The following is a 109,410-nucleotide window of genomic DNA, read 5'->3' on the forward strand; positions in this document are numbered from 1 at the left end:
GCATTTGTGGAACTGGAAGAAAGGTAGGGATTGACACATTTCTGTCCCATGTGCTCTTGCTAGGTGATGTGTTAGTTCTGTGAGCCCTGCTGCGGTGATATTCCTGGGTGTTCCACTGCTCACAATGCGACCAATTTGTCTGAGAGATGCCAATCTGAGAAACTATCCAGGCTTTTATCTTGAATAACTTAATAAATGCTGTTCATAGGAGTTTTATAGTTAAAGCCTGTTTCTTCTCTCTGTAAAGGACACACCTGATGGGAACAGGATGGTATTAATCTGTGCCAAGATCCCTTCAAGACAACAGCCAGGAAATACCTCTGGGGTGTGCTCTCTCTCGGGTATTTTTTTATTTTAACAGCAGTCTTTGTTATTTTGGTTTTGAAAGCCAAAATTAATGTCACCCACTCTTTCAAACCAGTGGAAAGACTAAAGCTTTCTTATTTGCAAGTACTGTGCTATTTGTACAGATTATTTTTACAGCTTCAGAGCACTGAGTAATAGAGTGCAAGTGTACAGCAATTTTGATAATTAACACCTATTTGCAAACATTCTTTTATAGGAGTAATACAAAAAGATTATGAAATCTTTTGTTCCTCAGACTTTTACCAACTGTGATCTCATTCAAGCACTCTGAGAAATAAATACCCCTTCTCCTTATGAAATTATATGCAATTGGATGATGACTCCACCTCACAAAAGGATTTCAGTGTCATCTGTTACCTGACCCAAGTGACCTGTATTACAAATTTTAACATCAAAGCAACCAAGTGAATCTCTTTACAGATACAGCAGCTTAGGTTCTCAGAGGTGATTATATGCTACGGGGATTAAAAACCTCCACCCTAATTCAGCACTGTGTGGACCCTAAGGATTTTATAGGTTCCAATTATGTAAGTGTTCACTACATCCAGAAGAAGGTTCATAAAGTTCCTCTGAGACTGCTTGTTCACAGCACTGAAAACGAAGTGGCATGGAAAAGGTTGTGTAAGAAAAGATCACTGAAAAAAAGGTAATTTCTTTCTGAGTCATCTTCTGTGATGGTACCTGAATGGTCATCTTCCATTCTTGTCCCTATCCTAGAACCCTTTTTGGTAAGGAGATGAGAACATAGCAACTAAAATACAATATGACAGAGTTGACTTAAACTCCACCAGTTGGTATAGAGAATTGCACTTAAAACATCAACGGTACCGTTTTAAGAGTTAGTGAGTTATTCAAAAATATTCCTATGGAAGCCCAGAGCTTCCTTTGCTGTATCTTTGACCCGCAGAACGCTCCCAATCCGCGCAGCGCGGCGGAGCTGCTCCGTGCCCCGGCGCTCCCGAGGGCGCGGAGCGGGCGGCGGGGCCGTGCCCAGCGGGCCCGGCAGGGGGCGCCAGGCCGCCTCCAGCGGGATCCTTCGCGCCGCTCCCGGAGCGCTGCGGCCGTCCTGGATGCGCGGATAGCCAACGAAACGTGCTGAAGTAAAAGGCTTCCTCCTCAGCAATACATCCTCCTCCCCCGTCCCCGTTTCTCATTTTCTCATCTACGTCATCCGGAATACGGTTTGCTTCTTCAGTCGTTCCCCGGGGAAGGGAAAAAGTGCCTCATGCTGTGCTCGGAAGGTCGTAAGTTCTCATTCCATTCTGGAGTAATTATCCCCCTGCACAGCCACTGGCCCGGGTCAAATCTGTAGGCAGATGCTGCCAATACAAAGTGCTGCTTTCCCCTGGGGAGCAGTTCCCCATTGCTCTGGATTTCCCGTGTCACACAGCATAGTCAGACCCACAGCAGGTGCTGGGTTTTGGAAGAGAATTCCCCATCGGAGTCACAGCCTGTATTCCAAGCTCTCTGAACAGAATACACCCTACCAGTGGACAGTTAATTAAAATGGAGTCTGCAGTTGGGAACATCTGTCCAAAATTCTCCACTCTTGAAATAATGCAGCCAGGGCTCTTGGTGTCGGGAACAGCATCATTAAAGGCACATCTCTTCTCTAGCCAGGAAGGTGCCTGCCAGCTGGGCAGACACTGCTTACGCTGGGCAGGCCTGATGTTCTTTCTTCTGTCAGCTCCTGAAGCGAGCCTGAGTGCTTCAAGAGTGCCAGCTAGTGCACTCATTGTGTGTGATGGGCTGCAGCTCAACTGAGACTTGGGTGAAAGCCTAACAAATGGGACAGTCTCAAAAGTAAAGGCATCCCTGATTAGGGTTGAGAGGCAACAGGAGCTGTCCCCAGCTGCTCTCTACACAGAGCCTGGCCTGAGCTTCTCCTTCCCTTCTCTGCACCATCTCATGGGACTCTCAAAACAGCCATCAGTACTTGACACCACAAGGTCTAAGGCTCTCCAGCTTGCCATGATTTATGCTATTCTCTGGCAATACCAATAATACAGATATCACTACTGAAACAGAAATGTTTCAGGAAATGTCCATGGCCCACAGTGATGGAATTGATAATGGGTTAACAACATTAGAGACCTCAGGCAGAGGTCTCAGCCTTTCACAGGTCTGTGTCATAAAATAGGCTAGCGATTTCATGATTAAGAGAGAGGATGGGACTATATGCAGTATAATTCTCACTCATTATTAAATAAATAAAACAAAAATTGATTTATCTCACCACAGAAAGTGGTTGTACAGACTCACTAGAAGAGGGAAATACCAGTTGGGCCATGAAACTTCTGGGTGAAGGCAGTCAGATCTATAACAGGATATTCTGGGTTTGCTTCAATAGGGAGGTGAAAGCACCAAGTTGCCATTTTGATGCATAAATATCTAATGGTTAGATACTCCTCACCTCTTTCCTTTCACCAAACCCTAGGCTGCCTATGGTCTGTCAAATACACATAGAACCATTTAATTCTTGCTCAGCATTCCTCTCAGCTCAAATCTAGGGAATTTCCTGTGAGGTTTTGAATTGCCATAGCTTGCTACTGCTCCTGGAGGCAGTTCTGCCTGCCCTTGCCTGCTTCTTCTCTTGTCTTCTACCCCTGCGCAGCTGTCCAGTCATGTAGCAATGGATGAGGCCATGTCTCTTGGCAGCAGTGACAAGTTTTGCCTATTTAAACTGCAGCACTGGATGTGAGATAGAATTTAAATGTCTGGCAAAGTCAGTCCTCATAAACTGATGCTTTTTAAGAACCAAAGCAGACAATTCAGCACATATTTTGCCTGCCAGCTCCAAGCTGGGGCATGTCCTTTAGATGTAGCTTCTTCTCTTGCCAATGAAATACTACTGCCTGGAGAACACAGTATTGTCCATACACCTCCAGACATAAGGAAATCTCCAGGGTTCAAACACAGCAAAGTATTGGAGGGATTTTAACCATAGCTATCATAGTGAAGGGGATGGATCACAGTCAGAGGGAGGATTCAAATGAAACACCAGTTTAATATTTTGTAAGATGGAATTGGCCTGTCTTTGGTACTTCTGCAGGAGGTCAGGGCAGTGAATCTGACTGAAAGTAAAACACAACCCAGACATTTGAGTTTCAAAAAGCAATACCTTTGAAAAGCTCTGCTCTTCAGCAAACTGAAATACTATTTAACAGCTGAGGTGAGCCTCAGTTACAGCGGGGATTACTGTAACACGCATATATCAAACCAGGAGTCCTGTGGAAAAGAAATGTATATGTGGACAGATTCTCGGTAGCTGTTTCAGAGATGTTTATTTCTCCAGCCGCATGGCCGGAGCTCTGCCCAGGAACTGTTCCAGTCACGGGACCAAGGGTCCTTCTGCCCGCGCAGGGAACACAAACCAACCAACGGGAACGAGGCTGAGCAGGGGCAGGAAAGCCCCGGGTCTGTGCCCTCAGGGCCCCTCTCCCAGGGCTACACGGCGGGGGGAGGAGACCCCGACCCTCAATAAATGCTGATTTCCATGTGCCTTCATACAAGAGTGTCCGTACGGTACAGACTGTGAGTTACCTCACACTTGCTTATGATGTATTTGATGTTGTCAGTGCTAAAGATGTGCAGTTCCTCTCCGACAACTTAGTCCTCTGCACTGTGTGTAAACAAGAGGCAAAACCAGTAGCCAGCAGAGCACATGAATATAAAATAGTTTGTAGAAATAGAAAAAGAAATAAAGAACCCAAAGTCGAGAAGCTTATGAACCACTCAGTTATTGCTCCTCAGTTTCTCGTAATTGGTTTGTGAGAGTTCAGTTTTGGTTGGGTCAGGCAGTTACTTCTACAGAAGACCCACTCTCAATCTGCAATCAACAAGGGTGATAAGAACCACAGCTGAAAACTGAGAGACATAAATTCTAAATTCAAGACTTTTTACAGGTAACAAGGTAGCAAGTCATATAAATGCAGTATTTGTCAAACTTGCCTCCTCTACATATCCAAATACATAGAACTTTCCTGTTACATGTCTGCAACAATTTGCTAAATGTAGCAATTAATTTGATCCTGCTTTTAAATTTACAGTTATGATTAAAATTTTTATTTGCTTTCTCTTAGACAAACACCCCCTCTCCCCAAACTGGTTAATAAGGAATCAATTGCTGAGGCTTAAAAAAAAAGAAATTCACCACAAGAACATTAAAGATCTAAGTGGAATATGTAAATAGTTCCCATCAAAATAAGCTGGCTACAATCAGGACTGAATGTATTTTTATTTGGCTCCTTTCATGTCCTTCACCAGCGTCCATACAAGCTGTCCCCACAATATAACTCTTTGTGGCTTATCTGCTTTTTTCTCTTTCAAGGACAAGTACAATCAGCTTCCTCAGAGGCCAACTGTACTAGGGGTGAAGTGTGGCCCTGCTTATTGTTTATGGACTTTAAACTAGCACAAGTCTTGTCTTGTCAGGGTGGCTTCAGCTGTTTTTCATAACAGTGTGTTTAGCTGGGCTCTACTCACTACTATTTTCAACAACTTGCTTGCATTTATGGAGATATTTCTCACCTCAAAAGAGCCTATCAAAGTGGTCAGCCAGGCCAGTGAACTAAAATGAACATGCTGAAAATAAAAAGCAGAGAGAGAAAGAGAGAGAGAAATAGGCTTTACTCCAGCCTGTCTCTTAGGTGATTCCGTTTAACTCTCATGCCCAGATTTTCACACACTAAAGTTAAAGCTGTGTAAGACTCTGCTGTGAGCAAAGCTTAGCAGGTATGTTAGTACCAAAGTAGTGCATCTTTTTTACAATGCTGAGGTATTTTTGTTCTCAGATTTTAAAATCAGCTACTTCAAATAGGCCAGATTTACTTCTTGTGTTTGTAGACAGAACCCGCCTTTCATCTGCTTTATTCTTTCTGCCACCTATTGTGTCAGTAATTAATGGAAACTGGCATAAGCCTCACATTATTGGACAAAACAGAAGCATTTTACCTCAGTGCCTGTACAGTCAGGCCATAGATCCTAAGAAAGCACACTGAGAGTGCATAGCATTGTCTTGGAACTCAGTACAGCCTTACGTGGCTAAGTCCAATTCTGATGTTTGCATCTTCTCCAGTCTCATGCACAAAATTCCTTCTGACTTCCTGTATAGGCTGTACCTTGGCACAATGGCAGCCCAGAATGATGGCTTTGGAGAAAACAGCTCATTGTTTCAGTAACAGTTAAGAGATTTTTCACTCTGAAGGCCTCTTGACTCATACATAAGCTTATATGTAAGATCGGGGAGATTAATTCCAAGTACAGACTGTGATCTAAAGCACATGTCAGCTTTTAATGTGCATAAATAAATTTTATTGCTGTTGATAACTATGTCAGACAGATCTAGTAACTTGAAATGTGCATGTAAAGATGAGTACTTTTGGAGAGGAAGTGGAGGAAGGATAGGTATGTAATATAAGAGTACCAAGTAATAAATTTTAGACCATGTGCCCTTTAAAGCATTGCATTTATATCCCTACATTTTCCCCTCCCCTTTAGCTTTCCTCTAGTATGAAGAGTAGTGTTTGTTTTCCTGAAACACCAATTTTGCACAAAGTTAGAACAAAAATGACAGTGGAAGTGACAGAGATGCTCTTTACTGTTATTTCTTATTTACACAGAGGAACAAGTTACAGAAAACTTGTTGGGAGACTGACGTTAGTGGTAGTCTCATTTCTGTGTTAATTCACCTCTGTCAGTGAAGTCTGCAGAGAGAACAAATTCACAGCAGTTGTTCAGCTGGCCATCACACCAGTTTATTCCAGCAGGACTATGTGTGGGGAGTCTTTTTCATATTGCATCAGTGGTGTGGGGTTATGAAATGACTAAATTTGCCTGCGTGATTTTCTAGCTAATACAGCAATGTGCCAATGTTTTATCAAGTTACATTTAGTGTTGCAATCCAGTTAAAGAGAGGCAGCTTTTAGTGCAGAGTCTGTAAGGAGGAAAAAAGTCACTCATAATCTCTTCAAAGTCTAACACGATTAAGAGACTGACCCTCCTCACACCAGGCTTAAGTATCAAAATCTAATTAGAATGTCATTACTAACCATATGCCCACAATCAAACCCTGGGTACTGCAACTTGCCTGTCAGTATTTTTACAGAAACTCAATTTATTGTCTTTAAATTTGGCATACAGTGGCAAATCTTCTAAGAAGCACAGAAGGCAACTTAAAAAAAAAAAATTTAGAAGTCAATAGTCCTATTGATAGGAGGCACAGCGGAAAAAGTTCACATATTTTAGCAAGGCTGACCTTTTGCTGATGCTTTTTTTTTTGCTTTAAGGTACTAAAATTAGCCAGGAAATTGATCTCACCTTTGTAACTAAAGAATTAGACACGCTTCAATACCAGATGATCAAGTCATTTTGTATACTGGCATCATCAAAGGAACCCATGTGAAACACTTACAAAGAGACTCCAACTGCAAACCTGCTGCATTTGGGTACCTGCTCTGTGACATCTATACATTTCTTGGAGATAGTTTACAGAAGTCGCTGAACTCCTCAGGAAACAAGACTCAGGTGTCATCATCCTAGTCTGGGCCAACTTTTCAGTTAAATGTTGGATTTTAAAACGAACACTTGATGTTCAGTTTAAAATCAGAAATTACTCCAAATGCAATACTGTGAGTCTGAGTTACTGGACTAAAATGGAATTTGGATGAAAACTGAGGTACTCTTCATAGGCTATTTGTACCACAAATAAAACAAACAAACAAAAAGAAACCTTAACTATGCACAGGTACCACTGTTAAGTCAAAGGAAGAGGCTAGAATTTTTCTTGTTTGAACTCCTCACCACGATTAGAAACTTCACTTGACAGCACAAATACATGATCCTTCATACTGTTTGTTTTACAACTGAAAACAAAGCAGACAGTAAGAGTCTATAATCCAATCTTATATTTCAGTCAGCACATCCCATAGTCCGGTGTTCAAATAACATTCTTTTCAAAGGACAGTTAAAATATGTGAAGTTTGTTGCTGTACAAGGAATGTGAAATAAAACTTGTCCTCATTATTGCCTGATGGGCCGTGTACACACTCAGGGAAAAGTTTTCTCATCTCTGCTCTCAGCAAAAAAGTCTCTGATGCCAGTACAGATGGTGTACTGGCCATTCATGAGTGGAATTAAGTAACTCTACTCCGTATTTTCCCTTGTTAGACCTTCAGCACCTTTTCCATACGTATGTTTGGACTCTGGGATACCAAGGCTCACAGTGCCTCCAGCTTTCCCTGTTGATGGAAGTTAGGATTTTTCCTTTTCTTTTTTCTCTCAGGGAACGACGTCCCATTTGCTGCCTAAGACAAGATAACGACCGGTAATTAAGAGAGTAAAAGGGGTTGCTAGGGGGAGGAGGAAGGGGAGGGTGCAGCCAGGTGCAGCCTCTTAGCAGAGGGCTTTTATCTTGGGAAGGACAGAAACACAGCGAGGTTTTGGCTGGGGGTGATGGGCAGGGCTTGGCTCCTCTCTCGGAGTGGAGACAGGTGAAGTTTGGTGCTGGACCGTTACTGCCCAGAGGAGTGACTGCTACTGTGGAGCTTTTGTCTTCCCACTGCTTCTCCTACCGTGGGTGAGCCTTTGCTCGTAAGAGCACCTGTTGCATTGGGATTTTATTAACACCCGACCTCACTGGAGAAGGGCCCTCACTATCTGCTGGGGTGCCCTAGGGGAAAACCTGGGACCTCGACCCCAAACCTGGGACCTCAACCCCTCTGAGGGAGCCTCTCGTGGCTGCCTGCAGGAGCCCAGCTGCTGCTGTCCAGCCCCGCTGTCGTCTGCTGCTGCTCTGGTTTTTTCACTAAACTTTACCCCAATACCCTGTGTCTGCCTGACCCACCACCGCTCCTGCTATGGCTGCAGAGTTTCTGCTGCATTTTGTTTGCTACCCCAGGGTGTGCCTGCCTCTGCCCTTCCAGCTGTCACTCCGAGGTTCCTGGTACAGCCCATTTTGCCATTCAGAGGGGCACTGAGACCAGCTCCTTCCCATAGGTTTCCAAAGGGAGCCCCTTTTCTATCTCTCCTGCCGGCCTGCCCGCCATTACCCACGGGAGGGCTGAGCTCGCCCCATCGCACCTGCCCTGCCTGGCCGGGAGCCACCAGCGCCCCTGCCGGCTGTGAGCGGAACTGCGCCCAAGGGTCCGAGAGAAGGCTGCCACTGGGTTCCTGGTTCTGTTTGTTGTTGCTGTTTGTTTGCCTTGTTTTATATATATATATATATTTATATATGTACACACTAGTAAAGAACTGTTATTCCTTTTCCATATCTTTGCCTGAAAGCCCCATAATTTCGAAGTTATAATAATTTGGAGGGAAAGGGGTTATATTTTCTTTTGCAAGGGAGGCTCCTGCCTTCCTTGGCAGACACGTGTCTTTCAAACCAAAACACCTGTGGATGCTTCTAACAGTGCCTTCAGCTGACAGCTGCTGCTTATAGATGTGCTATCCCAGTTATCTAGCTGACTTTTTTGTGACTTCTTGAGCAGCCAGGATCACAAGAAATACCTGCTGAGTTAAAGATGATTTAATTCACACAGCAAGTCTGGAAAGAAACAAATATAGAACAGGAAATTGCTGCTTTTAATTCCTACGATAGGCCTTATCATTTGATAATGTAGTAACCAGCAATCCTTTGCTTGACTAACTTCCAAACAGTTATTGCATAATCCTTTCCCTTGTTAGGCCATGTGTAACACTATGGAAATAAAAGGCAGCAGCTTCTGGTTAAATACTCAAGTTCTAGTTTGTCTTAAACCTGCAACAACAAACAAGCTTCAATTGCTTTTTCAACAGTGAGTAAACTGTATAAACAGTCTTGTTTGTCCCTTGTGCATGTGATTAAAAGAAAATGTAGCTGAATTCCCTCAGCTGAATCAGAGCAGATGAAAAACACAGGGAGGGATCTGTTTCAGAGGTAGAAGACTCAAGCTTTTCAATGTGCTGTACAGCCTGCAAGAAAAGAAGAAACTGCAGAATATATCATTTATAATTTGGTATTTCTTCCTCTTACAATGTCATGTTCTCTATTCATGCTGAGCTGAAGTGACTTTAATCTCTTTCTAAACACTTCTATGGAGTAGATCTCATCAACTCAATGTAAGTTCTACGATAACCTAACACAACTACACTTCCTCTATGAAATTTTCCAGCAATCAGAAAGCTAATCTCAAGATTAATAAAAGTGGTAAGATATGCACTCTTGAATGTGGTGCATGACTACAGGCCATGCCCAGAGTACTCGCCTTGTATCTGCTGCTTATTGGATAGGCAAAGTATTTCCTAGCGTGGTATGTGAAAGCAAAACTGTTCCATAGTTTCAGAAGAGAGCAACGAGATGTCAGAAAGCAATGTTTGAGGTTGGGTGTAGCTTGCTTGAGCAAGTCAGTACAAATATCCTTGTGACACTGTAAAAAGGATTATCCATGTGTAGGTGTTATATGGTTCTCTTGGAGCACTGAGCTTTAATCATTTTGACAGCTTGTATATAGCTGTGGCTCTGCTGGCTGCAGACTTTCTTAAAAAGCTTGTCTAAAGAGCTACCAAATTCAAAGCTACCTGTGCAGGAATAAATACAACCTCAGTTTTTCTTGCAGTGTTCATTCTCTGAGAACATTTGTCATATTTTATCACAAAATATATTTTGAGACTAAACACAAAAGCCTCCAGCAAATGCAAAGGTTGTATTAGTTCTAATTGTTCACATAGACATAATAGGTAAGTTTAGACAATTGTGTTACTGTTACTGATGAGTATGCAGTATCTTCTCTCTACCTTAAATGCTGCAGCTGATACTTAAGCAGGCCTGTAGGCATTAAAAGAGAAGGTGGAGACAATTGTTCCTGCCTTTCAGGTTTCTTTTGCACTGACAAATGGCATTTGCTATAGGCATGTTACCTGTGAATCTAATTCCAGATATTTAAATAGATGGTAGATATTGACCTGTAGTTACTTCAGGCAGCTGGTTAGACAGGAACATTTAGGAAAACAACACTGACTGCTGGGACCTGGATCTCTTAATGCTTTTGTACTCTTTTCTCCTTTGTACACTGCCTATTGATTTTTATAGTTGGTTGGAGGGGAAGAACCAGATGCAGTCTATATAGAGATTCATAAGAATAACCAGAATTTAAGGACTTGATTTTTAATCAGAACACCTTTGGGGCCCTTCAAAGATTCTTCTATGGCAATTACAGAAGGTTGGTGGGAAAGCAATGGCATGTCACAGGATCTGAATTACAACTAATGATAGGTGTTACTGAACTGTCTAAAAGCATGCATGCAGCAGCTGATTTTTCACTATAAATGAGGCACAAAGGTGTAGCCTTGAGTACTGTACCTTTTAAAGCTGTGGCAGATCCGTTTGCAAGGTGACTACTTGTATATCAACAAATTTGAGATTTAAATAAGCATTTAGCTTCTGCAAACACATTTTCCTTGCTCAGGCTGTCACCACCACAGGACAGTTCTCGGGTGACCAAGGGTTTTGGTGGCTCAGGCTGCTGTTTGTGCCAGGGAGGATGGTGCCACATGGCTGGAAGTGCCTCAGGAGGGCACTTGCATCCCTGGGCATTGGGGAAGAGAAGCTGTACTGAACAGGAGAGTTCACCTGAACAGAGACTGAAATGTATACTCTGAAATGCAAAATATGGTAAATAAATCACCTGCTTTGCAACAGGCACTGTGAGGGCTTAGTTTCAAATGATGACAAGCACAAAGTTTGGGTGCTCTAATAGGAGATTCTTCTTTTTTATTTTTATTCTATTATTAACAAAGAGCAGATATCTGCATATGGTGGCACTTCTGAGAGCTGGACAGCAGAAGACAAACACAAGAAGCAAATAATATCTCCAGATCTAGGGGCTAGGTTATTCTGGGGAGATGTGTGAAAGTAGAGAGGGCTTCTCACTGAAAGCCAGGCTCTAGGCAAGGATCTGCTAATATACTTGGTCATAAACTAGCCCATAGACTGGTTGGAAAATTCTGTGACTGTATAAAACTTTGGGGTTTTATGAGTTCTTCAGTTACCTTTTTGTTGCAATGAGACAAGAAGAACCTTTTTGTTTTTGAGAGAAACTGAATTTCTTTCTTTCTTATCCCACTTCTACTTCTAAAAAGCCCTTTAGATCTTTCTAGTTAGCAAATAATGTATAGTTTAGATTACCTTTAATAGATGAGAAATTTGGATTAGGATCTGGGCAAGCAAATTCTAAAAACTTTGAACAGTAGGATATTTGTTGTATAGTACTTGTAGTGGGTTGGAAAAATTTTCCCCTTTTTATATGAAATCATGTGTGAGAATACAAATCAACCTGCTACATAATTACAGTCAAAAGTTATGGGTTATGTATAATTTTTTTACTCTTATGATTCATAAGAGATATTGTACTTGATACTGATGTCTTTTTACTTCGGCTATTTGTCCCTAAAAATAAGATTTCTAAACTGCTTTTTTTTTTTGTTTGTTTTGTTTTGGTTTGGTTTTTTTTTCAGTTTTACTGCTGAGACCTGGGTGAAATGGCCCAAAGAAGAATTTTCAGGCTCTTCAAGGAGCAGCCTATGAGCTCACAGAATTGTAACTTCCTACAGCAATTGTGTTATCAAGGTAAGCCTCAAACTCAAATAAAACACCTACAGCTGATACTACAGAAGCAAGTCTTAAGGGTGAAATGGATTTAATGCCTCTTTTTTTTCTTTTTAATATTTGCTGCTTGCAATTGCAGGCCCTGTTCTGATAGTCTGATTGATTTTACCAATATAATAACATGAAATTATCAGGTATATTACTTACTGCAGCATGGGAGCTTTTCTAAAACCATTCTTTCTCAGCATGTCTGGCATATGAGCAGTTCTGCTGATCCTAGCTAGTTGTATATGAAGTTACTCTCTAATTAGCCTTTTTGACACTGTTTTGAACTGTTTATTTTATTGGTCTAAGAAAATTTTATAGGGGGTGCTCTTGACAGTCTCAGCTCTTACTTTCTTGACTATTTAAGTTGCTTTTAAATCTGGATCTAAAAACTTTTAAATACAACAGTGTGACAATATTATGGTTTATAGAAAAAATCCTTGTAGTGGCTTTGCTTAACTATAAAACCTTCGAAGAGGGGATAAAATTATAACATAGAACAAAGAAATATTGGTTTTTCTCAGGAAGGGACATGGAGAGGCTCAAGACCTGCTACCAAAGAAGCGCCTTTGAGGAGAAGCTTTTTTTGTCAGGTTGAACATGGGTGCCCCCATGTGTTCTGTGTGTTGACAATGCACAGGCTTGTGGCTTGTGTCCGTCGGCCTTTATTTAGTGTTTGGAAGTGTCACCACATTTGAATAGTTGAGCTCAAAGCCAACCTTCATCTATCATTTCTTATGGCACAACAATTCCAGATAATCTCATTTCAAATATTCAGTTACGTGGCTTCAAACACTAGCTGTGTGCTGTGAAAAGCTTGTATTACATACTTAGTCTATATTACAGTGTGCTATCCTTGGTGCTTTAAAGTGATTTCTGGAGTGACCAGATTAATGAGAAGTATTGCAGAAGCTTCTTTTAGTGGCTTGGATTAATTTTTCCTAAATTCCTGTTGTGTTGATGTGGTAACTTCAAGAGTTCAGAGAAGTAGATAGTGAAACACTGCCATGGCCCCGCCCTTCTCACAGGCTGCAATTTCCCATCCCTGCATGTCCCTACGGCTGTAGTTTTCCATTGAGGCTATTTTTCTGGAAACACCCTTGTAGCCAGATCACTAAAGTCATCAGAGTTAAAAAAAATCCCTGAAATTGTTGGAGTGCTGCAGTCTGTGGAGGATGCGTGAGACAATGACCCGCAAGCTGCCTTTACAGAATAACAAATGCTGGAATGTGGCCTGGATTCCCTGCTGGGCACTGACGGAGATGCTCGCAGGGCAGTTTTTTCATTTGTTCTAAGGCACTGAATAAGGTTATCCTTGTTATGACTGCAGCTATAGCAAGAAGGCACAGCAAAGCCTCCAAAGGGTGTCACTTATGTTCTCAATCCAAACAAGCAAATACTTTAACTCACTGTGGAACTGGAGTTAAAGTCTCTCCTGCCTGTGGAACTCAATGCAGTAAGGTGCAGAAGTCTGGGGTAGAGGAAAGCCCTCCTCTGAACGGTAGTGTGGCCAGGAACCTGAGAATTAGATGGTTACAAGAAAACAGAAATCCTCTTTCAGTGAGCAAAAAAATAATAATAGATGACAGAGGTCGGTGGGAAGAAACAAATCCCCTAACTGCCTGTGTGATCTCGCTGGCAGATTTTGCCATGGGTCATGGGATGGGATATCTTGAATTAGGAGGAGTGCTGGCATCTTCTGCTGCAGAAGTAGTTTTTCAAGTAGTGTCAGCTCTCTTTTTGTGTATTCCCATTGCAGGCTACTATGCATTGGTCTATAACACTACTTACTGTGTTGACTACTCTGTCAACATTTCAGTTGGAAAGCAGTTTGTCTATTGGAATAAATTAATCTCTTGCATTCTCTGCTCTCTCTCATGTGGTATCAATAGTCTTTGTTGGCAGTAATAGATTTTCTAATACTGATCATGATCCAGATAAGGAATTGGTTGTTCTTTACACATCTCTCAAGCTTTTATGAATTTTCTGAAGTTTTGTTTTAAATGCTTGTTTCAAGTTCATATTTGGACATGTAGAAATAATGTTTACTTAGAAATAACATTGCTAAAGACAATCAATTGGGCAATTAGTTAGTCTTACCAGGAATATATTTCACTTCTAAAAAAATTTAAATTTTTTCAAATTGCTGGTATGCTTTGGCTGCAGACTGAATTGTAGCTGCTGTGGAAAATTCCAGGAAAAGGTGTAAAATGATGAGTGAAAAATGTCAAGGGTAATATTTATTTAATGTGATTTCATTCATACATTTATATCCAAAAATGTCTCTTTAGACCATCTGGGAGCTCTACTGTTGAGTCATGTTAGCCCTTTCCTTTTTCACATTTAGTCCATTTTATTTGTACTTCCCAAATCTATTTTATTTTTCTAATTTTCTTTTACCCTGCTGGTTTGTTCTTTCTTGGCTTTATTTTTAATTAGTTAAACATAAGTGGCCTTTGACATAGCAAAGATTATGAAAACAGTGGGACACTGGTTACTGCTTTGAAAGAATAAGGCAAATATTTTTGTGTTTGTTCTTCTTTGTCTGTTACCTCTCTCCTGGGGTTGTATTGTCAGTGAGTGAAGTAAAAGAGCCACTTGAGGGGGGGAAAGGGAGTTTATTTGGAATCTTTCTTGTGTATTATGGCTAGAAGCCCTAATAAATCTAAGTTCCACTGTGCTATGCAAAGCTACAAATGCGTAATGAGAACATCTGAAGTTTACAGCATAAAGCATTCTGACAAACCAGACCTGGCAGGGAGATGATATTTTAACAGGGAGATGCTATTTAATTTTATGCATGCAGATCAACAACCAGAGATTTTGAGCCAGCATCTAATCGTGTTTATCATCTCTTGAAAATCCGTCCTCTTACAGAGGGGGCTCCTATATGGAAAGTGGCCCACTGGAAAGCTCTCCTTTTATAGTCATTTGAAGGTCAGAAGGGGGTGGTGATGGTGAGATCTGAAAGTGTTTCCTGACTCTGGTGCCAGTCTAGCACTGTAGGCTTGAGAATTTGCCCTTTCACTCACTTCAGACCTTGTCAGATCCAGTATCAAATGTGGTCAGGCTGTGCATGTTTGGTCTCCATTTGAGAGTTGTGTTGTGTTTAATTTGAAACTCCAGAATCTCATGGTAACCAGAGGTGGTGGCAACTGGGATGGCTGATTCTATTGCCAATAAGCATTTTGGCTCCCTGAATAATGAAGGTGTGCATACTGTTCCCTTGCTTTACTTAAATCAGAAGTTATTAATGAGGTTCTGCTAGTTAAGCAAAATGCAATTTTATTGAAAGGAACATGCAAAATAGTCACAGAATCCTGCAGCTGTCTGTACATTTCTCTGTAACAGGAACCAGTTAGCCCCAGAGAGGTTCAATGATAATTCTGTAGAGATTTTTCAGAAGATACAAAATCTATACTTCTGTTGCCTTCCTAGAGAAAGATCTTTGGGAATTAAGCATTGTTACCTGTCACAGGAGAGAAATATTAATGCCTTCTGGCTTGCATAAAGGGGTCTTTACAGATTGTTCAGAGAAGCTGTAGCTGGGAAAATTCAAAGTCAGGTTGCATGGGGCTCTGAGCAACCTGATCTAGTTGAATATATTCCTGTTCCTTGCAGGGGACTTGGAACTAGATGAGCTTCAAAGGTCCCTTCCAACCCAAACCATTCTATGATTCTGTGGTCTTTTGCATTCTGTCTGTTGAAACACAGCAGGTCTATTTCTGGTGACCACAAAAAGATGAGTTTTCCTTCTTCCAGCTGTAGACCCCTCAGCTCTGAGAGGTGAAACATTTGAAACATAAGTCATGGCCTTCCACACCTTGAATACAATCCAGCACTACTTACAAAAGACTGGAAATGAGCATATACTTCAGAAAATAACAGGATCCACAGGTTGTATATGTACGTGAGGTGTATGGCAGATTGCTAAAATTGGAGGTTTTCATTCATCCTCATCAATACATACTAATCTGTTTGAGGCTCAATCACAGTATGTTAATGTGGACTCTGCTCTCTGGGCCTTAAAATCGAGGGTGGGATTGGAGTTCTACTTTTGAGAAGCCCTTGAAATATCAATGAACTGATAAATCCTCAGTTTCCTGCTGCTAGTCAGTGTCTTGAATTTTATAAGTTTCAAAGTCAGCTGTCCTGCTACTGCCGGTAAAAACAAGGTGGTGGTGTACAGAAGTTGAGTGTTTCATGTTCAGCTCCATGGACATGTTTATCTTCTGATAAAGCATCCTCCATGAAAGAAGGCTGATAACAGAAACATTGATTCAACTGTAACAAAGCCACTACAAAGCTTTCCCTGTTGCAGAAGCAAAATTCATAAAAAATCCAGCCTTTAAGCTGTTTAAATAATTTTGGTATGTAAGCTCCACACTTGGAATATTACAGAAGTGACAGCTAAAATCAAAGTAAATACAGCTGATAGGAAAATATCTGGTTTTTTTGTAGTGACCAGCTACAGTCACTGACACACTTTTTAGTGCATTTTAAGGTATTTGACAATATGGGCTATGAAGACTAAGCAAGGATGCAGAGATAACAAGCTTCTTTTCTAGCCCTGTTCATTCCATTCAAGCATAGTCAGCATTGTCCTGTGCCTCCCATTAAAATAATCTGAAGGAAAACAGAGGCTGAGTTTGGAATTAATCCTTTTGGAAATATCACTGCAGCAGGAATTGGTGAGATTATCAGCAGCTTGGCATTAGTCATGCACAGTTGGAATTCTGCACAATAGCAATGATGTGTTGTACACAGAAAGAAGACAAGTGATGACACTGTAAGAAAAGGTACCAAAAAGGCTTTGCCTTGATTTGTTCTGGCTGCCATAAAAGGTGAAATGAAATAGTCTATGTTTGGGACATAGATGCTTGAATTAAGTTGGACATAATATTGTCTTGAACAAATGGATGAAAATTAAAAAGAAATTGCAGAAATAAGTTTGAAAAAATGGACAGTACCTTTTAAAGGATAAAGGGCTTCGCTTATAGGGTTGGAAACACAAAATAGTTGACATTTAAAATGTCAATAGCTTTGGTGTTTACCAAAGGAGTTCTGACATTTTAATAGTGACCATTTGAGTTTATTTGTTGTAAATGCCTCACTTAAATTCTTTTAGCAAATTATCGATAATCTGGTCATCTCTGAAAAGTGGCATCCTCTTTTAGGACTAAAACTATCGGGGAAACAGAGCTCTTAATTTCAGTGGTTATGCTCAGTGACATAAGGTCAGCCAAAGATGGGCACTTATTTCCTACTGCTTGCATTTGCATTTTGCTCTGGGTAGGAAGGAGAACTGAGCAAGAGGTAATTTTTTTCCTTTTTTTTTTTTCCCCCCCTTTGAAAATGTGATGTGGGTGAAAACCTTTCTTTAATGGTCAAAAGTAGTGAGCTGAGCCTTGGGAGATCCCATTCCTTCCTGAATTTGGCTGGCTGCCTGCCTTTTGCAAATTCTTTCCCTCTCTGTGCCTTAGTTTTCAAGGTTTAAGAAGTTAAGTCATAATGATCCTTAATGATCTTTAAAATGCATCTTGATGTCAATGTTAGGGAGAAATTAATTTAGTGACATTTATAGAGACTCTAGAGGTTTCTCAAGATTTTTTCTCAAGGTTTTAAAAGATGACAGTTGTGGTTTCCCTATTGAGAACTTAATCTACACTCAGTTATTCAGTGTTTTATGACCACTAATGACGGGCTTATATTGAAAGTTTTCTGTATTATAATTTTAATGTATATGACACTGAGCTAACACTTCTGTTAGGAAGACACTAAAGTAATTATTTTGGTGCTGTTCTCACTTCCAATGCATATGCTTGTTTTGCACATTCTTCTAAGACAGTTTCTGCAGTATCTCCTGGGCACCTGTGGGCTTGTTTTAGCTCAACAAAGTAAAATGTCTGGTGTGAGGATCCATTCCACAAAGTTTCATGTCTACACCATGTGCACAGTAAAAGGAATCCCCATCCCCAGTTTCATAGGGGGAAGTGAAACAAAGTCCATGTGAATGCCTTTTGGCTGAAGAAAACTGTGTATCATGGCTTGCCAAAGTATACTTATTCTCCATGAAATTCTGCTGGCTTGCAGCTTTGTCTGTAGAATGAGGAATTTCTGTGAATGCATAGTATATTTTGGTTGTTGCTATTCTTGGCTTTCTTCATAAAAGAAACAACATAAGCTATTACTGCTATTTATAAAAGTACTTTGTGACCCTAAACCATAGTGTTGAAGAGTTTTTAATCCAAAAATTTATCATTGCAGCAGGACAAAAGCTGATAATGGCAAATCTGTCTTTAATTTAAAAATGCCTATTAAAGTTCATTGATGTAGAACTAGTATAAGAAAACAGTTAGATTCCTCTCATAACTTCCAAAATGCTAAATTTAAGTGTTTGTTTTTTCTTAAATGTGATTTTTCTTTTAAAAATGTGTTCTGGAGTTTTTATCTCTTTGGTTATAATTTAGAGTTTTGTTCAGAGCTTGCTAAGGCATTGGGAGTCCTCACTGGGACACTGCCAAATGAACTCATTTGCTTCACGTAAGTGGAATATGTGGTGGGGATTTTCTGGCTTCTGTACCTGCAGAGATAAGTAAGGTTCTTTAGCTGTGCTCAACAAATAGGTTTATATTGGATCTTGCAATATGTCAGTCTTCAGAAGGAAATCCCCCATGAAATTTAAAATGATGCTCTTTTACCTATGAGGTAAAAACTATTCCGTAAGGGGCCTGTGTCCAACCTGTCTCTGTTTCCATGGACAGAAGGATTTATACTGGTTTCTGTTGTCTGGCATATTAGTTCATTGTGTATCTTAAATATTGCACCAATAACTTGAATTAAAAGGTGTGCGAATGATGAAATAAACATGATGGCTCAATTTTACTGCTTGAATGCTGTTAGCAAGTGGGAGGAGACATTGAAGGGCAGCAGCTGTGTCTGTTTTCCTACTCGGACTCAACAGAAGCTCTTGTAACCCAAAATGTCAAATCAGTTCCTTGATTCCATTCGGTGCCATGAAAGACTTGTTCAGTCTCCTTTCTTCTGCCACTTCCACACAGAGGAGCTGTAAGGAAAATGGAGGAAATGTACTTCTGAAGGCTGGGCTAGTCTGACCCCATTTGTTTCGAGATCTTTATTTCTTTTCTATCATCAGGGCCAAACATTCTACTGCATCCAAATGCATAGGCTATGGCAGAATGTTTAGTAAAATTAATAATTTCTAAGGATTTTTACCCTGCAAAATACCAACTGCAGTCATGTGTGAGGATTGTATATGAAAAGGGTGAGAAAGAGCTTGGCTTGCTTTACTGTGGTCTTATCCTATCATAGACAGCTGTTATCTATAATGAGGGATGTTACCAAAACCCAGTTTGGTATTTTATTTCTATCCTGTTCTGCCAAATTAAATATATTAAGATTTTGTTTGTAATGATCTTATAAATTGTATGATTTGTTATTTTGATTCAAGATTAAAGATTCAAATATCTGTTCTGTATTCCACAAGTATAATTTCAATTGGCGTTAATAAGATATATGTGCACACTTATGGGCATAGCTCTTCAAATAATTTTTTATGAGTTGAGACACCACATGAAAGGCTGTTATCTCTGACTCAGCTGTGATGATGTTTTTAAAGCAGCATTTACCAAACTTTGATTCATAGATGGATATGTGTTTTGAAGACTTCTTGTTTTTTTCTGGTAAGTTACAAGATAAGATTTAAAAATCCTGTGTCTTGGCATAATTTCTTTGCTGTTGTTGGGATAGGAAGCTGTACTATTACAAATGGGCATGTAGCTGCTTCTCAGTACTATAATTATATGAAAGGATTTTCGACTCTCTGATAGAAATAGTTCAGGATGAAATGTCTTGCTTTGGTGACCAAAATCCCAAAATGCTCAGTGATGTGAAGCTTGCCATTGACGTAACTGGGATCAAAACTAGGTATGTCCTATAGGAGCTGCTAAATGGTCTCACTGGAGAAGTACTCTGCTGCCTGAATTGTTGTCTAGAGACAGAGGTAATAGAGGGACGATGAATCTGTGGAAGCTGAATATTTCAGGACTTCGCATCACAAGTGTGCTAAAAGTGATTGGCAAAACAGAAGGGTCTGTGTGTGGTAGAATATGGTAGATGAGAAGAAAAATGTTATGGAGCAATCTTAATGGGAAAACAAAATTAGTATAGCAGTAGTCAAATAGCTGGTATTTATACATGAGTCTTGAAAGGGCTGAGGAAAGTGAGGCAAGAACTGAAGTGGGGCACCAGTGTCCCATCTTCCTCAGAAGAGACTGTTGGGAAGATCTGTGTGAGCATTAGATGAGAGTGGCAGATGACTGATTTGGCCAGCTGGATTTGCAGGGTTAAATACTGAAGGTGAGTCATCTCTTCAAGTGAAATCAGTGTAAGGCATCAGAAACAAATCTTGGCATCCATCCTTTAATTTCTTCAGAAGAGAAGGGAAGCAGGGTTTGTACCTTCCCTACCCTTCCATTCAACTATAAACACTATGGCCTCTGGCTCTAAAATAATCTTAAAAGTCTGTAGATACAATCTCGTGCCATGTCATAATTCTAGTTCTGCTTGAAATGGTACGTAACTGGCCATAAGATCCCTGAAGTGAAGGCTGTGTAACCTTTGTGTGTCTTTCTGGCAAACTCAATTAGTCTGCCTCTTTCTTAAAGGAAAATAAGAGCTTGTTGCAGGATCCCCACTGCAACAAAAGCTTGTGGCATGGCCCTGCACACACCTCAGGGGGGAAGAGGAGCTGGCAGAGACACTCAAGTGTGAGCAAGGGGCTGTCTCTGTGTGTACAATGTCAGGAGAGGAAGGTCGTTCATTTCCAAGGAAAAATCTGTAACTGAACCTACTGATTCTGTTTCTCCCTTGATGATACTATCCCTCACCTTTCCAAACTCCTGGGAAGCCAGTGCAGTTGTGCTGCACTGTAGGTGTGAGTATTTGGTTATGAGGTGCACAAATACAGATGGAGTTGAATAACTTCTGTGGAATGTGGTTTTGCACACACTGATTAATTGTGCTGTGTCAGTGGCCTTGAAATGCTGCTGGAGACGCTGTGGTGCCTGCAGGTTTCCCCACAGCTTCAGTCTATGTCATGGAAAGATTAATGCTGTGAGACTCATGGCATAAGGGTATAAGCTGGCCTCATGTCTCCCATGATGACTTTTGGAATTGGTAGATAAGCTTGCTCTCCAGCTTTCTTGTTTTTAATGAGCTATTATCTTCCTGCAGGATCCTGCAAATAGTGCGATGACTTCTCAGCAATGCAGAGGGGCTAAAATGGTGTCCTTTTATGGCAATGTCTTCAGTGTGAGGGAGTTTTCAGTAGGGACTTAGTGCTGGAAGATTATTGCTACTGCTACAGTGGATCACACAGGCAAGGCTCCTTTTTGTCTTTGGTTATAAAATCTAGCAGGAGAGCAAAAAGACCTTGAAGCAAAGTTCCTGGTGACATTAACACCTACATGACCTACTGATGATAGGGAAAAGGGGGAGTCAGACTATTGCCCCAGTCAGAAAGTGAATACAGCAGCTGTGATATAGATTCTTCTTGCATTTTCAAAAAGCCTAATTCAGACCAAACCCTCTGGAGCCAAAGTTCTGCTTATAAAGACTTGTAAAACTGAGGAGATTTCGGTATGAGGGAGCTGAATGTTTAAAAGGAATTTTCATTTTTGAGCACATTTCTGTCTTCTTTAAAGCCACATCTTTTTGCATTATTCATTTTTTTGACTTCAGTTTGAATATAATCAGTCTGAAGTAGGAAGGTTTTTGCTTAGTTTTATGTGCATTTTTATAGCCATCTTATTTATTTGGTGCAAAAGTGCTTATTTCCACATTAGAATTAGCCTTACTTGTTTTTAAATCCTTTCTTCATTCAAAAAAAATATTACAAAACATTTGATGGATACAGATTGTTTCCATTTAAAAACATCATGTGTCTGCAAATCCTATAATATCACTTGATTAGATTTTGTCTGCCTTTATGGATATAGTTCTTTCATAAAGTTCTTTTCAAAAGTAAATATTGTATTTTTGTGACTGATGCTGTGACTTCTTTTCTTGAGAATAGCAACATATGAGAATTTGTCTGATATAAAAGACAAATTCTCATATGAATGAAGACTTCAAAATCTTCTGGAATGGCAGGAAATTCCTGTAGCAAGATCTTAGAAATCGAAAAAGATTTCCTTGCTTGCTGATGTCCTCTCACAACTATCTTCTGCTAACTATGCTGCTGGGTGTCTGGTATTTGTCTAAACACTATTTGCCCTGGTAGTGGGCATGTAGTTGAGTGAACTGGCAGCACAGTTGTGATCTGTTTGGTAATAAGCAGAACTTTGTTTTGAAGTCACATTTGTTTGAGGAGTCCTTTCACCTGGAGCCCTGCAGGAATACCTGTGGTTTTTGTTTGTACAAAATGTACCTTTTGCTCTAATAGTTTTAAAATAGACTGAACTGGAAACTTTCCTACCTGACTGAGGTCTTGTCTTGGATGTCAGTGCATCCCTTACTTAAATGAGGAACTTAACTGGTCTAAACCCAATCATATTAAACTTTTGAGATGATGGTAAAATGGCTTCCTGGTGCTTTTGACTTTTATGTCTTCCATTATTAGAGGGGTCAGGTTTAACCTTGAAGAGAATGATCCTGGTCTAGTCTTATTTTCCTGCACTGTTTCCAGCCTATTAAGGATGTCAGCAGTGCTGGGTGGAGGAGTGTTTTTGAATAATCCACCAAGAGAAAGGCACTGAAAAGATATGAGAATAATCTGGCATAAACTGATATATGGGTGACCATCAGATTTGGCAGAAAAGGCAGAGTGAAGAACTGGAAGGTAGGAGATAAAGCTTGTAAAAAACTTTGTATGTTTGAACACAAAATTATCTGCTGAATTGCAAGGGTCATTTAAAATGTCAGAACTCATGTGAGCTCTGACACCCCCTTTTATTTAGCACCTCTGACAATGAGGTTTGTGGGGATGTATTCTGAGGCCCTATTAAGGCCAGGAGAGTTGTTACCCTAGTTTAAGTTGGGAGATAGCTTGTTATTGACTCAGTCCTCCTGTTCAGCTTCACACTGGCAGATAAGCTTTATCAGAACCTCAGTACAACTGAGAGGCAAATTCATCCATGAGGTGACTTCATTGAAGTCAGTGAGTTACAACAGCCCACAGGAACATTCAGCACAAAATTAATTTCTGTGTAACCAATGAGTTTTATTAAAGAGATAGATTAACGTGACTTTAGTTTTTAAATCTTGTCGTCTATTATCTTCTTGTCTTCTCAGCTCTCTCTCTACTTCAGCAGGAGCTGTCATTCTGGTCAACAGTAAGTAGTGTGTCTCTATGGCAACTTTCAGCAAAAGTATTATTTATTTGTACACACACACATATTTTGTACCTCATTTATACCTTAAGTGAGAAGTCTGAATAACTGGAAAAAACAATTTATTGTTCCATCTTTTAAATAAATCAAACTCTCCCCTGTTTCAAGCCCACCAAGGGACAATACTAAGCAACTGAGACTTGTGCACAGAAGAGGGAGCTGAGCTGTAGGAATGTTAGATCTGGGAGGGGTGATATACAGTGATTTTTTTTTACTGAACACCTCTAAGTTCAGAGATGTCAATTGTCCATCCTTTTCTCTTTTAATCTTTGGAATTTGAATGAGCTTAACAAACTTATTATAGGTTAATATATTTACAAATGTATGGAAAATATCAAGTATATCACCTTCAGTTGTATGTGAGAGAAGAGCAGTGTTACCTAAGTAGAAGGCTGCAAGTGAAATGAATCAAGAATAGCAGCTTTGTACAGCATATTAATCAGAAAAGCTAAGAAGTTGTATTAAATTCACTGTTATTTTTTTTCCTTTGGAGGTTTCATAGAACTTCTGTGAATAAGCTGGTTTCTGTGAGGGAATTAACTACCACACCATTTGGCTTTATAGGTGAAGAATATGACATGGCGGAATTACCTAAAGTTGTACCATTAGTTTGAATGTACCTTCTAGTAACATTTTAGACTGTGGTGATGTGGACTAAAAATTGCATAATACTTACAACATGTTTAAAAAAAAAAAAAAATAAATTGTACTGTTAGGTATTTCAGAATCTTATCTACCACCAAATTTTGGTATGGGTGGAATATGCTAGAAAGGAGTGCTTCCTGAGGGGAAATGTACTTATTTTTTTATTGCTCAAGAACTCTTTGCCTCTAGATATTGTTTTCTAAATAGTTTTTGTAATAAAGAGCTCCAGTAGGTCATGTCAAGCTTGTGTATTATCATTACTCCTAAAATTTCTGTGGTGTTATTTTTATGAAAGCCAGCCAGTGTCACAAAAAGCTGTGGAGCCCTATGGTGCTTAGGAACCTTGAAAATGAGTCAGGCTTAAATAGTTTGTAACAGACAACCAATGCTCTATTTTCCAAATACGTGAAAACTACTAGCAGTTGCTGCACAAGTTAATTTGACACTTAATTGCATGGTATTTGTCTGTGAGCCAGAAAATATATAGAGCAGCCTTTGTTTATTGTCATGTTATGCACCAAAAGCATGTGCCTAACAGCTTACTCCTGGCATAAACACCAACTTTCCAGCAATGATTTTTCTTTTGGGAATACTACTCTGTGGTGCAGCAACTTTTAAAATATTTTGCTGCAAAAGAAATAATGCGTGGCCTGGCTTACATAGAGTTGGCAAAACGTGGAAAAAAAGATGTATGAGTTCAAGTAAAGTTGTCTCTGATGTTGTTTTTGCCATGTGGATATATTTCTTACACACCTGTGATGCTGTGTCTTAGGAGGCAGAAGTCACAATGTTCCTGTACCTTTCACATCAACATGAAGTGAAAAAGAGGTGTTGTGAGACAGGTTTCAGTTGCAGTCCTAAGTTACTGCTTTTCTTCCTTCTAGCCATGCCAGCTGTGCCCCACAAGAGCTTGAGACAGTGTCTGATTTCAGACAGGATTACTGCCAGTGCTCCTTTTTGGGGCAGTAAAAGTATTCTGCAGCTCATGGCAGCCCTTAGTAGTTCAGTTGTTTTCATGTTTGCATACAAGTTTTATCTATCCAGAAGAGATTGGTCGCTTTTACAGGTTATAGTTGTTCTTGTGCTTCAGATTTGCTTACCTGGTCAGGGGCTTGAAATTCTTTGCCCATGTATAGCAGAAGTACATTTTCTTTCTGTGTTTCTAAACCCTTTAAACATTTTAATCTGTTGACTTGGGAACAATTAATAATGTTTTGGTAATAAATTTTGATAGATATTTGACAAGAAAAGTGCTATTTATAGAAAATATATTGCATTGTCCATCATAAACCTTATTTATAAATGGTTGAGGCTTTTTTCTTAGAGAATGCAGTCTAATAATACTAAGATGGGGAAAGGAAAGCTTCCTTTTGGAATTCTAATAATGCTGTTCCTGATTTTTAAAAAAGGAAAAAAAAAAAACCCAAAAAATCACTCTAGCAACAACTAATGAAAAACTTTCATCTGCTCGTTACCACAATCATATGTCAACAACCTGGTGCTTGTGTAGACCAGGAGACATTTTCTGGGAGTTTATATGTGCTTTTTCTTTGGAGGTCCTAAATTATTCTGTAGGATTGCAACATATGCTATTGGAAGAATGGAAATTCTCCCCTCAGGAGCTTCTTCCAGTCTTTGAGCCAAAACCCCCCAACTTTCATATTTGCAGAGGTTGGTAAGGCCAAAATTTCATGTTGAATTCCAGTGGATATTCATGCAAGATGTTTCCCTGCATTTCCTCTGCCCTCATTTTATGTCTATGTGACCACTTCAGGGGAGACTGGCTGTTTGATGAATGGCCAAACTGAGAATTTTCTGCATATCCACTGAATGACTTTACTAGACAAATCCAGGTATGCTCACACAGTTGAATCTGGACATATTCCTGGGTTGATAGTAAATTATTGCTGCTGTGGAACTGGTTGGAAATGATGGAAGTGCCCTCTCTAGGGATTATCCTAACTAGGATCAATGGATTTGAGCTTATAGTTTATTATAGCCAGGTTTGATATAAGAGTTTTCTGTTGGCATAAACACACATCAATCTGGCTGGCACTGGTTGGGCACAGCAAGTAAACAAACAAGAACTAAAGAGGCATGTATTACTCTACATACTTGAGTCACAGTAGAGATAGAATTGGAATAAAGTGTCTTCCGAGAGCTGGAGATAACTGGAGCAGCAGCTGAGAGTTATTTATAAAGTTATTTTTTTATGGGAATCCTCTCATGAAGAAGTTTTCTATAAATTACCACGTTGCATTGCTTGACATCAGGCTACTCTTGTTTTTTGGTATGTTGTATACATATCTATGAGCTCTACTAGTAATTATATATAGGAAAAACACAGCAGGAACTTTAGCACCAGGAATTACTTTTCTTGCTTGAATGTTTCTTAACTGCCTTAAATTTGGTATGTTATTTAATGTTTAATATTTATAAACTATGGAAAGGACTTGTAGAAGGATCAAAATAATGTGATTGTACATACTTTTTCCTGCTGGAAGACGTTTGACATGTTTTTATACATCTCGAAAACATTAAAATAAGAGCAGATGGAAGTTTTTGAGAATGGTAGCTTTTAGATCAGGAGCCAGGCAGATAAATGTTTTGTGAATTAGATTAGAGTCCAAATTGTCTGAATGAGTTTACCAGATATCTAACCAAAGTGGTTTTTTTTTCCTCTTGAATTGGATTAAACTGTCATTGTCACAGCAATTATGCTGTAGTTTATGGAAGTTTATTTACTTTTATTATTGAAACAAATTTTAAGGAATTTTGTAAGTTTGACCTTTTGTCACATCAGATAGCAGCAGGTGTTTGGAAGGAAATCAGCTGGCTAAAGAGCTGTTGAAAAGCCAGAGTTGCCCAAGCATATGAACACTATTGAGAATGGATTACATTAAAACTGCAGAAGATCTTTGAAACCTCTTGAATAATTCTAAGGGATATTCTTCTAATTTTTAGTGTTTAGTTCACATCAGGTTTTTTTTAATTGCTGTGTTGGAAATTAAGAAATACTGGGTGGTATTTGTTACCACCCTGATGCATTTGTTTAGCCAGGTAATAATGGCTTATTCTGCTTGCATACAAAAAAAAAATATTAAATACCAGAAAAAAGGGAAGGAATATACCATAAATAAAGGAAGAAAATCCCTGGGAATGTCTGACAATCTCTGTGGAATTCTTATCTAGGATTTTGTCTTAAAATGGAAGTATAGCAGGTAGAGATTTAAATTAGGATTACACAGACCTACATTGTGAGTACAGAGTTGTTTCAAGCCCAATACAAGTAACAGAAAAATCAGTGAAGGTAATAGCAATAACTTACTACTGATTTTGTGCATGGAAGAGTGTTTTGTATGTGCAGTCTAATAAACATCCTTATAGGGCATAATTTTGTATTTGGCCCAGAAAGGGGAATATAGCATGAGTTGAAGGAGTTCAGGATCCAGTCAAAATTGTCTAACTTTCTCTATCATATGCATTTATTCTATAAGACATTTTGTGGTCTTAGCAAATAGCTGAGCAAAAGTTAGCTATCCAGTAAACATAAAGGGATTATTTTTTCTGAAATTGTAGCAAAGTGATATGAAGAACAAAGCAGTAAATAATATCTCCCCTGCTTTGTAAAAATAAATGTTCTGAAACAAAATATTGGAAGAACTAGCTTAGTTTTTTGACAGAAGTTCTAACTTCTTGCCTAAAAATATAGTCTGTTTTAAAAAATATTTATCTCATAATCTTTTTGTTAGATTGAGATCCTCATTTGGTCAGTTCTAATCTTAATCTTATGGAGATTGAGTTTTCTAACAAAATAGTCAAAAAAGTCTATTCTGGTATAGTCATAGCATATGTAGGGGGGTTGAAGATATTCCTAGAAATCAGGCTTGTATTGCTGGTAAGTGCTAATGATGGCAAATGAAAACTCACAGTAATCACTCATTTGTCACAGACTAGAACATAAATCAGGGAAAAATGAACTATGTCTCTTGAGTATAGGAAACTGAAATATCTCAGAATTCTTTAGGTCAGGCCCTGCATAGTGCCTAAAAAGGTCTTTCAAGGGCTATTACTCAGACCAAAACATCTACAGGAGGTGGTGAGGTCTCCTGTCTTTGAAGTTTTGTCATACATGGGACTCCTGTGTCTGAACCAACCCCCCTAAAAAACCCCAAATAAAAGAATGGCCCACAGCATGAAGCCTGAACTGAACTCCTGACCTGAACTTGCCTGCTACCTTCATTTGTACTGTGAGGAATGTTAGAGCTGATGTGGGCTCCAAGTGGGCTCTGCATGGAAAGCGTGAATGGGAGCAGAAATGGTTGATCTTTATTCTTTTTCTTCTTTTCAGTTGCTTAATTGTATCTTAGCTTTGTATACAGTGACTTTTCTGTGCTGCCTCTTTGTTGATGACAACAGCCTCATGTACTTAAAGGGTAATGTCAATTTGGCTTCAGAAAGCATTGAAAAGTCAATGGAAAATGTGAACTACTGAACTGGCATATTACAAGGACAAAAACATCAAATCAGATGAGTAGAAAACGGGTCATTTATTTCTTGAATAACAAAGAGTATTATATATGCCTAGGAGGTAGATGAATATTTCAGGTTTAATTTTTAAGTAAAACAGATTTAAAAACAACAAAATAGTTCAGGGGTTTCAGGGTCAGTTCAGTAGGTAAATGCAACATGATTAAGAAATAGCAAAAGAGCAAAATAGTCATTTTAAAATAGATTTTGGAATTCCTAGGCTGCCTAAGTATTTCAAACCAGAGCAAGGCTGATACGTCCTTTCTAGGTGATTGCACTGGCACTTAATCAGCACCTGAGATTTTCTTGCCATTGTTTTGGATGAAACAACTAGAAATTGAAAGCCAGTTTTTTCCTTTTCAAAAATGGGAAATCAAAGTTCTTACACAGTTAATTCTCAGCCTTATTTACTATCTCGATAGGAATGGGGCCATTGAAGCCCAGTGAAACAGGAAGCAAAATGTAGTATTTGCAAAATAAAAAAAAATCACCTCTTTCTAACATTAAAATTTCACAGTCTTCAGCTGTAGACACTTATCTATGTACTCTTAGATTATAGAATGTTTTATGGGAAACTTAATGCTTTATGCTGTTTTAAAAGGACTGTGAGTTTCCTATTTCTTGTACAACTCCTGTATTTCTATGATTTGGCCTAGATCAAATGAGCAGCAGATGGTTTCGATACCATAGCTGACTTGAATTGTTTTGCATAAAGAGGACCAGGAAACCCATGCCATGCACAGGTTGCAGAGCTTCAAGCCTGAGGCAAGGCAGAAACCTGGAATGTGGTGCAGTGCAGCTTGGGGACAGCATTAGAGTCACCTGGCAGAGCTGATGTCAGTCCATGTGTGCCATGGCCTTACTTCATTAATGCTGTGTGTTCCTTTAGAGGGTTCTTCTTTCACTTTGTGAAACTCCTGGTGATCTCTGTTTCTCACCACACAGCCCTACAATGCCTTTGTCCCCTTCAGATTTGTCATTACTGATGGTGAAGGCTAAGTGATGGAAGAATTCAAAACTGGCTGTTCAATCAATATACTCTTTATGATCAAGCTTAATTAACTTCAAGATTTGAAAGCAGAAGCTTAAGGGAAGCTATCAATGACCTCACTAGAACATGGAAGACTGAATGTTGTTCAACTCAGGACGAGTGTTCTAATGAAGACAGTAGGTGGCAGAAAGATAAATCAATTCTAGGAAGTAAAACCAGGACAAGATCCATTATCTGACAGTCAGCATCTGTTTCACCTCAGGCTCAAAATTTTGGTCTGTGGTTCCTTTAATGTGTGTTCTGGAAAGAAGTCAGGAAATAGTTTAGATAAATGTGTATTTGGTTGCAAGCAAATCACCCATATTTACCTTAAACTTTTAGGATAAGCTTCCCCTCTCAGGGAGGGAGGAATTAGCCTCAGTTTTCTTAGGAGATGACTGATGGGGACCTCCTCAATGTCTGTCAGTGTCTGCAGGAGGTGTCAGAGGGTGGAGCAGGCTCTGCTCGGTGGGGTGGAGCAAGAGGACAAGAAGAAATGGGCAGAAAGTGGGGGACAGGAAATTCCACCTGAACACAACTGGATGACCCCCTGTGGTCCCTTTCCACCTGAGTCACTCTGAGTCAGCGTTATGAGAGGATTCTGCTATTGCAGGGACAGAGACTAGAAACACCTTTTGTGTTTTGTGAAGTTTTTTTGTTTCCCGTCTATGAATTTTTTTTCTCTTTTACAAATTAAAGAAATATGTAAAAATATGGAATATTGATTATGATACTTCCAGTTTTGCAATTGAATGGCTTTAACTGTGATAATTTCGGGTCATATTCAATGTCAAAATATTGAATTTCTTGAAAGATTTGCTTTCATGAACACCACGGAATGAAGCATCAAGCATCTCTTCTTTGAAAGATGGTAGAACTTTTTCTCTGCCAGAAATTACAACTTTTTTTTGCTACCTACATGTGCTTTATTTTTGCTGTAGCTGTTTGGGAAGGTTTTGTTAAAAGGTAATGGGTGAATACCACTTAGAGAACAAAATTGTCATTTTGGTCTGTTTGTGAACTGTCATGGTCACATTGGTTAATATTGTTGCAAAGTGCTGCTTTTGGAAATTTGTATAGAAATAATAGTGTTCATGTTGATATTTGTGGGAAGCAAGTGCTTTTTTTGATAAAACTGAACACACAATTCTGAACATTAATCTTATGAATTTATCAGAAATGATACGGTGTGTCAATTAATTAAGACAACTTGAACTTCAAATGTTTCCCAAGCCTTTCTTTGGAAAATTGGTGATCAGGGATTTAGAAAAACAGTATTGACCAACAATATTGCCTGCTTGATTGTTTTCTGGCTTTGGCAGAGAGAAAGGAAATTAAAAAATGGATTTTCATTTTAAGATGTTTCAGTGGTATGCAAGTATCTTAAATTATGTTGTTTTTCTTTGAGTCTCAGTCACTAAAAGTAATAAACCCCCGACACTGGTGCCTTCTGAAAATCTATGTAGTGTCATATATTTTGGTTAAAGTCGATTTCTGTTGGTGTAACTTGAGAACTAAATCTTTGCTGAAATGGAAATCAATGGTTTGACCATACATTTTTGCCTGAAATGACAGTAAATTTCACAATTTGATTTTAACATGATACTGAAGAAAAATAATTAATGGCTGGCTGAACTTTGAGTCTGCTTGTGTGCATAAGGAGAAATTAAGACCAGTAGATGTTGAACTTTCCAGTTTGGTTCAATGTTGATTTATGTAATGTGGAACAACTTTAAATAAAATGTGCAAATGTTTCCGCACACACTTCGTAGGCATCTAGGAAGAAAATTATTGACTTATTTTAGTTCTTTATTGCAAACCACAAGAAGAGGAGAAGCTGTTTCAGTATGTGCTTTAAAGAGTTTTAATAATTGTAGGAGTGAAGGGTTCTAATATCTGGCTTATGTAATGCCATTACTCTGGTCTGTCCCAGATATTTCAAAACTTCATGGATATTAGTGGTATTATCACTATAGGTTTTTACAGCTGAGAAAGGAGAGGGCCTTTCTGTTCTCTAGGAATTGCTCTTGATTTGTTGGTGGTATTACACATTGTGGATTATGCAAGTAGGCATTTCTGGATCTCTTTCAATTCTAGCAGTTCACTCTTAGTTTTAAAAAAGGCTAAACTGGTTTCTTGTTGAACTTAAAAAAAAATCTTTTAAACACATCATATGAGTTTTCTCTTTGTTCTCTTTGCTTGTACAAGAATGTAATATTTCAGCTTTTTGGCAGCAGTGTTGATTTGTCTTATAATGAAAAAAGAACTAGATGTGTTCTGACTTTTCCAAACCTTCTATTTTCTTCTCAAAGGTAATTTGTGTTGTGCTTCTGCATTTTAAATTATCTTAGGTTATGAATATTAGCTTAGGTAAGAGAGGAAATTGAAATTTTGTGTTTACTTGTACGAATCTGAGATGCTGAAGAGTCAGAGATGCTGACACAGTTGTTGGTACTCCTGGTAGCATCTAGTACCTCATCTGCCTCTTTGGTTTTGGGTGTTGAAATAGGATGCTACTTAAATTCCTGTTTTTGGAGTAAATTAGGGGGATATCAGTAGAGGTGACCTAGATATCCAACAACAGATAGAAAACTTGGTTTCAATAACAATTCCAGGAGGACAAAAGTATTCCATTGATTTAAGTAATCCCTACCTAGTTTTACTTCCATAATAATCTGTTAATGCTGAGTCTCAAAGACTTGCTAATTGACTGAAGCTTGTTGATGGAGAATGAAGAGTAGTGGTAAAATGAATATTTTGTAAACAGGCTGTTGTTGAACAGTAAAATAGATTCAGTGTTTCACAGAAATTTGTTTTGAAGTATCTTGAAATTAACCAACTTTTAATTGTTTTAATACTAATTTGTGGATTTGAGTGTTTGACACTCAATGATTAAAAACTGACATGCAAAAATTTTGTTATTCAGTTTTTCAGATGTATTAAAATAATTTAATCCATGCTTTTCTTACTTGAAGGCAGGAAAGAAATATAAACAATTGAAGGCTGTACCTTAATAATACTGAGATCTGCTTAAAGAAAAAAGCACTGAGGAAGGTCATTAGCTTCTGTATGTTCCAAGTATAAAATTTGTATGGACACAAGTGAGATAGTTTAACAAAATGTACCTTTGGAAATAGTGCTTTTCATTTTTGATGTGGAAATATAAGAAGATGGTTTAAGTTAGAGTAAAAAAAATAAAAACAGTGTTACCTATTCTTCATTTATGTTGGGTTAAGAGTCACCCTTTCCTAGCTGGTCTGTAAGTTAAGAATAATGTGCTTATGGCTATTACTATGTATGGCAAAATTAACAAGGCAAAAAGAATTCCTTGTAAAAAGGAGAACAATGTAGCCTTGGGGAATTAGGGCCTCTGTGCTATGCATTTTGGTTCATGTTCCTAGAAGGTCTTGATTATTTCCTTTCAATGTGTGGTTGTGAAAGCTTCATTGCATTACTGTAATTACTTTTCTGAAATGTAGAAGTTAATCTGCCCACTGCATCCACTGGACACCTAAAGGATGTGAGCAGTCTCCTGAAGGTTGAGAGCTATGTAGGTTTTGTGCTTTTGGGATTTCGTTTTTAGCTGTCTGCTGAGCCAAGGACCAGCTGCCCCTGTGAAGCTTTAGCTCGAATAGTATTGACAAAAAGCAAAAGTTTCATTTCAGCTTTTAATTGACTGTCAGAAGTAAATTCTTGGTACATAACCCTTTTCTTTATACTCTTTTTATGTGCATATTTTTCAGATTTTATTTAAATAATTTTATACACAATATTGGGATAATCTCTTACATTAATGCACAGCTTAAAACAGTTTTTATTTACACTGATCACAGAAAGACAGAGGTATGAGGACAAATACTTTACATTCACCATCCTTATCAGCACTTTAAGTATAGTTAACCAGCACACATCACACACATCCATATCCATATTTATAAGAAATGTAGCTGTTTCTAATTACACACATGGACATGTAGATGTCTCCCTTTGAATAAAACAAAAATTAATGAAAAAAAAAATTGAAATGCCATTTCCCCCAGATAACCAAAGACTTCAAAAAAAAAAAAAAAAAAAAAAAGGCAAAATTGACCTGCAGATTGCACAATTAATGGAATCAGGCATGGAAACATGGTGGCTCTGTTTGGACACTTTTGGTCACTGGGGCACTTTGGATAGTATTTTTACTAGTGGCAAGTTTTGAGCTCCTATGAAGACTTATTCCTGAAAACTGCAATGTGTTCTCTTGCTTTGGAAGTAGATCTACTGGACACTTACACACTTGGTTTAATGTTAAGTCATCTAACAACACAAAATTGCAGCCCAGCCAAAGGATACTCTGGATTTTTTTGGTTTTTTTCTTAGAATATAAATTAAAAACACATGACTTCATTCTATGAGATTAAGGCAGCAATGGAGAATATTGTGCTACAATGTGCATTAGCTGTAGGTAATGTTCTATTCTCCTTTATCACGTTTTTACATTTATAATCAAAGGCCAACATATTATTGAACTAGACTGGCTGACTACAAAATCTTATGATGGAGAGATAGGTCTTGTGTGATAACCTTGTTACATCAAAGTTGAATTTCTCGCCTTACAATATACATATATTCTATGAAAATTAAAAAAACTGGTAAAAATATTAAAATATTTCCTATACAGAGGTACCCTTATCTAAGTTAAATTCTAGTCACTGCTATAAAAAGGCATTAAAAATTAAGTAAAACACTGGTGTAAACCAAGTAAATGCTCACTGTAAAGCTCTTATTTGTAAGGCAAATCTTCTTCAGACCTATTAGGATTTATTTTCAAAATGTACTGTTTGGAGGTTCTCCCTTTGTAACTGATATTGCCCATAGCAAAAGAGAGCTAAGTCTTGCAGAAAGGTTCACAGAGAGTGTAAGGTAAATTACAAATGCAGGTCACCTGTATGCTTGACACCTCTTGGCGGTGACCAAGAAACAATATGACACCTTCAAAACAAAGCCAGCTAAAGGCTTAGTAACTCTCTTAATTCACTGAATTTATTCTGTTTCCTTATAATGAAATTAGGCAACTCATGTTTAGTGCAGCAGCTAAAGAAACACCTTAAGAAAGGAGGAAAGCAAAGCACACAGGTGACTCAATCTTGCTGTCAGTGCTTGGGCAGGAAAGGCCCCCTGTTCTCATGGAAATTAATGCAGTCATGGTTAATGTACATGAGGGTTGCACTGCTGGACTGAGACTTAAACCTCTCCATTTCTTCTCTGCTCTTCTCAGCCATTCACATCTAGACACCTCCATGTCCTTCTAAGAGCACAATTTCACTGAACACAATCATATCTGTGTTATTTATATTCTTCTGGTGGTTAGTTTCTCTGCCTGCTTCTGCTCATCATTCACACAGTGACTGCACTCTGTCTAAGCACATTCTGTTTTCAAATGCTGAAGGAAAACCAAACAAATGCTGTACTTAAAAGTGACTATTACCCTGTTATGTTCTTTTACTGACTGAAATGTTTTTATTGCCCATGTAGCTCTCTGTAGTAGTCTTTGATGAATTTAGATGCACCTAAATTTGGTCTAAATTTGACCATTACCACTGTACAAATTAATCACTTTCCACTGATTAGCTAGGTAAGCCCACAGTCACCAACAGGAACATGGATATGAGTCAGAGGAAGGTAGCTGAGAGAGTCTCCCAAGTTATTCAGGGATCTAATCTGAAACATCATGTTAGCCTTTACATTAAGAAGATCAGGTTCTTACATGAGGTGATCTGTGGACCATAAATATTCCTAGTACTGAGAAAATAAAGTGTGTTAGAACAAAAAAGTCCTAGTTTACTGCTCCAAGAGGCTCAGAGTTCACACATAATTTCTGCATGTAGGGCTATATATTGTCATTTGTTGAACTGTGATAGTTTTCTAATGTCTTGAGTCCTTCAGGCTCATTTTAAATGTTTTAACATGGCACTGCAAATAAAATATTTTTAAGTCTCACCTCTTTTGAAATGGTTGAACTACAGTTTTAATTTGGTTCTTAGGAAAGAAATTCTTAAACATTTGCCAATTCCTCATGAAACTTAGTGAAGCAGTCCAGGATATGAATGAAAGCTATCTACTCCCATAAAAGCAAGTATCTGCTAATTAATGCTGTATGAATGGGAAGAACTGCAAAAGAGACATTAACAGCAAAAGAACTTTTGATGTGGCCTCCTACAACCTGACAGTACAAAATAAACTTAATTCATGTCAAAACAATAGCATAAGAAGTGAATGTATATACAAAATCTTTGGGCTTGACCCTTTTAAATAATAACACTTAAATGGTATTTTGCTGAGAAGAAATGACCAAGTACAGGAAATCTCCTCTGGGACAAGTACATAAAACACACATTGCACGTGCAGTTAGGGAACATGCACAGTAGTTACAGCCAAGTAATTCTCCTACATTCTATATTTAAAATATCATGTTTGATCCTGGATATCCTGCAGAATCCCTCACTGTGGTAAGGTGTCTTTCAAGTGTTGCCAGAGTATGTCTCAGGACAGCATGGAACACAAGAAGGACTGAGAAAAAAGATATGGGTCAAACAGGGGCCCAATCCTAAATAGCACTAGTGTTTTTTGGACTATTGCTTTGAAAGGCCCACTGTTTCTTCCAGAAATCTAAATCCGTGGAGTTTTGGTAATGTAGCTTTAGAATAGTTCCAAGGATGTGAAGAATTATCTGGCTGAATGACAGCAGGGAAAGGTAAAAAGAGAGAATGGAGGATCTCTTTCCTTGGTGCTAACTGACTTTCTGTGGATTGATGAGACATTATAGATCACAGGCAGGTCTTTTTCACTGGTCAAAAGAAAGGTCAGAAGAGAGATACTGATGTATGACAGCTGCTTCCTTTACCAGATTAAGAAAAGGCTTTCGAGGAAATATTTTCTGGAACTGTCAAATGAGCTCTTTAATTTCTTCACTGAATTCTTCCCATGGACTTGTTACCCAAACAGCCAACATAATTAGCAAGCAGATGATTCTGTGTCTTGAATCAGCTTGTACCAAAATTTTTTTTCTTTAAAAAGTGGGCTGCCTACTCAGTCAGCATATACTTGCCATTCCATGGGGATATCTGGGAGAGTGCACTCCCTAGAGAGAGTCTGTTCTTGAAATAGGTACAGCTGAGGGTGAGCTGCTGGGCTGCAAGTCAAGATAGAGTTAGGGGAAGACTTGCAGTTAAGTGATATGGATGATAGGGACCTGACTGGAGGTTTTGGTGTTTTGCTTTTAACTACAAGTGTTTTAACTGAAGGGAGATGAGTATCTTTGTGGCATTTGATATTTTCCATATTGAAAATATATTTGGGAGCCCAAAGCAGGTGGCTAAGAGGAGGTGGGTGCCCGTGCTATGGCTTCTTATTGGACTGTCTCTACCATATCGCTGAGTGGAAGAAATGAGCATAACCTGGTCTTCACAAAAGTATTTGTCATTTGAATAGATGCTAGTTTGCATCTAATGGCATCATTCATCATCCAAGAGGCATGAGGTAGTTCATAATCTTATTCTGTGGAGAACTGAGGACATTTGCCTCTAGAACAGAAGTCATACTATTTGGGGGAGACTTTCTTTGGGCAGCATCTTGAATTTAAAGTCTACCTATGCAGTCATGCACTGTGTATTGTCTTTTTTATTCAGGCTAATTCTGGTAATAAGATTCCTGCTTTCTATGATACGACTTTTTTCTTCTGTATAGATTGCAACTTCTTTACCTATAAAACCTCAGAACAAGGTGGCAATAGTGCAATGTAGTCCTGAGCTATAAATACTACACTAAACCTAAAAAGTTATACAGTAACAGAAATAAAAAGAATGCAGTAGGTAATTGCCTTGGGAGTTGGTAATAAAAATAGAATCAAACCTGAACACACTGGGGTAAAGCTGATTTTACTCCCATGCTGTGGTAGCTTTGTTCCTATGTCAGAGCAGAGTGGTGAGGAAATGTGACTTTTCCTCCGTGGGTTATGCTGTAGGGATGGTGCTGATGGGGTGTGTCACGAGTGAACATTGGTGTAGGTTTTTAGCATTTCCAATCATGAGCCAACCACACAATCTGTGACAACCTAGTAAAGCTCCATGTCAAACAGCCCCCAGGAATTTCAAAACTTGGTAATTATATCTATGCTAAGAAGCTTTTGAGCCATGCCAAGCCAGTGACTGAAGCAGCTGTAGTGTTGAAAAGTAGGCTTTAAAACAATGGAAAGATTCTCATGTAGTTTGGCAAACAATAAAAATGAGATTAACTGGGAAGTTGGTGGGATGGCTTTTTTGAAGCCTTCAATATATTTTCACTATTTAGTCTCTTGTGTAATTACAGCATTAGAACTGCAACATTTGGAATTCCTTTATTATTGAAATATATTTAATAACAGGGTTTAAGCAGCTGTTGGCCATCAGCTGGGCCAGAAAATAAGACTTCCTTTATAATTAGAAGAAAGTATTCTTTGGGTTTAAAACCCTGTTTAAATAAAACTACTGTTTGTCACAGAGACTCTTCAAGAGAAGGACAACACTTGGTTCGTTCTGAAGTATTGAATATGTTGGAGGAAAAGAATGAATAAGGAGAGAAATTTCCCTTTCATTATTTTGAACAGAAATCAATGTTAAATAGAAAAAGCCCAGAAACACTTGGCACTTTTAAACTTGGCTATTTTAAAAAAGAACACAACTCAACAAAAATTGTTTTTTAAATAAAAAAGGCCCATCCATTTAAAAGGTCTTTTTTAAAAAGAGGAAGCACTACATACATTTAAAAGACAAGCTCAATTGAATGTATAGAGACAAAAAATATCAGAGGTAATGTCCAGAGGTAAACTCTGGGTTGGATCCAGCTGAGAAGCTACTGCCTCTGAAAATTACTGTAGACCTAGTGATAAATAATTACAAGAACTAACTCAAAGCCACTGGATGTAGTGATCACTTGAAAGGTACTACAGTGACAAGTGACCACAGAATAAGAACAGCACCGAAATGCAGAGTTTGTTCTGTATCTTCTACTTTGCATAACACTACTAGAGAATAGAGCTGGAATAGGCTTAGAGTGTGCCTAAAATATACTTCTAAATTATTCAACAAAATCTCACTATGTTTTCCTAGGTGAATCCTGGTTAAATTATAATAATAGCACGTTCACAGCAGGAGAATAAAGCCAGTTTGGTTTTTTGTGCCACTTGGTAATTATATAGATCTAAAAATTATCTCTTCCTATGTATTTGCATTCTTTATTTGGAACAAAATACAACAAAAAGATGAGAGTCTGTCTGGATGTAACTTTCATGCTTAGCTGGAAAAGTCTGTGGAGTGTGGATCATATGATAAAGCCATTTCAATTGTTGATATAAGGGAATATCTCTTTCATGAAGTACACTGTGATATTAAGCTGTGTTCTGCACTAGTAACTGTAACAGGAATTCTGCTCCTGCTGCTCTTCAGCTTGTGTAATGAAACTGGTCAGGAAAATGCATGGACGTGTACAGCAAAGACAATGTTCTTCACTAAGAGAAGGAACTAACAACAAACCACTGAAAATGAAGCACTGAGTCTTCACTTCAGAAGGATGCAAACTTGCATCCCAAAGGACAGTATGGCAAGGAAGATAATGACATGAGTACATAGTTAAAATTGCTCTTTTGTCATAACTGAGGTGTACTCCTTCCTTAGATCTAAGAATGCTCAGGTGTTGTTAGTTTAAAATAGGTTGTGAAATGAATATCTGAAGTAATTATTACTGTCAGAAAAGTTTAATTCACTTCTTCACAATAAAAAAGCACTTAACTTATGCTGATTGCTCTTTTCCTCTGCTCCTCCCTCCTCCACTTCTGCCAATAGCAAAACTCACAAGTTTTGGTCATGTAGGGATCTCATGGCACCAAAGGATGTGAGAAAAATTAAATGAAGTCTGTAAAGATCATTTGAAGCCAAGTAATAGAAGGGAGGCATTGACAACAGAGAGCAGATGTCTTCCCTCAAAGAGTCAGTAGATAAGCTCTGAGCCAGCTTAGGCCAAGCATAAGTGAGGGAGCTTTGAACTTGACTTTTCTGTATTCTCAGTTTAGCTGAACTTGGGCTTTTTCCTTGATCTGTTGGTTGTCATATTGTTAGCCAGTGTTGGAGCTGTAAGGAAGCAGAAATGGTTGTTAAATTACATCATTGATTCAAATAGTGATGCCAACAGATACGTTGTTTGACAAATCTAGAGTTACGAAGAAGTTTCAAAATGATGGCTAGACTATCCACTCTGTAACTAAATTTCTGTGCATTCCAGTTTGCAGTGAGAAATGCCCTGAATATAAAGGATACTTAGTCAGCTCTTAATTCAGTTTTAAAACTCAGAATTGCCAGACATATGTGGGAATAAAATATTTGTATTTGTTTGGTTACAGTAGACAGTGTTTTATCTAGAATCTTAAACATTGTGAACAAAACACTAAATACGGTTTAGCACTAACAAAGCCATTCCTAGCTGTTCATTGAAGATGGCAGCAAATTAAAATGCTCTCATGTTTAGCATAGCTTGAGGTAACTTTAGTAGTTTACTTCTGAGGACAGCCTTTTCTAATTTAAGTGAAATTAATTTGCTACCTTTTTGTCATAGATTTGTGTTCAGAAGACCAGTACTGTGGAATGGCTGGTTATAGCCCTTTCACACAGGAACACCTGCCCCTGGAAACACTGAGTTACAGCAGGAGCAGTAAATCAACTGACAACTGAGGGCAGAAACAGGAGAAAGAGAAGGCAGGAAGAGGTCCTATGCTATTTCATATTCTTGGCCACATCAAATAAATTGTGGTCATGAAACAGGAAGCCTGTTTGTGCTTTTGTTCTGCATCCCATAAATCTACACAGATGATTTCCTTTAAAAGCCAAAATTACTTCAAACAATATCTTTCAGAATAAGCACAAGCCAGATTTATTTTTTCAGTATCAACATACAAACTACCACTATAAAATCTGGGTCGTAGTTTGTGGAGGTGTGCATAATTCCAGTTGCTTTCAACTTTGAAGACAGAAAGTGGTCCAGCATGAATGCTGATAAGTGTAACAAGCTTCACATTTGCATCCTTTTTATCTTGTACATAAAGGAGTTTATTTCAATAAGCTCATTTTATTTGCTAAAAGGAAAACAATATTTGGAAACGTATAGCATATTTTTCATGGCTTATGAAGTCTCCAGCAGCGTTTTCAATCAACTCTAGTCCTGTGGAGAAAGCCAATTCCATGTGACCTGGTACCTCATGTTATGACATTAGAGGTAAGCTCTGACACTGGATATTTGTTTTGCTGTTTACCATGTGTTGTGGGACATAATTGCAGTTTTGGAAACATGACTTTGGGTTGCTGTGCAGTAACTGAGTGAGAAACCATGACCTCTTCAAATGCACATGATCATTTGGAAATACCTTTGTATTTTGTGAAGACAGATCTCACTGTATTCAGACACAACCTAAAATACCAGATTCAGGTGAACTGTAAAATTGAGAGCTCTCCTCAGTCAAAGAAGGAAGGTCCCAAAGGCCTTCCAAAAGAGTTGATGCATATGGTACTGAGCCTCCTGCCTCTTGTCATGCTGGCAGAAATAAAGAACTACAGACCTGCAAAGGCATTGACTATGAGGAGATTGGTGCAAACCTGTAGTTGTTGCTAAAGACAGGAAAGGGTTGGTATCAGGAGAAGAAACATGTGAAAGGTGTACAAACCTTAAACTGCCTGACATTTCCTTGGGCCACGAGTTGGTGCTCATTTTCAGGTGTGATGCAGTAAGCTAGTCTCTAAATCAGACAGGAAGAAGAGGAAAAAGTCAGCCATATGAAGAGGGATTATGTATGTAATCCCCAATCTATAGTGGGGAAGTAGCATGAACTTTATTTAAAATGGTAACTTAAATCTTTAATATCTCTGCATCATGTGCCTTTATTCAGTCACTGAGAGAATAAGCCTATTATAAGCCCTTGGGTGTTAGCCTTTAATATAAGAAGTAACAGTAGAAAGTTTATGCAAATACTAAGTCCAAATATTTAGCAAGTGCATATAGAAAAGAACATCAGGAACAAGTTGGTATCACAGGCCTTAGATCCCCTAAATTCATGCTTTTCTGTTAGTGCTGTAAGAGGGTTGGCCAGTCCCCGAGTGGGAGAGGAAGGAGGTATTGGTATTTCCCAGCTCATCTCCCTTGTCTACCCCGTGCTGTGCCCTTTGAGATCACATGTAAATTTTGGTTTATTAGGAAGTTTCAACCAATTTAAGGAGTTCCCATTAGATTACGAGCATACCTTTCCCCATCCTTTTAAGAGCCACAATTTAGGGCATCATATCTTGTGCTAGTTACTTGGATGTAATATATCAGCCTTTTGCCATAATGCTCCTGAGGAAACTGGAGAATTGCTCTTTGCAGGATCAGTAACAGACAAACCAGAACCTGCTAACAATACAAAATGAATAAGAGAATGTGGTTTTGGCCAAAGGCTTCTGCATCCCCATATCAGTAAACTTGAGCAAGAGGGCAAAATCCTGATGGGCCAGTTCAAATTAATCTTTGAGACTTAAATGCATGTAGAAAATGGGTTTGTAACATCCCCAGGACAGAACAAAACAAAGAGCTTATAGAACTGCTGGAAATGAGATCTAGAAATTGTGCACAACACTGAGATATTGGAGATGATGAAAACAGGGGGCTGAAGAGTTCCAGTTTTGGGGTGCCTTTCTGAGGTGAACATTACATGAGATGACTGGAACATTTCAGAAACAAGACCTTTGTTCCTTTGGGTCTGCTGGGTCACTGTGAGGGGAATGTCACCTATGTAATGGTTGAGATCCTATTTTCTGCTTAACTGTGTGTGTGGCATTGGTTCAGTGATTTGCCTAAGAGGGTCAATACCTTGCTACACCATTGTGTACCTGTATCTGTAGGAAAGTAGAGCAGTAGAACTAGGTGTCAGTCAGTGGGTCTAGATTAGGTTATAAAATTATGACATGTGATGGGAAAAGAATCAGTGCTGTATAGTGGTGAGGAGGCTTCTGAGCACCATTAGTGGTTTTAAGATTATAGATAATAGTGAGGCTATATAGACAGTGAAGGTAAAGTTAATATGACGGTAAAAACAATATGGTTAGTGAACCTTAATCCTGTGCCATTTTGAACTGAAAAATAAATAAGAGTACAGAACAGTTTGAAGACCATAGCTGAATATGAAGATACCATAATTTGTACATTCTTTGTTAATAACAAAAATCTAATCTCATCAATTGGATCAATTGCATGCATCAAAAATAATTTTTCACAATTATTATGGTGCTGTCTGGAAAGCTAATTTCTATCTAGAAACTCAAACAGAACGCAGTAATCCTACCTCAAACCGCTGATCCACCTGACATATGGATTCAAAAGGTCACTCATAAGTAATAAGTTTTGGGAGAGAAACAAACTGCCAACTTAGACCCAGCCGTTTCATTTCACAGCAACAGTTCATGACATTTGATTAGTGTTCCACTTACTTCTTTAAAGGTCCCACGCACATTCATAAATTTATAGATGATATAGGCAGGCACAAGGATCATTGAGGATAATGCTATTCCCCAGCCAATGCGGTTTGCCCAGAGAGGGAAGGTGTAGTCGTCGTAGGTTAGAGGCTTGAAATTTATTATGCTGACTATCACGACAAACTAGAGAAGAAAGTATAAAATGAACCACAGTTTTAAGATGAAGAACTTTACTGGGAAACTGATTCCAGGTGTTCTATTAGGCAACCACCCTAAGGTATATCTCAAACCAGCTTTGCTATTTATCTTCAGCCTGTTTACTTTGCGCCTCTTACTGCTTAAGCTGTTTAAGTTCTTGATGTGTTTACGAGTATTAACAGTTCCTTTTAGCTACTCTGGACACAGATTATTTGAAATTTTGATGGGAAGATCAAAATCAAAGGTGATTGTCTGCTACTGCCTCATTTAAACTAGTGTTTCAGATGTAAAAATGGTATTCTGTAGTCAAGAAAAAACTCTGCAGGATCTATTGTTTTTACCTTCTTTGTTTTCCAGGAACATTAGACTTTAAAAGCTTTGTATCCATTTTTCAATGAGAGACATAATGCAAACTCCAGCATGATACATTTACTGAGGAAAGGTAGAGCAGCCTTATGGCCTGGAAAACAAAGCTGTTTTTTCTTCCTCTTCTGCCCTGTCCAGTGCTAGGTGCAAGAAGGAAAGAGTGGGGTACCGCCCTGCTTCTGTCCTGTTAAATCCATGTGGGTTGTGTAACATGCAGAGTTCCTTGTCTTGGTTCTTGGGGCTATATGTTCTGCTCCATATTTCAATTTCAAATTAAAATATTTTGAGCCTAGGTTTTCAAAGACTATACCAGCATAGTGTGGGTTAAAGGAAGATGACAGTGTGGAATCTGGTTAGAAAAATACTAATTCTATTTTGAGATTTTTCTTGGGATTATGTACATAGCTGAAGACAATATGGAGAAAGAGCTTCAAGAACTTCCAGATGGAAAAAAAGAAGTGTGCATTGTGATGGCTGAGAGATACATTATCTACAGATTTATTCTGACCCTTATGTTTTTAGGCTTTTCTAGGAAGGTATGGAGGCTCTTTCACCAAGACATCTTAAACTACCTGAAGGTTAGACTGATGGGCTCTGCACCTTTAGCTAGATTGTTACAACTCTCATTATAAAATTTAAATTTTCAACCGTCTCCTTGTGTGCAAAACCTAAGAACGCTTGCTGCAGCATTTTTCCATTCTGCTTGCGCCTTCTTGAAGTGCTGCAGAATATAGTTCCATACAAGTTCCTTTATAGAACTATGTTTGAAAGGATAGTTAATACAGGCTTGGTAGGTGTTTATGGATGAATTGGGGTCATAAACTTTTATATTTAAAAGAAAAAGTGGACCAGTCCTAAAAGCCTAGCCAGTGTATATTTTCAATACCAGTACAGCTTTAAGAATGCATGGCTTTAATGCAAGTAATTGTCTCCTAAAATCATAGCAAGGTCAAATTTCCGTATTATTATCCCAACCTTTTGATTTACAAATATGCATAGGAAGAGATTCCAATATAAAACTGTAGGTTAACACTGAATCTAACCTTTACACAAAGCAACCAAATTCACTCTGTGGGATTTTTTTTCCCTAATGCAATGCACACTTCCTTTTTCCAACAGGCAGTTTACAAGATATATTTTATACAAATCTTCAGTGTTTCACAGACTTAATTATTGTAGTTGTATATTAGTTTTCCTAAGGTGTCATTCCATAATTTGGGGATCTCGGTATCCTCCAATGAAAAATACATTCTTGCTAACACAATCTCTAATCCCTGGCTAGTTTATTTTCCCAAGGGAATGGTTTGTGTTTAATATGCACAGGTGCTGCAGGGACAGGGAGGACACTGCCTAAGTGTTCCCTAGGAAAAGCTGCCTTCTTAAAATCATGCTCAAATGAAGGAACAGAAGAAGACTACAGCCACCATTAGCTTCTCCTTCACAATTTAAATGTATTATACAAAATATAATCTGCATATAATTTCAAAGTGAAAAAAGAATTAAATTGGAGTGTCTTCTGTTCATCCCAACAATATCTGGCACAGCAATAGGTATCTTGCTCTTGGTATCTATTGCATATTCTGGGAAACAACATGCTAATATTCTTAACATGATGGAATAATTATCAACACTTACCAATAAAAAAGCAGGACTAACAAATTTCCAGCACAATCTCCAGTAGAGGCCTGGTTTGAAGCCCATCATTTGTTGGATGTCTTCACTGAATCTGTCCACACCTAGAATAGATGTGAATGGATGCAAGCATGAGACTGACTTCTGTCTAAATTGATGAGATGCTGGCATACCCAAAACACTTTTTTCAGAAAGCAGATATGAATGACTTCCAAATCAGAAGACATAGGAAATAACAACATTAATCTCCTCTCAGTGTCTAGATGTGTCTTTGACATCACTTTATCCAAGACTTAAATTCCTGTGAGAACTTAAGGCTTGTTGCAGACAACAGCATTACCACTCAAAAGAGGTGTTTCACAAATATCTAGAATTTAAGTTGTAAATGGGACTCAATTTTTAAAATAGTTATTGTAACCTAATTCCTCCATGTTATTACGAGTACACTGCAGGAAAGTGTAGACCCTTAGACAAACTGGTTGCTGATAATGAAGTAGATTCATATGATTCTTAATTTATCAAAGGAGATTTTTTTTCCACTTAAAGGCATATTTAATTTTCACTGAATGCCACAGAATGTTCTTTATATCTGTTACAAATATAATTTCATATTTATCACTATTCCAGGAAACTGGGGCAATTCTTCTGCTTATTGTAAATATGTACAAAAATGACGTCACTTTAGAATGGGATGATTAACACTGATATAAAATGGAGATTTTTCTTTATTTCTTTAAAAAGAAAACAATCTCTGACTTTACACCTTAGAGATATTGGCTCTGTGCATTCTGTCATGTCAGACTCTTTGTAATTTATTATACTTGATGTGTTCAGGAAGTTTACTTTTAACCATGAACTCATTAGGTAAACAGTAGAAATGCAGATTTTACCATGAATATTTGTTTGTTAGAGAGAATGTGCAGGTTTTCCATAAAGATAATTTCATGGGTATCAGTTTAGTACAATTTATTTAATGTAAATAATTGGGGCATCTTGAGTTAGTCCATTATATGCAATGAGGATGCAAAATATTGTCAGGGTCTAAACATTTGAGTGTAAATGTCTCCAAAAAATTTCCAGCCCCCAATATTATGTCCAGGTGAAGAGAAATAACCAAAAAGGATCTGCAAATGCTCTTTAAACTTAATCTGATTCTATTTGCAGTGCTTTCTGTGAACTTTAAAGTGACTGAATTTTTACTGCTATAAACACTGGCTGAAATTTATCGTTGTGTAGAAGGTCAGAGACAAGGACCACGTATATCAGAATTTTATTCATATGTTTCCAGACAGATGCACTTGGAGCTCAGACAGTGCTTGGTGTACAATTTCTGCTGAAAATGGGGGACCAGTAGGCCATGCTCTCAGACTGCGCTTTTCCACAATGTGCTTTTTCAGTACTACATGTCTTCAAATAAAGTTCTAAGAATCAACCTTTAAACAGAACACAGCTATAACTATAGATGACTGTAGGGCTTGGTTTCAGGGATACTTAAAATTTATTATCAGTAGCTGGTTAAATACCCCAAAAGACTTTCACTCTAATTTCTGTACTAATGAACGCTGTATCTGCCTGAGAATGTTACCATTTTGTCATGTAGTGGTCTATTAAATGGCACAGAAAATTTGTACATAATGTGTTGTCAAGGGAAGGAAATCAATATGCAAAAAGGAACAGATTAGGAAGAAAAAGAAAAGTAGATTTGGCTATAAATGCAATTTACCCTCCTCACATTGGGTCAACCTTCCTTTCACTGATGCAGAGATGAGAGTTCAGACAGAACAGAAGTCTACAAGCCATCAGTAAGTCCTGCATGTGCTGCCTGCTGGAACTTTGTAAGCCATTGTGCTACTGTGAAAGCAAGCAGCAAAGTAGCAAACGTTTCCCCAACATGACAGTGCAGTAAGCTCTCTGAGCTGGTTTGCCGCACTTGTATTTCCATTCTGTGGGAATGCATGCATTCATCCTCTCTCAGGGCAGGCACACATCCACTCAAACACCTCTGTCAGCAAAGATGAGTAATATCAGTCAGTGCTTGATTAAGTTCTTCCCCTTCTGCAAAATCAAACAGTTGAGCTTAGCTGGGGGTGGTTGGTTTGCTTGTTGTTTGGGGTTTTTTTTTTTTAGGTTTTGGCTGTTTTGGGTTTCTTTCTAAAAAAAAAAAAAAAAATCTGCTTTTTGGCCTGAAATTTTGGTCTAAGGGATTCTTTTTTTTTTAAGTTTTTTAGGTAAATGAAAGCTATGAGATTGCAGATAGGGATGAATATAATTTCAAGCTCATACAGAGCTTGTTCTAGTTGTTTAGGGCGATGTTCATAGTAAAATCTGACTGAATAGAGATTTTCCTGCACGTGAAACCAAAGATCAGTTTTGTGCCACTGGGAGAGGTGTCTGATGTTTTTTAGAATATTCATAAGAAAGATATAAGGGTTGCACATGAGGAAAATTGGTAACATGTTAGCAGTCATAACTAAGGTACATCTGCATAGTAAAGCAACTATCTGTCCCTTCTCTTATCTATACAGTTGGCCTTTGCAAAAAGAAACTTCACAGTAAATGGTCATAGGTATAATTTGAACTAAATTTCCATGTTTTTAGTCTGTGCCAAAATGTCAATGCTTGCCTTTAGGCTGGCTTAATATTCAGCTGGGTCATTAAGGCAACTGGGGTCTATCAGAAAAAAGAGGCAGACAGTATCATGCCAGATTTAATAAGTTTAAATAGCACCTGGGGCTGTAATAAGTTCTTTATAAAGAAACAGGTCATGCTGTGTCAGTAGAAACATCTGTCAGCTGCTTAAGAAAAATGAATAGATATTTTCCCGATTATGGGGAGGCTGGAGGAAGAAAGGAAAAAATTATAAACGACAGAGGGTGTAAAATAAAATTTGACTAACTTTAGCCTTGTTTGTGAGCCACATACAAAGCCTAGCTACTGTAGAATGCAGTAAATCCTGTTTTAATAGTAGCAGAAGATAACTTGCCCTTAGAAACTGAAGAAGCCTCTGCTTCCAAGCTAAGCTGTGATCACTCATCCACATTCGGCTCTTTTACAGGGATTAAAGACAGTTGTTTGTGAAATAAAGTGCCTCCATTATTTTGAGAGACAACAGCGTATGTGCTGCTTGCTCCATGCTGATGTTGGGTGACAGAATTAGTGCATTAAAGCTAGAAACTATTCCTTTAGTAAATTGAACAGCTTTATGCATGAATGCCATTATTTCAACTTCACTCAGTCTTCAACATTTTTTTTAACTGCAAGATAAAGTGTTTGTTTGATTAGAAGAACATGGCAAGGCAGAATGGATGGACAAATAAGTGACTGAGGTAAATAGCAATAAGAATCAATGTCTAAGACCCTCTGAATCATACATTAGCTATAAACACTATGTCTGAATAAAAATGAAGATGGCTTTCAGTGGAAGAACAGTTTTATTGGGAATCAGGGCAACTAATTCAATACAGCCTTAAAGAGAAGAAGATTTGCAGGCTGCTATGACATTGAAACCTGGTAATAGTGAAAAGAGTTGTGATCAGTCAGGAAGCATAGCACGAGAGATTAGGAAGGGAAAGAAGAGGTCATATTTTTTTAGGTGGCTATAGCATATCACTGCACTCTGGCACACAGTGATTCCAGTCTAGTGCCAGAGATCAACTAAATACTCCTAAAGCTTGCCATATTTGGGATAAAATAAATCACTACTCCCTTTTTGTGGAATAAATTAGTATCAAATACTAAAAATAGAATTTCTAGTGTCTAGTATGTTGGATATTTCATACCATTCTATGAAATAAGGTAAATAAACCACTAGTGTTTTACAATGAAGTAGAATATTGATTCAAACAAAAGGGATTAATGTAGGAATTATTATAAGTCTCTAAACACTACCTTTATTTGTATTGTGTGGGGAGTGCTTGAGACTGGCCCTGGCAGAATAATGAAAAGTGGGAACAGGTGATTCTGTATTTAGGCTAATCTACGTGCTTTGAAAGTACCAAGTCTAAGTCTGCTACTGCAAGTCATCAGCAATACTAAGAGTTGTAAAATACTGGCAAAAGTATTTTCCATCCCATCACAGTACCTTTCACAAGGCTGTTTGCTTTGCTTTGTGCAAGGTATCAAAGCTTGGCTCACTGAATGTCTGAACTCCTGTCACTGCTCATAAATCAGGTGAAAATCACTCTATGAAACCTGACTTGTTATGGTTTTGTGTATAGAAGGCTATGCCGTTTTCCCTTAAAACAATGTGTAAGCCTGTCATGAGCACCTGGAATTTCAGAACAGCTTTTGCACGTGCAAAAGGAAGTGCTTACCATAAAACCAGGAAACTCCAATTGCCTCCATTAGAACAGCAAACAATATTGAAGTCCCAGCTGCAAATGTGTCCAGAAGTGTGAGCACATAAATTCCACCCTGCAACAGGGAGTTAAAAGATGCCACAAGGCAAAGTTACAAATAAAATCATCTCCGTAGTTTAGTATCTACCTAACAGAAATCTGCTTTACTTGAAGCATTATCTTAACCCAAGTATTTAAATTTAGATCTGATGCTGCAGACACAGGTTCATAGCTGCATACAAAATAGTGGAATCAGACTTGCAACTCTTCTAAAGAGGCTTCTTTTCACACATGTCCTCACTTCACTGGGAAACAGAAACCTCAGCTTAGATTAGTGAGTTCTCTTGGCACTCCTGTTCAGTGGAAGTTTGGGAAAATGATCAGCAGCTTGTAGGGCAGGACATGTCTACAGCAGTTAATGACAAACTTCCTAAATTAAAGGCAGGCATGGAGCACTCCAAGAGTTTCCATAGGCCACTATCAGTCAGTTTGTTCCTAAGGCCACTTGTTCTGCAGGCCAGTGAATCTGCAGTATTGGTCTGATGTCTCCTTGTCCCTGACTGCTTGCATCTCTCTTGCCCACTGCTCCTCCAAAAGCAGAAGATGATGTTAATTCTGTCACCAGCACAGCAACAAGCTGCTGTGCCCTGTTTAGTCTCTGGGCTGTGGTATTTGCAAACCTTTGCTCACTGGAGACAGCAAACCTTGTCTTCCTGCACAACAGCACATTTTGTGCTTCAGTGGTTCATGACTGAGAACTGGAAATGCATTTACTAAAGTCTTGTTTCACTGGTATTTCTTTTAGCTGCAATGCGACTACTTTTTGTTGTGTTTTACAATGTGGTGGTATTTGTGTAAATTACTGCTCATTTCACTGAGTTTGGGCTAAAGAGGAATGGAAGATCATCAGATTCAGATTTGTATCAAAATGAACCCGGTAAAATGTTTCAGGAAACTCTGTCACATGTAAACAACTGAAATGCTTGTGGTTGCAGTAGATTTTTGTTAAAATGTCTTTTTACAACCAAACTTAATCTGATTATGCCTGTTCAGAAGGAGAGGAACAAAGAAATTATTTTCTGTGTTTTTTAACACCCGTGGTATAAATAGCACTTGTACTGTTTAGATCTGTAGGTGATTTAGTCTCTGTAATCAGTTGCCTTTTTTTTTTTTTTTTTAAAGATGTTTTTCTGAAACAGCTGTGCATATTTACAAAAATAGGGAGACCAGTACTTAGGCCATGTCTAGGTTTTTAATTCTGTGGGGACTTGTCCGGAAATAGAATGAACTTTGGTTGTTAGAAAATATTGCATATGGAATGACATTTGAGTTTGACCTCTTGTTTTTGCTCTACACCTGCTGCAAATGAATGCCTTTGCAATCAAACTTAACAAAGTGAGTTACTAATATGATTTTGTAAGAAACATATTTGTTTCAGAAACAGCTACTTTTGAAAATACAGCCTTAAAAATTCAGGGGGAAAAAATCAAATTAATTTCATGTGATGTTCTCACAAGGATTTTTTCTTTTTATTTTTTATGCATTAGAAATGTTGTTCCTCAGTTATGTGAACCAATACATTTGGACAATTCTGGACAGTTTTGTGAATTCCAGCTGGAGAGGTAAACTTGAAGTCTAAACAGGTGCCATTATTTGAAAGCTAGAGTTAGCTCGTTATCTTGAATAGCTATAACTCACTTGGAGGCAGTGGAATTGCACCCACTGGCACCTGTTCAGGTTCTTAACACTGAATTTATTCTGATATTGTACTTCAGAACTTTCATTCCAGTCAAAACTTTGAATAAACAAGAGGATGTTTAGTTTTTAGGTATCAATAGAAATACTATGGTATTAAAAGGATAGGTATTTTAAATGATATATCTATTTTTAGAGTCTCAAATGTTTCTCAGTTTGAGGAAACTGGAGTGAAAATATTGGGGTATTTTAATGTAGAAAGAACTTAGTTATTTATAAACTTATGCCATTTCAGTAATCTTAATAATAGATGTGGAAACCATTTCTAGGAATGGAGAGAGGTTCAGCACATCTGCTTTTGTGGTGGATTCCTCAAGTTTCAGATGTTTTTGACAGTTTTGGCATCTTTGCTAACAGGTCACTTTGCTTTTTTTATGGTCAAAAAAGAGAAAGTTCTCTCCAGCCTAGAACAATGTGATTCTCATTGCTTAATATGTTGTCAAAAACCATATGAGGCAAAACATTCAGTCTGATGGCAGTAATAAATACAGGTTACTAGATGTTCAGGGTAAGTTTTCTGTGTGCTTTATATGGTGTTAAAAGATGTCAAGATTTAAGGTACATGAAGGAATATTAAGAAACAAGGTGGGGAGAGGAGATCATTATCATCACTACACTCCTTTCACAAGAAGTGAGTGTCTCTTATTTTCCTCAAGAAGAGAACAGCCAGATGGTCTGGTCACTTGAAATAGTTAGCTCTTCACAGAGGAATAAGCACTCTACACAGTTCCATCTAATGTGACTCAAAAATCCAAAATCAAACAAAAAAAACCCCCAAACAAACACAGAAGAAAGCACACAGAACCCAACAAACCCAGCAGTAGCACAGACAGTTCTTTGGAACAAAGACTTGTAGGCTTGATAGCAAATGATCTTGTGCCAAAAACCAGAGAAACTTCATATATGTGAGATTGAAAGTGATGTTCTGAACAGAAGTTGTTTAAGAACTTTATTAAAATTTATAATAAAAATAGTAGTCTAAACCTATCCATATTTCATCTGACAGGGTTAATGGCATTTTTAGGGTAACATTTTGATGGAATTGTTGTACTTACATTGGTAATGCAAAAAAGGGCAAGTAGGAAAGTGCCAAAAGAAACACCAAAGGTGAAGAGCTTTCTGTGCTGCTTCAGAAGGTGGAAATCATCTGCCAAGCCAGTGATGACAGCCTCCATCCCACCCATCTGAGGAAGAGAAGGCAAGAGGTCTGGTTACATGCTGACTGTTGGAAATACAGACTGAAGAATGCAAAGCAGTTTGTGTAATTAATTCCCAACTACTCTGTGATTTCTAACATTTCAGCTGTAAGTCACTGCTGTTATGAGGCTTTATTTTCTTCTGGTAAAGGACTGAGTCGGGGAACTGGGCATCAAGAGCAGTGGTTGTTGCCTCCATAGCTGTATCCTCTGTCGGTCCTCTTTGCTGGCTCAACAGAACAATAAGTAGAGAGTACTTTGGAGAAAAGAATACACATTTTAATAAACTCTGGGGGAAAAGCCGTTAGCATAAGTAACTAAGCTCCTTAAGATATTTCTTAAATAAAGACAGGCACAACAAGCATGTAAAAGAAGTATACTGAACAAAGATTCACTTTATCCATTGATTAGCAAAATCCAGCTTGACAGAAGTTTTTACAGGTCTGGAAGAATTACTACAAAGGAAGCTTGATGCAATTTTTTTTTTGGTGACAACATGAAAGAATTTTACTTTGCTTTCTAGAAGTTAATGCTGAATATTAGCCATTGTTTTGCAATACAGGAAAGGTACTTTCCAAGTTTTCATTTAAATTGCTGGATTATGTAGGTGTTTATGAATTCTAGTTTCTTTCCATTAATGAAAACATTCTGCCCCCACTCCAACAAAAAGCTATGAAAATTAATTTCAATTTTTTGTCATAGTAAACAAATTTATTTAATATTTTGAAGAGGCTTAATTCTATGCTTTTTGTGATGCTAAAAGACCACAGCAAGACCTGGAGAGCTTGGTGCAGTACAATAGTTGGCAAGCAGGTGCTGACATAGCCCGTCCCTTTCCTATAAGCATTTGATTAAAATATTCCTGGTTGAAATCAGTAACAGAGAATTCTCACCATAAAAAGTACTGCAGGACCCGAGTTTTCTTTGGGAAATTGATAGATCTTGAACCAGTAAATCTTTCCCCGTTTAGAAGGAAAGAACTAAACTTGGTCACTGTTCACTAGTTCACTGTATTTTAATTAGCTCCAGAAGAAAGAGTTTTCTCCACTTGTAGGAAAAGTGTGTTCTGCAATCTAAAGCCCCATGTCTTTGACACTCAAATGTTTCTTTACATTGCCCTACATTTACTGCAGTTGCAAATTTAAGTCTTGTGGATCTAGACACTTCTGAGCATGAATTTTCTTCTACTTCATTCTGCCTTTTTCCTACTGGTCATTCATGTCCTTTCATTGTGCTAAACCCTTCATTGAAGCCTTCATTTCAATCCTTCATATTTGCTCGCAGTTGAAAAATGGCCAAGCTACAGTCCCAGATATAATCCTCACTCAAACTTTTGTCTAAGGATCCAGATCTTAGTCTATATAGACAAACTTCATTGAACCTCAGCTGGAATCCAAAAATCCAAACACTTTGGAAATATTTAGACCTTAATCTGACCTTTACAGCTCAGCTCTCACTCCACAAGATCTCATTCATTAATTTTTGCCAATGATTATCTAAGCTTCCTGCTGCAACCTCATTTTTTTTTTAGTTTTGCTCTTATCCATGTCAGTTCATTCTTTCCCTTTTTTGTCCTTGAAAAGGAATGAATTTTCCTGAAGTTGTAAGCAATGAAAACACTGTGTTTTACCATTTCCAGGAAGAAATTCCTAGGTCAACTTTGTACATTCTGAACTTCAAAAGAGACTTCTATGCTTTGGAATAGTAAGAAACCCCTACCCTACTATAGAGGATGAAAGTTTGTCCATGGTTCACTATTCCTTGAAGACCGTATTTGGTTTTCCAGAAATTAATCAACCTTTAAGCTAAATATAACAGGATGTCTTGATATCTCTTTGGCAAGAACAAAGCAGTACAAAAGTTGTTTGGGGACTTGGAATGTTTTCTGGGATGAAGTTTCTGTGATCCTGAATATCATGGTGGGGTAAAATTTATCACATTATGGAAAGAGAAAATACACTTGTTAGACTAGACATTTAACAGTAAGATTATAGGAAAATGAAACCACTATGGAAATATTCTGGCGTGATTTTAAAATTGTGATTAAATTTACAGGAAATTCTGTATCATGGCTTGTAGAAAAACAATGGGAGTACCTTCAGGCATTGTCCGTCTTGAGCAGATTAATGGATTTCAGCACGTATACTATAATCCTTTCTAGAAACCACTCTACTCAATGTCTTGTGTTTTGCAAGCAGGGCTCCCAAACCTTTTTGCAGGTTTATAGTAGTAATAGTTCAGTTGGGTCATATCTTTAAATATAATAACTGTTGATGAACAGCCCCTCTGTAAGGTCATAAAAAAGTAGCAGGGAGTAAATATTTACTGGATTGTAAAAGGTTTAATCTTTTCCTAAACCTCTTAATGATTGAGAGTCTTTATAATACATGGAGTAATAGTATTGCTGTGTTGTCTGTGACTGTGAAAACAGATTTTGGGAATGCACAGAATGTTTATTTGAAATGTAACCCTCTGATGCCTCTGCAGTTACAGAATATAACAGGAAAAGAACAATGTAAAGGCTAGAAAGAAAAAATACTCACAGAACTGTCAATGCCAAGAGTAAGTAACATGATAAAGAACACCACAGCCCAAAATGTAGATCCCGAAAGAGTTGAAATTGCCTCTGGGTACAGGATGAAAACTAAACCAGCTCCTGGAATAGGAATGGGGAAAAAAAGGTGTCACTAAATGATGTTTCTCATCTTCAAAAAAGTGTTCATTTTAATAAGATAAATCATGACTAAGTTTTGTTTCAGTCCTTGTCACACTCTGAGTACCTGTTAAAACAAAATTTGCATTATACCAAAATATATCTAAAATGCTTTTAATTATTTACTCATGATGGTTTGGTATTAAAAAACCCCTGTCCTATTCTTTTCCACTTCAAATAATCTTTTATGGGATTTAAAACCTTACTAGTTATTTTTCAGCTTTGTAGTGGGGAAGGAATTATGTGGATGTGGCACTGTTCACTGTGTTCACTGTTCCGCAAGTGAACTCCTGGATGTGATGAGAGGTGCAGGAGCTGAGACCATGGGTGACCTTTTCCCAGTGAAAAGGCTATAGAGCTGAGCTTAGCAGAACCATCAAAACCAGTCCCTGTGGCACTGAAAGTTACTATCCAGTGGTAAATACCTGTTTGTTGAATGGGCAAAACCTGTGGTGGCAAGAAGCTGGGGAACTTCAATTCAGTAGAGGTGAGGTGAATCAATATCATTTAGAGTTCACATTTCAACAAGGGATTTAAACACAGGGCTCTAGTTTCAAGTAAGTTAATTCAGTTTACTTCCATGAGATTTTCACACACTTGTTGGAAACAAATATAAACACATTTGCAAACAAATGGTGGGCAAAAAGGGGTAAAATTAATATAAAATTAACTGCCTACCTTCAGTAGCTACATCCTCAATTTTAACTTTGTGCTCATGAGCCATGTAGCCCAATATGGAGAAAATTGCAAATCCTGAGAAGAAGCTTGTGACACAGTTAATGGTGCTAGTCAGCAAAGCATCCCTAAGCATGGAGAGAAGAACAGCCCAGTAAGAAAAATCTTTGAGAACTAGATGGGGATTGTCTTTAATATTTTTTTCCCCCGATCCTTCAGTTCACAATGGATTTATAATACATGTACTTTATGAATTTATATTTCATGGGAAAAGTGATGCTTGTTTTCATTCCAAATTGGAATGTTAAGAGAACATCTAAATGTTGGAATTTCTCTGAAGGTGCACAGCGATTCTGATTGAATTTCCATGGTGGTGATTCAGCAAAACACTTACAGACTGACTTGATTTAAAGTGCATTCCCAAACTGGAGTGCAATGTAAAATATCAGAAATATAATCCCAAAGCACAGAAACCCTTCTGGAAGCTGGAATCTTTCTGTGTTTAGTTCCTGGACCAATAAGATTTCATCCTGTGCTCACTGTTGCGCTTAATGGTACTTTTGAAAGGCAAACACCAGCACAGTTTACACAGCTGTCTGAAGTCCAGACCTAATCCCATTCTGCTTTGCAGTGGAGCAGATATCTTGGCAGGTTCCTGTTACTAAAATTTCAGTCGGGAAGACAGTGTTTCAAGATTTGGGTTGGTTACTATGTCTACACAAGACTCACCATCATTAATATATGACTGAAGATAAAAAGATAGCTTAATACTTATTTCAGCTGCAGTCAGAATAAAATAGTATAATTTTGCAGCAGTAATGGAAGAATAAGCTCTTACCTGTAGCAGTTGTTGTCAAACTTATTGTAACTGGCAAATGCAATTAAAACGCCAAACCCAGCTCCTAAGGAGTAAAATATCTGAGTAGCTGCATCAATCCATACCTGCATAATGACACCAACATTGCCAGTGTCAGTTCAGTCCACAAGGATACATCAGGAGAAAAGCAAGACAACTGGCTTTTGGAAAACAATCGGCATTCATGCTGATGGGAGTGTGTCACATGGAGCATTCCCTGGTCTGGAATGGCCGAACCTGAGGTGGTGGGGCTGGAGCAGTGGGCAAGTCCTCAGTGCACACACACACTGCTGCCCTGGTGGGCTGTGCAGTGGGACATGTACTTCTGAGATTTTACCCAGTACTGAAACGATTGCAGGGTTTTTCTCTGGGGTGACAGAAATATACTTCCAATAGTTCTTGTTCCAAGTTAGCTTGGAATGTACAACCAGAAAACCAAAAATAGTTAATGGGTCAAGAGTTAAAGGACATTTTCTTTCCCATACTAGAGCTTTCTTTGTGTGACTGTTAGTACACTTTACACAATACTTTCCTGATTCAGGAGCTGAAGCATGACTGATGTGCTGTGAACAGAACCATGCAGATGATCTCTCAGCTTTCTCGCTTAGTTGGAGAAGGAGTTATTTCTGTGATAGCCATTAAATTTCAGTTTAGATGCACCTTGATCATTTTAAGGATGGTCCACTAAGGAAAACATTTTAAAAGCTATAACATTTTCTAAAGTGTCCCTCCATACCAAAATCCATTCATCCAGTCAGGAACAATGCCACAGTCCTGGTTCCCTGAACCAGAAACCTGAAATAGCCTACCTTGGTTAATGAGGGTTTCCCCTTTTCTCTTCTTACACGGAAATACTTAAATGAGCATCTTCAACAGAGGTCAGTGGTGTGAATAATATTCAACATTTCTCAAAATGAGATCTGCAATGTTTGATTAAATCTGCCAAGAACTCCGAAAGAACTATGAAAAGCTCTGGATTTCATCATTCACCCATCTCTACAAAATCAGATATATTAGATCTATTCAGCAGCGGCTTTCTAACAGATCTAAGCAACTTATGAGCTCCATCTGCATGGGGATTTTAGTGCTACACTTTCATATTTGGCCTCGTGGAAAGGAAGAGAGAGTGCCTTATCCCATGCTGACATGATACATGAAAGCACTTAGGCTGGTGATCACTACTTTTCTCAACATAGACAATAGATGCTTTCAACTGTTGCCTGCTGGAGACTGGGAACCACTTATGGTACTCTGGGTATGTAGAAAAACTTAATTTTATGAACTGTGGAGAGTTGATTACTTGAAAGATAATATGAAGAGCAGTCTGTGAAGTCTTTATTGCTAACCAGTGGATGGGAGGATATGATTTTCTCAAATTGTAGTTCATACAGGTTTTTTTTTTCTTTCAATGAATAACAAAACAATCCTTTAACCTTAATTACTTACTTGTTCTTTTTATATACCAGTTACATCTTAATATTCTATTTTCACACAAAGGTTGAAATCAAATAGGGTTGTACTCTCTGAAAAGCAGTTATGTGGATAAGAATGCAGAAGGAGGGATGCAAAGCCACTTATATTTTTTCTTGTTTCTTAAAAAGAATCAGGTAACTTTTGTTGTTAACAAAATTCCTGAAATTTTTTAACATCAATTTTGTTTAACCAGATCTGCATACTGCCACCATAAGGCACTTGTTTTTAGTGTTTCTATGTCTTTTGTATCTTGCCAGTGCAGTTGTACTCACCCTTTCTTACTATTCAAGCACCCTTAAGCATGTGCTTAAGTCCTGTTGACTTGAGTAAGAGGGCACCTGCTGCCTCCCAAAGGATTTAAGCACATGCTGAAGTATCTGTTGAGTAAGAGTCTTGGCTCATAGTAGCTGATTAGGAAACAAATTGAGATGATCAAGGTGAAGGGAAAGAAGGGCAGAAACCAGAAATTCCTTTGCAATTAAGATGAAATGCAAAACATTATCTTTGTTCTAACCAAGCAGGATGTAAGACAGCAGGGCTCGTTCTGCAGTTCCTGCTCATATTTCTCATTTTCACGGCTTCTGATCAATGCATAGTCTAATATATTTTATGATAGGATATTGGTTTTATATGTATTAAAAATAAACAAATAGAAACATTTTACAGTAGGCAGTCATCAGTCTTTCCAGCTTTCTTCAGTGTTTATGCCATTTTAACTTTTGTGCATATTCAGTGCAGTGCAGTTTGTGGCTCCAGTAAGTGGGGCACACCTTGACAGTGATCTAAGGGCTTTTAGAAGAGCATTGGCAAAGCCCTTTGTGGGTCATTACTGTTTGTGACTTAGGACGTTTCTTTGTTAGATTCTTCATTTGGAAGAAATAAAAAAATCATCAGTCACATCCAGGGATGCACTGACATAGAAATGGAGTGGGATTACATTCTTTGGAGCCTGAGGACAAAGATTAAACACACAAGGCTATTGCAGCAGCAGGGATCCCAGTCTCCAAGAGGGGAAGGGCTGACATGACAAAGCAGTTAGTGGCACTTCTCAGCATAAATGATATTCAGTCTTTTATTATTCTAGTGTAACTTTTTGTTGTTGTTGTTGTCAAAAAATTTAGTCTTACAAATAAATAACTTTAGGGTCATCTAAATAGCAGCTGCAGAAATATTAAGCCAAGAAAAAGCAGCACACAGAATACCCTTTCAGAAGCAGAAGGCAGATATGGAGGCCTGGATTCTGAGCTGGTACAAGCTGGTACAGCTCCACAGACATCTAGTTGAAATTATGATGTTTTAATATAAAATATATAAGAAAAATATAAGCACCTGTTTTGTTCATCTTTGCATATTTGTATTTGTGTGCGTGCATAAATGTGAATTACTGGGGTGGCTATTTCCTTGTGACAAAGGTAGGTGAAAATCCCATATTTGAAGTTTGATTTGATTGTTCCAAAATAGACATGGGGTCTAGTTCTGCTGTAGAAGAAATGCCCATTTTCAAATTTATTATTAAAAAATCAGGAAAGTATTTTTTGCCTAAGAATATAAAAAATATATGTATTCTAACACTTGAGGTCTTTTAATAATTCAGGAAAAATCAACGTAGGATTCATAGGAAAGGTACAGTGCAACTATGGACAGACTGCAGACATTTCTGAAAGCTGCAATTTTTCAAGATGATGCATTTCCTTCTAGTAAAATGATGTTGTCTCTTTTCAGATTTATAACCATTTGAATGGCCTTGTGACCCATCCATAGAGATACTACTGTCTTGTAAATTATTTATGCTGTTTTTAGAATAGTAGAGGGGTAAAATATCTCTGTAGTCTTTGTTCTTTGTAGTCTGAAATGCTGCTAATTTCATGTATTAGTGACTATACTTGTAGGTTTTGCTTTACAATGTATGAAGTAAGTCTTAGTTCCAAGTGACTCCACAAATTGGGTTGGTTTGGATACACTTAATTAATGTTAATGTTTTTCAATGACACAGTGAAATGTACATTACTTTCAATAGTAAGATAAGAACACCATACTATTGAAAATCTTATTTGTATGAAGAACCATGGTTTGATTAGGTGAGTTAGTCCTGACTTCATATGTTTAGCAAGGTTTGCATAGGCCAGGATTTTTGTTTTCTAGGTTAATATTTAAGCTAGCAATTCAGAAAGCAAGATTTTCTTCTTGAGGGAATTCTTAGCCTTTTGAGAACAAAATTTTTGCATGACTCCATTTTGCTGTATAAAGGATATTGCAGTTTACTGGGTGCAGTCAAAGCATGGACTGTTGTTAGGGTCTGCCACACCTGTAAGTGCCTTCACACAGGTGTTTTGTGGTCTGAATTGTTTGGGTTCAGTGTGAGATAGTTCTGTTTTGGAGAGTATTGGAAAGTTAAACTGTTAGAGACAGTGGACTAGTGCTTAAGCAGAAGCATGGCTATTTAATTTCAGAAGTTACCTGTAATAGTTTCAGTTTCAGTAACAAGGGCAACAGGTTTAATAATTAGGGAATGAGAACAGAAGAGTACACTTACTGTGGCTTCTTTTAATCTTCTGAAATCTATGTGCAGGTATGCATTTATTCCATTATATGCACCTGGCAGGGTTATTCCATGTATTAATAAGACAAATAATACAACATAAGGCAAAGTGGCTGTTATCCAAACAACCTGCAGACAACAGAGATCCCAAATCAGCTGTTACAGAAGAGTTAAGAACATGTAGTAAGTACAGATGGTATTTTCTTGGTTCAGTCCGTTCAGTTTGATGGAGAAGCTCTTTTTAGGACATGAGGGAAAATGCTGTTATGTGTCATGAATCTTTTCATATATAGGTTTATAGATACGAGTAGGAGACTGTTTTGATGGACAGAAGACATTGTCAGTGTGTGTTAGACTGCTGATTAGCTCCTCATCTCTATGTTGTTTACTAAAAAGTGCAGTCATTGCATGATGTTAGGTGATACTTTCATGAAAATGTACAAAAAGCTCCCAGGTGTATCCAATGCTAGAATTTCTTTTGAGATACTTTCTGAGGGATGTCAAAGAGTGATTTCAAATGACTTTCATCAAATATTTCTCTTGACATGGCATTTTATATAATAAAACCAAAGCCTCTTACAGCATTGAAACATTAGTACATTTGGCTAAGAATAGGATGCACATTTAAGATAATTTTGAGTATTTCAAAACATTTGCTGGATGAAACCTCTAATATTGAATTGAAAATAATGCATTAATAAAATTTCCAGTTGGAATATCACACAAAAAATGTGATAGTTTGGTCCTTGAGAATCCCTCAAAATCAGTGACTTATTTTCTTGTTTTCTAAAATTAGGAGACTTCTTAAGGTAGACAAAAAAATGTAGTCAAGATAGAAGGACAATATTAGCTCTACCTTTCCTGAAGTCTTCACGCCTTTCCAGAGACTAAAGAAAAGAATGATTACCACCACCAAGAGGCAGAGGGAAAGTTGCCAGCGAGGCAAGCCAAGGTCGTGGATTCCACGGCTTTCGTGCAGGTGCAGAACTCCTCGCCTACATACCAGATACACAGAAACAAAGTGAAGTCACTGGGGGAAAAAGGCTTTTGCACTTCCCATGCCGTGGGCAGCAGGAATGGGTGCTGCACTGCAGCAGTAGTTGCCCTACTGGCATCAGTGGCAGTCAGTGAAGGTGTTTTGTGGAGCTTTGTGTTGTGCTTCTCCCCAAAAGGCCTGTATGGTCTCACGGGCCCATCGCTGTCTGTTTACACCACAGTGCCATAATGATAACACCCTTTCCTTCACTGGAACTGTATGGGGAGTTCGGAACACTGAACAGATGTCCAGAGAGACTGCAGAATCTCTGTCCTTGGAGATCTTAAAACCTGGCTAGTGAAGACCTGGAGCAGACTGATTTACTTTTTAAGATAGCCTTGATTTTGGTTAAGGAGTTGTATTAGATGACCCTCAGAGACGTCTTTCAACCTATATTATTTTGTGATTCTAGATCAGTGAACAGCTGACTTCCTGCTTCTCTAGTTTCTCATATTTAAGAAGAAGTACTGTATTTTTGAACTGTTTCTGTTCTTGCTTCATAAGTAGACAGATGTTTGTCCAATTCTGCTAACAAAATAAACTCTCAGAATTCACATGAGTCAAAAAGAAAGGAAAATCACTGGTAGTAAGACAACTAGAGTTAGTGTTTTTCTTGCAGATTGTTGTTATTGAGAAGAATGAAAGTAGTTGAGAAATATGTGCAAAAATGAGAAGAGAATGTTATGGGGGAAAAGACAGAATAAACGTTAACAGAGCTGACAGGAAAACAGGAATCTATTTTATTATGCTGAACAAAATGCAAGAGCAGCTAATAAATTGTTTAAGCTTTCTGTTATTCTAGTCAGAGCTCTAGAAATAGTTAATTAAAACAGCACCAAGAATCAAACAACATGCACTAGTGTCAACTAGACATCTAGAAATCAGGGATTTGTGCAAAGGAACTTGGTTTATACTAAGATTGCATCCCATGTAAGGGAGTGTAAATGACATTTGCAATGACTCTGAGATTGTACATCTGGGTTCCAAGAGTCTTTCTGCCTATCTGCAGGAGGGGCAGGAATGTGAAGGGCTCTCAATTTGAAGCTGCATTCAGACATTCTGGTTCCTCTCTTGGGAAATTTCTTCTCATTCTCTCCTTCCCTATGCTCTCTGCTGGGAAGATTCTCCTAGTCACCCCAGAATGCTGGCACCAGTTCCTGCCTTCCACACTGCATTCAGCTAAAGGGAAATAGTTCACCTCCACCGAAATCTGCAAACAGCGATTTGTTTGTTAGTGCCACTGACTCTGTTTAGTCTTTGTCCCCTTTAATATGGCATCAGACCCTGAACAGCCAACAGGCAGCTCAACTGCTTGGTACTCACACATAAGCCCTACTAAGAGCAAATTATTAAGGAGGCAGTGGGGCAGCTGCTCAGTGGGATTCAGTAAATGAAGGACCCAGTCATAGTTCTAATAATAGGAAATGATGGAACCAATAAATTCTTCTCTGTGTCTTGGTTTTCCCATCTGTAAAATAAGGATTATTATAAATGTGTGCTTTGTCTCTACTCTGAGCAATTTAGAACAGATTTGTTATGGAAGGGATGAATATTTGCACATAAACAGGGAACCAAACCAGGAAAAAAGAAATGCCAAGGGTTGTGATCTGAAAATTACTCTGTATCATTTTCAGTCCAAACCATTTAATCTATAGCCAGAAAACAGGATTTAAGAGTTTTAGGTGTAGACTTCTCTGGGATGTTTTTGTCAGACTGGTAAGGAGCTTTATGTACTATTCATCTCTAGTCAGATTAACATTATTGTCTTCTAGAAATTTAGAAAGTTTTGCATAAATAGATTAAGTTTAAGGTCTTGGAGTAGACCTCATTTTTTCAATCCAAAATCAGTTATAATTTTCATTTTCAGTCCAAATATGTTTACACAACTCTATAGGTTCATTCTTTCTCTTTTTATTAGAAGCAAAAGTTACTTGCTTGAATTTGATGTGTTCAATAGAAGGGTGTCATTTATATAAATTTGAGATGCGATGTCAGATTTCAAAAACGTCATCACTTATCAGTAAATTAGTATGTTAACTAACAAATGTGTTTGTTAGTTAACATGTTAAGTACTTCTAGGAATGCCTAAGTACTTCTAAAAGTTAGTAGTCATATCTATGAGATCAAACCCAAATAGCTTGCATAAACTAAGAATCAGCAAACTGGATAAGGTATAAATAAGTATAGTCCTGGTGTCCCAAGCTGTATTCCCTATTCTGGTAGTTAGACTATGTTTTTATGATTTAAAACTTAATGCAAGTTGTAGATTGAAGATGCTAAAAGAACTGTCAGTGTATACAATGTGCAATCTATAGAAATTAAATTGCATACTCAATTTAGAAGGCAATTTGAAGCATGATAATTGTGCTCAATTAGAAAGATCTTCTACATGCATCTTCTGTGTTATATATTTGGGCAACCATAGTTCAGTCATCATTGCTGCCAGTTTTCTTCAGAGCATGAAATGTGCTTTTCCTTTACCTGTGGAAGGTTAGGATATCTTTATCCAGCTGATGTGGATAGAGCCCTTTTGCAGGGTTTGCCAGGTTCCAGGTATTTTTATTTCACGAATAGCACTGCTTACATTCAGCTGTAGTTTTCATGGCAGTTTGTGTCCACGCAGCAGTGGGGCAGAGCTAGTGGTACAAAGCCATAGACCTGAGCTGGCTCCATGCAGGTTGGACACCAGGGTCTCCTGACTGTGACTCTGGGTTGGGGGTGCGGTGCAGGGAGAGCAGAGTGGCTCCACATGAAGTGCCACAGGGTAGCCTGGCTCAGGCCCAGCTCTGCCATACATGGGGCTGCTGTCTGAGCTGCTTGGGTGCCTCTGGGTGCTTTGTAAAGAGCTCTGAGTAGGCACAGCTGCAATTCTGAAGGATATCCTGGCTCTGGGACAGTGCTGTCCTACAGCCCAGCACACAGGAGAGCAGCTGGGTCATCTGAGGTGCAGTGCATGTGCCCTGTGTGCCTCACCCCTACCCTGGAGCGCTGGGCACAATCCAGGGGGATGCCAGGGGGATGCAACAGCATCTGGGTTTTTCTCTAGATATTTCAGCTCCCTCTTGTGTTGGAGAACGGAGCTGTGTAATGGACTGCAAGCTAGATTTTGGGAATCACATAATTTACTAGTGGCACCCTGGCTGGCATATAATAAGTTATTATTTGTACTTAATCACAGACTATACTGAGGTGGAAGGGACCCTCAACGATAGCTGAGTCCAACTGTTACATCTGCACAGGACATTTCCAAGAGATGTCCACATCTCCCATGCCTGAGAGAATTATCCAAACACTTCTGAGCTCTGTCAGGCTTGGGGCTGTCATCACTTCCTTGGGGACCCTGTTCCAGTGGCCAGGTACCAGCTTGGGTGAAGAACCTTTTCCTGATACCCAACATAAACCTCCCCTGACACAACTTCAGGCCATTTCCTCGGGTCACTGTCACCACAGAGAAGGGGTCAGCGTCTGCCCCTTCTCTTCCCCTCACAAGGAAGTTGTAACTGCAATGAGGTCTCGCCTCAATCTCCTCTTCTCCAGGCTGAACAGACCAAGTGCCCTCAGCTACTCCTCCATATGGCTTCCCCTCAAGGCCCTTCATGCTCTTCATAGCCCTCCTTTAGATGCTCTATAGCATCTTAATATCTTTTTTATATTGTGGTGCCCAAAACTGCCCCTAGCACTCGAGGTGAGGCCACCCCAGCGCAGAGCAGAGCAGGACAATCCCCTTCCTTGCCCAGCTGGCCCCCTGATGGCCTGTTCCCCCCCAGGACATGGATGTCCCTCCTTGGCTGCCAGGGCACTGCTGACTCATGTCCCAGTCTGTCTGTACATCCAGGGTTGCCTCATTGCAGGTGAAATGCTATTTCTTTTTGAATCATGATAATACTGAGAATGTTTATCTCAATGCACTGAAAACTTCATTTTCTCACTAACTTAGCAATTCTGACCTCCTCTGCTACTGTGCCCCACTTCAGCACATTCATGGCTCTCCAAAATTTACTGTTTCAGAAGAGCTGGATGGAAAGACCAGATGTGATTAGCAGAATATAGGGCTATCCACTCTTGTTAGTTCTTGTTGCCTGATTCAGTTTTTGTAAGCATTTACAGGCAGAGTTGCTTATGCTGACTTTTGAAGTGGTATTTTCTCTTTTGGGAGAAGTTGCTTCACAATTGTTTAATGGGGACAGGTTCCTGCATCTTTGGAGCATACAGTGTTGATCACTCCTTTGATGTGATATACTGAACTATGTGGACCCTTTGCCTGGGGTGACATTTCCAGCGAAGACTTGTACCCCAAAGCACAAACCTATTGGTCCATAAAAGTAACCTTTGTTGTATAGGGTGAGGGGTTTTTTTCAAGGACAAATGGGGTTTTTTTTCCAAGGACATTCTTGGTTCACACACTCATAAATTTCATAAATATGATGTTCACAAATATGACGAATGTAAACTGCCATGATTGAATCTTGGTTTTATTCCTTGTTCTTAGGTAGATTTTTTGCAATTGCTCACAGCTGGGCAGACTTTGAATTCTGTGAATTTCCTTTACTGAGTCTGGCATGAAAATTTCCCTGTAAAATTTCTCATGCAGAAAGAATGGATTACAGCCCTGAGAAAAAGTGCTGTCAGAGGGAAATGGCTGTAGCCCAATATGTTTGTTGACTATTTCACAGCTTTGTCTAAAAAATTGCCAGGATTTGTTCCTACAACAGATCATGTTTTTTTGCAGGCACAGTACCTTGTGAGAAGAATAGTGCTTTTGTTCCTCCAAACTGGTATTTTTTAATTGTCAGCATAAATGCAGCAAAATGGTAACAGACTTTTCCCAGACACAAGAATGGAGAGAACAAATATAAAGTATGCTTGTGTTCAGACAAAGCATTTAAATAGGAGCAATATGGAGTGGATAGGGGAACTTTATTTGCAGTGATGTACTTCTGTTCTTCAAAAAAAGAGGTTTATATTGAATTATTTTAACATGTGTGGAAAGGATAGAAGGTTCTTTTCCAAACCACTGAAGAGGGAAGAAATTAAAGTAATGGGTGTCTCTAAAGAAATGTGGAGTTGACATTTTATTCCTAACTGGATTTCTCTTATGTCTGGCTATTACTTAGCAGAAAGGCACCAGTTGTTATTAGATTTTAGCTTGGTTTGCCAAGATTACAGTGTACAAATATTTTATCCATCTCTAATGAAGTACCGCAGAGATCCCATTTCTTCCTGTGGTAAGAAGCTGTCCCCATGACATCAGTGACACATTGGCCTGAATTAAACCTCTACAACTGAAACCAGACTTAGTAAAATGAAACTCTCTAAAACGCCTCAGTGTAGAAGCACTTCAACCTTAAGTTCTGCCCAGCTCTTGAGGCTTGAAAACAAATGCCAAATATGTTTTTCAAAGTTCTCCTGTTGTTGCTTTGGCATGGAATTTTCAACTTCAAATGATTACTTCTAAGTCTGAAGCTTAGAAGTTTCTCTCTGCTTTTCCTCACAGCCAGATACTGGGCAGCTGATAGATTTGGCCCAGATTGCAAGTGTTCCCTTTTCTCACTTAATATCAGTAGTGACAACCAGCATATTTCTGCTGAATTTGAGGTATCTTTCTTGTAGTATTTGATGAACTGTCACATCACAGTACTCCCACTTCCTCCTACAGTTTATCCCTGTGCTGGTGGAGATAGAGGCAGTCAGCTCTGGCAGCTACAGGGCTTTAGGAAATAATCAACTCTAAATTCATGGTCAGGCCAACTTAGCGTGAAGGAATTATGTCCCAATGAGAAGTGTCTGCTTCTTTTCAGGATAATCACACCAGCTCTCTCCTTGAGGCCTGTCTTGGAAGTACCTCTTTTCAGTAACTCTCCAGCTGCAAAAGAAATGTTTGGTGTTTCTGGTCTCCCTGCTTCCCCCTCAGCCTGCCCACCAGAGGCCAAAAATTTGTGTGTGAGTGTTCTGATGTAACTACACAACCTAGAGAACCAAGTTTAAGCTGTATCACTTCCCATTTCCTGACTATGGCACTAAATATGAAACTTTATAATCTGAAGATTCAACTCTCCCTGTTGTAAGAAGACCATGGGCATGAATTAGGTTATTTGATATAAGAAAAGAAACTGTTTTCTGATTTTGTTTATTGGATGGATCTGAATACACTAAGACTTTGTACAAGTTTGGGTCCACACCTGAGCTGTACAGCTGGACCTGATGAGTGCATCCAAATACTGGCTAAGTGAACATAATGCCCCTTGTGATTCCCTGTTTTTACAGCTGAGAACACAGATGTTGTAGACTGTTTTAAGTAAGTGGTTACTCTTCTCACTTTTGCAGTGTAATCTAGTCACTAATAAGTACAGGGCCTAGTGACTTAATTACAGCCCCAAAATTCAGGGATCAAAGCATAACGAAACGTCAAATTCCCTTTTCATTTTTGCCTTCTGAAAACTGCACCTTGAATCTACTTAATGATGAGAAAATAACCATAATATTTCAAGTTTCAGTGTACAGACAACCATTAATTGAGCTGTTCCCCAGGCCAGTGGAACTAAATCAAAACATAATGAATTGATTCTACCACAACCTCACCCACTACAAAGTTAAAATCATTACCCAAGTATGATGTGATAGCAGAAGTTGCACAGAACCATTTTAAATAATAAAAAGGCAAAGCAAGAATATAGGGATTGCATTTTACTTTACTAAGGCTTAAGCACAAGAAAATTAAAGAAACCCTTTTTTAAAGTGCTGTTCAAATTAATATTCTCTAAAGATGCAGTTCTTAGTCTTAAGATGCTGAATGAATAATTTCTTCTAGTTCCCGTCAAATCAAGTTCTTTGACTAGAGGCATATATAACCTTTTGCTAGGAATGATCTGTCTTTACATTTGTGTTGTGAGCACATTGTAAGGGCAGCAGATTTTACAGCTGTCATTATTTGCCATTCTAGTGAGCTCCTTTGAACTCAACCCCCCATCTTGTTTTCAAAGCACTGTGTTTAGTTTACCCAAACCCCTGCCAGCAGTTTGTGTATCACTACTGATCTTTCACCATGCTGTCTTCAGAGAAGAAACAGCGGCCACAAATGTTAAAGAGCTATAAAGAGACCCCCAGATCCCTACTGTAACCAGGCATGGTGTAACATACACTAGGTTATTTATAGTAACAGCGTTTTCCCTTTATTTCTACAGGGTTGGACTATCTGCTTAGCAGGTGTGTGCCCTGATATCCTTCTATTCCAAACACAGAAATATTTATTAATTGATTATTCAGATTAATTCAACAGCTGGTTCAATAGTCTGATGCTCATCCCCCTTTCTTTCTCCTAATCAAATCCCATTTTCCCCCATAAGTCCACAATGAAAATATTTACACAGAGATTGGTGTCTTTGTTTTGTAGTTTGGTTGTTAATTTATATACCTTGTTGGGTGTGATTCCAACTGTTTGATTTGAGTGTGCCTTTGCCTGTCTTGGCCCGTGTTGTAGAACACTTTTGCTTAGGATTTGGTAAAAGCCTGTCCTTCTATAACTTGGCTCTTTCATCCTGCTCAGTGTTTCATCCCACTTCATTGAACTATTGAAGCAATGGAACACACAGAGGTCTGCTGTTGCTCTGAAATATTTTGCAAGTAGAGAAACAGTCCAAATCTGTTGAACAAATGGTTATTTTAAAGCCTTAAACTCAGCTCAGTTTTGGCATGCAGTCATCTCTGTCAGAATATTGCTGTGTTTCCTTGCCCTGGCAAAGCTGGTGCAAGAAAAAGTGGCACATCAGAGCAGATTTGTGTCTTGTCCAATTCCATTTTGCTCAATAGAAAGCACTGCATTAGTACAGGAGAAACCAAAACTCACAGAGGCAAAAGCCTTAGTCACCCAGGAATACAGACCAACATTACAGCTCCATTTTAACCTTAGTCCTCTGATGCTCATTCTAGAGGTTGAATACAAACTATTTTACCTTCAAGAGGAAACTCCCTTGGACATAGAATTTTGAATAAATAGCAAAGTCAAGTCAACACTTACTCATAAAATTCAGCTGCAGGAGTGAGCTTGTACTTTGAGTATTTAGTACCATTGCCAAGCACTGATGCGTTGAAGAGTTTGGGATCTGTACAGTTTGGGCTGTTCCAGCTGTTGTGGCAGTTCGTCCAGGGGAGCTCAAATGTGAATGATGAAAATAGGTAATACAGAGACCAAGCTATGATAACGTTGTAGTAGAAACCCACGTAAAGAGCTATGAGTATCACTGCATAGCCTACACCTAAAGAAAAAGGAAAACTGCATTATACATTGCATTTGACATGCAACAGTATACACTGGAGTTAAACTCAGCCACACATTATTGCAAATTCATTTCAGCTCTTCACACCAATAAAAGGAACTTTTGACATTTGCATACACATATGTGGACACAATATCCCTGACCTCTAAACAAAAAATTACAGAAATGGTTCTGGAAAATGGCTGGCTTTTATCAAATCCAGTTGTTTGTCAGAAAAAGAAATTAAGCAGTGCAATGTCAAAATTTGTCCTTGTACAACTCCATTGCTGATTTGCTTCCAATGCAGAAGATTGCAAGCCCATGTTAGGAGCGAAAGTAATTTCATCTTCATGACGTCAGAGACCTTGGCAACTTCTCTTGGAAAAGTAAAGCTTGACACTTAAATGAAGTTTCCCTATGCCTCACATTCCCACCCTGAACTAGTTTGGAACAGACACTGATCCCTCTCTTGTTTCTCTCCCATTACTGCTCTCTAGATTGGCTTCCATCAGCATGTAACTGGCTCCAAATCATGCATGAAACAGTCTGTGCTGTTCCACTGAGGGTCTCCAGGTGGTTTTTGGGCATGCCAGTAAATCTTGGTGAATATCAGGTTGGGGTTAAGCTGTGTGTGACATTCAGTCCTATTTACTGTCTCTCCAGGATTACAGAATTCCCAGTGTAAGCAATCTCTTTTGACTTTGAACGTTTGCTTTGTATTTTTGCATATCGTGAAGTGTGGTTGGAGGGCCCGTTTAGCAAGACAGCCCCAGAAAGGGCACATTCTCCTCATGAAAATGGACATTTTCCAGTGGTTTGGGAGGAAGCTTTGGTACTAATGTTGGAGCCCAGTAAAAGTTGGTTGGCAGAATTGTTCAGGAATCTTGCTTTGCCTTGACTTCAATCATTCCTCCTTTACCGTGTATGCAGCTTTGTTCTCTGAATCCTCCCTCAAAGTTGTATGTACTGCATATAACAGGTAGAGACTACATCTTATGAACGTCATCACTGTACTGTCACAGTGACTAAGTGCAAACCTTTAATTCTAATTTTCTGCAGTTTAATTTTTTGCATTGGAGGCCTAGCAGTTGGAGATTATTAGGCTTTCTTATTAGGCTTTTCTTTTTCTTATTACTTATAAGGAAGTAGCAAACACTGGGTATTAATCCTTGGTTTAAAATTTGCAAAAGGAACAGATGCTGACCCTGAAGGAGTTGGCAGTTCAAAGACTGCTGCATGTACAAAAGTTACTCTTTGCTCTGCAGGAGGCTTTTAATCTGTAAACCAGTTTGCTCATCCCTAACAATGGGGAAATAATTGCAAAAGTAAAGATGAAATAGTATTTTCAAATCCTTGGTTCTTAAATGAATCTAGTACTTGAACACTCAAACTCTAGTGATACACTATGATCAACAGAATGGAGAGGAGGGAGGAATCCCCCAAAGGACTAATTCTTAAGTATTAAGGTGAATGCTAAAACACTAAGTATGGATAATATATGAAGTACTCAAATTAGATGATTGTTGTTTAAAAAAAGTGTTCCTGAAATTCCTCCAAATCAGGAGGACAGTGAGAGATGTTTCATATCAAGACTAAAAAATACAGGATCAAATGTGTTTTAAATGGCTCTTCTCTGTGATCTTAAGAATGTTCAGGAATGAATTTGCTCTTATGTTTCTAGGTTTTCTTAAAAGTAATGCTGCACCACCCGCAGTCTAAAATAGACCGTGGAAAAAAAATGCAGAGATGAAAACAGACTGTGTTACAAAGGTTACAGGGTATATTTGTAATTGCATGTGTTATGATAGGATCTCATTAGAAGTAGAGTACTTAGAGTTCATAGCAATAATATTCATAGCTAAAATTAGTACTATAGTGCTGTTCATCTAGAGAAGCTGTTATAAATTTGTGTAGACTGTGTACTTTTCCTTTGAGTGAGAGATTTGAGTTGTCCCAGAAACAACTCTAAAGCATTAGCAGTAAAATGTGTTTGCATGTTATCAGAAGTTTTAGTTAAAACTTTAAATGTACTGAGTTTATACTGAGGTGCAAATATGTCTCAATACTTATTACTTTTTGAGAATCAAATAACTTATGCTATTCTATATCCTTGTAATATGAAACCTTAAAAATCAACAGTAATGTATGTTTAGTCTACCTTGAAAATGTCAGCTTAAAAACTCAGCTGGAATGTCAACAAGAATATACATGAAATAAGTTCTATTTTCCTTTCTCATAATCTTTTTGATCCTGAAGTCAACACGGAGTACCTCTGAGCACGGTGGTATTTGGCTCAAATGCTTTGAGATCCTGAAGGTCTAATTTTCACTTTTAGGTTTTCAAAATCCTCATTGTCATCCAAAGGTATATAAATAATACCAACAGAAATTTTTATTGAGCAAGGGTATTCAGGTTCCCGGGTGCTGGGATGAATTTTATCTCCCATGATGGGATTATAGAAGGGCAGGGTAAATCTGTATGGTTTAATTTTAAAGTTTTGAAGCACATTATTTTATTAGCTCGCTTATTTATTTTTTGTTATATCGCTGATTTTGCTGTGAGTTTTGGGTTTGACTGGGAAGAAAAACCTCCCTCACTTTTCTTATTGTGTAGCTCTAGACTGCTTGAAGAGGAAAGCTGTATTTTGAGAAAGAAGACTAACATTTACTCAGTGTAACCTATATCCAAGCAGCGGATCCATCAAGTTTGGATTGCTATTGTTAAGCTCCTCAGCTTTCCTGAGTCCCAGGATGAACATGATCTGAATTTTAAGGTTCTAAGGTCAGCTGAGCTTGCCTGGTTTAATTTCAGATATCTCTGTGTTGAAAAGGCTTTTGCATAAGATTTTAGATACAATCTGGTATACATACAAAGGAACTTATATTTTTTGCTGGCAAGGAATGCTTAAAAAAATTCTTGAGGTTCCTTAACAAATGCTTGTTTCATGTACAGAACACATATGGCTTCTTTCACACACTGATCACTTCCTGATCAAAGCCAAGCACCCTGAAGCACCTAACCTATTTTTTTCCTTGCAGAATGATTGTAGCTCAGTGCACAAAGAACACGCCACAACCTTTTATTCAGGGATGCTGGAGAGTTAATCCTAGTGGAAAACACACAATAGTAATAATGTTCAGATTTTAGTAAGTGTTTTTCATTGCTAAATCTGAAAAATGCTTTACAAAGACTATCAGAATCATTGCTCCCAGTTTATTGAAGGCAGGAAAACTGAGGTACAGAGATACCACAGAAAACTCCTGTGATGTTACAAGTTTAGTGGCCAAACCCACAGTCTTCACAACTCCATTTTAGTGTTGTAGCCACTGTGGTATGTTGACTTCTGCAGAGAAAGCTCCATGCCCTGAATGGAGTAGTGATTATCTTAGTCAATGGGAGGATAGGGCTGAACTGACCTGGGTGGGATTTGGTATTTCCAATGTTTGGATTGGCAAACCCCTCCCTCCACCTGGAGATACCCAGTTCCTCCCACTCCAGTACACAGGGGAGAGGGAGGGCAGGGCTGAACTGCTCCTGCTCATTGGCCTCTGTTGCAATCACCCTGAAGATTGTTTCTTTGGCTTTTCCCATTTTGTGCTTCACCTGCGGTAACATAAAGACTTCTGACTTCAGGGGCTGGGGAAAGGTCACCAAGTACCAGGTTGTCTGTGAAAGATGAGAGATCTTTACATTGTTTGTGATCACGCGTGTGTGGCACCCTCAGGTGCTGTTCAAGGGAGCAGAGGGACACTTACCTTTGAAAACTGGACAGATTTTCCACACAGTGGCAGCCCCTTCTCGGTTATATTGTCCCAGTGCTAATTCCATATAGAACAGGGGCATTCCAGCAATGATTAAGAAGAGAATGTAGGGAATAAGAAAAGCACCTGGAAAGACAGTAAGTAGACAGTATAGTCTTTGCATTTGTTGCATTTTTATTTCTCTGTTGCTTACTTTTACTGGCTAAAGACAAAACCACTGCTTTTGGGAAATAGCAAGAAAATATCAGGAAGGAGTAACCCCTGTTTTCTCATTCCTTATCTGTATTTTTTAAAGGTCTTAGAGCTGGAATCCATGAAAAAAGCTGTAGGCCATAACTCGTATTTCCCCCTAATGCTTCCCCTCTGCTTTTTGGCTTTAAAGAGAAAAAAAATGTGTCCCTGCAAATTAATTGCTAACTGAAGAAGAAAAGATGCTGAACACACTTGCATAGCTGAAAGGGAAAGGGACTATCAAAAATTTTGTTAAGTTTTTTTTTAGTGTATTATGTTCAGAAGGGAGCATGGAACCAGTAACAGATGAAAAAAATGTGAGATCCTGTAATTGCAGCTTAAACCACTGTGTGAAGTGTCTGCAGGAACTGCTGGCTTGAAAATTAATTACTACTGGTTAATTATATAGAATTTGGGCATCCATGACCTATTTTGGATTTTGCTATAATGAATTCCCATATTCCTATGAAATGGGTCAGACAACACACCCCTTTCCAACCTATTGATGCTCATGTGGAGGTTCCATCCTGTGGAGGATGTGGAGGTTCCTGCTAGGCCCAAGTACAGCATCTTGATATTGCAGCAGGACAGTGCTGGGCTTGCTGACACTTTCCTGGAATGCATCACTTCACAAGGCTTAGCATTCTCCTGTGAGTTTTTACTGTCACTGAGAAACTGTTGCCTTTGGAAAAATCTTGGTGTGTCAGCTACTATAGCATAAAAAGTATTGCCAGCTGAAATACAAAAGGATCATCTAATGTAGAAACTATTTGTAAATTTCTTAGTTATTTTACATGATCCAGGTCACAGAAAGAAGATTGTCCCAGTGCTTGGCTACATGTGATACTGTAAAGCAATTATAGCTGGTGGCATGTTTAATAACTGTGTACTCTGTCAGTTCTCTGCTTTGTGGTACATGCAAAGAGTAGCTTTTATTATATTGTGTAGCTTGCTTGGTCAAGAACAGTTCAATTAATATGAAACTTGCCTGTATTAAAACCATTATTGGATTGGTTTAATAACTAGAGAGCTGACAGAGTAATTACATACCCTGAATAACTGACTAATGTCCCTAGGAGTTACCTATGGAAAGGAAAGATTGTGAATATCATGGTTGAATTTTTCAGCAAAGGAAAAACAACAGCAGTTTGTCTATTTCTCCCAATAGCAAGCAGTACAAACTTTTGCAAACCTTTAAAATCTGTTGTGCTGGTTTAGTAAATTTGAAAACTTCCTTTGTAAAAGGAAGCAAGTTTACATGGCTCCTAAATTTATACACTCACAGAAGGTAAAAAGCTGAAAGCATGACTGTAGCTTTCTAAAACATGCCAGTAAGCAGAATGAAGTGCATATTTAAAAAGTATGTTTGAAACTATTGTTGTGCTTTTAAAAGTCTGAATGATTGTTCCTTTACCTTTTGAGCTTGCTTTTCACAGATATTACTGGTGTAAGGTGCCTAGCAAAACTGCTCAGAAAGGGAATTTTGACTATATACTGGAGAATAGAATGGAAAAACAAACTCTGCTCTCTTAGTCATACCACCAATCTACTTCTAAAAGTAACGTGCTGTAACATAATGGTAAGGACAATGTATTCAGCATTCAGTAGTAAGTTTAGTCATTTGAAAGTTGAAACCTTGCAATGAAACAGAGACAAGGTATATCAATAGAAAGAAAGAATAGCTAAGAATAATAGCTTTGAGAATGCATATTAAAAATTGAAATATATTGATTTTATCACTTTGGGGGCAAGAATTTTCTTCATGATGGAGTGTAATGTAAATGCAACCTGCATTTGCATAAGCTACTAGAGTATCACTGATACATTTTTGGTAATATTTTAGTGTTGCTTGTAATCTGTTTTCTATGATTGTCATGTTGAACTGTTGTATGTTTGAATACTGTACAGAAAAAAATTTATAGTCAACAGATACTTGATACCCTGCAATTCTGAGCTTTGTTCAATGTTGCAACATACTCAGCAAAATCAGTCTGGGATACTACATATTGCTTTCACTTTATCTAGTATCTGGAAAAATTATTTTAGGTGGTTTTACTGTCAGATTTCCTGCAAGTGAGCTTTTGAAGTGCCATACTTGTCTTGCTTTGATCGTATTACAGTGTATGGAGCTGACTCACAAACCTGGCTTGTATTTGGGAGGTATGGAGTGATGTTTGATTAATGTCATGAGACTGTGGAAAACATGATGCCTATTCAGGGAAATTTTTATTTGAGAAGATTAATCCTGGGGATATGTAGTGGACATACCTATTAAATGCTAGTTTAAAATACGCAGTTTTTATGTATGACTAATACCAAGATGAACTGTGAAGTGCACTGTACTTAGGCATACTTGCTTAAGTGTCATCTGTTTGGCTGCGAGTCATTCCAGGCTTTAGTTAAAGGAGGTTTCTTTCTTTTTTTTCTTCCCCCGCCCTGCCCCCGCAAGGGATTAATAAGGTGTGGTGTAATTTTCATCAAAGAGCAGTTACACAGTATGGCAGGGCTTCATAGCTGGGTTACTTTTCAGGTGCGAAGTGATTGAAGTATTTTGAAATTGAAATAAATACCAAAGTAAGGGTGCTTAGTCATATTAATTTGACTTAATGTTTTGGAGTCTTCTAGAAACTTCTTGTTTAGCAGCTTCTGGTTAGGTCAAAAATAACAAAAAGTCAGGTATTTTTGTAAGTATCTTTATATTTGCTCTTATTTTCCTTGGCAATATCCAGAATCCGTTTTCACAGTGTTCACTCAACCCTTTCTGGGATCAAGGCCCCCTCAAAGAAAAATAAATGATGGTCAAAGTATCATTCAGATTTTCACATGAAGTAGATACAGAATAGAATAGTCTGCAAATTCTTGTGAACAGCTTGTGTGTGAGAGCTGACCAGTGTCACAGGGTCTCCATCATTGGGCTGTTTTGGAACTGTCTCCTATGAACAAGAGGTGTTGTTTGGAAGACTTCTTACAGTCCAGTATTGTGTGAGCATCCTTTGGGCCAGGGAAGAGGCAAAGCAGTTGTGGTGGGCCTCTTGCTTTAGATCCAATGGTGTGAATTGAAGCATCAGACCAGACTTCTCTGCAGGAGCACTTGCTGTTAATGCCTACCCAGTACAGGAAGTCAGAGTGTGTTAGGAAGGGTGGCATGATGTCAGCTGTGTCCCTCCTGCCTGTGCCTCTGGCCACAGAAACTGCAGTGCTTTAATTGCTTGAATCCAATGTCAGATTTGGATAGGCCAGACAGCTGAACTCTTAGGAAGCAGAGCTTGGCTAACACTTCAGACAAGCTTGCCAAAATCTCCCTACCTCAGCTTGCTGAGGGAACGCAATCTGTGCGATCGCTGCTTTGGCAGTAACACGCCAATAGCACTCGAAGGGATTCCACTCCCCCCAGTGTGAGCACACAGCTGCATCCCACAAGGCAACACTAGTTTCAGCAATCCCTAATGGCTCCTGATTTCCTTCTACAGCTAAGAATCTGAAGCAATTAACATCTGTAATACAGCTCTGGCACAAGAGCCATGCTTGACTCTCTACTGAGTCACATGCAGCTCGAAAGCCACAGGTTGGCCTTAGACTGCTGTGAGCTGCTACATCTCTCTCCTATCAGGTTTCACAGGATCCATACATGTCCCTTTAAGGTACCAGTGCAAATATGGGGTTAAGACAGCCTTATGTCTTATGCAAAACTAGGTTAGGTCAAACCCTCATCTTCTACAAGAACCATCTGTGTGAAACTTCAAGTGGAAACTTACACAGAATTCTTTTTAAAAACTATTACATTTAATTAATTTAATGTAAAAATACAAGACAGACTTTGCATTCCTGTGTTCTGTGCCAAAACAATTTCTTAATTTTGGTATACTAGAATCCACACAGAGTGTTTCCTTTCTTTGTCAGCATTCCCAGCATCCTAAGGGGTGGGAAGCAAAAGCTCTAAATATTCTTCTCAATCCTACCGGGAGGTTTCATCTCGCTTTTAAATCGCAGAAAGAAAGAAGCATTAATTTACTAATGGTTGAAAAAAGATAATTTAAACAGCTGTGGTTATCCTAAAAGGATTTTTGAGGCACATACAAGAAGTAGGCCAGGACAGGGGTAGTTGAAACAATTTTGAACTCTTTCTGCTTGTTAGCCTTCTGCATTTGTTACCATGGTTATTTCTAGTCAAAATGTTATATTGGCAGGGGTGTCTGCTAAAACAACAAACTTTGAGCAAATATTGCAGTATATTTTCCAACAGGAGTGTTTCCAGTATTTGTGCAGGAAAAGTCTAAAAGCAGAGATCTCCCAATTGGTGAACTGAAATACAAGTGGATAGCTCTACTAACATTGATCAACACTGCTTTTTTTCCATACAAAAAAAATAGTACTCCAAACAATATCAACAAACAGCTGGTAGAATGTAGTACATTTGCTTGGACAACAAGGAAAATGGGTAGAAAGTCTAATCTCTGCAGACTCTTGTGAATGAAAAACAAAGTCACTAGCTCTGAAATCTTGAAATCCAGATTGTATGAGATCATCATGGGTAGAAAACTAGGTAATTGGGATAAGGCAGGTGTTTCTAGTGCATGAATGTTATCTGGCTTTCCAGCAAACAGCCCACCAAGCTTGCACAGCCTCCAAGGGCACCTCTGAAGGAGGGGAGCTGGAGCCTGCTGCTGATGCCTGGGAAGATGGGGTGAAACACTAAGACCTTACTGACCTGAGATTAAAAGCAAGAAGGGTCTGTGTGGTACAGCAAAGAGAAGTCAGCGCTACAAAGGAGCATGATGTAACCTCAGGTCAAAGACAAGATGATGATGATGTTAACAGCAGCTATATGATGACGTTGAGCCCAGCTAGTAAGAGAGTATAGTTGTCAAAAATAACATTTTTCTGCAAAACAGATCGCATGACATACTATAAAAACTTCAGCAGTACTTTACACATATAAAATTCTCCAAGTATACAATAAAATCTTCCAAGTATGCAACATTTTTTGATGGAAAGTATTTCTGAATCATAAAACCAGTGGATCTATACCATGATGAGTGGCATGTTTCTCTTGAAGCCTTTATATTTAGCTACTCCCTCTAACAAACTGTTGCTAGATTTGAACCTATTTATATTACTACTCTCAATTTGGTCTCACAGCCTTCAGTTTTTTCAGAATTGCAATTTTAACAGCATTCCTTTCACTCAAAAGAAAGTGAAAACAAATAGTTTCCAGAAATGGTTCAGTGCTGCTGGCTGAGGCCAACTGAAGCCTGCATTTTTTGTCTTGAGCTGTTAACCTGCTACTGCCTTAAAATCACTTGAAGTAACTTGAAGTGCAGTGTATTTATAAGCTGGTCACTGGATAGTAACAGAAAGGGTTACCTAGGCCCTCCCCGTGCAAATCCAATCATCCTTTTGCCTTTTGTTACAAGAATCATGAGCTAAAGAAACCCATTAGTAGCTATTTTGAACAAATTAATGAGAGTTAAATATATCCAGCCACTCAGAGCAGAATGATTCATTCACAAATAACAGCCAAGTCATTGGCCAAGGTCCTATTTACATAAATTAATGAAACGATCACATTCACAACAATGTGTAGTTTAAAGATAATTGCAGGCACATACAAGAACAGGACTCTGGCCTGTGTTGTTTGATAGGAAATTAAAGAATAAATGAAGAGACATGGTGGGTTTGAGAGAATATAAATCAGGTTTATTCAAGATGGACAGTATGGCAGTGAGGAGCTCTGGAGTTTTGCAGGGGTTTCCTGCTGCTGACCTTCGCCACACTCACCGTGGGTGGCTTAGGAAAAGAACAATTCCCATCATTTGCCATGAGTGTGGCCACAGAAAGTCCAAAAAATCTGGTTTACAGGTTGCAGCGATAACTTTTAACCTTGTGCTTCTATAGCAGAGATGCTATTGGAGTTGGATCTTTTGTTTCTAGATCAATGCAACAAGGAGAGTTTTATCTGTAGATGGGTAAGTAAATACATGGGAGTTTGTAACAATATGAAAGCCTAGCTGCTAACATTCCTGCCCAAATCCACTGGCTTGATTTTGTGCCTTTTTCTGTTTTAACTACCTGGCTGGTTTAAACAAGAAAAGAGAGAGAAAGTGAGCAGGACTGTGGAGACAGCTGGTAGACTGTTATTTATGCCATCCCTATTGCTATGTTCAATAGGACAGGGGTTGTAGGAGTGGTAGTATCCTTTCCTGGACAGATAACACTGTTGGGAGCAAACCAGCAAACTTTCTAGTTCACAAACTCTTCAGAGGGTCCTAGTCAGGGGAGATGTATAGTACTGGACTGCTGGGTCAGCATGCAGATGCCTCCCTGGAGAACACTGCTGCTTCACAACAGACATGACTGGAAACTTAAGAGATATTAAATTAAGAGGGAAAAATACTATACTAGCGTTTTATAAATAGGAATGTGCTATTCGTGTTTTTTCCCCAACCTTGCAATTATTAGGGGTGACACAAGGCTATATTCACCTGCAATTGCATATCAACAAAACCACCCATGTAAGGTGTAGGCTGTACTTCAGATGTACAAGAGCAAGGTGCCTGTCAAAATGTACCCTGATTTACTGGTGGCAGAACATCCATGGCTAAAAATACTTTTGAATGAGGATATCAGATGGTATTTTCTGTAAACTTGTGGATCAAGATAAGCAGGTTTTCCTAGATTCCAGCACTAGATCCATAACAGCATAACCTCACGTGGTAAGTTTTCCTGGAACCGTTAAGTACTGAAAAGATATTTTCTGTGATATACAGAACGTCATCATGTACATGAAAGGAAATACTACTTCATCAGCTTAGCTGTCTCTTAAATGTAGGGAGACTTGGTGCCAGGGAGATTTTGGCAACTACAGTTCTACTTTGGTTCAGATACAGACTGTTAGTCACAGTTTTCTCATCTTCTCAGAAAACTTGTATGTTCATTTGTGTTGGGCTTTTTTTCCCCTCAGTCAGCCATGAACTAAAATGAATGTTTTCAAAATTCATGGATTAATCTGACTTTGATGCCAGAATGGCTTATTAGATACTTTGAACTAACTTGCTGTCTAACATAGACCAGAGTTTCAGACAGAAAAACCTACAAACTTGATTGGAAGATACTAGACAGATCTTTTGCTATTTGGTTGTTTTGTTTTTGTTTTTTTTTTTTTTTTTTGTTTGGTTGTTTTGGTGTTGTTTTGTTTTGGATTCTTTTGTTTGTTTTGTTTGTGCTTTGTTTTTGAATTGTTTCAGCCTTCTTTTTATAATCTGTAGAGACTGAGTGAACCAAACTAATTAATTACAGTGCAATAGTGATACCTGCATTTCTGTCTGAAATTGCCACCCTACAGGTATTTCTTGGTGTAGCACATTCATACGTTGGCATGTTGAAGAGCTGTGTAGACACTTTTGGTACCTAAATTAAATTATGGTGTCCACTTTCTGAGCTGTGCATTTGATGCATCAGGAATGCCAAATTTATATCCCTGAAATGTTTTTCCACCTGCATAGCAAAGAGTCTGGGATGAATCCTCTGGAGGTTAGCTCCTCATTTAGGCAGTATTAGTCCTTGCTTTCTACTCTCTCTGACATTTTCAGGATTGTCCCTGTGGGAGCTGCTCAGTGTCCTTGCACATTGTACCACTGTACACAAGGAAATTCCCCTCCCAGCCATGCCCCCTGTGCTGGGGGGGGTAGAACTGCCCTGGCAGAGCTAATCAGAGCCACAGCAGTAGCTACACAGCAAGGCAGGGTATGTGAAATGTGCTTTGTGCTGTCCATGTAACAGGGCAATTCCTGGTTCTCAGCAATCTCGGATGGAGGGTGTTTCTCTTAAAGACTGCTTTTCTTTTTCACGTTGTCAAAATAAAAACCAGCCTCCAGCCTCCAAGTTAAGCACCCTCTGGGGAGGATGCAGTACCCATTTTAGGCAGCATGAGATTCATAACTGTGCCAGGGTAAAACAAAGTGCCCAAGACATCTTAAATCAGCTCCAGACAAGTGCCAAGCAGCTTTCAAGAGGATTAATGTACAAACCCATAGGAGGTAAATGCCTTGAAATTCTGCAGAGAAGAATCAAGTACAGCAGTCTGTGGTACTCTTAAAACTTGCCTTACCGTTTGGTGGTTAATCCCATTCTAAGTTGTAACTTCAATTTTTTGACTCAATGACTAAAGCAAAAGATTCCTTTTCCTTCCAGTCTTTATTAGAGATTTATTTTTAATAGTGTAATACTTTCTGTACAATCTTAATCTTTACAAACTCTTAACTAACAGAATCCCCTAAATTCTTCCTCTCAGTAAAGGGTTATTTCTATTACAGAAGTGTGAGACAGTCAAAGTTCCTATCTATAAGAATTCTAGTCAATCTAACCTTTACTCCCCGTTGTTGTAAATGGAGTCTTCAGGATGAATGTTCTTTCTGATGCCACTAAAGGAAGTAGAGTAACTGTACTGTAAACTGCATATAATGCAGGCTTAAACAGGGCTTTAAAGCAGAAGGCAAGCAGTTACATACCCTACAGAGCCATTCTCCATGTTTTCTTACAACCCACCTATGTTTTCTGTCAATACTGCTGGGAAGTACTCTTTATGTGCAATTTTCTGATATTTTTTAGACATGCTTTCTAAATTACAAAGTATAGATATCAGACATATTTTGAAGTTAATAGAATGCTATCTAGCCATAAAGAATATTTTCTTATAGAAGACAAATGTTGCATCATAATAATTTATTTGTAAACTTTAATGGCTGTGTGTGGTGCTATTAACAGTGATATTGGCAAATTTACCATTAGTCATGGCTACTATTTGCATAATTGCCTAGAAAAATTGAAAATCCTGTACTCTTATCAAAGATTATAGCTATTCTTGGGTTGTGCTAATGTTTTGGAAGGTCTGGGCAAGGGTAGTTTCCAAGTGAGTGTGGCTTCTTTACTTTGCACCTTTCTGTTAGCACTGAACACAAGCATTTCCCAAAAACTGTCACAGCATTCTTCACTGAAAACTTTTTCTTTTGGAAAAAATCTGTATTTGGCACAGGGTAGTGGTGGTAATATTCTGTGTGCCAGCCATTAGGTGGGGGTCTCTGAGAATTTGGGCATCATGAGCACAAAGTGAAACTTCTGCAGCAGGAGGACAGTAAGAACTTTCTCAACATAATTTTTCTTGAAAGGGTAAACTGAGTCTCATTTATACCAGTATGAAATCACAGTGCTGCACAAATCTACCTAGTAGGAGATAGGTACTAGACTAGTACCAGCTAGTAACACCCTTCTTTCTGTCCTCTAACTACTCAGCTTCTTCTGTGGGAATTGATATGACAAAAGTTTTTATTTAAGTTTGCAACTTGAGCCTCATGTTTGTTCTTAGTGGACTGTTTTCCTAATAGGCTTCAAGCAATGTAATTGTCCCCTCAGTCCAAGCTGTCCAGTACGTGCTTTGTCACTGCCATTCTGCACAGGCCTCCTAGCTTGAAATTCCATGGAAGAATGTGAAAATTACCCCAGGGCCCATCATAGCTCCCTGCCAAGATGAAGCAGAGGCCCATTAACAGCTTGAAGCAAAATCCTTCTTGTTTCATCACAGTGCAAACTTTTGCTTGGGCAGATTGCGGGGCAGTTTTGTTCACTGATTACTCAGACCTTATGATAAATCAGTGTGGCTGAGTCTGGTGTTTTCAGCTGGTCACACAGTGGAGATTTTTTTATTTCTAAATAGCTTTAAACATCATTAATACATCATGACTGTAAAACGGTATTTAGAAAGAAAAATATAAGCGATCTTGAAGATATCAAAATCTCTTAATTCAGGGTTAGAGACAGTGATTTTGTCATCAGCTTCTGTATGAGTCAATAGAGGATTAACTGGCTGTTTAGGAAGAGCCTGGTAACTGGTATCTGCCTCTTTGTTTTAGGGTAGAGTTAAGAGAGTAACTTATGCCAACTGTATTCCTTTAACCACCAATTTCAAAAGTCCAAAAACCATGAAGTAGGCCCCAGAATACTTTAAAATGTATGATCTTCTACTAAAATTCTTTTATTTGCCTGCTTTCTTTTAGTTTTGAATTTACTTTGTACTTTTCCAGCTTTTCTCTTCAGCTTTGAAAGCTAGAAAGAGATTCTTGCCTAATAATTTGTCCCTATGAAACTGTGAGAGTAAAAGGCACTTCTTAAAATAGTACTTTTTTTTACTGCTTGAGCCCGACATAGGAGAATGCTGAGGTCATAGTCTAACTCTCAGAGAGTAAATCTATTTTTTGTAATAATGACCATCGTCTATGTGATCCTAACAGTTTGCTTATTAGGTAAAGTACTGAGCTATTGTACTGAGTGAAGATCAGTTACTACGCAGTGGAAGTCTTCTGTATCAGTTTAGTCTGAATAGGTTTTTTATTACTTTACTCTGTTTTTCTTCTCTCATAATTCTTTGTCTAGAAATTCTGTCTTAGGAGTCCTTAAGAGAGAGATGTCTGTTATTTGGGTTTAAATCCTGGCTCTGGTGACGTCAATGGAAAAAAATCACCCATTGACTTCAGCTGGGTCAGGATTTCTCCCATGGGGTTTACGAATCTATTGATTTTAACTAAGGCTGTAGAGCCATACATACATGAGAAACAAACTCCAGAAAAGAAGCAAATGATCAAACTCTTCCCCCAAACAAAGTCCTGGACTGTCTTTGATCTCGCCTGTCTCATAGTCTCATTTACACATCTGAATTTCTCTTCCAAAAGGAGACTGTGCAGCACAAGCTATTCCTTAGTTTTGTGATAAACTGTAGAACTAAGATGCCTGTGTACAGATCTAATCTCCCCTCAGTTTGAGGGCATGAGCTTGTGAGCTTTCTTCAAGCATCAGTCTTACTGCACATCAGTAGGCAGATACAGCCCTGCATGCTGATGAAGAGTCATGTACCAAACGTACTTTTGAGAGTGGCTTCTAAGCTGTGAACTTGGTGTTTTGGTAACTTTCGGCCTTGAACTTTCTAATATCATAGTAAGTCCAATATACTTAATTGTGAAATTACTGTGTTGTGAAATAAGGATTCCTCTGCCAAGAAGGAAAGGTGCTGAGACCTCCTGAAATGTGGGTTACATTAACATTGAAGAAGAGAAAAGAAATCTTTCAATTGTAGAATATACCCATGAGAGTCTGTGTGGAGCTTGGTTTTTTTCTAAAGGCAAATCTTTTGAGGGTATTTGGAGCACCTTCTAAATTTAGGATTTGAGAAATTGTTTCCTCCTGTATCAATCCTTGGGGGAAAAAGACTGTATCTCCGTTTTATTGTTGCACTCTCTTAAAAAAAGGTGTGTTCAGGGGTAACCTCTCGTTATCGATGGATTTTGTCCTTGCTGTCATTGTGGCTATGGTGATAAGTGAGGTCCTACACGTGAATTAGGCACCGCTAAAAGCTGCCACTCCTACAATATCCTAATAAATAAAATAAAGTGGGAAATCCAAGAATGGTCTGCTTGGGAACGATCTTTGTTATTACTGGGCTCTGTATTTAAAGAGGGTGGTGATGAGCCACCCTAAAATTCCATATTATTTTTTTTTCCTGTAAATGTTGTTACATTAATTATCAGGTTGGGATCTCCCCGGACCTGTGAGGATCTACTGCTCCACCTTGTGGTCTGAAAAACGCTTCCCGTTATTCTACTCTCTAGTAGTGCTGTGCAGAAAAAATCCAGCCTCTTCCCCTTTTTTTATTTAACTGGACTTTGGCTTGAACCAGTATCATACTTTCCCTCGAGATATGGATCGTAAGGGCACGTAACGTGCTGTCACCTTTGGCATGCTTCAGGAAAGACATTGCAAGAGGTCTTTCATTACAGAAGAGAAAAATAGAAATGAAAATACCAGTGAAGAGAAAAGTGCTGTACACACATACCCACATACTTCAGGAGGTGCAGAATAAATTAAAAATAGCTAGCAAAAAAAAAAAAAAAAGCACAATACTCAGCCATTTTTTTCATTACATACACCGGGCCCAAGGAAACACTGATTTGGATGGTCAGCGAAGCAATTGCAGAGGGTTCATTCTTCCATGCTGCTGTTGGGCCAGAAAAACAGCATTCCCACAGTCCTGCAGTCTTCAGTAAAGATGAATGCTGTGCAATTGCCCAGGCACAATCCTTCCCCTACATCAATGCCACAAAAGCTGTTTCTCAAACTAGCAAGAGTGCTATAGCAAGACAGGACACCCAGTGCTTGGAAATCATGCAATAACTTTCTCCAGCTCTGAAATAAAGACTGCAAAAGAGTAATAGTCTTCTGCTGTTGAAATCACAATTCCTGTGTACTTCAGTGGGGTGGGATCAAACCAGTACTGCTCTTCTGATGCTGGGCTTGTTCTAGGGAAGCAGTTTAAAACAAAGCGTTCCAAGAAAGGCTTTATGTTTGTGTAGTCTAACACCACCAGCCTGGGAGGGTTGGATCCTATTTTGGACACTTAGCATATATTCTTAGACCATTCTAATAGCCAAACTGTAGATATCAGTTAATACCTACATTAAGAACACAGCTTCTGCAATCACTTGTGCTTTTGGAAGTGAGTGGTTGTGTTCATAAAGCCTTAAGGAGTAGGAGCACTGGAAAAATTACTGTCTTCTATAAAAAGACTTATTGTATAATAAGGGCAGCTTGTCTTACTACATACCAGCAGTCAGAATGCTTGTCATAAAAAAACATTTATGGACTGGCAGCAGACAACTGCCTGCCCAATCCTGCCTGAATTTTGCTTAGCAATATGTTATCACACAATTCTGTCTGGACAGTTGGTAGTGTGCTTTGGATGAATATGAGTGTAGAGAAGGATGTGACTTACGCAGCCAGATCTCCCTGGTGGCATTTTCTGCTTCTGAATGATAGACCCTGGTTCCCAAATTGCTATTCTGTACTGTCACCTTTGTCATGCTTCAGGAAAGATTGCAAAACTTGTTTGAATAGAGAATAGGGGAAAGGAGAAGGAAGAGTGAAAATAAAACAAAGGATGGTTTTGATAAGTAGTCTAGAGGTTCTTTTCTATGGCTTTCTTGAAGAATATGTCACAAGGCAAGAAAATTAACTGTTTTCCTTCCATTCCTCCCACCTCCTTTCCCCTCTTTATGGATTAAAGATTTCAAAAGCTCTGTGGCTAAAATTAAGTATATTGAATCTATACAGAAGTTAAGCTGCTGAACTATACTACAGTTACCCAAAATTTCCATGAGAACAGGAATTATTCATCAGTACTGGGGATCTAGTCACTTTCAGTGCTGATTTCCTGAAGGACTCAGATATCCATCTTTAGGAAATCAAGTTTTGAATGTCGAGAAAGCCTTTAATTTGAAACTCTTCTGACTTTGCACCAGTATATAAGATCTGCACAATTAGGATGAAACCTTTGCATCAAAGGTTCAAGACTTGATACAAAGGTAGGGAGAAGGAAAGCAGAAGATTAAGGAGTTGTAGTTGGAGGAGGTGATTACAGGTTGTCAAGACATGGGTAATGGGCTGCTAACATGAATCCTTTGTCTCCAAAAGCCTTGAGGAAGGAAAACACAAGGTTTATAACCAGTGTGATACTCCTGGATTCCTTACATACTCTTCATTGAAAATGGATTGGGACAGTGGATTTGTCCTGAATACAATTTATGTCAACTTTAATAAAGATGATGATAATAATAGTAACAACTATAACGATTTTTTCTGTTGTCACATTTCAAGTCAAGAAGTTGAGAGTCAGTTGCAAGATTCCAGGGGGGTTGGACAATCCTTAAGGTCTCTTCCAACCCAAATAATTCTATGATTCTGTATGTACAGAGAAAACGGAAAGTACTAAGAGTGAGGTAGTAGTGAAAGACCCAGAAGTATTTTACAAAGACACATTATTTAAATTTGTCTCTTGACTTCTGAATTACAATATTTTAGTGTAACTATATCTCCAAGTGTAGAATTTATTAGTTCTGGTTTACTGTTTTGTAATAACGTTGAGAGCAGTTAGGTACAACATCATCTAATAACTACATGTAGTAACTGCAATGTATGTAAATTCTGTGCAGTTTACAGTGCAGACTGATATCAGAGAACCATACTACAGTTCTTAAATATTTAATCAATTGGTTAAACTGGGACAAAGGCTTTACAACTGGGAGTTACTGATGTGCTTACCATCAGACACAGCAAAAATATAGACATGGGCTATCTGATGTTGCATTTCAGAACTGCTCAAAATTCTTGAAACCATTCATTTCCATTTTAATACACAGCAAGAAATTCAGTAATTTATGGACTGATTTAATCCATCATTCCCCTCACAGCATATCTAAACTCTCACTAAAGCTCTATGTTCCTCCTGATCTTATGTGTAAGGAGTTGTATTAACATTCTGTTTCATATTGGTCTAAGCATGGGGAGGAGGTATCTGTCTGGAAATGGTATCTTTAGACTGCTGGAGCTGTATTCACATATTCACTAAACTGACAGACAGGTTTGTGGTATTTTGCTTAAAGATGAAAGGGAAATTCTGCCCCCAAACCATGTAGGCCATGTTTCAGTCTCCTTAGAGGTATTTTGGTTTCTTCAGTAAAGAAGGGCTGTTGGCTGCTACACTCCTAACCTGGCCTTTCTATTTTCTGTTGCTCCCAGAGCTTAAGACGATGTGAGTGAGAAAGCAGACACGAACTGCTATTTCATCTTGAATGAGTACCCAAACCCAGGACCCCGGGTCAAACTGTAAGAAAGTCCTGTATTTATTTTAATAGGAGTTAATGTGAGCTTTGAAGGCTCCCTAATGTGACTTGCAGAATTTACTTGGGCAGGAATGGCCTACTAGGGGTATTTCAGTACTTCTGTTCCTTGGCAGAATTGAGAAGGGTGTACAGGAATGAAGACAGCTTGGAGGGGAGGCAGGGGATGGGAAGACCTTAACCAGAACTGTTTAGTACTTGATGTCTTTTCTGCCTCTTAGTTTAGAATAAACTACTTCAAGTGGGAATCAAAATACGCATCCACTGTACTTAGAAAGATGTATCTTTGCTTTGTCAGCTGGTTCACACCAGCTCTTTTATTATCAGTAAAGCTTGAAAATCAGTTTTGGTAATTGATTGGAGCACCCCATAGATCAGTTCTGAATACTTGCCCTGTATCAGCCACAGGATGGTACTCTTAAGTGTAACATCAAGCTAAATATTATGGATCTTGTCTAGAACCTTTATATGCTGGTGTATCTCTAGACCTTTGTAAAATTGTCAAGCTAAGAGTTGCTAGAATTGTTCAGGGACAAATAACTTCTCTGCACAGGCAGGTATTTAGCTGAGAGTCTGTGTAGTGCGCCACTCATACACTATTTCATGGTATCATACCTGAGAGTCAGAAACAAGAACTTTACAACTGATGAAAGATTTGGGTGAGAGATTCAGTTCTTCCCTCTCAGCTATTCTTAATACTTCGTATGTAGTAGGTGTATAATGCACTAGCTTATAACCCTGCAGACATTCCTGTTCTGAAGATTTATTTTGTGGAGCCAACAAGCCATGTAGAGCAGAACAGGGGCTTTCAGAGAAGCAGCTGGCAACTGGCATGTGAGCTCCGGTGCTGAAGAGCCTGGGTTGAACCCATGCCCTGCATGCACCAGGTGATTAGTGGCTGATCAAGGAAAGGAGAGAGAATAGATGAAATGGGAAAGGGAAGAGAGCAATTGGGAGCTGGACACTGGCTCTGACCCTGGCAAAGGAGGTACTGCCACACTACACAACTGAGCAGTGTCCCTAATGTCACACTACGGCTGAGAACCCAGAGCTCATGGCCATAGCAAGGAGATCAGCATAACAGTTTAACCTGTCTGAGGTCAGTGGTTTGATGTGCTAATGGGAATTGAAAACCCCTTTTTAGGAAACCAAAATCACTAGATTTGCATCTGAGCTTTGATTGACTGATGAGTCAAACTCTTGGCGTAGGCTTTGCAGTGAGATTACTTCAAAGTTGATTTATTATTATCATCATCAATGCTATTTTGAAATATAAACTCTGATATTGTAAGGCAAAGGTCATCCACCTTTGAACTGTAAAGTGCTGGGTTATATTCTTCCCCAAAATAGGGATTAAATTTGGTGACAGACACTTTGCAAAACTGAGGAGGCAGAGTGTACTAGAAAGACAAGGTGGTGCTGTCAGCACCACAGTTTCCTCTCAGTGAAGTGGTGCAGTGGCCAGGCTCCCAGCTCTGTGGGAGGTGACAGCTACACGGTGTCATTCCCGATGCATGACAGCTCTTGGCTCCTGACTTTTTGCTGGGCCTGTTCAGGGATATTTGGATCTGGTTTATGCTGTCTTTGGTACCTGTGCTGTGGATTGCTCGGTCCTGCATTACAGCTTATGGAACTATGACTAGGACAGGGAGCATTAGGATAAATTGTAAGATACTTCTGAAGTGTATTGATTGCTGGCAAACTGTTTGTTGAAGCAAACAATTTCTTCTGGAAATACTGTGGTCTGAAAACACTTAAAAATAATGCTGCAGGGGAGATTAAAAGTGTGTATTATGATAGCTAGAGTACTGTTAAAATATTTATCTGCTGCTATTCTTAAATTCGTTAAAAACTTAATCTGATTCTTATGGTACAGTAAGTCTCCAGTGACTAATCTGACAATTACATGCTTCCTAATGAGTAGTCTGAACATGACTGACCTTGCAAATACTTTGGCTCACAAAAGTACTTCATGTTGGTAAATTCTTTTTCCCCAAATTTCAGTGGGAAATATTAATTCTGCCTATGACTATGCAGGAACAGGAAACAAAAATGAACATTAATACTGAAAGTGTCTTGTACAAAAACTACAATAGCTTGTTAACTAAGACTGAGCATCATCCTCCCCCAGTGTGAGCACATCAATTAATCATAGTAGGCATTACTCAACTTCATTTGGTATCAGTAAAATTTTAGATGTAATCCAAATATCAGGGTAAATCTTTCCCTACGTTGATGAGAGTATAATTTTAATAGTAGTCTTCTTCCTTAATTCAACATAGCCTCTTGTAGAGCTGGGGAGCAATTAAAAGGTTGGTTGCATTATAAAGAATTCTTTGGAGTACAGTGATGTTGACCACTTACAGAAAGAGTTATACAGCTAGGAAATCTTTTTCTTAAAAATAATAATTTTTAAAAAAGTGTTCTTGCCAGGAATAAGTTATAATGAGGATATAGCTCTTGTAAGATTAGCCAATAGAAATGACTGTAGTTGATGATTTCTCCAGTGACAAGCCCTGCTCCTTGCAACTCTCAAAAATGCACTGCACAAAAAGTATTCCATTTGCTGCAAACAGTGCTTTTCCTTTGTGCTGTGAGCAGCAGTCAAATACATGTAAGTTGTGGTATTTTTTGATCAGCTGGACTGAAAAGGTGATGTTTGAGAATTCCCCCTTTTGGAGTGTTGCCATATCTACTTAATGGGAGCTTGCAGATTTTTCCCATCTGTTCAGAGCCTACCCTATCACCTGATAAATGCTTTAGAGCACATAGTGGACATATCCTGCTTCCAAGAAGTCAGTGAGGGCAAGAACTCCTTCAGTCTGTTCATACTAAATTGTACTGTAAGCTTTCTGTGGCCCATTTTGTATTACAATACAGCCGCTGGATCTGTCTCTGCCCTTGTAAGGCAGGCAAGTCCTATGAAAGTAGATAACTGATATAGAAAAATAAATGCTCTAGATTTTTAGATCTTACTAAAGACTGGGGATTTTTTTAATAGCAGAAGAATGATTCCAAAAATTACAGTTGTTTACAGAAGGGTTACATTCTGCCATCTATCTTTGAGCAGAAATCCCATTGGGGTCTCTCAGCAGGCTACTCCCAAAACACAGATGTTTCTGGCTATTCATTCAGTGTTTTAGTTCTGCTGGATGCTTCTTACTCTCTAGCTTTTTGTTACTGGGAGCTTGTTAAAATATGAATGTTTCTTTTTGCTACCACCACCAGTTCTGTCTCCGAAGTTATCTAACAAAAAAAGTCTGTATAGCTGCCACTGGGTGGTGTACGCCTTGTGTAAGTAAAACTCACTAAAGTAAACTCTCAGAGTTTTGTATAAGTGGAACTTCCAGATCTAACTCAAAAGCTTCTGTCTGGTTTTTTTCTAGAAAATTTCCCTATTGTTTATCAAAGAAAGAAACTCCAGGACTTGGCTGGTAAAAAGAAGGGAGTGTATATACATCCATGTCCATGTAAAATTCAACTTTGAATGGGGGAATACAGTGTGTGTTTATACTTTCCTTCTCAGTTCTTGTAAGTTTCCATGCTTTCTTGAGAGCCACCTACTTTTACAAATATGGAAAGGCCATTAGTGTGTCTGCAGGCATCTTGAATTAATCATAGTTAGCTTTAGGACACAGTCCATATGTCAACCACCTAACTTTTTTTAAAATGTAAAGGAGGATGCCATTTTCTACCACTTCCATGTCCTTGATACTGTTGTTCAACTTCTAAGAACTTCTGTAGAACCTTCGTGGGTGTAGCTTTTGGTAAGATACAGGAGAATGTCTTTTTGTTAGGTAGCACAAGCTATGCTAACCCAGGATTTAGGACATTGCAACGTGCTTTCATTTCACTGAGTATTTTGTATCAATCTATTGATAACATGTTAATAACCCACACTGTCTAAAGCCAGCTCTAGGTAAATCACCGAGGCTGAGTATTTGCTGAAGCTTTCAGAGAGACTGCGGAGAACTGCATGAGGAAGAGGAAAGGAAACCTTTTACCTTCCACTGCTTTGCTTTATACATACCATCCAATTCAAGTTTCATCTATTCTGTTGGATTTTTCTTTACCTAGCAGTTCCTTATAAATATCAAAAAGCAAACAGTAATCCTATTATGAGCATCCTGGAAATTTTTTTTTTATAGGGTAAGTCTGAACATGGTATACAAGTATAAAAACAGCTTCTGATTTCATCCCTTTAATTCGTTCAGCAGTCCAGAAAAACTACTAAGATAGTGAAATGAAGTTTTTGCCATGTCTATATCCACATACCAACTTCTGCATGGGGAAGCATAGCAATTATATGAAACCCATTGTGTTATCCTTTTGAGCAGCAAAAGTTAAATTAGTGCTAGAAAGGGTCCCTCATGCAATAGCAGCGTGGTGGGGGGAAAAAAAAGGTATTTAAGAATGTCTGAGACTTATGACTGGAAAGATCTCAACAAAATCCAACGATATCCTACAGCTCTGCCTATTGTCTTATGTTTTTTGATCTTGCAGGAAAATATAAAGCAAACAAGCTCCCAAACACAGTTTCAAAGAAAGAAGGGACTGAGTTGGCTTGAAACTCAGTAAAGTACTTTTAGAGCCCGAATCTCTTACAAGAGTTTCTACTGACTACAACTGATATGTATGTCCAACATGAGAGGCAATGGATGGAAAATTTTTAAGATACCATAATGATCTCTGTATCGGTAAACAGTTCTCAGCTATTCTATAGACTTTGGTAGCAAAGGGCCTCTCCACCTTTGCTTGTAAAGGTCTGATTTTACTTTGATGATATTGAAGAGTTAATGTAAACTTTTCACTGAAATGTACCTCTTGTAGCTGTTGGCTTTCTCTTCACTGCCATTTGGAAGTATTCGAACTGGAAGATGCTAATGAAGACCCATTTTTTTCTAGCTGAACTGACACAAGATAATACGTGGTGGCTAAAGAAGATGCAGGAGTTGCAGACTGTTACCTTCTGTGCCTGAGCTGGCAGTAAATTATGAAGGAAGCAGGTTAGGAAATTAATTGACCTAAATTACAACAGAAAAGAGTTCAGGCACTCTGGGTGTCACCTTGTGCAATGTGAGATAGGGGAATGTATCTCTTTTCCTAAAAATTGCTAGATGACGTGGAGATGTGGCAATGGTGCATCTGTCCTGAGTGCTATGAATGATGCTGCTGCCACACCTGCACCTGACACGGCAGGAGACTGCTGGGTTCATGATGCATTGTGCTGCTGTGGTGTGAATGGCTAGGACTATTTTTGGGCATAACAAAATAAGGATGGAGGTTATTTTTCAGTGCTAAGTACTTTCTTCAGTCTGTCTGGGTGGTGAGCAGAGAGGTTTTCTGACTCCTCTCAGAAGTTTTGGAGGTACCAAGTTCGACCAAGTGTTTCATTAGCACCAGTATCCTCTTAAGTTCCAAGGACAGGTATAATTCCATGTTATTTGATAGGGATTTTCCCATTCATCCTGCATTCCTATTTTAATGGGAGGCAATTATTTTATGCTACAAGTGTGAACTACTAGCCTTTATCACCAGGCAACCACACTATCACTATATACATACATAACTGTCTTTCAGAACGTGCTTTCTATCTATCGGTTCTGTCTGTATGGCTCACCGTTCACACACAGTTCTCCATCTGCCAGGCAGGGTCTGTTCTTTCGGTGTGTGATTTGAAAGCACTCCAGGCACCTGCCCGGCTTGCAGATGGTGTTACTCCATCGCACTCTGGAGTCATCACTGACAACACAGCGTACTTCAGGGAAATGAAAGCGGATGATGGAGTTAAGGTCTTACTGAAGACATGGCAGACAATCTGAGCCAACTATGGTTACTGCGTGTAATTTTGTGTTGCTGTCATTGCCAAACTGTGCAAGAGGTGAGGTTTCGTTTGTAACAAGTCTCCTACCTACTTTGGAGGAGGGGAGAACCCCCACACTGCAGAACGGAGAGCAGAAATCCCGATCCTACATTAAAACTGCCCCCACAAAACCTTTCAGTGGTCTGGCGCTAGCTCTTCTAGATGCTGTTTTTCTGCTCGAGTGTTTTTGGTTTGGGCTTCCCCCCCCCCCCCCCCCCCCCCCTTGGTGCTATTTTTTGCGAACGAAAAAAAAGTGTTAAGCAGCCTGGAGTGGCAGCAGGAGGCAAATACATCTGTACTCAAAAACTAAGTTAAACTTCGAGGAGTGTGCGAGTAATCGCTCCCGGGAAGGGGCTGAGCGGTGCCCCGGGTGCTCTGGGGGCCGCGGCGGATCCCCGCTGCCCGGGAGGAGCGGGGAGCTCTGGGGCAGTGCGGCGGTGCCGCCGCTCCTCCCTTCGCCATCCGGCACCGCGCCCGGGCACCGCGGGGTGAGCCCCGGCTCCCGGCTTTGCCCCAGAAACTCCGCGAAGAACAGGGGGATGCCGCCCTCGCGGCGGTACGGCTTGGGGGTGTGGGGCCGGGGAAAAAGACCTCGCAAGCGGTGCTCTTACCCCCTCCATTTTTGTAGCAGAGGTATGGAAATCGCCAGACGTTGGCCAGATCCACGGCGAAGCCGATGACGGAGAGGAGGAAGTCGATCTTCTTGCCCCAGGTCTCCCTGTCCTGGGTGCCGTAGCGTGGCGCGGGGGTGGCGGGCAGGAGGCTGCTGCTGGTGTACTGCACCCCGTTGTGCTCCTTCACCAGGATCAGCTCCACGTCCTTCTTCGGCGGCGGCGGCGGCCCCGCGCGGTCCGGCAAGGGGGCCACCACCGACACTTTGCGCTCGGGCTGGATCTGTTTGTTCATCCTCGCCTTAAACATCCAGAGAGAGCGAGCTGAGGAGGGGGCGCGGGAGCGCAGATAACGGAAGTGCGCTTCCCGCTGGAGGCGACTCCGCGCTCAGCCCGGCGGTGTCAGCGCGGCGGAGCGAGGCACGGCCGTAATAAGAGCCATGCAAATGAGGCGGGAGAGGGGGGACCGAGGCGCCCGCGCCCGCCGGGGCGCCCCCGGGGAGCGGGGCTGCCCGCGCCTTCCTCCGCGGGGAGCGGCCGCACCTGGGGCCGCCGCCCGGCCCCGCCAGCTCCGACCCGCGCCCCGCACCGCCCGGAGCCCGCACCGCCCCTGGTTCGCCGCCGAGTTACACAGGTCGGCTCCGTCCTGCCTCAGACTACGGCGCGCTCGGAGCGGCTCCTTCCCGCCAGGAAAAACAAGCACCCCTCGTCCAGCCAGCTGAAAGTGCCGTTAGAGGCAACAGGTAGAGCCTGCTTGGATTGGCCACTTCTCTTCTTTCTTGGCTGGTCTCCCCTGTCCGCTAGTGTGGCTTTAGTTAAACAGAAGAATTTGGCTTTTGACATCAGAACCCGGTGGGATGCAGGCTGCATGGCAGAGCTGGACATTGCTAATGCTCCTGTGCCAGGACTGGTGGATGTCTAGGGTTTTTCTTTCACGGCAAGCATGAGGTTCGTAGAATTCAGTTGCCAGGCTGAGGTATTTGTGGGACATTAACTATTTGCTGCTATTCCAAATGGAACCTGAGTCTTTTACATGTAAAATGGGCAAATAATTATCTGGCAGAATAGTGATTGGTGCCAGAAGTTGGCTAAGTACAGCTGCAGAAAGGAGTTTTCAGGGACTCTTCTTGTTACAGCTGTGAACAGTAACTATGTTCTGTGTCAGTTAAGGGAATTAAATTTGACCACAAAAGGCAGAAAACAGCCCTCCCTCCCCAGTATTAAATAGCTTCCCTTCTGCCTCGCATCAGTGAGAGTAGGTCATGTCACAGAGGATTCTTGAAGGTGTTACAGCCTACCATTCTCATTCACTCTGCTAGGGCTGATAAAACAGTATTACATGTATTGTAATACATAAAGAGGTGCTAGTCAGAGTTCATAAAGAATACCAGATTTCTCTGCAAACTTGGAATCTGAAAAAGAATACCACCTCAGAGTTAAAGTTCACACATCCTCCCCATCTCTCTTTAGGCCACAGCTAAAAAGATGCTAGCAAGACAGCTAGTGACAAAATACAGATTTTATGCCTTTAAAAAACCTCTTGGTTCAAGCTCCAGCATCCAAGCTCTGACTTGAATCCCTCATTTAGGTGAAGTATTTGAGCAGTAGCTATACTGTTCCAGAGCACTTGGGTGCTCAGACCGTGCAGCTCATACGGTCTCTTTTGGTTACTCTGTGATTTCCTGTCTTCATCCCTTTCAAATACACCACACAAGACCTTTTTATCTTCTTTCTGACACTCCATGCCATACATGCCATAAGTCTGTAGTCATCCCATAGTGCCCTATGAGCAGTTGATGTTCTCCCATGCAGTGCAGCCCTCAGGATTGTGCTCGTGCACAGCTGTGCTGCTGCCTCCTCCTTGTACCACCCATCAGTCGCTCCACCACATGCACCCAATACACCAAACACAAACTGTGTTCCATACACTGCCCCCAAATATGCCCAGTGCTCCTGTTTGAGTGAGTCTGCACCCCCATTCTCCCACAGCAAATAAAGGACACGCTCTGTTCCAGACACAAAGGCAGCCTCTGCTCTCAGCTGCACAGCCCTGAAGGCATCTTGTTGACAAACTCACCAGATAGCACTGGGGGTGTCTCTGTCCCATTCCCTGGTACCTATGGGGAGGGGGAAGATGACTGAAGGGGGATTGCTCCTTCTTGGTTCCACCACTCAGGGACTGCAGTTTCTCTGGAAGCTGAAGATGTAGCCTAGCCAGTAAGGAGCTTTTTAAACCTGTTTCCTCTCTCTCCACGTGACTGTTACTGCCTTAATGATCTGCACAGACTTCCTACGCTAGACAGCGGCACTCCCGTATTGCTTCTGGAAAATAAGGCCTTGCTAAGGAACACCCTTTTCCCCACAAGGTCTCAATTAGCTGAGCTTGATCATGATGTCTATGGTGGGAGGAATCTAGAAAGCCCCCGCTTATTTCCTAAGAGAATTAAGTCACTCTGCATATATATATATGCCTTTAGTTCTTGCATGGAAAGTGTGCACAATCTGGTTAATGTAATATCTGCTGCACCCTCAAGGTAAGAAAGTCCTCAATTGGATTTTATAAAAAAGTTGCTTAATCTTGAATCTGTCTGTATCTTGTTATGCCTAATGGAGCCTGACAGTGGATAGAGTTGAAGTCAGAGAAGAGAATATTGTATTTAGAAGCCTCAATGGGGCCACGCAAGATGGCAGGGTGTTAGTGATATTCCACTGTTGGCTGGGAAATAGGCTGTAATTTACTTCAGAAACCAGTCAAGTATTGCTAGGTTAGTCATCAATTATTCAAATTCTTGTCTGCCATTCCTTGCAATGCACAGGAAAATATACTGTGTGCTGTAACAGTAAACTGAGGCTGTCACTCACACATTAGTGTCTAGGAAGAAAAAACCCCAATGAACAATTCGCTGTGCTTTCAGAGCTCCAGTTGCTGGTGGTGTGAAGGCTCACTGTGCTTGTTGGCAGCAGGGTTTGAATTCTCCAGTGCTGGCAGCACAGCCCTCTGCCACTGATACTACAGGAGCTGCCTACTGTCCTTATGAATCTAGGAACATCTTCTGAGAAGGGTGGTATCAAACAGTGTTCAAACATGCTGGAACTCACACTTTACAGTTGGTGCATCTCTAAGTCTTGCTTCATGAAGTCTCTGATACACTTGGTTCAAGAGCTTGGCAGCTGAGCCAAACAAAACAGTAACTGAGAGAGGATATGATTGCTTTATAAGTAAATTGAGGTAAATGTCACTGAGAAAAAAAACCATCACCATTTAAACCAAAGGAATCATGATAAATTTCGTGGGAAAATGAAAGGAGTTCTAACTATCAAAGCAGTGAATGCAGTGGGAACTAAAGACTTGGAGTTTAGGATATTTTCTTATGAGTAGGTTTGTATGACAAAGTTGTTTTGGACTTGAAGATTTGGGACATCAGTTTCTTATTATAATCCAAGATCCAATGAAAAGAGTAAAAGGAGCAATGGATATTTACACCAAGTATTTAATTGCATGTCCTGGTACATCCACAGAAGCTCATTCTGGCCTTGAGGCTCACTACCACTGAAAGACTAAACATTTTTCAAAGAAAGTACGTAAGTTGAATGAAGTTAGGTTTGGTTATTCTGTAATAGAAGAAACTTGGGGAATAGCCAGTTGCTGTGGGAACTGGGAACAAAGCCTTCTGACTAAATCAATGGTAAAGGGATTTCACAGTGATAGGAACATGGCATTTGGCAGGGGTGCCCATCTTTCTAGGTTAGCAGGTAAAGGATGCCATGCCACAGACTATACTGGACATCTTTTAATGATAGCAGGTATCAGCCCCAGCTTCTTGGACTTTTATGAGTGGGTTGGGCAGGTTTGCTTCACAGTGTCTCTAAAATCACAATGCCGTTCCAAATGTAGTGTTTACTTAGTATTTAAAACCTCTTCGTTGTATTGTTAGCAGGCTGTTGTCATAGTATCTCTTCCCTAGAGCTAAAGACATGCATCTCTTTCACTGAGAAGGGCCTGTTTGGGTTGGTCCAACCCTGCATTTTGACAGCGTCTGTCATGTTACAAACTGTCTTCAGACTGAAAATAAATATTACAGAAACACTTCATAGTGTTTTGGTATTCTGTTTATACAAGAATGCCAAGTTCTAGGGGAAGACAAGGCCTCTCCCTGTTTCTCATTATAGCAGCTTTTGTAACTTCCTTATCAAATTGCTTGAGATTGTCACAAATGCACACCTTCAAAGCTCATTTTACCTGGAATCTGCTACCTCTGGCACCAGATGACCTTCATGAGACCATCAGTGTCACCCAAGCAAGCTATCCCATGGCATCTTTATCATTTTATATGTATGGAATATGCATGTGTGGAGAGGATGATGTTGAAGTCTAGGAGTTTTATCCCTCCTAATTTCACTACTGCTCCTTCTCTATAGGCACACCCTCTTCACCTCCCTTTGGCCTCTTTCCAGTTTACTAGCACTTAATGTCTTTTAAAGATTTAAATCTCCTTTGGAACATTTCACACAGTAGTTAAGTTTCAGCTTCAGCATATTTTTTCTTGCTACCTGTTTTGGATCACTAGCTCCTGCTGCTGCTTTAGCATCAGGCTTATTCTATCTCAGAGATAGTTGTATGAGAGCAATTTGCAAAGCTGCATACAAGTGGGGTGGAACGGGGAGCACTCCCAGTTTCAGTCTGACTGTGCATGATGTGCACGCCATCCTCCTCCCTTATCTCGGTTTCTGCAAGAGAAAAGTGGGTGCAGGGTCCAAAGGGTGCAAGGGTCCAAAAGGGAGCAAGGGCACACACTGACCTTGTCTCTGCTTTGAACAGTAGGAGAACCAGTACAGTTGGCTCTGCTGTAGTCCTTCCTCTGGGTTCACCAGGTAATCTTTCTCTCTTCTGGTTGGAATAAACCTTTCTTGAGCAAAAATGGCCTGGATTTTAGATGAAGTCTTACCAACTTTTAGTGAAATAGTAATAATTCCCACGACTACCAGCCAGGATTTTAAGGAGAAAGGGATCTCACTTGCCTTTTTCACACCTGTACTAAATGTTTGTTCACAGACAAGTTATAAACACCCAAGTCATTTTGCTCTGTCGCTTCTCTAATTCTTCAAGACCAGATTTACCATTTTATTCTGTGTGCGTCCATCCCCTTTCTGTTATGCTAGGTTTCCTTTTTATCCCTGTGTGAATCCCATTATTCACTGATTAAATGTTGCCTGCCAACTTCATAATCTCCAAATTTCATTACAAACACAAACTTTTGGGTGCATATTATTAATGCAAATATTTAATAAGATCATTCCCACTAACAGATCCTTCAAGATTGGTAATCTCACTCCAAGCCTGTAATTATCCTTATAGCACAACATAGTATTATATCCTCTTTAGTCAGTTCTTTTCCTGTCTTAACAATTATATTTATCTCCATGTCTTCTGCTCAGACTAGCAATTACAAATGTCATTGTAACAGCTACTTTTGTAAAGTCGTGATGAATATCTACTCCATTTTCCTTGCTTTTGTAAAAGGCAGTTATGAGAAAAAGGTACCAGATTAATCTGTCTTCCTTTGGGAAGCTCGTTTTGCATGTAGGAGTTTTCTGTGCTTATACACCTGTGGGTAGAATTCGTGAAAAGTGTTTTAACCTGGAACTCCATGTGGTCATAGCATTATTTGCATCTGCCTAAATCAAGGCTTTTGTAAGATACTTCATCATTTCTGTCATCTGCAGACCCTGAAGAAGACACCTTGCTCAATATCCAAAGCTAGACTGAGAGATGACCCAAAGTATCTAGTGATTTAAAAATCTGCTGAATTTCATATAATCCTAAGATGATTTTTTTACTGCACTGCTGATGGCAAGGTGCTGGGTATTATTTTCTTTCTGTTGAAAAGACTAAACAAAAAGCCAGAAGCAATCTGTTCTTACTTGCTGGGAGGACCTGTCCTTTCTTTTGCTGCCAGTCTCTTGCTAATATCTCTGCTTGTACAGCAAGTAAAATATGTCCAATTGTGCAGGCTGCAAAAAAAGACTGAGAATGAGCCTGATATCTTGTTTAACTAGAAATAGGTACCTTCATACAGGCTACTGATCTTAAGTGTATCGAGTACTATACAGATCATCAAAGCCAATCTTTATGTAGCCTCATTCAGTTTAAGAGGGATCATGCACCTATATCTGAAATTAGGATATATATATATCTGAAAATAGGACAAATTCTTTTTCCAAATGCAAAACAGCTGATTTCACTGATTACACTAAAGTCCAAACACAGAGTGAAAGCATTTAAATTATTAATGGTAGGTGTTTTATACTGGGCCTAATATTAATGTTTGGGGTCAAATTTCTTCCTTTGGTACAGAAACAGAACTCTCTGTGGCCAGTGAGAATGGTACGCGGAGAGGAGCTGTCTAAATGAAAGCCTCACTTATCTAAGTTCCATTTCTCATTTTTGAGAATTCTCATTTTCTATGAGTACTCAGAAACAATAAATTTATGCTGAATAAAGTTGCTTTTTAACTACGAGAAGGTGTGCAAGCAGAAGCTCACACTACAGTTGCCCAAGATTTAAACTGTGGCTATATCCAAATCAGAATTCTGTTGTGCTAGATGCTGGACATCCACAAGCACAGAAAAAAGTTAGGTTCATCTTATCTGCCTAGAAGCAATGAGCTTTCCATTGCTCTATCTTGAGCTTTCCATTGCTGTTGCTTGAGAGAAAGGATCATTGTGGCTGTTAGTGGTCCTAAGGCAACTCATTTCCTTAAACTTTTGATGCTATGATTCCATGTCTTTGAGATAGAAGGAGAAAAATCCAGTAGCTAATTAAAATAGTCTTCTCAAAAACACTGGACAAGACCAATTATTTATTTCTTTTAAAGAGAATGTGAACCTCTAAAATATAAACTTTTGAAAGGATTCAAGTCTCATAATGGGTATTAGTTGAAAAGTGAAAAACAGTTTCTCCTCAAAGTTTAAGAACTTTTTGTATGTTTTGCCTTATGAAAGTTTACACTTTCATCTTACATTTGTCTTCACCTCATATATAGGTCTGAGTGGGTTTTACTTGCTTTTACTGTCCACAACCTTTGCAGTTCTACAGCAACAGGCACATCAAGTCGTGAACTGGTTTAGGACTTGGAAACCTCCAGTTGCCCTTAGTTGTTGCATTTATCCAAGTGCAGCACCAAATAGCAAATTAGCTTCCCAGCTAACACTGAGTAGTTTGGACAGTTCTAAGTAAATTGTTTTTGTTGAGCTGATTGTTTTAAAATTAAGCCTCCAAGCACTGAAAGAATCAGCAATGCCAAAGGAGACTCAGAGCCTGTCTTCAAAGTTATGACAAGTCAGGCACTTGGCAGTTTTCACAATGACCTATATTTTAATATGGGCTATTGGATTATTTCTAAAGAGGCTTCTTAGCCATAAAAGAATTATGCTCATTGGCTGGGCTGTGGCAAAAATACAATTGAATTAAGGATTGAAATAATTTAGGATCCAGCTGGACAAGTTGTCCCTGCGGCTGAGCAGTAACAGATGTATTAAGCATTGGAAATTGCACAGAAAAAAAGGTATAATTGATCTAAGGTAACCTCACTACTTTATATTAAATAAATCAATGCTGATAAGCTGAAAGGTTAGAAGCAAGAAGCTGAATTGAAGGAAGGTGGACTTGGAAAAAAGCAATGCTGTGTAAAACAAGTTAACTTTTTGATCCTAAATATGGTAGGAGTTATGGACACTTGATTTCTCTAAGTACAGTGCTATGAATTTCCAAATCAGCAAAGCCCTGAGGAGTGTTGGGGGAGGGTAGAGGAGGGGTTGCATTTTCTACGTGAGAAACAAAATTATAATTAGCCACCTCTGTGTTAATTTGTGCATCTACAGCCATTCATCACTGAAAAACACAGGTGACCTACAGGGCTCAGTCACATGTACCTGTATCTATCTCTGCTCTTCAGCTCAAGGATTTAGAGGGAAGGCTGCATCGTAACAACCACATTACACCGAGCAGCTGAGGTTTTTGGAGTGCAGTGAGCATATGTATGTGTGTTAAAAGAAGCAGGTAAGCCCAAAATGTTGGCCAGTAATGTAGGAGACAGTAAATTTCTTCTGGAGACACCCAGTGCCTGAACATTAGCAAATGCAGAGGTTCTGGAGGAGGAGGCTATAAAATGAAGAACAACATACTTTTCTAGTTAAATGTGTTCTTTGAAGTCAGAGGAAAACTTTATAAGGTGAGAGCAACTTCAAATAAAATTGTGGATGTATTTAATATAGCTGGAAATACTGCAGGGTAGTAGAAGATAGGATTTCTCTGATGTTACTCACTTAACTCCTAATTCCATTTCTCCATTTCTGGACTAAGCATAAATGGTTTCATTAGGAATTAACCTTGTTTTGCAAAGAATAGAAAGATGTATTAAAAAAAAATGAATTATTGCTTCGGGTGCACGTTTAGGAAAGTGAACTCAAACGTGCATGACTCTTGTGCTTTGGGTGTGCAGATATTAAAGCGGGCATGTGCTCGCACGGCTCCTGGAGCCGAGGAAAGAGGCACACGAGGTGGCGGAGGCAGCTTGGCCCCGGCGGGGCTGCTGGAGCCGGGTGTGTTCCCTGTGTCCCGCAGAGCAGGAGCACCAGGTGCCCTGGGGGGGTTGGGTTTGTCCAGACTGGCTTTGTTGGGCTGCTCAGAGAGAAAATCGTGCCCGTGCTCGGCTCTGAGCGCTCTGCGCTTGTGGCAGGAAGCCTTGCCCGGCTGGCTGCGGGGATGCCGGTGAGAGCCGCTTTCCGTGATCGGCGGCAGGACAGGCGGAGAGCGGCCTTTTGGATTGCCCTAAAGCTCCACCTGCTGGATGTGCTTGCCTGCAGCCTCGGGGATGAACGGGAGAGCCCCGGCCCTGGGCTGCCCGGCAGGGCCCAGCAGCCGCGGCTCGGGCTGCTGCTGTGGGGCCTGGAGCCGCGGCCGAGTCCCTGAGGGCAGCCGGGTCTGGGCTCGGCCTGGGCTCTTGTTCCGGTCAAACACCGCAGACCTCCGAAAAGACTAGAGCTCAGCAGTTTTCCACAGAAACTAAAGACACCTGCTTTGAAAATGAGGAAGATCCAAACTTCCCTAATGGTGCAGCAAATATGCTGATTTAAAGCATGTATTTGAGACCTGTGAATAGCAATGCGAAAGGTCAGTCCTGCATGCAAAGTCAAGCAGTCAAAGTTTAGGAAATGCTGTTAAGATAACGTTTTAATTAATATTTTGCTGTGGCACAAATGAATAGAAGAACTGGTACTAGAACATGGCTCTGCCTGTGACATTCCTCTGACAGCCACCCTCTTGTACACCAGGCATCTTCTGTCTCCTGCCACTTCCAGGAACTGATACTTTTGTGATCTACTAATTCCATACAGATCTGCTGAAGCTAAAACCAAATTTTGTCTGGTTGTGTCTTGTCCTAAGCAGGGAGGAATCTTTGATATAAAAGAAAGAGGAATGAAAATTCTGATTTCAAAGCTAGACATTGATTTGAAGAATCAGTTGTTTCTTACTTCATTTCAAATAAATGAGCTGAGATGTAACCAGTAGGTAAACACATAGTCATCCTTTCAATAAAGCAGGGAGGGAATCAGAGGGCAGAGTTTGAGGATGGGAGGATGAGTTGTTGTGAGAGTGGGAAGCTTCTTCCTACATATATTTTTTTTCTTCATCGCAGCTGTGCTCTAGGAGACCCTAGGTCAAAATTGGAAGGCAAACTCTACAATGAAGGAATATTGTGTACATAGTTAGGCCAGTATATGCTGACCTGAAGAGAAAAAATAAGATAGAATGAAATGAAGTTGATATGGCAAATAACTTCATCAGGGAGAGGGCTACTGAAAGCAAAACTATCCATATTTTACAACATCTAGGTCAGTGACTAGTTTGTCTGCTTTTTTTTTGGTACAGAATTGCTGCAGTTGTCTTCAACATCCTCCTTTCCTATGGGCTTCATCCCCCGCAGCTCTTGATCTCTGTGTCTGTAAGGAGGCATAAGCAGGGTTTCATGCAGCGACAGCACTTCAGTATTCTCTTTCTCAATCAATTAATAATTAACATTGACCACTGATGACTCCCATATTATTTATCTTATACTTTTCCCTATTTTCTCTTATCCTCATTCTTTCTTCCCTCTTCTGTGTTGATCTCAGCAAAACTTTGTTCCAGACCCTACAGGGAGAAGGAGAAAATGGGTCAGAGCTACAGAGGCAGCAGCAGGGCACAGTCTTCCTACTGGAACGAGTCTGAGGCCAGGAACAGAGAAGTGCTGGAAGCTTCGTGCTGTGTTTCTGTGGTATAATAGCACAGCTCTGATGGCACACTAATTCAGTTTTTTACTTTTAGGAACCACTAAGGCAGTATTGATGCTTCCTTAACTGTGCCTAGTTCATTATCACACAATGTAATTTTCTGATTCTGGTATACAGTTTGTAGGACCTATTTTCTGGGTTCTGTTTCTTGGCAGATCTACCTGATAATGCATCTTCCAAAAATGTACATGAAAAGGTCAGGTTTCTGTGCTGAATAAATTATTATTTGTATTTTGGTTGGGTTTGGCCCCTGTTGTTATAGGCTGTGTAAAATGCCCAAAATAAAGGCCAGTCCAAACCCTAAAGAATTCAAGTCTAAAAAAATAATCAGATAAGAATATGTAATAAGCTCACATCAAAATCCAAACCTTTTGGAAGGAATTTGGATGTAGATTGGATCTTGGAAACTCTGGAAGATTTATAATTAAAAATACCAAATAAAACTCTGGTAGAAGCCTGGCCATGTCATTGCTGACATTAACACTAGGCTGCTTTACTGGGATTGATAGACGCTTTCTTCTTTCTTGTTTAATAATGTATTTCCTCTTGGAGGAAAACTGTGGTAGTAAAACTCAGCAAAGCCAACAATGTGTCTCATAAACAAATTCATTTCCTTCTTCAAACATTGTTTCATTCAAGAGCAATACATTCAAAATTCCTTTTAGTGCTGAGCTTTTAATTGGCTCCTTTGCAGGAATGAAGCAGCCATTCTTTTAATCTTCCTTGAAGTTTGCTGAATTTGTTAAAATTTGCTATGTTGTCTTGTGTTGGGAATGCAGCCTTTACTGAATTGCAGTAAGGGAATGATCCTGGCAACATGATTAATGTATGATTTTATTTAGAGTTTCTTAGGGAAAACCCACCCATTTGTTTGTAATGGTAAGCATTTCCCTCTAATATGTATAAAAAAATCACCTTTAACTTTTCCCTAGAGGGTTGCAGTTGAGTTTCAGGGTTGTTTAATGATATCTAAAACAAAAAAATGAGGGATACCTTTTCCTGTAGTGAGGAGATCTCATTTCATCTGCTTCTGAGAAATTGCTAGTGGTCAGACATTGAGTGAAATAATTATGCAACTGAAGTTACAATGATTTTAGCATTAATATTGCTGGAAGAGCATTAATATTTCCTGGAAGGCTGTGGTTTAGGTTAGTGGTTTGTATTTCCTCTTTTTTTTGGAGGAGGATGATGTGGGATCTTTAAAATTATTTTTATTCAGTTAAGGAGTAGAGGAAACAATATGGGATTGCAGCTATGTGGCAAGACTGGTAAGTAAGGCTCGAGCTGTGGAAGACAGTCTGTGGTGTAACCCAGGGCTGAATGTGTTCCATTAAAGTTATTCATTAGATGTTCTCTTGTGATGAGTGGATTCAGAGATCAGCAGCCCTGGCTTTGAACCATTTATCAATGAATGAGAACCCAGAGTTGTAAAATGAGTATGGTGATGAACATTGACTAGTTCCACTAGAAGCCTGTAAGCAAGAGGAGGTCACAGCAAAATATGGCACCGTGGCAGTGCTCCCTCACCCAGCCCTGAATAATGAAAGAATTGAACAGAATTTGCCATTGTTGGAAAAGAGCCAGCACACACAGAGCTGCCTGGTGAGCCAGCCCCGACCCTTAGCAGCAATGACCTGCTCAGTGTGGGACTGTGCCATAGAAATGAGATGAGCTTCCTTGTGCATAAGTGAGGCTCTCAGCACAGAAAATGCTTGGGGTTCGCTGCACTGGGTGGCAAAGCCCTTCCATTACCCCCATTGCAGTGCTGACTGGAAATTACTTGGCTTACTCCTGTAAGCCAACAAGTCTGTGTCGTGCTGCTCTGCTGTACCTGTGGTTACAGTTGCCTAATTGCCAGGATGAAAGTTGTTCTTCCACCAGGACTGTGAAGGATGCCTGGCTTCTCCTCAGTCTTTGTTTGCCCAAAGAAAGCAGTGGAGGAAGAGAGGTTTGTGCTTTCTTACCAGTCCTGTGCTTAGGTCCTCCCGAGAGCTTATTTTCACAACTAAAATGGATTTAATAGAAATTTTCTTCTCTTCTATCACACCATCTTCATGCCCAGTGCCTAGCTGCACTGTGTTTTCTGAAGAAACAGACTTAAAAGGTATTTTATTGATACTTGGTCTTCTGAGCTGTAGGCAGCTTTTGGAACATGGTGCATTAGGCACAAAGGCACCTTTGCCCTTTAAATAAAATGACCTTCTGTCTCTGAATACTTCCACACAGCATTTATCTAGAGATCAAGGTAAATTTTTACCTGAGACACTGCCTCTGAAGCAACTGCTTCTGAAAAAATAAAAAAGAGCTCTAGATTTTTTTTTAATCATTCCCCACTGTCTGAAAGTGGATGGCACCAGTGGGTTACAGGCACCTGTGTAATGACAAACTGAAGAGTCTACATCCGTATGTGTTTTATTCCTTAGAGTCTGGGTGACCTGATTGCAAAACACCCTTTTTTAGAGAGAAGAGATGCTAACCTTATCATCCTGGCTTTTTTTATAGTTAAGGTTGCATCTGAAACAATTGCCAAGGTGCTTTCTTTACTGCTGTTCTTAATTAGGAAGTGTCACCAAAATAAATTGGGTTCAGTTTTGCTGTATCAGTATCATTTATTATGGAGAGCATGGTGAGCTGAAATATCTGTAGATGGCTAACAACATCATGAAGTTATTTTGTATTTTCTCAGTTAGGAGATGGTGGGATACACTGATGGGTAGGCTTGATTCAGAATCAGACTAGGATTAGCATATATTTTTCAGCTAAGAATAGTGTGGGAATTTTCAAAATTTTAAAGAAAGGGGTGAAATACTTAATATTTATTGCACTTATAGAACAAATTACTTCCAGAGAAACATCCAGTGTTTAGGAATGATTCAGTCTTGATGAATTACCCTGCCATACACAGTGATATAGCTAAAGGACACTTCCAGCTGGCTTCATTTTTGTGTGACCAGTGTGATATATTCCCAAGAGACCAAAGCACTTTCTAAGGAGAGAATACATTGTCCTGGTTTCATCAACAGTCCTTTCTTGGGTACACTGTGACATTCTTTCTTGTGGGGTGTGTTTTGTCACCGTGCTGTATGGGAGATGTGTGCGTAATAAATCCAGTGGAAATAAACAGTGTTTTCCCCCTTGTGAATATGTGATCTACGATTTATTTATCCACCCAGACTTAGACTAATAGCATGTCAAATGCTGCCTGTTTGTCTTCCTGTTGATATATTTCTATCAGCAGTGTCTTCTGTATTATGGATAGGAAAAATATTAGCAGATTTATAAAACAATGGTTTAACGAGACCAGTTCTTTGATGTAAGCTAGATGGACTCCACTAGGGAAGATAATAAGAGATTAGGTGGAGGGGAGGAGTTTTTTGTCTACTGTGAAATTGTTCACATTAGGCTGGAAGAAGAGTAAATGGAGACTGACTGACTCCACCAGAAGGTCAGACACTGACCTGTCTGCTGGGCCAGAGCTTGCTGATGTACCCCTGTAACTGTATAGAGAACTGAGATCTCTTTCTCTTGCACCTTGGCATGCCCTGAATCATGGTGGAAAGAATCGGGCTTGGTATCACAAAAATGCCTAGTGACAGCAAACAAGTCAGAGATAGCTGCAGGTAAGAGGCACAAGTATTTTGATAGGGAAAAAATGCTAAAAGACTCTAAATGCACCATCTTGCCATAACTATCAAATCTGTTTAATCTATACTTTTCATGGTCTGATGCTGAGTTCACCTTCTTGCTT

At 39.3% G+C, this 109,410-nt stretch overlaps 1 protein-coding gene across 1 annotated transcript; it reads right to left on the reverse strand.

The window, feature by feature from the left end:
* Window positions 1-33,265: 33,265 nt before the first annotated feature.
* Window positions 33,266-95,764, reverse strand: SLC6A2 (solute carrier family 6 member 2). The gene is made up of 14 exons (XM_048316941.1): window positions 95,331-95,764; window positions 73,903-74,034; window positions 69,910-70,147; window positions 61,716-61,854; window positions 60,854-60,988; window positions 56,830-56,933; window positions 55,995-56,119; window positions 55,147-55,259; window positions 52,463-52,591; window positions 49,629-49,728; window positions 45,319-45,419; window positions 43,135-43,302; window positions 41,340-41,411; window positions 33,266-39,756 (listed from the first exon to the last, which is right to left on the reverse strand). The coding sequence occupies exons 1-14, from the start codon at window positions 95,638-95,640 to the stop codon at window positions 39,733-39,735; spliced, it is 1,890 nt and encodes a 629-aa protein (XP_048172898.1). The 5' UTR covers window positions 95,641-95,764; the 3' UTR covers window positions 33,266-39,732.
* Window positions 95,765-109,410: the final 13,646 nt, after the last annotated feature.

Source organism: Corvus hawaiiensis, chromosome 12 (assembly GCF_020740725.1).
Source record: "Corvus hawaiiensis isolate bCorHaw1 chromosome 12, bCorHaw1.pri.cur, whole genome shotgun sequence".
NCBI lineage: Eukaryota > Metazoa > Chordata > Aves > Passeriformes > Corvidae > Corvus > Corvus hawaiiensis.

What these genes read in the sequence shown, in the direction of transcription:
- SLC6A2 (XM_048316941.1), bottom strand. Translation starts at nt 95,640, where the DNA reads ATGTTTAAGGCGAGGATGAACAAACAGATCCAGCCCGAGCGCAAAGTG. An exon ending in GAAGATTAAAAGAAGCCACA is followed by an intron (nt 56,934 to 60,853) that starts GTAAGTGTACTC and finishes GTCATTATGCAG; the next exon opens with GTATGGATTGATGCAGCTAC. An exon ending in TTTGACAACAACTGCTACAG is followed by an intron (nt 56,120 to 56,829) that starts GTAAGAGCTTAT and finishes CTCCATGCTTAG; the next exon opens with GGATGCTTTGCTGACTAGCA.